Raw genomic sequence first — 130,638 nt, 5'->3', positions numbered from 1 at the left:
GGGAGAGAAGTCCAAAACCCCTTTTTCTTTTTTTTTTTTCCCCTGCAAGGCTGAGCAGCCGCTTATTAGCTCTTGGCAGCGGGGCCGAGGGCTGCTGAGAACATCAACTCACGGCCGCAGCGCCGGGGGCCGAGCATCACCGCGGGGCCCTGGGAACCGCGGCTGCGCAGGGCAGCGATGCGGGAACCAGGGGGGGCCCTCCTTCCCCTGGAGTCCCCCCCAGCACGTCCCCTGCCCTCGCTGCAGCCCCCAAGCTCGGAGGCAGCAAATCCCAGTGACCCCCAGACCTGCTTCTTTCACCACGTGCCCCTGCACCCCCGCACCCCCAGAGAAGAGCCCCCCGTTATTCCCCAGCTGGGCAGCTCCGTGCGCGGTACAGAGATGCTATGAAAAGTCCTGGCTCTCTGCTCATGTAATATCAGGGCTGACATTTTAAATAAGCAAAGGCGAAGTGATCCCGAGCTCCCCGGGGAGGCTCCCCAGGCTTGCGTTTCACCATGGGGCCGTTCTCTCGTAAGCAGACACTTACACCCTCCCCCAGGAACGCTGCTCCATCTCGGAGGTCACATCCCATCTGCTCATCCGAAAGCTGCCTCCAGCAGCCCACCACCCACTTTGCAGAAGGGGAAACTGAGGCACATGCCCAGGGATCCGATTTGGGGGCGAGAAGCGGACCTCCTGCAGCCACCCTCCACCAGGGTCTGCAAGAAACCACGCAAGCTCCAGCACATCCAGCTCTCCCAGCGCCAGCCGCTTTGCTCCAGCCCTTGGAAAGCGAGGACGTCCTCTCCCCGCTCCGTATTAGTTCCAGCGGTTTGACCTGTCACTGAACCAGCTCCTATCGGTGCTGGGTTTAGCAGAACATCATGCTGGGAACAAAACATTTTGGAGCTGAGTGAAGGAGCTTTCCTGGCTGGCGGTTTCCCTCACCCCAGCACGAAGCAGCAGCGGAGCCGCTGTCTTGTCCCCGGCACAGCTGGGAGCAGGGGGAGACCCTGCCAGCCCCCCCCGGGAGTTGGGGAGGGGACCCCGGCTGGGGTCAGCACATCCATCACCTCCCAGCCGGGGGCTGCAGCTAGAGCGGGGCTGGGATTGCCTTTGCCACCCCTGTTTGTTCCAGCCACAGACCCCTTAAGCCCCCAGGGGAGCAATTTACCCCTGGGGGTAAACGGTGCCAATCTGGGGAAGCCGCTTTGTGCCTGCTCTGCCCTTCTCACGGCACCAAGGGTGACCCCTCATCCCGCCCCACACGGGGACAGAGCTGACAACTTGAGCCAGCAGCTCCCCAGTGCCCCCCCAAACACGGGGAAGGGACCGCCTGCCCCCCGAGCCCCACGTGCAGCCCTGCCTGCCCCACAGGGCTGGCAGAGAGGGAGGGGAAGAGCCACACGCCATACCACGGCCCCGTACGCGCCCCCACTTCTTGCGTGGCTTTGCTCACTTCTCGCTCTCTTCCAGCGCTTCGCGGATGGCCCCGCGCTGGCACCCCGAGCTCTGGGGCTGGCTGCCCGCCAGCAGCCACACTCTGTTTAGCTTTTCGCAAAAGAGAGGACAGCTTTCCTCTCTCTTCCTCACTATTCACGCAGGGCAAGAGGTAGCCACATCCCCCCCACCGGCACGTCTCCCACGGGCTCAGCCAGGCACGGCGCACTCCAGCCCAGGCAGGAGGCAGGGATGGGGGGTACCACGCTGGCAGGGCTTCCTCCAGCCACGACAGCACTTTCGATGGTGGAAGGGTTCTTGGTGTCAGCTCAGCAGTGGGAAGAGCTGCCAGTGTGGCTTAAAACAAGAACAAGGGGGTGATTCAATGAAACTCCGAATGAAGCGTGCTGGAAACCATGAAAGCAAATATTTCGAGCCACACACACAATTAGCCAGTGGGACCCATCACCACAAGATGCCGCTCGGGCCAAGGGTTTAGTAGGGTTTTAAATAAATGCATAATAAAATTCACAAAGGACTGCCCACACATAGGGAGACTGGGGGACATCGGGGTGGCAGGAGTCAATGGAAACAAAGACTTGGGCAACCCAAAAGGCGTTGGGGACACAGAAGAAAAGGAGTCACCATGGTGCCGTGGACATCTGCCCTGCCTTCCTGGGTGACACACGTCTGTCACTGCTGGCGGGGGTTGTTGTGTCCCTGGGGAGCCCCTGCAGGGGTAGAATCAGGGGGTGCCCACCACGCAGGTGCCCCCTGAGCCCCCTGGCGATGCCCCAAGCCCAGGGCCTCCATCACCTCCCTTGCACTGTCTGGGCTTCGCCACCGAGCTGCTGTTTGCAATGGGAACACCTGAGTCGTGTCTAGTCCTCCCTTGGGTTTGGCCTTCATCCTGCCCTTCTCCTTCTGGTCCAGTATTTTTCCTCTCCAAAGGCAGGAGCCAGCCGGACGCTTTTCTCCCATGACATCAGCTGCTTCGGGAGCCCAACTGCTCCTCCTGCATGCCCCAGGCAGGGGACAAGGCACAGCCCCGGGGGCCCGGGTCCACTGGGCTGCTCTCCCTGGAGAAATGAATTGGGGTGCTGTGATTTAGGGCTCACAGACCTCCATGGTAAAGCCAGCCCTGTCCTGGCCAGCAGCCCCCACTGGAGAAGGTATGGTTGGGGAGATCCTTGTGATTACTCTTTTTTGTTAATAAATGTTCTCCTCCTGTGCAAGAGTGAAACAATCACAGAGAAAATTCTACAGCAAAGTAATACAACGGTGCATTATCCTGGTGGAAACACGACAGTGTCCCTTCAGCCACAGGAATTCTTACAGCGAGCCACTTGTCTGCTCAGCTGTCCCCAGGAAAACCTCAGTCCAGGGACAGTCACCTCCAAATGTATTCCAACCACAGCAGCCAAAAGCATTTGAGATGTCCTGAGCTGGAGACAGAGCCACGTGCCTTGGGTGGGGAGATCTCCTACGTGTAGACCACATTGAGCATGTGGGGCTCGAGCTGCCCCCGCAGCACAGAGAGGTGGTGGTCCCCACACCGGTGTCCTCCTCCATGTATGCATGATGGGGAGGCAAAATCAGAGCGTACGGATGGGCTGGAGGGACGTGGAACGATGGATGCACAGCCTGATCCAGGGGGTAATCTCCACGGCCCCGTTATATTATTGCATATTACACCCGGCGCAGATTTGCCTATATTGCTTGGCAGCATGCGAGTAGAGAACAGGCCTCTCGCAAAGCCCCAGAGACATTCAGAAACGGATCCAAATATTACAGCTATAAATTCAGCTCATTTTTCTAATGGCTAAGAGCTGCCAGGGGCTTTGACTTAATCCATCTCTCCCTAACCTTTGTGCCAGACCCCTGCAGGCACCCGTCCCTCCGCAGCTCCTCACCCGGGTCCTGCGTCACAGACCCCGGCTGCCCCCGTCCTGCCTGGCTGGCAGCTCTGCCTACCCCTGTCCCCACCTTGGGCAGCGTCCCACCCTATCGAGCCTCCATCCATGCTTTCCCACACTCAGCCCCCAGGATCTGCCCTTGCCCATCTCCCCTCCTGCTGAGTTACCCCCCTCCCTCCAGACCCAGCGGTGCCGGCGCTACTCGGACACACTCAGGCTGCAGCCACCAGTCCCTGACCCTTTCTGCCTCCCTTGCTCTTGCCATGAAACCAAAAACCACCAGCACCCTTTCTCCTGCTTTCCCCTTTGCAAACAAATGCTCCATTTTCTCCTCTCAGCCTCCTTAAAGGAATAAAGATCCCACGGGAAACAGGTCTATTCCCTCCCCAGGGAACACCTAGTGGGGTTTTCCCCCTTCCCTGAGCTGGGATGTTTCATTCTCACACTCGGCCATGCCCAAGCACTCGGAGCAGCAGCAAATCCAGCCCTCTCTCCCCTCCCCTGCAGCAGGACGCTCAGTGCCTGCAGGGAAGGGTTAACTCTTCCTCGCAGGAGCTGCAGATGGGTCAGCTGGCGAGCAGGGAAGCATCAGAGGCAGCATCAGATTTCCAAAACCATTCCAGGATCGGTCCTCCAAGGGCTGTGTCCTCACACCTCTCTCCCCATAAACACTTTCCTTCCACCCTGGGGAAGAGCAGAGCTGTAATTAACCCAGCATCATCCCCCAGCTTGGTAGAGCTGGGACTCCTCCAGAACATGGACTCATCACCCAGCCCGTCCCCTGCCTTCGCCTGGCCACTCATCACCCAAATATTTGAGGCTCAGTTGTGCAAAGAGCTGGTTGTGCAAAGGGATGGAGCAGAATTCTGTTCAGCCGCTCGCAAGGGGAGGTGGGCACCTAATCTCAGTCTGGATGGGGGATCAGCATCTCCCATGTAGAAGGAGCAGCACCAGGAGTGTCACCTTTGAGTCTGGGACGCTGGGGGTGACCACTCCTATTTCAGGGGCAGGAGCCGGCAGCAAAGGGGGAAAGCAGGACGACGCTCTCGGTAACACCGCTCGGTTCCCCTTCCCTCAGCCCCAGCCTTTGCCTCGAAACAGGGCAGCAGCTTCAGGGGGACAGTTTGGCCAAGCGCAGCCCCCGGCACGCTTCGCCCCAGGGAAGGGAAGCGGCCGCAGGAGCAGAGTGCTGCAAAAACTATCAAATGCAGGTGAAATCGCATCCCTAAAAACATCCTGTGGAGTCTCGGTTTTCCATTAAGGGCTTTACTGAAGGTAAAAATAGGAGTGAAATATTTTGATTGTATTGAAAAAAAATAAATAAAAATGTTTCCTTCAACTCCAAGGGAGACTTTTCCAACAGTTCTGTTTTACGGGAAATGTCTTCTTTTTGTTTTTGTATTATTTTGGAGTGGAAAAAAAAGCAGAATATGGGGCCTTTCCAGTGAAACTGAAACCCCCAATCCTGTCCAGCTCCAGTTGCCACTCTCTCTTCTTTTAAACTGAGATCAACCGAGGTCCAGAAATGGAAAAGGCGATGCACCGGGAGAGGCTGCTGTGACGAGGTTTCTGCCTCTCCTGGCAGCACAGGAAATCTCATGATGAAAGCTGTCTTGGGGAAAATTTCAGCTTGGTTTAAACAAACTCCAGAGACGCCGATAGTCAAGATTATCAATCACAGCCCAGGTCGGGCTCCAGGTTTGTTTTGCTGGCGATAGTTTTGCTCGGAGTCTGTTCCTGCGTGGAGCCGGTCCAGTCATTGCACAAGCTTCAAGATAAACTCTTCACAAACCATGATGAAAACTGGAAGGAAAGGAGATGAAGGGAAAGAGCAAATAAATCAAGCTCCTCCCGTATTTTCCACCTAGCTGAGCTCCATCCCTTATCTCCCTGTCTCTCCCCACTTGCTCCCAGCCTGTTTCCAGCCGCTCCCTGGCACAACTCCATGGGCACAGCCTTTACATTGCCTCCTGCAACTGTTTTCCCTCCTTTGCTGGAATATCTTTCTCCTCTTTCCTTTCCTGTTTTTCCAGGTGAGCAGGGGTGAGAGAGAGCAGAAAGTTTCCGATGCTGGTGTCCCTTGGGACCTGCCCTTCCTGCTCTCGGAATAGGGGTTACAGGCTCCGACGCCCATCAGCATCTCAGGCTCTTCCCCATCTTTTCAGGCCAGGTTCAGCGAGGGACGACGAAGCAGTTCAAACTCTCTCCAACCAAGTAGCTCCGCTCAGCAGCAACCTGGATCCAATTATTTCCTCCAGACGGGTGTAAGGGAACAACAAGCTTGAGCCTGGGAGAGTTTAACCCCTTTGAGGAGGGAGAGCAGGGGAGGATGGGGCTGTCTGGAGGCTGCATCCAAGCCCTCCATCCCCAGTGGGGCCAGGGATGTGGAGGGCAAAGCTGGGCTGCACTAAACCAGGGGGGTTCTGGAGCTTTGCATGGAGAATCTGTGAAGGCAGATCCCCCCGTGGCTGCTCAGTCACCCCCTGGACCCAGCCAGCTCTGGGGAGGGAGAAGAGGGGGCAAACAAGGTGCCTTTGCAGGATCTGGGAGCCATCACTGCAGGGAGCTGGAAGGGACGGACATCATCCCTCCACCTCCATCCTCATCCCTCCAACTCTTCGGTTCTGGGGTCTCCATGCAAACCCACCGTGCCTCCCAATGCCCGGGGGGGGGGGGTGGGGGGAAGGGGCACTTGGAGCCTTCCTCACCTCAAAGAGGATGGGGGACTCCCGGCAGCCCCCTGCCGCACTCCCGCACGGGCGAGGAGCCGGAGCAGGCTCTGCATCCCACCAGCGCTCTGCCAGAGCAGCCCGAGATCCAGGGGTTAAATCCCCAGGCTGGTGAGTCAGAAAATCTTTGATGCAGCCAGAAGGAGCTGAGTAATTTGTGTATCTACAGAGGTCACATTGCCTCCTCTCTTTTTATGTCTGTTACTCATGCTGCTCCTTCCCACTCTCCCTCCGCAGCCTGGACTCTCCTCTCCTCCCTCTTAAACACACCAGCTCTTTTTACTACCGTTGCTATTAATTATTGGTATTAGAGGAGCCGCTGGCAGCGGCTGCCCATCCCGCTCGGTGCTGGGTCCCACCGAGGGCAGAGCAGCGGTCGGTGCCAGAGCCTTCGCAGTCGGCGCTCGCCCCGCTCCTGCCGTCTCCCTCGCTCCTCCCGGGACGGGATACCCATCGCGCTCTGCTCTGCGGTCGCAGTTCAGGCCCTAATGGCAGCTTTTCTATAGGAGAAAGCCTGCTGTCAGCTCTGGATCTTATTTTCCACAAATTCACTTATCCGCTGAGCTACGAGCCTTGCCGGGCAGAGAGGCACAGCCTTTCGCATCTCTAATTTTGAGCCCATCACCTTGGCTGGGCATCGGGGCACACGCCTGGGGCTCTCCTGCGCTCCCACAAGCCAAGGGACAAACAACAACGGCGGCAATTAACCGCTGCAAAGTCAGAAACGAGCCGTAGTTAATAAGGCACATCTTAAAGCACGACATCTCCCAAGTGACTGTTTCAATAATCCCAGGTTGCTACAAAGCACCGGGGCAGCCGGAGAGGCTTCCCAGCATTTAATCAAATCACTTCATTAGGTTGTTTAATAAGCAAGGGAGCTCTGGGAACACTGGGGTTTCACTGCTCTCAAACAGCATTTGGAGAAGGAATTTACGGCAGAGCTATTAAGGCCCAATCAATCTGCCTTTAATCCTCCCGCAGCCTCCCCGCCACGTAAAGCTTCCACGCTCCCGCTGCCCCGGGTGACATCCGGGCTGCCCCACACGAGGGGATGCTTCCCCGGGAGCTGCCAGGGATGGAGATGGTCCAGGCACGTCGTTTAACCATCCCCACCGCCGGCATGAGCCGCTCTCGCAGACCAGCAGCGGGGTCAGGGGCTTCTGCACGGGAACCGGGGACTCGGCAGCAGGCGAGGGATGGGGGAGGAGGAGCGCTGAGCCCCGCGGGGTCTGTAGGGCAGTGGGAAGGGCGACACATCAAAAACCGCAGGAGCAGAGCTGTGTGGCGCCTCGTCCCACACACCCAAAGTTAATTGGGGTTTTGCCCAGGGGTGTCAGCGCCAGACCAGGTTCCCCCCCCCCGGCTAGTCCCCGCCGCCGAGAGCTGAAATTGTTTCCCTGTACCATTTCGCTGCAGGATTATTATTCCTTACTCCCTGCACATACTGCCTTTGCACTTCAGGACGGTTCCGGCAACTGAGCAGAGGGACAGTGACGGATGGGCAGCAATCGCTACACCCCTACGGCGCCAGCGAGGTGCCTCCGTGGCCCCGGGGCTGGGACGGGAGCCCGGGGACGGCACCCCGCAGCCGAAGGGAGCGTTTTCAGCCCCAGGATTGCAATCCCAGCTGGCGCCCGTGGGATAAAGTGGCTCTGAGATCTGGAGGCTGCGGCCAGAGAGCCGGGTCAGCTCGACGGGCTCCTGCCAGCCGCTGCTCGTGGGTCTTACGGAGAGCTCGGCTCTTGCTAAGCCAAAATCCTGGCTGCTCGCTCAGCCAGGAGCCGAACTGTTTGGACAATGTGGCTAGCAGGGATCAAAGCTGACAGAGCCCCTCTAACCTCTTCCCAAAAGAGAGAGACACTTGAGCAGGCACCTCCCGAATGCCTTTCCCACACCCGCTGCCCCGAGGAGCTCACAGCATCCGCGACGTGCTGCTGCCATTCCCCGGTCCCCTCCAGATGGATTTGCTTTGCATTTTCCGAACTGGGCCTTTGTGTTTCCTGCAGATTTTTCTAACCTCTCTGTCCTCTCTGGTATTTGCAAATCCTCCCAGTTCTGCATCCTCCGAGGATTTTGTGTATGTGTTATTTCCTCCCTCATCCAGAGCGCTCCCAAAGCCCAGTAAACACAGCCGGTCCCCGCAGACCACCACCGGACCTGCACTTTCAATCTTCCCTGACTCACAGAGTCCTGAAAGTCCTCAGACAAAGACACAAACATTTCCACAGCAAATTCAAGTCCATGAACCCCAAACATCTGCCGGCCATGGCTAAAAACCTCCAATCAAGACACCAAACCCCACCTGATGCAGTTCACCACGGGTCCGAGTGTCCACCAGCGTGGCGTGGAACGCGTGACCTTGGCTGGCGCATCTCCCCTCATGCCTCTGCAGTTCCCCCAGGCTTGCAAACTGGCTGAAATCACTGCCTGGAGGTGCAAACACTTCCATTCCTCCATCCAGAAGTAGCAGAGCTGCCGCCAGCAGCTCAGGGCATTTGATAACTCCTCAGCTAATGCAATCACTTGCACTCAGCGACTACAGCTGCTTCTCACCCCACACCTGGGAGGACTCGAGATGTGGCTCGGAGGTCGGGTGTTTGCAGGCAATACCAGCTCTGGGTATCGCTGCGCCTTTCCTTTGATGTGTCAGACCTCAGCCAGACGTTCTGGCAGCTCGCGTGGATTTTTCCAGCCCCTGCTACCCTCCCTGGCCCCCTTCCCCTCTCCCAGCATCGCGCCCGGTGACGGGAAGCCCCATCCCCAGGGAGAGTTTGTTCCCGTGGCCCTCAGGCTCCAAAGGAAACCTTGGGAAGTTGTCAAAACAACACACCCCAGTCTCATCTCGTTTAGTCCCTTTCTTTTTTTTCCTTCCTTCTTAAGGGACAGTCCCTGCCGTGGCCATCTCATCCTGCAGCCTCTCCCCGAGGAGCCGGGCACGGGCAGGATTTGGCCAGAGGCGCTCGCCCTGTCCCGGTGTGCACCGTGGCTGGCGAGCTGTGGCTGCAGAACCCTGCCAGCCCTTCCACCCCAGCAAGCACCAATGTTTCATAATAAATACATAGCTCAGGGCTGGAAAGTAAACATCTTTCTGTTTCTTTCTGCCCGGGGAGTTCGGCTTTGATACTTTAATATTGCACATCTATTTTGATTGAAGCAGAAGCGGACAGAAGGCCGAGCCAAGCTGCCAAAGCTGTAAAATCAGCTGTCAGGAGCCTTCTCAGAAGCGGCCATCCTCCGGCTGTGCCCACCGCAGCGTTTGCCACGGAGGGAGAGGCTGGAGCTGAGCCAGGGCGAAGCACAGGCAGCTCCGGAGGGCAGAGCAGCCGCCCCGGGGAGCATCACCATCAACAGCACCATCGGGAAAGTCTTCCTTCTGCTCGCGAGGGCGGATGCTAAATTGCAGCATGGCCAAAAAAAAAATAATAATAAAATAAATGGTTAACCCCAAAATGGTGAAAATCTGCAGCCCTAGGGGTCTCTGTCGGAGCTGAGCTGCTGCCGATGCGGGGACGGGCAGGGCAGGCAGGGCTGCCCCCGTGGAGGCACCCCCCTGGGGCGTTGAGGGCCAGGGAGGGAGGCTGGGCTGTGCTCCAGGACCCGGCAGCTCAGCTCTGCCCTCACAAGGGCCGGCTTATTGCAACAGGTCAACTGCACAAAGCGTTCACCCCTCGCCCAGACACCTCTCCCATGGGTGACGCAGCCCGTGGTACCCACCAGAGCCACGGGAAACAAGTGCTGAGGACCCACCAACTCAGTGCACCCATGGAGCCAGTCCCCCAGCAGGCCAGCAGTGTCCCGGGCTGCAAACAACCCACCCAGGTCTGGTCCGGCACCGCCGGCCGGGATAAACACCTGGTTCCCCGGACAACAGCCTGGGACGGTTCCTCTTCCAAGCTCCCTCCCGGAGCCAGCGCTGCCCCACGCCGCCACTTCAACGCCTTTCGGTATGATGAGCCGCGTGTGTAATGGCTCCAATTAAGAGAGCCGGAAAGCTCCAGGGAGCTGCGGCTCTGCTTTCCCAAATGTCAGGTGGAGGTGGAGCGGCAGAGGAAGTGTTTTCATCTCGAAGGCATCTGAGCCGCTGCTTCCAGCTGAGGCAGATGCTCTGGTAGCTGCTTCCGTAGCCACCGAGGATCTGTCTCTCCTGTGGGTGGTGGGTCGCAGATGCCGAGGTCCGAGAGGGCTTCAGGCCCTTTACAGTGGTCCCCAGCATCTTCCCAACATGGCAAGGGGACACAGCAGCCTGGAAAAGTGTCACTGGTTCCTCCTCCTTTAGCCACCACCAAACCCTGCCCGAAACAAGGAAGGTTCCTGGGAGGGAAGGGGAGGCACAGGGCAGCAAACGGCGCTGACCCGATGGCTGTCTGCAGCAGACACCATCCCTCTGCCCCCAGGGAGGGCATTCGGCACCTCTGCCCTGAGCTGACCCCAGCACCGGCAGCGGGGGCCGTGGGGCAGGGAGGGCCGTGGGGAGAAGGTGGCTGCATCCCGCGCAGCCTGTTTATTTTTCAGTGCAGACTGGGGCTTTGCTGGAGCTGGAGGAATTCATCTCGCTGAAAGAGCCTTGTTTTTCATGGAGGAAATGAGACAGCGCGCTTTTAATAGGAAATAAAAACACATAAAATAGAGAGAAACTGAGACACAGGCCTGGAAAAAAGTGGAGCCATCCAACTGCGTCTCGCCAGCAGCCCGGCCCCTGCCAGCAACCCCGGCGGCTGTACCGGCAAGCGCAGCACGGCCACGGCCACGGCCACAGCGCGCTCGCCCCCTGGCCCCTCGCTCCCCGCGCCCATCCCCAGCATCCGACAGGAACATCCCGCAGATGTCCATCATCAACGTGGACCAACCTCCCTCCCTGGCCACATACCCTCCTTCTGCACACACGGGGTAGCAAGGGTTGCTTGGGGGGTCGATGGATGGAGGGGTGGAGGGGTGGGTGGATGGATGGGTGGATGGATGGATGGATGGGTGGATGGATGGATGGATGGATGGATGGATGGGTGGAGGGTTGGATGAGTGGATGGATGGGTGAGTGGATGGATGGATGAGTGGATGGATGGATGAGTGGATGGATGGGTGAGTGGAGGGGTGGATGAATGGATGGGTGGATGGATGGACGGATGGATGGACGGATGGATGGGTGGATGGATCAATAGACAACCACATCAATAGATCCAGCTGCTGCCCTCCGAGGAAATCGTTGATGCTTCACAACCAACCTCCCTGACTTTCACGAGAAGGAACCGTTCAATAAACCCCCGAAGGGTTGACTCTTGCAAATGTGCCACCAGGGTTCAGTAGGTTTCATGCGGGACTGGAAATTATTATTGATATGGCTCAGCATGTCCAAGCGTGGCCAACCTGCCAAGCGTGAGCGGGGGCTGTGTGCAAGACAGAGGCATCTCACAGAAACAGGGTTATTAAAAATATGCCCAGCGAGAAGTGCAGGGAACGGACTGTGCAGCACCTGTGGCTCAGGGCAGGAGTAGAAGCTGAAGAAGTCGGTGGGGAGGCAGATGAGGGCAGAGCCATGCTGCTATGAGAATCACAGAATGTCCTTGATTGGAAAAGACCTGTAAGATCATCCAGTCCAACCATTAACCTAACACTGCCAAGCCCACCACTAAACCGTGTCCCTGAGCACTATATCTACACCACCCTTAAATACCTCCAGGGATGGGGACTCCACCACTGCTCTGGGTAACGCGTTCCAACGCCTGATGAAAACAGCACCAAAGGAAAAGCTCTGATGATTTTTCTAGCTGACAGGGGCAACTGGTGCCCTGAGCTGAGCCTTCCAACTCTCCCAGGGGAGATCTGCCAGCCCCCCTCCCCGGGGTCAGGGCACATCATGGGTGGGATTGCCGGCACCCTGCAGACAAACAGACGCCCCCTCGGCTGGTACAGACTGCCTCTGGGAGGGGAGCAGCACGGGCTTCAGCAAACACACAAGGAAAACCAGCCAAAGGCTGGGGAAGAGTTTTTCCAGCTACATGTTTTACAGGGATTTGCACTGGGATCAGAGACCATTCATGGCTCCTAACTCATTTGCATTGATTAAGCGAAGCAATTAAACAGCACGGGAAGGGCTTGGTGGTGGGAGATGGTGGCTGTGCTGGGGAAGAGGCAGGGGAATGACCCTGGAAATGCGCCTGAGAGCAGTTCACGGCATTATGGTCTCACAGTAAATATCTGATTAAATCGGAATGAAATGCACATCTGGAGCATCCATCCCCCCCTGTGCAGGAGCCTGCGGCCTCGTCCCGACGGCATCGCGCAGCCCCACATCCCTCAGACATCACCCCGGAGCTGTCCCACCACAGCCACGATGGGCAGCGGGACATCCCATCCTGATGCCTCCTTGGACCATCTGCCAAGCCATGGCTGGGGCTGGCACCGTCCTCTTCTCGGAGGCTGGAAATTGTCCCCAGGGCCCAGGAGGGACCATCCTGAGTGGCAGCTTTGCAGCCTGCATTTCTCTTAACTCCTCTCTGAGCAGGCAGCCGGTGGCCCGGCACAACACGAGCCTCACACACCAAGTCAGAGCTCCCGAATTCAAGGCTGAGTGTTCCCCATCCAACGCTCCAGTGTTGCTCGCACACCCGCCCAGCTTCCACCCAGTTTCCGCCCAGTTTCTTTCCATCAGACACCATCCTTACGTATGAAATCAAACTCCTCCTTACGTAGCTGTTGGCTATTGAAGAAAGCAGCCATCGCTACGGTTGCAAACAAGAGATATTTCCATACCAGGCTGGCTCCAGCCCTGTCCTGGTCATCTACAGAGAGATGCACCCAGGGCTTGACCCGCACACGAAGGGCTGGGAGGTTTGATGACCCTGACCAGCATTTTTTGAAAGCCCGGGGACAGCAGAGCCTCGGGCTGTGCCATCCCCGTGCCCGGGTCCCGCTGGCTGCGTGCAGCCGCCCCGGAGCTACCACAGCTCCCGGCAGCGGCACAGAGCTGGTATCAGAGACCGGTTAAAGCCTTTGAAACCACTCCTCAGAGGCAACCTGCCGGGGATTTCTGAAGCTGCAGACACTTCAAGACAACCTTGCTCGGAAACATTTAATTGGGAGGGCTGGGAGGGAGAGAGGAGGGAGCCCCGGGGCGTACAGCCCGCAGGGAGCGGGGAGCAAAGCTGGGAAGGAGCTTTCAGTGCAGGGACTTGTCATTGCCCCAGCGAAGGGGGATGCTCCCCGAGCCGTGCAGGCTCCGGCCATGGGGCAGAGCTGTAAATCCCCCAGGATCGCCTTTGTGGGCCGGGGAAAGGTTGGGAGAAGGAGGCAGGAAGTGAAACCTCGAATTTTTTCACATTGCTCTCACAGCCGTTTCCCCAACAAAAGCCCCTTCAGTCCCAGGGTGTCCGGCCCCTCGCAGGCAGCCAAGGGTAACATTTGTGCATGTGGAGCTATAAGGAAACGTGTTTATTTTTCAGCATATTCACTGAAACGCTGCACGCTCGGGTAGGGAGAGGTAGCGAACAGGGGTCAGCTCCTCTGCTGGTGAAAGCAGGCAGGGCTGTCCCCATGTTGGTGGGACCGGTGCCAGCTCACACCAGCTCCGAAACCCACCCCAGAGCCCCTGTGTGATCCCATTCCCTTCCCTGTGACACCCACAACCCTTTTCCCAGCAGCGACGGCCGCACGTGAAGCGCTCCGTCCTTCCACAGCCACACCAAAGTCAGCCGGGAGCAGGGACGGCAGGAGCATCCCCAGCGCCTGTGCTGATGTGCCAAAAAGCCCCCGGCACATCACCTCCCGGGAGTGGGGAGCTGAGTGGGGCCCCCACCCCCCCGTCCACCCACGGGCCGTGTCCGCTAGAGGGAGAGCGTGGCGGCTGGTTTCCATCTCCGGCACCGCGCAGCACCCCGGCACAGCCGGCAGAGCCACGGGGCGCAACCGGGGCCAGGTGCCCCCGCAGCCCCCCAAGAGCCCGGCTCCCCCCAGCTCCGACCACGCACGTATTGCCCACCCAAACCCTCCCACTCACACCCGTGTCCCCAGGCAGCCCCGGGACGGGGGCGCTGCCCTGCTTGGGCTGCAGGGTGCCGGGCAGGGTGCTGAGCTGGGGGTCTGCCGGAGGGCAGGAGGGGCTCAGCCCCCCCAACCCCCCCCCCCCCCCATGCATCGGCCACGTGAGTCTGCAGCTGCTTCCTGGCGAAGGGCGCGGGTAATCACTACCAGACCTCGTTGCGCTGCTCGCTAATTAATGCCGGGCTGCTGCGGTTTCCCCTGCAAGACCCCCGGCCCGTTGACTCGGGGAGCGGAGCCAGGGCAGCCGCGGCAGAAGCCCCCGCCGTGTCGCCGGCGCTTGCGAGGTTAAACAGGGGAGTGAGAGGAGCGGAGGGCAGCGGCAAAGCCTGGGAGCAAACGGCGCACCCCCCCCCCCCCAGCGTCAAACTAACTCTCTCCCCGGCACCCATCCGTGGGGTCAAAGCTTTTGTTGAGTTTAAAAACAAGCAAACGCGTTCCCACCCCCTCCCCTGTGGCAGCCGGAGGGAAGGACCCCGCTGGGATCAAGACCATCTTTGGGGCTGATTCCCATTTAAATACCTGGGGGTCTCCTGGAGATTGCACCAGCGGTGATGGCGTTTGCTCATGGTTTCCTTTTAAACACACCTGAATGGAGACATTTACTTAGGATTTCACATTATTAACAGCCACAGCAGGAAAAGGTCGGGGAAAGAAAAAGCCGATGTTATTTCCCAGAGGAAATGCTCAGTGCGAGGATGCTGCGGGGCTTTCCTCCAGCAGCTCCATAGCAAAGGGGAATTTTCCCCTTTAAAACACCCAGAGAGAGAAACATCCAAAGAAATTGTTGGAGGGAAAGCCCTCCTGGGGTGAGCGGGATGCGGCTGCCGGCACCGGGATGCTCCAGAGCCATTGCTGGGTACCGCCGGCAGCCCAAGCTGTGCGTAACCATTCATCACCGGCCCTCGGGGGCGTTACGTGAGATGATTAATTAAATTTTACACACAGAGCTTAGCGCAGGGCTGGGTGCGATCATGTATTATTCATACGTTCAATAACACAGCTGATTTATTAATGAAAAGGTCAGACTCCCTGGAAGTGAAGGCTTGTCGTAAAATTGCTTCGAGCCGGGATGTTTCGGAGGAGCTGCTGGAGCGGAGCCGGCTCGGGGCTCAGCCGTACCGGGGCTGCACCCGCTGCCGGCCGGGACAGGCACGGCAAGAGCTGCTCTGTTCCTTACAGCCCATTAATCCCCGTGCTGCTTCGGAGAGGCACGTTCCCGCTCCAGCACAGGCAGGCGGCAGTGGAAATGTATATGCAGGAGCCTGGAGGAGTATAGCGGCGTCTATAGGGGCGGCTTCCAGGCTGCCTCCTCCCCACAGCCGCTGCTTCAGCCATGGAGGACCTGGGGAGCCAAAGAGACCCAGAGCTTACACATCAGCATCTCGGGCTTGCAGGGAAAAGGGAGAAAGCCGCAGGCAGCCAACCCCTCCCTCCAGCGCGGTGCCGGCCGGGAGGGAGCTGGCTGTCGGCAGGGAGAGCGGGAGCGGGAGCAATCTCCAAAAAAGAAACAATAAAGGAAGGAAATCCTTATAGCAGGAGCTGTTTTCCCTGAGGTTACTCTTGGGGGCTAATAGCCCACCTACCTCTCAGCCCCGTATTTAGCTTGGCCCCGCTTCGGGCACCCCCTTTCCTCTCCCAGCTTCTCTCGAGGAGGGCAGCAAACGCTGCGCTTGGGGCTGAGCCGCAACCAGCCTGGCTCTTCCCAGGGAAATTCAGGAACATCTCCAGAGTTTTCGCACCCCCGGGGCTGTCCTGTGTCCCTGAGGCGGTGCGATGCTCGCACAGCGTGCTTGCATGGGGCAGCTGAGAGGACGGTTGCCTGCAGACAGCAAAGGGGGCACAGGGTGGGAGCGCAGAGAGCATCCCCAAAACGGGACCCGTGGCTCGGGTACAGCCCTTCTCCTCCACCGCCATCCCCTTTTCCCCACTCCCGCTGCACGGTCCTGCAGCAGCCGGGGGCGGCCGTCGGGCTCTGCTCAGCTGCCGTTTCCCTCTCTCCCTTTGAAGGCAGAGAAAAAACTGAGCCCGAGAGCCAGGGAGAGGTCCCGGGGCTCCCAGCCATGATGCGCTCCATTGCGCAACTGCAAAGGGAGATGAGAAGTGGGGAGAAGAACACCCGGGGGGCTCTGGGGGCCATGCAGGTGGGGATGCAGCCGAGGTGGAAGCCCTGAGCAAGCAGAGGGGACCAGGGGAGAGTGGAGAAACTGCTGGGACTGGTTTGGGGGAGAACAGGGCTTTTCTGGGTGCTTCTGCTCGGCGGGCTGAGGCTGCGAGGAGGCCACGAGCGCTGGGCAAGGGTTTGCCACGGATTCCTGCTTGTTTCTGCATAGCAGAGCGTTGGGGGCATCTCGCAGACCCACGGAGCTGCTGCAGGCAGTGGCAGCGGGGGAGAGGAGCCGGGTCCTGGAAACAGCTTCTCCCAGCGCCAACAGGCACCCCGAGGGCAGGAGGAGAAGCCACTGGTGCCTCCGCTGGGGATGATGGAGCGGAGGCAGCTGGCAGCCGTCCCCGCTCCGATCAGCCCGCACACACTGTCCTCGGAGAGGGCCAGCGGAAATCGAAAGAAAACAAAGCAAGAATTTATCAAACCACATGTAGCGTGGCCGGGACACGGCTCATCCAGCCCTCCGGCTGTGGGTGCCTCCGAGGAGGGAAATGTAGGCAGGGATGCAGGAGAAGAGCTCTGCCAGCCTCCGGCTCCAGTGCAGGGTTAGTGCCAGCTCCGGCAGGGACACACTCCACCAGGATAACCCGGGAGAGAGCCTGCGGCAGGGACATGGGTGCTGCAGCTGTGGGGACAGCCCCTCACAGCCAAATCGCAGGCTGGGGTGGCTCAGCAGCTGCACCATCGCATTTCTCAGCCTCCTGCGGTCCCCGAGGAGCTGCCAGACTCTCCTCCTTATTCGCCTTAACTCTCTCTCCTTGACTTGCAGAGATTCAGAGGTGCCAGGTCCGCCAGGCTGGGAGTGGATCGCCCCCATGCCCTGCACACCAGCGACCCACGCACAGCTCTGCCCGTGGGGACACCCACTCTCAGCCCCCTCCAAAATCACCCCACTGGTGCTGGGGGGGTCCTGGCAGCAGCTCAGCCCTGCAGGCGGGAGCGGGTGTTGTTTTCTCCCTGCCAGCAGCCCCAACGCTCGCTGAGATTTCCAGGCATCCGTATTCAGGGCTGTCGGGAAGAAGCCGCTTTGATCATCGCTAATTATTGCTCACGGGCTGACAGCACCCGCGTGAGCTCTGCAGCACCCAGCCCACCCCCAGATCTGCTGCATCTGCCCACGGACCCCCCGGCAGCCCCTCGCCGCCCCGGCCCCTGCCCGTCCCCGCTCCACAGAGCTGCAGCACCCTGCCCAGGGCATTATCCCCATCCCAGCGCCCACCCTCCTGGGGGGAAGAGGCAGACAGGGCACAAGGAATGTGCCCCAGAGCCTGGGGCATGGCAGAGAGGAGCATCACCACCGCAAACCCGAGGGGACGGTCTTGTCCCTCCAACACTGCCTCCTTCTAGATGCTCTTTTTATCTCCCCAAATTGCGAAGGCGCTGCCAGGACCCCAAGTTTCCCCCAAACAGCTCAATTCAGCTGAACAGCAGCGAAAGCAGTGAACGCCCACGCCCTGCTTCTTGCTCCTGTTTATCTCCAAAGCTCTCTTTTTCTTTTTTTTCCCCAAAAGAAAAAAAAAAAAAAGAAAACCATGCCTGCCTTTAATCTGGAGGAGTGTTTGCAGCTCGGAAGAAGGCCCGAGCGCAGCAACGGGAGCCAGGGCAGAGGAGGGCAGAGGTTCGCTGCAGTGGCCCCTGGCAGGGCTTAGCTCTGCTCTGGGAAAAACGATGCCAGGGCGAAGAGACTCCGGGCAGAGGGACGTTTTGATTTGTTTGCTCGCGCGGGAAGCCAGGTGGCAGGAGCAGGCAGGAACGCTAATGGGTTTCCCAGGCAGCTGATGTTTCACTTTTCTTTTTTATTTTTTTTTTCTCTCTTCTTTCATATTTCAGATGCTTTAGAGAGAAAAACAGCCCGCGCACCGTTTGGGAGGGGAGTTCAGTGCTGTGACCTTCCCAGAGCCAGAGGACATCTGGGAAGCCGGGGGGGGACCACGAGGCACGGGGGAAGGGCTGAGCACACCACGGGACAGCCGGGCTCGGGTGCCCATCGCGGGGCTGCGGGGATGCACCCGCCTGCAGAGGGCACAGCGGGAGAGGATCGGGCCCTGCCTTTTCCCCCTGCCCACCAGCTCTGCCACCCCCACCCCAGAGCTGGGCTGCAGGGGAGTAGATTTGGGAGGCTGTGCATTTTAACAGCGTCGGCATCATTTAACAGTGATGATAGATGTGTGGTTTTAAAGGCACCCCAGTATGGGGGATGTTCGCCCTGCTCCTCTCCGACTGTCCCTGCTGAGCCGGGAGGGACCCCCAGCAGCGCAGCTCTCTGCACCAGGACCCTCTCCCTCTTTGCTGCCTGATGCAGCTCAGACTGTTGGTTATAATTTATTAATCTCTACACGGGTTTATATTTGGCTCCCAGCGTGTCTGTTTGCAGAGGGGTTTGGGTACCAAGCTCGACGAGGAGGAGGTCTGCACTGAACCCTCAAAGCTGGAGAGGAGGGACCTGGGGCTGGGGGACAGGGTTGGGGACAGGCAGAGATGTGTCCCTTGGGCTCAGTACTTTGCAAGAGGGCTCCGAGGCTCCCTGCTTGTAGGAAACATGACGTGAGATTTTCCCCATCCAGGAGCCTCAGTCAATGGGCTGGAATGAACCTGTTCCCTCCTGCTGTTTGTTCAGGAGAGCTGGGAGGCTTCAGAGAGGAGCCAAGCGTTCAAAGGGCCTTTGAAAACATGAATTGAAGGCTCTGAGCAAGGAAACGCTGCGTTTTTTCCTTTTGCTCCTTGGACAGCTGCAGCCAGCGCCTGGCAGCCTTCGGAGCTACCTCGATGCTACGGTGGGGACAGAAGGGGAGAGACAGCTGGGTCCCGGCGGGACACCTTGCTCAGCCTCAAAGCACAGAGCAACCACCACCGGCAAATGTCCTGGGGCTTCCCGTGCCCCTGTCCCTTCCTGAGGTCCGGCAAGGGGCAGGGAGCTGCTGCCACGTCCCAGCAGAGCTGCTCTGCCCTGTGATGGCTGAGCGTGGGGGCTCTGGGTTTGGACACCCATCACCCTGGGGAGCAGGGGCAGGTCCTGTGCCAGGCTGCAGCGGACTGAGGTACGGCGGTCCCGCAAACAGCGCTGGGAGGATGTCAGCATCCTGCCAGGTCCCATCCTGACACCTTGTGATACACACAAGTGGAACCGAGCGATACCCACCCAGCTGCAGGCAAACATCTGCATCACAAACCTGGGCACAGGCAATAAATCACGGCGGCAGAAGAGCCTGTGACACCTGATGGGGCTTCGTGAGCTTTGCAACTGGCAGCTCCTTCGCCGTCCTCCCGAGTTTTGCACTTGGCTAATCTTGTGCAAACTGCTCCTCTGGCTCCTCTGCAAAACCCAGAGACTCTCAAAGGTATTTCACTGCGTGCTCGTAACCAGCCTCCCTTAGCCATGGAGATGTTAGCAGTGTAAAGCATACGTCCAGGGACAGGCGAGGGAGCGACTGGATGAGGAAACGCTTCATAGTTTCCAGCTCTGTTCCAAATTAAGCACTTAACCTTTTCAAACACATTTTACAGTGGTTGTAATAAGCTCTGACCCTCTTTGTGCTGAGACATCCTCTCCCAGCACAGCCCAGGGCACCAGCAACGCTGCAAGGGGAGAGGCAGCGGAGCCCGGAGACAGAGATTTAAGAACTCCGGTGTCTTGGCTTTGCAGGGAGGGGGATGAGAGCACACACGCTGAGACCATTGGGCATCTGGAGCCACGTCTGTGGGGCCGGGAGCTGTGGAACGGGCCGCGGAGACATTCCTGGGTCTGGGTGCTGGGAGGATTGAGTCCACCCCATAATAACCCGCAGACCCCGAGAGACCAGGGAGTTATTACATGAGGCTCCAGAGCCCCAGAGGCAGCCCATAATTACGGTGGGATGGGGCAAAGGCTTCCCCAGCCAAACCAGCATTTCCCAGCGCTGGCAGCCGTGCCAAGTCAGCGGCTGGGGAGGGTCAGGGGCAATTTGGGGTTTGCTCTCCCCCCCCTCCCCCCCCCCAAGAGATTTGGGGGCAAATAGGAGCCACCTGTGGCTACTGCACAGCCCAACCCCGCTCACTGCCGGGCCATGACAGGATGGATGAGCGAGGACGGGGGGACAGGGGCTGCAGGGCTGCTCTGCACAGGACAAAGGTGGGCGTCCCTCAGGGGTGGCACTGGGTCCACGTAGCATGTCCAGGGCCAGGGACAAAGCAGCAGCAAGGGGACACGGGTGGGGGCCGGGAGCTGGCACCCCCTTTATCGTTGGTGCCAAGGCACCTCACTGGAGCCGGCTCTTTTTCGGAGCCCCACAGCCCGGAGCAGTTGGGGTGTGGGATGCGAGGGAGCGAGCGGGGCTGCAACCGACCACCGATTTCACAACCCCGGGTGTCCCGCGGGAGGGAGAGGAGGGGAGCAGACAGCGGGTGAGGATCCCCTGCCCAGGGCTGCCTGTCATCCCGTTTCTAGCCAGGGAAAGCCTGGGCTGAGCCCTTGCAGCTCGCTGCGCACAAGAGAAGCTTTGAAGCACCTCCCATGGAAATGGGGTGACCCCGGGAGCTCCGGGAGCATCGGACGGTGCTGACACATGGGAGCCACGGAGAGAGCATCGCCCCGACGGCCCGCGCCCAAGTCAGAGTTTCCAGCAGAGCCCGGGGCTCGCTCAGCAGTCGCGCCGTCTCCGAGTGACCAACTCCCTCCAGATTGCCTCAAATCTCGGTTCAAGAATGTTGTTTGGGCTGAAGAATGTATCGCTAAAAAAGAAAAAAGGGAAAAGGGAGGCCGGGGTGAGAAGGGAGGTCGAGGGAGGGTTCGCCCTGCCCTTCCACGCTGACCTTTGCGTTTTAGGAGAGGAGGCTGCAGCCGCCCAGTGCAGACGTTTGCCAGATGTTGAGCGTGTTCCCTCCGCCCGACTTGGCCAAGGCTGAGCCCAAAGGGACGCGATGATCCCTGCTCCCCTCTGACTCGCACCCCCTAAGGACTCCCTTTCCCTGCCTGCCTTTCCACTGCCTGCTCGTACCGCGGCCGTCCTCAGAAATCAGTTGGGGGCTTCCAGGTGGGTTTGGTTTTGGCAGAGCCCTTTGGAAAGGAGCAGCATGGCCCGGGGGCGGCATCTGAGTTGATAACTGCTCTGAAAGCTGCAGGACTGCTCCCCCAGACACAGGGGAGCCCAAGCTGCCCTGCAGACACCAGCTCTGGCTCCAGGGCACGGTTAGAGGAAGGAGAGGGTTCCCTGCCCGGCACGGCGGGATGGAGCGATGCAGAGGTACCTGGAGAAGGGCACTCGCTGCCAGTGCCCGCGCAAGAATTCTCTCTGTGTTTTAGAAAGGTTGTAAAGAGCCAGGATGAGTGAGGAAGAGGAGGTTTAGGTTGCAAACATCCAGAAAGACCATGCAAACCTGGCACCCACGGACCTCCAGGCACTGGCTCCAGAGCTGTTCTGCTCAAGTGTTTGTAGTATGAGCCTTGTCAGGAGGTCTGATGCAAGGAAGGGGCTCCAGACCATGGCTTCATGGATCCTTCCACCACACAGGCTCTGCAGGCGATGGCCCACACTTTTCCACCCACCCCACCTGAGCAAGGCTGGAGATGCCAAGGGACAAGGTCTCCTTGGCTCCTGCGCGGACTCTTGTCACTGGAGTCCCTTAAAAGAGCAGCTGGGACCTTCACCCCTCAGGGCTCTGCCTTTAAAGACAAGGTCTAGGGAAGGACGTGCAGGACCTGCCAGGCAGCCAGGGCAGGGCATGGTGAGATCGCTACACGAGCAGCTCTGTCTTCAACCACCCTCAGCCCAGCGGGACCAATAAACCCCTCCCGGGCCGGGGAGGGCCACGGAAATTAAAGAAAATAGCACGAGTGGGAGGACAGAGCAGCCAACAGCTCCAGCAGAGCTGAAGCTTCTTGGAAATGTGGAAGAGGCAGAAATAACATTTCCATGAGTAAAAAGGGAAGCTGCTCAGAAGTCGCCGTGCTTCTGACAGTCGCTGGTTTGGGATGTCCGCGGTAGGTGTAATGGTTCTCCCTTTACCCAGGCAGAACGAGCTGCAGCCTTAGCAGCAGCATCAGAGAGTTTTGTTTCTTTGTTATGCTGTGAAGCATTCGGTCCCCGTGCCAAAAGCATCCTGACAAACTCGCGTCCGTCCGCGGAGAAGACAGCGCTCCCGGCTCCAAACGCAGGATTTGCAAATTAAAGGCAAACTCAGGGCCAGATTCGGTGGTTTCAAATACAAAGCTCGAGAGCATTTGATCAAAACAGCTGGAACAAAGCCAACCAAAACAGACACTGTTCACATCAGTTTGGTTTAGAAAACCAAAGCAAACCAATACAGGCATCTGTCTGACCCTGATGAGATGCAGACTGCGACCGTTGGAGTAACTGCTCCGGATGAGATTACGCAGCGATAGGGACCATTGGCTTCGATCAAGCAGGACAGCATGTTCCCAGCTCCTGTCACCAGTTCAGGGCTTTCTTTGAACTGTCAGCAGTAGGGAAGAGGGGTTTATAGGATGAGATGTTGAAAAAGTTTCATGGAAGTCACCTGGGAACCGAGAGGAGCTGTTTCGCACTGGCCTGAAATGAGCAGTAGCACTGAGGTCTTACCAACGCCCACCTCACGCCAGGCAAACAGACCAAGCAAGAGAGCCCCGCTAGCAGCCTGGGGGATGCTGGGCACCGGGAGCATGAGATTTCAAGGTTGGATAGAGAAAAAAAAGACATATATGGTTCTTTAGACGGTAAATTTTCACTTGCCTGAGGTAGTCCTAAATTAGTCAGGATGAGATTCAACAGAAAGTCCTGGTGACTATGGGGAACATACAAACGGAGCTTAAACATGTCGTTGTTTTCTGGTTTAGGCTGGGGAAAAAGGGATGTGGCCATAGGGAATGGCACCATTCGGAGCCAGCTCATGCGGGGAGGGCTCCTCAGCATCCCCTGGGGGACCACCAGCCCCCAGCACCCACAGCGAGTGTCTGACCCCAGCGGGTGCTGCAGGACAGCCTCCCCCAAAGGACGAATGTCCTGGGTCATGAATATTTTTAACTTCCAGAAGACGGAGAGACCACAGTCCTTATCTAACCTAGCTGGGGACAATTTGCTTTTTCAGAAAAACATCCAAGCCCTGCAAAAGCCTCCGAGCTGTTGGCCACCGGGACACCTCGAGCTGCCAGAGATGTGACGTTGGTTGACACCATCCGAGTGCCGAGCAGCAGATGTTACTGGCTGCCACTACCCTCCCCACCATTTTCCCTGGAACAGAGCTCCCTGGCAGCGGGAACAAATCCCTCCAAGCGGGGTCATTCTCCGCATCAGCCCAGAGCCTCAAACCACCTCTCCGCCCGTAGCAAGAGCCCTTCTCCAGCTGCCCCGTGCCGCCGCAAGCTGCCATGGCAATGCTCGACGGGGAAGAAGAGATGCCACCGGCTGAACGAAAGCCCCCACCCCACTTTACTTGGGTTTTACCTCCTTTTAGGCAGCACAACCCCCCCTGTCCTTTTTTTCCCCACTCAAAGGCAAGGCTTTCTCTGAATCCTCTCTCCTCGCAGCTCCCGGCCCCGTGCTGCGGTGCAGCGAGCTGTGCTTTCCAGGCACACTCTTCCTTCCCAAATAGACCGGCTTTCTGGCAAAGTCCCCACTGTACAGCGTGTCCCTCGCAACCTCGGCCGCCAACCACCCTGCGCATTCCTCCCCCTTACAGCAAGGACCTCGCAACGATAAAGATCTTTGCGAGGCTCCCCAGGGGAAGAGGATGTTTTGGCTGGGAAATTTCGATGGAAAGCGAGGAGAAAGCAAGCCCGGAGGGAGTCTGGCACCTGCTGAGCTTCACTAAGTAATTCCAGGCTCCTGGGAGGACCTGGGCATGCTGCTGGAGCCAGGCATGGGATGGAGATGGGCGGTCGGGGCTCCTCCTTTCCTTTCCTTGTGAAGGAAATGCTTCGACAGCCCTGCAAGAGCTGTCTCCAAAGCTGGAGCACACGGAGAGCCAGGAGGGGGACTGGGGGGGCTGTGACAGCACCCACCGCTCCCCGGCTTTGCAGGACCCCTCACAGGGCAAGGCTGGCACTGGGAGGCGATGAGCCCTGTGGCAGGGAGAGCTGTGAGCTCTCGTGTCTCTGCCCAACCGTGGGTCGCCCTCGGTACACGCTCCCCTGCCCTGTCCCCCCACACCCACAGCTGGGTCAGCCTCGGGGAGGGGACAGGGACCCCCATCCCGGGTGGATGGGCACAGGCTGCAGAAATGCCAGCTTGGCACTTCCCTCCTGCCAAGCTGAAGACAAATTCCCGCTGCCACAGTGGCCCTTTGGTAGGCAATTTATTTACCTTGGATGCTGCAGCCTTATCATTCATGGAAATGTTTATCCTAAATATTTAATAGCAGGACTGCATAAACTGAGGCTTCCTGGGGAAGAAGCCCAGGCTGCAGCCAGAGCAGGCACTAATGTCTCTTCCCCTGGTACTGTAAAAGTTAAAGATACTTTCTCGCTTCTCCCTAAGAATCACATCCTCAGCGCCTCAAAATCAGATATTTTTTAATCTGGCCAGAGGCCTCCCCATCGCTTCCTGATGAGAAACACAGGAGACCTAACAACAGCCCTTTTAAAAACAACATCCCCGATTCCACTAACTCGTTAAACAGAGAGAGCCTGAAAAGTGCCAACACTCCTATGAGAAAAGACGGGAGAGGGAGAGAGAGAGAGAGAGAGAGAGAGAGGGAGGAAAGAAAAAGCAGGTTATTTATAACGCCAGGCAGCATTAGGGTCTCTTCAGTCTCTCCTGCAAACTGGCTGCTGCTGGGAGGTCACTCCCCAAAAAAACCTGCCGAGCCCGTGACCTGCAAGCACAATATTTGATCTGGGATCTAGGGCGGGCACCAGCCTTTGCAAACCGGGAGACACACTCACATGCTGCTTGAGACACGGGAGATCCCGGAGAAGAGCAGCGAGGCTTTGGGAAGGAGGCTCTTAGCTTGGTAAGTCCTTCTCTATATTTATTATGATTTTTTTTTTTTTTTTGAAGCCTGATTTCCATACCCTTGCCTCAGCGGGCAGGCGGCTGCCACGCGAAGCACATGCCAGCGACACGGGTGGCACAGCTTGAACGCCAGCGCTCCTGAGCCGCCGCGGCGGGGAAGCCTTCTCCTGCTAGCCACGTCTCTTGCCCCTCTGGCAGCTCCTTGCCCACTTGTTTGGGAGCTGGAACACCTACAGCCATCACCACCCAGGTGCGGGCAGTGCCTGTTCGCTGCCTCCCTGCCCGTCCCAGCTCTGCCCGTCCCAGCTGCCGGGGTGCAGGGGAAGGGGGAGCCAGTTTCGTGCCTGGCACAGCAGCAATGGGCCAAGTCCATGGATGGCCACAGACCATGAAGTCCCTTGCTCCAAATCCTGCTGCCTCTCTGGGTGAGGAGATGACCCTATTAGCCCGGCAGCTTCCAGCGTGAGAGTCTGGGGAGCAGGAGATGACATGGATCTCATGGTTGGCACCCTCAGCTCAGATGTCACCCCAAAACCAGGGCTGAAGCCCACTGGGGAGGGGAGAAGCAACTTTCAAATGAGGTGGGGGAGCAGCAGTGGCTGCTGAGGACGGGCTCTGGGGTTACTGGTACATTGAAGGGGGACACTAGGAAAGGTGGAGGGACCCCATGGATCGGTCCTGCCCTGCAGAGGGGCCCCCTGGGAAGGGGGTGCCAAGCGGCTCTGCACGGGTGGAGAAGATCCCTGCGTGGAGCGGGGCGGCTGTGGTATTCCAGCAGGCAGAGTGCCCTGGAGCAGGAGGGAGGAGGAGGAGAAGAAACTCCTCTGCCACTGCCAAGCTCCCCCATTGCACACCGCATCCCGGAGGACCACGTCTCATCTGCCCCTCGGCTGCACGAGCAGGTGGAGAGGGAGGGAAGGCAAGAAGGAGAAAGCGAGGGAGCTGTGCCTTCCCGCCGCCATCTCAATCCCTCTTTTCTTCCAGCGCGAGCAGCCTGCCAGGGTGCCTCCGTGGCAGGGCAGCCGCTGCCTCGGAGCGAACTGTGCCCTCTTTGTGCGCCGGGCGAGACGTCCCCTCCTCGCTGCAGGGTGGGGACGCAGCGAGGTTTCACCGGGAGACCCTACGGCCACCCCCCGGCACAGCCAGGAGGGAAACTGGCCCGTGCTCGCACGCTGCCCACACGGCGGCTGCCGGAGCGGAGCTGGCAGCGATGCACCGACAGCCCCAGCGCTCCGCTCTCCCGGCCACGTAGATAGGAGCCAGCAGGCAGGAGAGGCTCCTCTCTCCCTCCGAGGAGCAGCACGGCCCCGCAAATTTCCTGGAGGCATTTCAAGCTGCCTCGCTCCAGGCTGCTCTGCCTGCTCCTTTAGCACAAGGATGAGACGAGGAGTCAGGAGGAACAGCCGTAGCTGGAGTTCTCCCGCCGTCAGCGCCACGGCGTGCCGGCACCGCCGCCCTGGGCATGGCACGGGGCGGCTGTGAAAGCCCACGCCAAGGCAAGGGGCTCGGGGATGGGTTTGCCTTGCTCCGAGCCCTCAGCCCCGCTCTCTTCTGGGTGCCAGCCCTCGGCAGGCTGAGCTTCACACGCAGGGTCCAAGTACCACGTCTGGTGATGGCTCCCTCTCTCCCTGGTCACACTGACCTCGAGGGACTGGCGGATACCGGCCCTTCTCGTGCCGGGGCTGAGCTACGGAAATCTAAGCTTGAAAGTGAGTTCGTTTCAAAAATAAGCCAGAACTTGTTTACCAGGATTTACATCAGTCCCGAGCAGCACGAGCATCCTGCGTTTTTGTGGGGGAAGGGAGAGCTGGATGAAACCCACAGCGAATCACATCGCCAGTGACTGTAGCATAAATATAGCTCCATCGAAACATGCCTTGAGCTCCATCAACCTGTTCTCGCGGCTACTGCTCTCCTCCGCTTGGCCGGAGAGTGGCCGAGTCCTTTCTCCTCCCTGCCGTGCAGAGCCGGCGCAGGCGAGTCCCGGGCTCCTCGGGGCAGAGCTGCATCACCTTACGCAAATTCGGACCACGTGCCCCTATCTCCATCCTCTACTCAGTTATAACAGAAATACCCGTAAGTGAAGATTTTGCAAGCAAATATCCGCTAGGGTGGAGGTTTCTAGCAAGCATAAGGTGAAAGCGGGGAGATCAGGTAACCTCAAACAGGGGACAGGTCTGCAGCCACAGTTTTGTTGGGTAGGATTCACTCAGGCCCCCTGGTTCTCCAGCTCTGCTGCCAAGTGCCACCGACCCCATGCAGGGCTGTGACCACATCCAGCCCCACTGGATCCCCAGGCCACGGGGTGCAGCTCGCCTGCCTCTAGCCCTCACATCAGACCTGACGTTGCTGATGGTTTCTCCCCCTCGTTTCTCCCCTCCCCAGGTCCCTCCAGCATCAGCACCATGCATTGGGCCACCGTCCTGATCATCGCTGGGCTCTGCAGAGCCTCCCTGGGCCAGTACAATGAAGAAGAAGACATGGCTTGGTTACAGTACTACATGCGACAGTCCCGTATGTCCTCCTATAACTACATGCCCTACTACGAGGATGAGAACACCCCTTACGTGTACTCTTACCTCCCAGCTCCAGACACAGAGGCAGAGCCCGGCCCTGAACCTCAGCAAGCCCCTTCCTGGCAATGTCCCCAGGAGTGTGATTGCCCCCCTAACTTCTCATCAGCCATGTACTGTGACACCCGCAACCTGAGGTACCTGCCCTTCGTGCCTTCCCGGATGAAATACGTCTACTTCCAGAACAACCAGATCACCGCCATCCAAGAAGGGGCTTTTGACAATGCCACAGAGCTGGAATGGCTCGCACTGCACAACAACCAGATCTCCAGTGAGAAGATGGGCAAGAGGGTCTTTGCCAAGCTTAAAAGCCTGGAGAGGTTGTACATGAACAACAACAATCTAACCAAGATGCCCAGCCCCTTGCCCCGGTCCCTGAGAGAGCTCCACTTGTCTTACAATCAGATCTCCAAGGTCCCCTCCAATGCTCTGGAGGGTCTGGAGAACCTCACAGCCCTGTACCTCAGCCACAACTACATTTTTGAGATGGGAGCATCCCTCAAAGGGCTCAAGTCCTTGATCCTTGCTGACCTGAGCTACAACCACCTCAGAAAAGTCCCTGATGGGCTCCCAATGGCTTTGGAACAGCTCTACCTAGAGTACAATTACATCAACACCATCCCTGATGACTATTTCAAGGTCTCTCCCAAGTTGCTCTATGTACGGATGTCCCACAACAGCCTGACAAACCAAGGTCTCTCAACCAACACTTTCAACAGCAGCAGCATCCTCGAGCTGGACCTCTCTTACAACAGGCTCCAGAAGATCCCCCGGGTCAGCACCAACCTCGAGAACCTCTACCTTCAAGGGAACCAAATCAACGGTGAGCAGAAACACGTCAACCAAAGTGTGGTGGTGCAGGGGGTGGTGGTGCAAGAGGGATGGGGACATGGGGATGCAGAACCTGCGCCTCCCTGTGGGAAACTACCTGGGGTAATGGTTTGAGCAGGAAGATGGAATTTGGGAGACTTCTAGGTGGCGTTCAGCAAGGCAGGAATGGGGCCTGTTGTGTTCCAACACACTTGGACTCAAGAGGCTCCCGGCTCTGAATGCTCCCGTATGATCCATGAAGCCACTGCACCGGTTTTACTGAGCGTTTAGCAGAAGCCTGAGCATCTTCTGGGTAGAGATGCCAGAAACCAGCTGCGGGTGGAAGCTGATGCACAACCTGGGGAGGGGAATATGGCTTTAGTCCGGCATTGCAGGCAGGCTGAGGGGTCATCAACACAGCGGACAGAGATGGGGGGGTTCCCCACTGCCACGGTCACTGCGCATGGGGCACACATCACCCTGGGCAACGCTAATGCAGGGGACCGAGACGTACCGGTGGTCTGCAGTGCTCAGGGTCAGTGCAGCCCCTTCTGCCCACCTCCTGCCCTGCCTTGCAGGGCACCAGAGCAGCCCGGGCACGGTCCATGGCCCCAATGCCCCCCCCCCCCCGCCCAGGGCTCTTGGTCTGCAGCTGAGGGATGCATCCTTGCTGGGGCTGGGACAGACAGGAGCTCTTAGTTATTAGAGCCATCAATGCAGCATCTTCTGCCAGGACTAAAATTCACTCCACTTAATACACAAATAAATAAAAGGAACAGATTGTTCTGGGGCTGCTATTTATAAAAATAAGCTAAGGGGACAAAAAACAACAAAAAACAACCAACGACCCAAGCAAGCCTGGAAAAATCCAGGCTTGCACCTCTCACCTGGCAGTCCCCGAGGGCAGGACCCTCCTGGAGCAGTGTTGGAGCCCCTCAGCGAGCCCGGGATAGGGACAGGGATGTGTCAGTGCATCCATCGGCTGTTGCAGAGGAAACACACAACCCCGCACCGGGGAACCGACAGAAACACAAAACCGAGAACAGATTCCCAAATGTTTGCTTTCAAAATTTGTTGCTGTTAACGTCTGCCCACAAATGCCATCAAACCACCGCGGAGCCGTTCGGGCTTTAGCGCAGTTTTCCCTCCAGCTGCAGGTTTTTGCCGCTGACCTTTAGAGCATCCCCAGGAGCGAGGGGCTGCGGGTCCGGGAGTGCAGCACCAACCTCTTTGAGGGGGGCACATCCCACCCCATGGGGCATCGTGGCCGGGGTCGTGCCCCTCCAGCCACCCCGGGAGGTCCCCGCTGGCTTCCCCGCGCACTGCGGGGCTCGCAGCCCCCCCCAAACCCCCGGCCTGCAGGCGCAGGGGTCCCCCAGCACCCCGCTGCCTTCCCCAGCAGCATCCCGGCCTGGAGCTCTGCTGCCATCTAGTCGGTCTCTTCCCTCCCAAATCCCGCATAAAATTTTTGGAGTTTGCTCCATCTTCTCCCTCCAAACCCGGCCCGGGCAGGGCCGCGGTGTCCCTCCCCGGTGAACGGAGAGGGGATGGCTGCGGGCATGGGATGAGGATGGGGAGAGGGATGTCCCCCCTCCTGGACACGCAGCCTGGGTGGTCCCACGGTGGCCAGGGGGGAGTCGGGGCCTGGAGGCTGCAGCCTATGAAGCCTCACAAAAGCATTTGCAAAGGCAATTCCTGATAAAAAGCAATGTTTTCCATCCGACTCCACCCGGCTTTTTCCCTCCCAGCGCTCCAGCCAGGCTGGGCAGGGGCAGCTGAGGGCGGGCACTGCCACCGCTTCCAAACCCGGGAACAGGCACAGACTCACAGGCTCCTTCTGACGGCAGCTTGGAGCATCTGTTACCCTTTTAGTTTAAGAGGGGAAAGCGTCGAGTCCAAATTTGCAGGAATTTTGGTGTGATTTGTGGATTTTGCAGGTGATTTGGGCGTGCTTTCATTTTTCTCCTGCCCACCTTAACACAAAGCGGCTCTCAGAGGTCGGCGCTCTCAGACCCATCCCCAGAGCAGCCCGCCTTGACATTTCTCACACGGCTCCCCAAAGATCAGTCATATCACAAAGGTTAGAAAGAGCCGGGGCCGAAGCCGATGCTCACCTCTGTCTCCTCTCCCCCCCCAGAGTTCTCCATCAGCAGCTTCTGCACCGTGGTGGACGTCATGAACTACTCCAGGCTCCAGGTCCTGCGGCTCGACGGGAACGAGATCAAGCGAAACGCGGTGCCCCCCGACGCCCCGCTGTGCCTGCGGCGTGCCACCATCATCGAGATCTAGCCTGGTGTGTCCCCCTCCATCCTCAGGACTTGGCTCCCCCCTTCCTGGGGAGACACCCACTCCCATTTTAACGCAGCTTGACACTTTGACTTGGCTTCCGCAATAGTGCAATAAGGGTACTCCAACACCCACCCACACGGGTGGGCAGGAGCCGTTCGATCCCAAACACTCCCCATTCCTGACTCTCCGGCCACACAGAGTGGGTCAGGTCCCGGCACCGTTCCTCTTCTGACCCCACCGCAGCCACCCCCCAAAGCGCTGCACCCTCATTCGCTTTCTCCCCTGGTTTGGGTGGGACACAGCAGGGATGGGAGAGAGCTCATCCCACCTCCAAAATGTGGCACTGAGCATCTGACCCCAGCGAAGAGGGCTTCAGGTGTGGGTCCTGCAGAACCAGCAGATTTAAAGTGTCTCACCCTGGGCCAGGTGCCAGCGGTTACTGGGAGGAGCATCCAGGAGGGTGGGAGCTACACGAGTAAAGGGTTAAAGATTTCCTGGCTGCCAGCATCCCTCAGGCTGGGATGGGGAAGAGCAAATCTGCTTTCCTCTCCATTTCCTCCCCCTTCCATCAGCCTCTTGCTCCGGAGATAAATGAGAAAAACCTTTCCTCCTGCTGCTGCCGAGCAGCTGCTGAGGTTGGAGAGAAACACCCTGAGAAAGAGCCTGTTTGTGTGCCATGGCTTAGGGGGGGTCTCACATCTTCCTCCCACACTGCTGGTTCAGGGCAGGACAGGGGGTGAGGGATGGGGCAATTCCTGGTGCTGTCACTCCCAGCTCCCTGAGGAGCCCCCACACCCCCAGCTCCGTCCCACCCACCAGTTTGGCTCCAAGCTCCCTCCTTGCCCAGGCAACCAGGGTCTTCCAATTAAAAAAAAAAATAATAAAAAAATAATCGCAGTGACACATGCATCCGCAGCACGTTTGAACTCGCCAAAAGCCCAAACCACCCAACTCGGTTCCTGGGATGGTTTAGTTGAGAACCAAAGGGGCAGCTGAGCTTTGGAGATGACCTGCAAAGCTGAAGAGGTCATCCAGACCCTCCGCATTTAAACTGCATGCTAACACTATAGAAACAAAAACCCAAAAAAAACTGTACTATCACTGACGCATGAACTGTAGATATCATACCGATGAATAAAGCCCTTTCTGTAACTGCATGAAATGTGTTTGAGGAATCCCAAATGCAGAGACTGAGGTCTGAGCCTCTGGGCTGCTCCGAGCGCTGTGACCTCCCCTCTTGCAGACCAGATCTTTCTGCAGACATAAATCCGGGCTGGATTTGCCGTCTAGTGGTTGTGCCAGACACGGCATGTGCATACACCGCCTTCCCCGCACCGAGGAGCTGCTGCTCCAGCACATCCCAGATGGGTCCATGCAAAGACATTTATAGAAGGAAAAAATACACACGGAAAAGTGTCGGTTGAGAGAGGGAAGGGATGGCGGTCCTGCTGCCACAGTACTTCTGGTCATTATTTTCCAGATGCTTTCATGTTCTCCAGTCTTCTTCAGCCCTGCTTATTTTTAACAGCAAAGCTGAAGGATGCTTGAAAAAAATATTTCACGCGGGCAGGATTTTTACAGATCTGGAGTGGCAGAGAAAGCGCCATTTCCCAGCCTGCGGGGCCTCTCCTCTGCTCACCGGGGGCTCATTGGGCTCTGGGTTGGTGCCAGCCGGGGAGGCAGATCCTGCGGGCGCTCCGTGTGGGGCAGGAGGTGGGTTTCCCCACTGGCCTTCCCCAGCCAGCCCTGGTCCCCAGTCCTGGCCAGGGGCAGCCCCCCAACCCCAGCCAAGGCTCTTGCAGAAGCCAGGCAGGAGGAGAAGCAAGGTGACCCCGCTCCGTCCCCTTCCCCATCCTCTCCTACATCCCAGGGCAGCAAAGGGACGTGCACATCCTCATCGTGACCTCCCACAGCCAAAACCTGCTCCCTGCAGAGATGCAAATCCTCCCGGAGCAAGGACCCCCGCCCCACGCCCAGCTGGCTGAGGACCCCAGGGCTGTCATGAGTTGTTGGCATTGTGTGGCACACGTGGCCCTGTCCAGGCTGGCAGGGTGGCCCTGGCTTTCCCTCCCCAAGTTTACATCCCCAGAGAGCAGCACGCAGGTTCGGGAGCTGCCCTGCACCCCGGGGTGCCCGCCACAGCCGGTGCTGGCTTGGGCAAGGCTGGGCTGAGACAGGGGTGAAATCCAGCTCCACCTGGGGAAAAAGGGGCTCAGAGGGAGGCAGAGCTGACCCTGCTTCGGAAATAGCAAGAGGCGAGCAATACCTGTACCGGGCTCCCTCCAAGGCTGGCAGCGGGGCAGCATGGGGGGAGTGGGCTCTGCAGAAAGGGGGGATGCTCCAGACCCCCCCAGACATGCAGCCGGTCGGCTCCAACGCAGCTGCCTGTTGGCATCCAGGACCAGCTCCAATCTTTTTGCCAGTAGCCCCCAGGACACGTGCCACAGCCCATCCTCCTCCTCCTCCTCCTTCCCTGTGGCAGCATCCAGCAGGGCAGGCGGGAGGGGGACGGGGACAGGACCCCGAGCACCCGAGCCCACACCGTGTCTCCATGCTCTTCAAACACAGCCAGGGAGGATGTTTGCAGGATCCATCCACAAACCAGCTGAGCACCACCCTCCTCCCTGTGCTCGGGAGCTGCCCCGGCATCAGCGCACACCGCTCCTTCTTCCCAGGTTGGGGTTTTTGTCTCAGAGCATCAGCACCCATTCCCAAATCAACACCAGCCTTGCAGGAGCCAAAGGGGCTGGGGGGGTGTAGGGAGACCCCAACCCATCACCTTGGGCAGGGGGGGACCTGCCAGCAGGGTCTGGTGGGTGGCAGCAGAGCAAAACCCAGAAGGGGTCACCCAATGCTGCTTTATCCACACAGGGAGGCTGGGATTGCTGATTTACACCAGCTGGGGCACTGGCTGCGTGTCCTGCATGGGTGGAGGTGAGGGGACAGAGGGTCAGTGCAACCCATTGCTGTGCTTCTCCCCCTCCCCAAAAAAGAAGGGGACACACCATTGGTCCTGGGTGAGCCCTTGGGTGCCCAATCACTGCCTTGTTGTTGTGGCTGGGATAGAAGGGATGGGGGCTTGGCCCCCCCTCCTCATCCCCTTCCTCCTCCTCCTTCTCCTCCTCCTCCTGTTGCTGGGAGGAGGTGCGGGGTCTGGGGGGCCCCAGCAGCCCGTATCCCACCGGGAAGGAGGAGGAGGGGTGAGCGCAGGGCTTTGTCCAGATCCACAGAAAAGCGTAAAGGAGGGGGAAACCCCAAACCAAGCGAAAGACAGCTTCCCCAGCCCCCCTGGAGGTGCGCCCGGAGCACAGAGGCTTTGTGGGGCTGCTGCAGGAGGTACCAGCAGCTGCAACCCCCCCACCACCCCAAAAAAGTGGCATTTGGACTGTGGGCTCCTCCGGAGGGCTCTCCTTGGGTGGGATGCCAAAGACACCCCGCTGCCCCCCTGCCACCACCCCATGTCTGCAGAGGGGCTCAGGCCACGGGCACTGGACCTGGACACCCGCCTGGGGGCTGTCCCTGCAGGGCACCCTAAAAACCAGCATCTCCCATGGGGTGTCCCATGGGGACAGGCAGGATTTCTCCAGAGCTTTCCTGAAAACCCTCAAATTTAATCTCTGCTTCTTTCCAGCCTCTTCCCCCAGATCCTCTTCCCCTCCGGGCTTTTTTTTTCCCTCTTTTGCAGCATCCATCAGCTCAAATGCTTCCCAGGCGGTTTGCAAACATCCCTTTAGGAGGATATTTTCTCAGGAAGCGCAGGATTTGTGTTTAAAAACAACCCCTCAAAATATTTTCCTTTGGAGAAGTACACAAGAAAGCAGCGAGGCCGCGGGCGATGGGTTTGACCCTAACGTGGCTGGAGGAGTCCGGGGTGGGCAGAGCCACCCCCCAGTCGAGGGACGTGAGCTCTGGGCACAGCACTGTCCCTGTGCTTCAAATTCGGCGTGTGAGCGTTTGCAGAGCCGGCGTGAGTCACGGCCCAGGGAAGTGTAACCCGGCGTCACGTCCTTCGGCGTTTCCCTTTGCTCAATTCTTCTCAGACTTAACCTAAAACCTTTATTGAGTGGAGGAGTTGCGAGGACAAAAGGTTCGGTGACCGAGTCACGGCTGCCACCGCCACGCCTGGCCATCTGCAGACGTGCTTGCGATGTGACGAGCAATAAAAGTTGATTATTAATAAGCTGCTTGGATCCGGCCTGCGGCAGCTGCGACGTTGCTGGGAAGAGATAAGAAAACTGCGGAGGCAGCAGGAAAAGACGCCGGGGAGGGGCCCGGCACGTCGCCCGTGGAGATCACCAGGACCCTTCACCTCCCCGGCATCGATCTGGGACGAACTGTGGTCCCATTTCACAGAGGAGTAGACTGAGGCTTGAAGGACCGGGTCCGGTCTTGCTCTCGGAGCTCCACATCAGGAGTAAAATGGAGCTGGGATTTTGGTACTTGGGATTTTGGGGCTCAGGATTTCAGGATGTGTAGCCCAGGAGCTAGAGCAGCTGGTGGGGCTCAGTTCCCCCCCAAGGAACCGACTACTTTTGGGGGACCGTTGGGGAAAGGCTCCCCAGCAGCGCTGGGGCATGGGGGAGAGGGACGGGCAGGAATTCCCAATCTGTTCAGCTCCCATTCTTACCTCCCCTTTTGTTTCACTCGCCATCTGTCCCGCAGCCCCGCACGCCCCGCGCTCCCGCTGCACGTGCCGTAAATATCAAGACGGGCTTTGTCTCTGCTTCAAAAGGCGGCGTGGCCCCCGCGCCCCGGCCCTGCCGCGGCCCCCAGCCCTGCTGGCTGCTGCCGGCCTTAAAGCTGCTGGGGGCTGCCACGGCCACGGGGGCTTTCTGGGCCGGCTGGCTCGTTCTCGGGGGGTCTGGGTTTGGGGGGGACAGGCTCAGCGTCTCTCTTCCCCCTCCCGCCCTGGCAGGTTTTCGGGTCAGGGTTAAGAGGGGGTGCATCGCTCTGACACCGCAACCATCCGTAGGATCCGGGAAAGCGTCCTTGGGGCTGGAGCTGAACCCCACGGCCAAAGTCACTGAAAATGGGAAAAGGAAGAAAAAGGGAAGCTCAGCCCCCCTGCGTGCTGGCGGAGCTCAGCGGAGCCCCCCGGGAAGGTTCTGCATCCCTGGGCTGAGCGGGGCTGTGCCCGAAATGCTGCCCCCCTCCCCGAGGGGAATTTGCTGGGGCAGATCCCAGGCGGTGCCTCTGCAGGGTCCCCCCGCGGGGGCCAGGAGGGGGGTGACGAGCCCTCGCGCTTTGGGGGAGCACCAGGGCCGATGTCTCAGCCCCGCTCCGGCCTTTTAACTCCCAACAAAGCAGCGAACCCGTCAGCGAGGGCAGCTGCTCCGCTCCGACCCCGTCCTTCCCCCTTTCTGTTTTATCCGGTGCGATAATAGAAATAAACTCCCCGGTAAAAGGGCATTGTCAGAGGGAAAACGGTCCTCGCCCTCCGTCTGGCAGCTGGGAACGGCAGCGACGTGCGGGGCTGAGGGGTATTGTTGCCTCCAGCCGGTTCCCAGTAACACATTTCCCGGCGATTCCCCAAAGGAGCGGGTGTTGCACTCACTCACACAGGTGTTGTTGCGCTCACACGGGTGTTGCTCTCACTCACACGGGTGTTGTTGCCCTCAGACGGGTGTTGCATCCCCGCCGCAGCGACACCCAGAGCTGCCCCTTCCCTGCGGAGCCGGGCACTGCCGTGCCAGGCGCAGGGATACCCACAGAGACCAGTGGCCCTTGCAGAGGGGATGGGGCGGGTACCACCCCCACCTCCCCCCCAAGGATGCCCTAACACATCCCGACACGAGCCGGCGGGTCCTGGGGCACAGACCCCAGCGTCACACTTAAATCCTTCTCCTTCTGCCTTGTTACTGCCGGCCGGGACAGGAGGCTGGCCGGGACCGCTCCATAGCTGTAGAAGTCATGGGCAAAGCTCAGACATGGCCTCAAGACACTCTTGGGTCAGTGCCACCAGTGCGGAGACGTGGCAGAGCGGGGAGCCCCACGAGCCCTCCTCCGGTGCTCCCCAGAGCTGGGAAACGCGCTCCCCCAGCCACAGAGGGCTCGTCCCAGCGACCGGCTCCAGGCTGGGCCCGGAGATGTGGCTCAGCGGGAAGCGGATGATGAGCAAAGCGGGTGGCTCAAAGCCCTGAACCAAACTCAGGCAGCTGGTGAGACTCACACGCCCGGCTGGAACCTGCCCGGGGCTCTGCGCTCCCATCCCAGACACAGACACCACTCCAGGAGGAAGCACAAACCGCCCCGGGGCAGCGAACACCCACCCCCCCACCCCCCGTCTGCTCCTGCCATCCCGGCTGCCTGTGCCCTGCCCCCTCCTCGCAGGAGATGTCAGGGTATGGCATCTTTCAGGGATGGGGGCACGGCATCCCTTGGGGATGGGGGCACGGCACCCCTTGGGGACCAGGGGCGTGGTGTCCCATGGGGACGGGGGCATGGCATCCCTTGGGGACAAGGGGCATGGCATCCCTTGGGGATGGGGGCATGGCACCCCTTGGGGACCAGGGGCATGGCGTCCCTTGGGGATGGGGGCATGGCATCCCTTGGGGACAGGCAGCCCAGCATCCCTTGGAGATGGGAACACAGCATCCCTTAGTGACAGAGACACGGTGTCCCTTGGGGACGAGGGCACAGCACCCCTCGGGGATGGCAGGGCACCACACAGCCTCAGGTCCCCGAGGGATGCACCCCCCCACCCCCCCCACCAGCAGCAGCCGTGGCTCCTGCCTGCCGCGGCACAGGACATGTCGGGGCACCTCGCTCTGCCCGGCGAGCTCGCAGGGTGCGGCGTGGGGGCGGCACAGTGGGGGGGAGGATGGCAGAGGTTCAGCACCGGGTTGCCCAACACTGACAGACTCCTCAAATAACAATAATTACTATTATAATATTTAATAAGAATCGTATGCAAACCCCCCGGCGAGCTGAGCGAGCTCTGCCCTGACCCGCGCGGCGCAAAGGCCTCTTTTTCTCCCCGGCTCTCAGCCCTTCTCTGGGAAACAAAAGGTGCAAAGTTTAGTGGTGCATGAAAGGAGAAACAAAACCCCGGCCCCGGCTCGGCCCCGACCCCGCCGCGGCCCCCCCACCGCCCCACCAGGCAGATGGCAACAGTTGTCCCCGCACACCAGTTGCTCGCTGCCACCAACAAGCCCCTTTTATCCCCCAACAGGTCGTAAATGAGAGCGTCGGAGCTGCCGAGGAGGGGGCCAGGATGGGGCCAGGAACAGGGATGGGGGTGGGGATGGGGCTGGGAACAGGGATAGGGATAGAGATGGGGATAGTGATAGGGATGGGGATGGGGATGGGGATGGGGATGGGGATGGGGATGGGGATGGGGATGGGGATAGGAATGGGGACGGGGATGGGGATAAGGGCTGAAAGCAGCTCCTCTGCCCCTGCCCATCTGTCCCAGCCCCGCAGCCCCTCACCGGGCACTTGCACCAGGGCGGTGGCTGGGGTGAGTCGGCCCCCTGGGACCCCCAAACCCTCAGTGACACCCCAGGAGCGGGGAAACATGGGGACATGCTGCAGGGCCAGGGTGGGCTGTCCCCCCTCCAGACCCCACTTTTGTCCCCACTTTTTGCTCACCTCGATGAGGGACGACCCGTCCCAGGGCCGTGGGACGTACCTGCTCGCAGGGCACTGGCAGCAGACCCCCACTCCCCTTTTGGGGACCCCCTTCCCCTCTCTCTCCCCACTGTAATTTTTAGTAAACCAGAGGTCTGCGCAGGACCCGCTCTGCCTGTGCTCCTGCCCGAAAGCTGGCAGGGGAGGACGCGAGCAGGCAGGGAGCGGAGACGGGGCTGGGGCTGAGCCCGCCGGCGGGTTTTGCGGTTGTTTTGGGAGGGGGGGAGTTTTTTTGTTTTGCGTTTCAAGTCAGCATTAAGCAGCGCCGCAGCCTGCCCCATCTGCTGCTGGAGCCCCTCCAAGCCCAGCAGGCTGTGAGCGCTGAGACGGTTACTGCACCACATGGATGGGGGGGGGGGGGGGGGGGGGAGGTGGCGAGTGGGCGTGCGGCGGCTGCGGCACACGCGCTCGCACCTGCCCATGACCTTTTTGGAGGAAGGAAGGTTGTTTTATTGTTTGTTTTTTTTTTCTTCCATCGAGTGGTTCAGTTTTTAGCAAGGATTGGAAAGGCAGAGTGGTGCCTTCCCCTCTGCGCTGGTTGGGGGGGCCCCGGCTGTGTGCGAGGCTGTTGGGGTGCTCGGGGATGTACAAGCTGAGCCAGAATGGGATGTGGCGGTGGAGAGCTCATGGTCTGGTCAGGGAGAGCTCAAGGTCCGGCTGTGGCCGCTGTGCGGATGCGAAGGGAGACCAGAGGGCTGGATGAGGGAAGAGGAGGGAGAGGAAGGTCTGTCAGGAGGGAGGGCAGGCAGGGAGCACGGTCCCCGGCCAGGAATCACTCTGCCATCCCAGCCGAGGGACAGAAACCAGCAGGAGCCCACGTGCCAACCTGGACCCTGGACCTGATGCCTGCCCATGCCACGGGGGGCTCGGGGAAGGGCTCAGCCCTGCGGGGTGCGGAGCTGGAGGTAGAGCTCGTGTGGGAGCTCCACCACTGCAGCAAACGCTGGCGACGCCGGAGTTTGCTGGTGCAAACAGGGGGGACGCCAGAGATTGTCGGGGCGAGCAGCAGCGACGCCGGAGTCCGCCGGAGGGCTGCAGCCCAAAGTGCCATTGGGCTTGGTGCAGCACCAACCCCTCCAAACCCCACAAACCATCTTCCCGTTGCCGGGCCATGTGATTGCAGAGCTTCTACAGCTCCGGCGGATCCTGGGAAGATCATCTGAGCTCCGGAGCACCGCAGGCAACGGAGCGCCCCGGGGGGCCCACGCCTCCCCCTTTTCCCAGGGCTGGGGCTGGGCGCTGCCGGCTGCGTCTCCCCAGATACAGGCGAGCGTGGCTGCACCCATGCGAGTGCCTGATTGGCCTCCACCGAGCCGAAATAGCCCGTCGCTTCCCATCGCCCCATGGGCAAATAAAGAGGGCAGGAAGCACCTGGCCGAGGCCAAGCCCTGCACAAACGTGTTGGTGCGGGGAGGAGGCTCAGCAGCACCCAGTTTCGCTTCTGTCCCTCCTCCAGCTGCAGAGGCAAACAAGGGAGAGCCCAGAGCCTCGGCAGCTGCACCGGTGTCATCCCCGTCCCCACTCACTTTTCTCCCTTCTGAGCGACCTGTCCCATTTGCCACGTTTCGAAGGGGTCCAGCTGTCTTCCCAGCTTCGGGGTGGGCAGGGGTAAAAGTACTTCAAGGCAGGGACGGTCATACCGGGATGAGGCAGGGGGACGAGGTCTGGCTTGTGTGGGAAGAGCAGAAATAACCCCAACCAACGTTTTCGCATCCTACATGCTGATGTTGCTTTTCTGGTAACTTGGTACTGAGAAACGCCCAATTTCTGCTAAAGGGACCCCAGAGAAGAAGAGCATACAAACACACAAAAAGTAATCAAACAAACATTTTGCCGTGAATCAAGCAAAACATCCTCACGGACCCAGGGGACCCTGTCCTGTGGTGGTTGTTGCCGCTGGGCGTTTAAGCCCATCCTCCACTAAATAGGCATTAAACACCCTTCCAGGCTGCTGGGACAGGAGAATAGCCTTTTCCCAAGAGCCAGCATCACCCATGCTGCCCTTCCTCCCCACAGCAGGGTTTTTGCAGGGGGTAACTAATTTCGAGGTGGGTATCACACGCATAGGGACACTCTCTGGGTTTAAGTCCCAGACACCGCTGTGCTGGCGGAGCTCCTCTCTCCTGCGGCGTGCCAGGAAGCAGCAGGTATGCAGCCCGGTCTGCCGGGCAAAGGGCTGAGGACACGTCAAAGGCAAATGCTTGTTTATGCAGCACACCAATCTCTGATTACAGGGGATGACGTTTGACCCAGGCTCCTTGAATCGGACACTTCCCTGGCCTCCCAGAAACACCCAAATAAAAAAGAAAAATCCCAACAGAAACACAGCAAAAGGCTCAGCAGAAAATGAGTCCCTATTTCAGCAGGCAGGAGGTAGATGAGGGCGGTTTTAGTTGCTTTCAGTCTTTTTCAGAGCCGCTCCAAGCGTGCGATGAGAAAACGAGCTGAGAGCTGAGGCTCAGCATTAAAAGGCCAAGGAAGGGCTTTGGGGGGAGCAGATAAAGACGCACCTCCAGCTAACCCAGCTTGTACAGCAGGTATCACGATCCTACCAGAAGAAAAATGACAAGCAAAATAAAAACAGTAGATGAGTCACCTACTAAAAGGCCGGCAGGGGATCTGGTTGCGGTGCGGGTAGCGTTGACTCCTCACTAAACACCCTGTGGCGCAAGAGCTGTATTTTTATCTTGGCTGAGAGCAACTCAAATTTTAGAATCATAGAATGGCTTGGGTTGGGAGGGACCTTGAAGATCATCTCGTTCCAACCCCTCTGCCATGGGACACCTCCCACCAGCCCAGGTTGCTCCAAGCCCCGTCTAGCCTGGCCTTGAACACCAGGGATGGGGCAGCCACAGCTTCTCAGGGCAAATTTTAGATGATCTTGGCTCTACCTGCTAGCCCAAACACCAGCCACAGCACGCAGGACCACGCCGGGCTGGCTATAGCATGGACTATGCCAGCCTGAAAACGGGCCACAGACCATGGCACACAGGTCCAGGCAGACCACACTGGTCTGGACAAGCCAGCGGGAGGAAGGCCACCATCATCTGAGCTCACCAAGCCTTTGAACCTGGATGACTCCCTAGCTAATCAGCAACTGCATGGGACACCCATTCCTCCCCGACAGCCCAGTTTCACAAGCAGCAGCAATTTGGGTGTGTTTATGGAAACTAATGAAGGGATGAGTTCAAAAGGGAGCGGCTTTGACAGAGCACCAAAATCGGTCCACAAATTGTTTTCCTCTCAAAGGTGGCGTGTTATGATAAAAGCAGGAAGGGAGGAAGCAAATTTGCCCCATGGGGGAGAGTGGTGGGACCAGGCCTGTGCCCCCCACCTTGGCATCACTGCTCGAGGAGGGCACCAGCACAGGAAGCCGATTGTGGTGGGTCACAAGGACCCTGCCAGACTGCAACACACCCCGGCCTGAACTCCATAAAAATTGAATTTTGGACTGAAACTAGCACAGGCCAATTATCTAAGGTGCTTAAAGCAGGTCAATGTGAAGAGGAGTGCAGATGGGGGTTACACACACGAGCTGGACATCCCCACCCCAGGGACCAGGGTTATGGCTCCCTGACGCAGTCACCAGCCTCTCCACAGCCAAAACAGGATCTCCAGTGAATCAACCCTGGCTGCCTTTATCATGACAGGCCCAGAGCATCCTCCACATGCCTGAATGTTTCAATCCCGTGATCTCTCACCCTTCCTCCTCCACTGGCTCAGTCACCCCTGGAAGGACAGTGGAGGCGGAGAGGCTTAACTGGGAACTGCCCCTGTGCCTGGCTCAGGTCAGTGCTCGCTTCTTTCCAAGACTTCAGTTACACTGCTCCTAGGGTTGGGTAAGATCTGGCAGTTAATCACATAACACCTTCATGTCCTGGCAGGATGCAGGATTTCTACAATCCTGCACTTGAATAAATCCCCCACTGCCCAAGCCACCACACAGGGAAGGAGAGGGCAGGAACACCCACAGCCCCATGTTAGTCATCAGACCAATTCCCAGCCTTAATTCCTCAGGTTTGGAGGGTCAGGTTTAGAGTCAGCATGTTGACTAAGCAGCTTTTTTCTAAACCTCCTCCTGGACACAGCTGGGTATAAACAGTCATCCCCACTTTAACCAAGCCCACAGCATTCACAGTGTGGGATTTTGGCTGCAATCCCAACCCTCATGCTCTTTGCGAGCACACAAAAGTTCCCAGCAAGAAAACAAGGCTCATTTATACTGCTACATTTTTATTAAAGTAACAAAAGCATACATCTGTCAAAGGATCTGTACATTCTGTATATAAAAACACTAGTATACAATTAGTAACCATCCACTCCCTCCTCCAAGTGTAGCTTACAAGCTTTCTACCATTTTCACCAAATACAAAAAGCAGGTCCCGTTCAACAGTCCAGCTTGTTTAAAAAAAAAAATTACAGGAAACCCCTCAAATACACTGTCTTAAAATACACACCATTCAGCTCTGCAGTCGAGCATCGGGCTTGTAGGCAGAAGGCAACAGAGCACACTACTTCACAGCTTTTACATGTAACCAGCTACAAGAGAGAAATGGATTATACCCAAGCTTGGTTGGTTTTGAAGCTAAAAACAGATACCTTTAACATCAGACTCCTCCACACCAGGGACAAAAAGAATGAGACTTGGCTATTTTGGTTCTGGAAGTGGGGGCATGTTAAGAGCAATTATAGCGTATTCCTTTGGTGTGGGCTGTTGTTCCTGAAAAACTTTTCTGGTAAGAGGGAGGGAACAGAGTAAAGGGGAGGGAGGTGGGGGTTTAAGTCTTAAGACTGCTTTGATCATGACAAATTACAACCCAAGGAAGTACCAGCCTTCAGGAAACGCCACATCCAGCCAAGGGTCCAGCAAAGCAACCGCTGCTCATCCTGGATGTCGTTCTCATCATGGGCTTTCCATGTAAGCGGGTTAAGCGAGGACTCCAAAATGCAGAGATCCCTTTTCCTTGAAAAGGGAATTTGCTTTTTGGAAGTTCCCAAGCACTCCGCTCTCAGTGAGGTCACCTATTGCACAATTTCACCAAGGGAAAAGCCCCAGCACTTCATTTCAGCTTCTGCTTTGCTGACATGAGAAATTCAAGTGATGCAGAGGGAAGTGATGCAACTTCAGAGCCACAGTCTGCTATTACTGTTCAAGGACATATAACTCACCACTTGACATTTTAAAAGGATCTAAGAATTGAGGCTGGTTTTCCAGTCCTGGAATTGATTTGAAGCTTACAAAAATCTGAACTTACTTTTCCACATTAGAAGTCAGAGCTGGGGAGCAGTGAATATTTTTTTTTAATATATTAAAAAAAAATAGCCAAGAACTGCGGCAGACAGGAGGCTTCCTTCCTCTCCCAGAGTGCCCTAGATTTGGAAATATATTGCACAAATGTCTGAGAACTTGATTCATCAAAGGCTGGGCAGCAACAACTCTGGTTACACCAGTAAGCTGCCAGGTCCAAAAAGAGGAAGGTTAAAAAAAAGTGTGCCGAGAGAGAAATCTGGGAAAGTTTCATTACAAGCAACTATGTCAATGCCCTGCTTTTTCAATCACTTCTCCCAGGATCACTGGAGGAGCACCAGAGGGTTAGTAAAAAGGCAATGGACATACAACATCCTGATAAAGGCTCATACCCAACACGTAAAGTTCTTGAGGCTGCACTTTCAGCTCCCCCCCCATTTGTAATTAGCCAGAGCAGTTTAAGGGCCAAATCCTAAACACCACCCAGGCAAAGTCTCCCCAAATACAAGTACCACTGGGACTCCAAGAGGAGTTTTGATTGAACAGACAAAGCACAGGACCAGGCATTAATTGTGCAAAACAGTTATGTACCAAGAGATCAGAACCAAACGATGCCCCTTACCAAGGTATCAGTGGAGACAGCTCCCAGGGTGCTGCTCACCCAGAGGGGGAAGAAAGGGAAGAAGTGCTGTGACTTTAAAAGCAATGTTAGGACACCGAAGCATTTGAACATCCCACACACAGGGGGGGAAATACCCCAATACTTCTGATTATGAGACAGGGTAAAGGGGGTTCTCGCACACTGACCTCTAGGGCATAAGGCGAATTCCTTCAGCTCTTCTGGAGAAGTGACACTGCAAGTCATCAGCGTTGGCTTAAGCAACTTTTACAAGCAAGAGGCCAGACTCCACTCTCGGGGCACAGAGAGGCCACACATGAGCAGGCTGTGGGCTGATGTCTAAGTCACACATAGCAGAAAGGCTTTGTAATTCACAGCTGTTCAGTGCTGGTTTCAGGGTCTGGAGTACCCTTCTCAGTGTGCAGGAAGCAGTGGGTAATAGCCGGGTACTGGGGAGCACCAGGAACACACAGTACTCCGGTGCCACCACAGTAGCTGCAATATTCATCTCAGAGGACCTTCTCTGCACAGCCCAGTGCAGCTCTGCCTTGCTCCACTTCACAGGACACCAATACCCATGTGGCCCCTTTTCAGTCCAGCAGCAGCAGACAGGAACGATGGAGGGGCTGGAGACAGGCCATGCTCCCCCTTGCTTTGTGCTGGGCGTGGGGCAGAGCAGAGCTGCAACCCTCACAGAGTCAGTGGGTCTAGAGGAGATGTGCAAGAGCAAAGGAGAAGGATCCCAGGGTCCCCAGCATCACCCAGCCCTGAGGCAAGGTTCCCCCAAACACTATATCCAGGCCCCTAGGAGATGAGACCAGCTGCAGAGTGAAGTGGGTAGTGGAGGAAAGGCAGCAACTCCTTCATCCCTTCTCCAACAGTATTGCAATACAGCAATAATGTTGGGTACCAGGATGGTGAGAAGGTGACACAGACATCTCCCACCACGAAGCCACGCTTCTCAGCCTGCCCTCCCCCCCCCCGCCCGACCTTCCTCCATTCCAAGCTGCCCAAGTGAGCAAGCCAGCCCAAAACTGCCATCCAACACTAATTAGGTAGATATCGGCTTCATAATAAAAACTCATAAGCTTGCAACAGCTTTAAAAAAAGGCACCTAGAACACTGCTTCTGTTCAAAGCAGTGTTCAATATTTTAATTTTGGATTTTCTTGGATTTTTTTAAAAAATATAAATAGCTCTTCATCTTAAAAATAGATCCTCAGGTGAGGTATACAGTAGCCTGTGTCTTGGCAGTATAAGGACAAGAGGAGTATTTAGCTGGAGACAGTCATGATGTAGTTTTTGGAAGGACTGGTGCGACCTAACATCATCTGGTTCTTACAAGTAAGCATCCCATAGGAGCTCACAGGTTTCGTTGCAGTCGCTTCGTATAAAACACAGATGGAACCATCCTCACCGATGCGGTATGAGACCTCGTAGGGGTCCACCCAGAGCGTGAGCTCACTGGGCAGAAGCTGGTAGAGCTGCGGTAGGCTGAGTCCGATCTGGCTAGCTGCCTTGCTGATAATGGGGTCCATTTTGTGATTGATCCGGATGCAGCGATACCCAGAGCCTTTGAACGGTTTCTCGGGAAACCAGTGATGTTTGTAGTGCTCTGCAAGGAAAGCGAGAAGGGAAGAGCGGTGAGCAGGTGTGCAGCAGCTGTGAAGAGGTCTGCGTCCTGCTGCAGTCCTGCGGGGGTCCCACACCTCACTGCAAGCGGAGGGAACCGAGTCTCCTTAGGCTGCCTTCATCAGACAGAGGCTCCGGAGCTGAGTGCTCAACTATTTAGCTGCCACTTGCTCCAAGGCACAGGAGCACAGCTCTTCGGGTCCTAGAAACCCCAGGCAGAACAGTGCCACAGGGGCTGCAGTGACAGGACCTCAACACCTTCTCACCCCAACCGCTGGGGTGGCCAGGGTAGATACTGTATCACCAACAACAAAACATCACAGTCAGAAATTAACATCCAGGTCATTCTCTAAGTTCAGGGGCATGTCGCTACCCCTTATCTCAACACAGTGGCAAACAAACCATCCCTTGTTAGGGCTGATAACACAAGGCTGTGTTAGGCTGGGAGAACACCCTTGAACCACCCAGTTAGTGCAGAGCCCCAGACACACTTGTGGGGAGGGGAGTGCCAAACCCCACTGACACAGGGCTGAGCCCTTCTTGCCAGGAGACAGGGCACACAGAGCAGCTTTGGATTCTTCATATTAAGCCCCAGCAACGAGGGCTTCAAGCAGACAGGCTGCTGCTGGGAGTTTTACCTCAGCAGACTGAGCAGGGGACCTGCTCACCTTCAGGACTGAGGCTGCCATTTGTCCAGGACCCCACAGGGACACAGGTGGGTGCCCAGGGAGGCACACAGATGCCCGCCAGTCCCCAGAGGGACACGGGTGGACATCCAGACAAGGGCACAAATAGGTACGTGGCATCAAGGAGGACACAGCTGGGTGTCACGGAAGGTCACAGATGGGTGTCCAACCCAAGAGGACACAGGTGGACACCTAAGGAGGGACACCAGGTCCCAGAAGCAACACGGGGGCACGGAGGAAGGACACCAGCAGGCGCCTGGCCCCGAGGGGGAGAGGAAGAGCACGGACGCGAGTGCGGACCTTCCTCCCCGCAAAGCCGATCTCTTCCCCGGCCGGCGGGGCCGCGCCTCACCTGCGAGCGCCTCCCGCAGCGCCGCGCTGAAGACCTGGAGCTGCTGCTCGCTGACACAGCCCCGCGTCCGCAACAAGCTGGAGACGAAGCCCACGGCGGCGGCGATCTCGGGCACCATGTCGGCCCGCGGGCCGCCGCGGCGCTGGTTCTGGCGCTGGCTCATGCTGGGCTTCCGGGCGGAGGGGCAGGATCCGCGCTGCGCTGCGGTACCGGACCGGGGTCTGGGCCGGTGCCTCCGCGCCGCCATTAAATAGGGCAGCGCGGGGAGGCGTCATCGGCGCGGCGGTCCCCATTGGCCGAGGGGGCGCGATATGCTAATAGCGCCTGACCTCAGCGCAGTGGAAGGAGTGACGTCCCCGCCGTGATGACAATAGCGGCGGAGGGGGGGGGAGAGTTACCGGAGGGCTATTTTTGGGGCTGACCTGGGAGGAAGAGAAGGAGGAGGAGGAGGAGGAGGAGGGGGCGGAGGGGGCCGTAATCGACCCACCCCACCTCACCTCAGCTCTCCGCACCCCCCTGCTCCAGGGCAGAGCCCCCCGGCGCTGCGGCACCCGTGGGCTCCGGGGGTCGGGGGGGATTGGGGGTCCCTGGCAGCTGCCAGTGCTCGAGGTGACCCACGGGAGGTGGCGGTCGTGGGGGCAGGAGGTCAGGGCAAAGGCTCCCAGGGCCGTCCTGAGCGGTGGAACACACACCCCCACACCACACACACACCCCACACACACACCCCCACACCGATCCCGGATCAGCCCAGGTCCCCCTTTGCCGCCCCGAGGAAGTCGGTGTCGGGGTCCCCCGGCTGTTCCCGAGTCCCTGGAGAGGGTTCCCGGGGTGCTGGCAGTGTGCGGAAACGTGGCCCGGTCCCACTGCCCCCACAGCCCAGCCTCCCCGGCCCACTGCAGGGAACCCCGGAGTACGGGTACCGCCAGGGTCAGGTTCCCAACCCTCCCTGCCAGCGGGTGAGTCCACGGGCCACTTCCACTACCAAACATGATGCCTCAGAAGGGTAGAGCAAAGGGCCATCCCCGCCAAGCCACTGGCAAGTCACTTACTGAAATGCAACGGGCTGAAGAAATGGTGCAGCCGACAGGGGCTGCTGCAAGGGGAAGGGTGCCCCTGACAGCTGTCGGCCCCAGGGTCCTGCGCACTTCTGCCGGGGCATTGGCCCCACACAGGCACCGGGTGCTGGATTGGCATCACTGGACCAGCGTTTCTGCTGACCTGGAATGACACAGACCAGTCACCCAGCGCTGACTGCAACAGTGCCCCATCCCCAGCATCTGACCCTTCCTACCCTCCTGGCTTCAGTACAAGATGGGGTCTGGCCCCCTACACAGGGTGCTCATCTCCCCAGGAGTGGACAGGCAGGTTTCCATTACCAAATTTCATTCCCTGAGACACATCACAGATCCATGTTCCCTGGACAAAGGCAAATCCTTTCCAGAGATCCCTGAAGCCTGCAGGGAGAACTTGTCATCACCTGAACTGTCACAGACAAGTGAGGAAGATGAGGGGGAACATGACAATAACCACTTTCATCTCACTGCCTGAGGAGGGTTTGAGGTGAGGAGCGAGGGCAGACAGCCCAGGACCCCTTGCCTCCCTCCAGCCAAAAGCCAGGCTGGAGGAAGAGCGGGATCCAGGAGGAGGTGGCTGCAGCACAGGGGACGTGTCCTATCACGGAGCAGGGAGAGCAAGCCACGGCAAGCATGGAGCAGAACCAAGCGTCCTCAGTTGCCTCTGTCCAGCCCAGCAGAAGTGGAGAGGAGAACCGGAGCAAGCAGTGCACGGCCCTGATGCTTAGTGAGTTGCAAGCAGCACCTTAAAGCCACTACAAAACGGGGAGCTGCACCAGCTGGCCCAGCTGCCAGCCACACTGCCCATCATAAAGGCACTCACCCATCTTCTGCTGAAACTGGCCCGAAGCTAAAGCAACAGTAGGAGGCCAAGCTCTTTTCTTGCCTTTGCTTTGATCAACCATGAGAGAGTTAGTATCAAAACAGGATGGGATTTCTGAATGAATATTCCCTGGTAGAGAACCAGGATTGTTTCGAGCCATTGTCTCACAGCCCCAGATGCCTCCCTTGGCGTGCACTGGGGGAGGATCTGAAGCCACAGCTCCGATGTGATCCCCAGCAAAAATGCATTCTCCTCCTATGGCCAGGGCCTCATTTGGCATCTCCACAAGCTGTGGGTGCAGCTGGAGAAAACCAAGGCAGGGAATTAGATCATCTGGGTTTGCCTCTGCCCAAGGAGCAGTCCCGCGGAGGCTGAGCCATCGCCGGTTCCCACAGTGCCGCTCCCGTTGCTGGCACAGCGCTTTCACCACGGCGCTCCCTGATAAGGAGGAGCGTGCGTCTGCCGGCGCGCAGCCTGCCAGTGTGGCTCCACCTTATCACAGCTCTTATCAAACCGCTCGGGGTCCTGTCCCACTTGGGCACTGCTCTTGGCAAGGGGTAGTGAGAGCACCGCCCTGCCTGTCTCCCTCAAAAGAGGATATTTCATGCAGCAGGTCAGGGGGAGGCTTCCCACCACCTCTTTATACAGCAGGTTTCAAAACTCAAGTTATTTCCCATAAGTTAAGGGTGTAATAGGATTTTTTGAGGCCTTTTGCTTCTAGAGTCTGCAGCTCATTTTATTCGCATCTCTGTCATTCCTATGTGCACACTGTGTGTGGGCTTTCACACCTTCCGAAGCACAAGACAATGGCTATGTAGCTACGTGTGGCCAACAAGCCAGAGAAAAGAGTAAGAAAACAGCTTTGGAAATCACAGAAGAGGTGGATATAACAGATACTGCCCAAGCAGAGGTCTGTACTGACCCCGTTTCATGTTTTGCACAGCTTAAAAGAAAGCGCTTTGGGCAGCAGGCACAGAAGTAGGGTCAAGCTAGCAAGAAGATAGAGCCAAGGGGTCCCGGAGTCCTCCCCGCCCCGCTCCATCTGCTACTCCATTCATCCGCAGAGCACAAGGAATCAAGCAAATCTCTTGCTATAAACCAGATTTGCCTTTGTAAGCCTTGAAATAAACCCAAGGATTAAAGTCTAAGGACTTTTTTTTTTCTTTTTTTTAAGTCAGCAACACACATGAAAGAGCACATGGGTGCATGTGAAACCCAGAGCACAGCACAATGCAGAGGGAGGTTATTTACACTGTAGCAGCAGCCAGAGGCCCCTGGAAGAGGCTGCATAAACACACGGCGCAAGCCTGTCCATGCACAGCTCCATTACTTTAAACACACCTGTACTGTCAGCCTGCAGACACACTCACCGTGCGTGGGTACAGTCATAATCAGCAGAAAATTAGGAAGCAAGAAACCATCCTAGTAGAAGATACCTTTGTACAAATAATATCAGTAAAAGACAAAGCAAAAATAAACGCTCACTTTTCTACTGTAGTAAAGCACAGGAGGCCTGAGCAGAGTTTGCAATCTAACCAGACGAGCTGAGCTCAGGAGAAAGGGCTTGTTTCCCCCATCCAACAGAAGGATCACATTAAAAAGTACTTGGATGGTATCATCCCATCCTGAGTCACTGGACAATAATTGTAGCAAGAGGTCTTCTGTCCTCCAGCCTGCCAAGAATAGCACTAATAGCAAGCTCAGGTTTATTTGCCATTAGGGCTAACAGTGTTCGTTAAGTGCTGATGATGATCTAACCTTGGCAAGCAGGTTCCCCTAGTCCCCCCTGCTCTGCAAGTGGATGAAGTAAGTGGTGGCACCATTCTCCAAATTCAGATCCTCCATTTATTCTTAATCATCGCGATTCTAAAGGCTCCCTTCATGCAGCTTAGGGCTGTTCATATGGTCTGACACAGGCCCCGGTCTCTGAAATCAGATTGTCTTCGTTAAGCTCTTCCAATAAGAGATTTCCTGTGGAGCTCAAGGACCTCTAAGAGGGTTATGTGCCCATAATTTCTGGCCTTGTTACAAGAAGACTGCAGTCTTAAAGACAGGGCATAAGACTTAATACATGCTTTCAAATTGCTTTGAGGAGTTACAGAGTAAACAAACAATTAGAAAATAAAATTTATTTTAAAAAGAGAAGTTAAAGCTGTTTTTAATGCTGTTCTGGCTAGATTAGTTTCCGCCCTGTGTTTAGCTGGAAATGGCTGACAGCATTTAGATTTCAATTAAAAAAAAAGAACAAAAAACAATAAACCTCTCCATAGCAATTGGCCAGACTAGATTTGTAACTGGTTTGACGGGAATTAGAAGTTCAGATAGGCTTTCAAACACTCTGGCCCTGTTTATCCAAATGAGGTTCAAAACCAGTTGAGCTGGAAATTTTACAATAAAAGGGGAACATTTGGCTTTCAATCAAGGGTTAAAACTCAGCGTGGACAGACCAAGCTGCTCACACAGAGTTACGCTTTTCAAGAGTCAGCAACTCAGGGTGTTTTATGTACACCTAAAAGGCAACCGTTCCCACGCTACGCTTTGACTTGTTACGTTTTTTGGGGGGTGACGACACCTTTTTTAGTCTGCTGGGCTGAAGTTCATAAGGCGTGAGACACCAATTACAATTTCAGGCTGTCCTCAAATACCATTAGAGTTAGCTGCCAGTCAAACAGCCACAGTGTGAATCCGCACCCCCTGTTACCAGCAGTAAAATAGTTACACAGAACGAACATTCAAATCCTCCCAATTAGACGTGTCCCACAGACTACTAAATTAGCTGTCACTTCTCCCAGGTGGGTCCCTCCCAATTACCCTAGCATTTCAGAAGGATTTTAAGGCTATCTATATAGTTTGGGAAGCCAAGGGCTGGCTTTCTTTACACTAAGAAAAACAAATTTAAAAAAAAAAATGATCTTGCAACAGTTCTGAACTGTAAAAATAATAGATGTATTGGCCCTGTTCAAATCTCATTGTCTGGTTCTGCCGGAGAAGGCACAGACAATTGTGACGGCAGTGCCAGCAGCCACCTGGTTGCTAACACCAGTTAAGCACAATCACTGGGAATTTAAGGGGAAAAAAGCCCAGGGGTAAGCTGGGCTAGTACGTTTAATCACAGCTGTAATTGGTAACCTGGGTCTGACCCCAGAAACAGGCCTAGCAGGCAGGGTAAACAATAAAGCAAGAGCCTTAAGCCCAGCCTACACTTAGAGCTAATAAGTCCTTTCAAAACACACAGTTGTGAAATAAGACTGTGACTGAACCGTGTGAAATGCAACTGGGGGGGGAGAGGGATGCCATGGTCAGAAAACAAAGCCTTTTTAACCTGTAAGCTGCTAAATCAGACCATGTTTTACAGCACGTATCGATTCCCGGCAGTCTAGACCGCAGTCAGGACAAGCATGTAGCATCTCCTTGGCAGACCAAGCTCCTAGAAGCTTATCATCCCGCATGACTCCATGGTGTTGGGCTTTGCTAAGCACCTCGCCACCTATTTTGGTGCCTGACTGTCTTTTGTCAGCTTGGTCCTTTGTTCGGTCTGTGTCACCAGTAACCCAACTCCCCACACCAGATCTGAGTCCCTTGGGATTTGTGGACAGGACATGTCAGGACACAGTTTGGGCATGTCTGGGCAGTTTCATTTGTAGATTATTAGGAACCTTTAAATATTCCCCTTGCTTCTGAATGGATTTGTATATGGACCGAGAGCTGGATGCTTTTACCCACAGTATTTGAACAACGGTAGCTTTAGTAGCCCAAGCCCAGGGCTTCAGCGAGGGACCGTGTAGTTCCCAAGAGTTGTCTTTCGCAGAACAACCTCCTCTGATCCACTTTTCTTACTGCATGCCATGTTTCCTCATGGAAAACAACCTATCTGACCCACTGCGAATGTCACATCTGTTCAGAAGTATTTTAGGAAGCAAACATAGCTGTACTCAAGGGAGCTGCAAGGAGAAAGAATTGCTTTTTCTTCAAACTCCTTAGGACTTTGGACCTAGATTTCCAATGGTGCTGAGCGCTTGCTGGCACCAGCTGCCTTCAGTGCACTCTGGGGTTTTCTCCTTGGCCTTATTAGATTCTTGCTGAACCCATGTTGACAGCATCTTGTGTAAGAAGACATTTGTTCAAAGCTCAATATTATCGGCTAGAGATGAAGCCTCAGACTGCAGTTCCTCATGAAGCTGCCTTGTTGGGGAAGGTGTGTAGATGACCTCACACTGATTTCAGAGATGGTTTCCTGTTCTTTGCATTTGGTTATTGTTTTTTTCCACATCCTCTCTGCAGGGTGACACTACCTTCGCCTACCTCTGTTCCTGTCAAACAAAGCTTGAGAGGGTAGAAAGGGGACAACAGAAAAGGCCTAGGGGAGCGCTCACTGTGACAGCAGACCCAGAGCAGTGTGGGGATGGAGGTGTTTGCACAGTCAGGTCCAGAGAAAGTTGTCAGCTGTAAAGCCTGGAACAGGCTCGTTAGTTTATGAGATAAAGAGTCCAGGGCCCTTTCTCTATCTCAGAAATGGAGCAAGGAGCAGTAAGACTCCAGGAGTAAAGCACTGCAGTAAGACATGCCCCTGGACAGCCCCTTGTCCTGCTCCACCCCTTCTGCCCTTCACCAGCCCTTGGAGATGACAACTTCCCCCAGTCCTTGCCTCCAGCACAAGGTCAACAGCATATGCGAGACACAGATGTGCGCAGAGGCAAATTGCCCCTTGGCAATTCTCCCTTATCGCAGCACCCTGGGGTATGTCTGCCTACCCAGGCTCTGCTCTTTTCCCCTCTAGAAAGTCCCCATATAAATACTGGCTCCCGTCAAAACATCATTTCCCTTCCTACAACCGGGAACAGGTAAACCCACCGCTAACCCTGGTGACGAACCCACCAATAACACAGGACACCAGAGCCAAATCCTCCTCAGCACCGCAAAGACACACATGAACAACCACATGGGCTGAGGAGTTACGGTCTAATGTGGGAGAGACAGACAGCCAGCACAGCAGGAAACTGAGCCAAAGAGGTGCTGTGTCTTGTTCCAAGCCACAAAGCAGAGGCGAGATACAGGGCCCCTCTCATGAGCTGCACTGGTGCTACAGCCTGGTGGGGTAAGGGGCCAGCATTCCTCCCCCCAGCCAGTGCGTTTCAGGCAAACCTCCCTCCTTGGGTCTATCTCACACCTTTCCTTCTAAGGGAGGCTGGAGGGTTATATATAGGGATTTCACACTTCACTGACATGCAGCCATGCTACGAAAAAGGGATTTTTCTTTTCTTAGAAATGAGAAGTTAAAAAAACCCCTCTGGCTGAAACCACAAGACAGGATTTTTTAGGTGGTGAGAATGTGACTCGTCTGCCAAACTCCAGCTCAGGCAGGGAGCAACGCTGTGACGAGCTGCCAAAGCAGCACATTGCCGAAATCTGAGTTTATTGCTTATAAAGCATTAATGCAGGGTAACGTGTTGCAGCGCCATAGCAACCCCAATCATCGGCAAAAAAATAAGGGCAAAAGCACCAAAGGCACTGTTGCTGTAGCAGCTGGTAAGTGAATTTTCTGACCCTGTTCAGAGCCACCTGACATCTCAGCACCGAGTGGAGATCTCTGCTGGGCTTGAATGTGTTTTTGAGACCCTGTGAAGAGCAGTTGATTTACCCACACTTTAGAGGAGAAGAGCAGGAGATGGTTACAGATAAAAGCAATTGCTATTACAGCATGAGAGACCTGAGCTACCACCACAGCATCCTTGAGGGTTTTATAGGACATACAATGTCAAACAGAAAATGGGATATTTCTGGGAAATTCTGTTTTCTCACAAGGATGAAGAGATCAAGCCAGTCTCATACAGACTTCAAAGCCTTAAAGTAGCAGGTGCTGCTTAACAAAACAGAAGCTAAGGAGCTCTAGGACTTCCAGGTTTTGGCCTACTCCAGCATGGTTACACCACAGTCAGTCTAGTTTATGGCAAACTGACCTGGTTAAGGCTAACTCCAGAATCTCATTACCATCATAGACTACGGATCTGGCCATATGGATCCGGCTTCCCCTTCTCTCCCTCCCCACCAGCCCTCTTCTTGGTCCCCAGCTCGACTCCACAGCACAGATTATGTCAGGCATAATCTATAGTAGCTCTGCTGACAAAGCTCTGCCCAATCCATCCTTCTCCCTGTGGCCTCTGTATGCCCAGACTGCAAATCCTCGGGGAGGCTTTTGTCTTACAGCCAGTGAGAGCTGCAGTGTGCAGATGGTCCAGGCTCCAGTGTGGGAGAGAAGGGACACTGGGAGAAGGTCCTTGGGGTTCTTCTCAGGCTACACCCACAAATATGAAAGAAGCCATTGCTTCCCATAGCCCAGCAAACCTCCCAACCCCTGCAAACATCAATTAGTGCACAAAGACGGCCCAGATAAAGCAGGGCAACACCCTACAAGAGCTTAGATCTGGGTGGTGCCCTTTCCCAAGAGGCAGGTTGATCCCTGCTTGGAGAGATACCTCCTGGGTAGCAGGTGGACTCTGCAGGACTGCTCTAGGCTGTTCCCAAGGATTCCTCACCGTCCCTGGCAAAGCTGGCTAATAGGTTTTTGGTGGGGTGCTGCACCTGGACAGGGGGAGGCAGGCGCAGGGTGTATCACACACATCCACCCTCTAGTGCTTTGCAAACCTCCTCACTATCTGCAATTTTACATGCAACCAGCACATTCTCCCTAACCAGAACACAGCTCCTTTCTGGCTAACACCAAAGGCCAGTTGAGCATCAGAGCAAAGACAGACTTGGTATCAGCATTCACGTGTTTGCTTGCTGTCTTGCAGACTCCCAGCGGAGGAAGCAGATGTGGTTTTCTTCACTCTGCCTGTTGCAGAAGTCCCACAGAAAGTTCTGTTATTCAAGAAAGTCAGGGAGGCCGGAGCCGAAGAGATATCTGGCTTCGCAGCTGGAACTCGCCCCTTACTGCCAGGGTGTGTGCAACCAGGGAGGGAGGGAGAGGGTTCGTTAGTTATCAAAGTAGGGGTCATTTACTCAAAACTCTGAGTTTGGGTATGGCTTTGGATTGCACACAGAGTTCATCTGGGTTTGGATCCCAAATTCCAGGTTAGAGCCACATCTATTACTCACAGCAGTAGCACATAAGCTGTCTCTTCATATTTCTGTATTTCAGCAACAATCAAGGCTTTAGCAGAGTCTCTGGAGGCATTTTTCCACTGAGATTTAGAGGAATTAAGAGAGTCGTGATTTTATCTGTGTACATTTGAGGGGAGGAGGTGGGGGCTGGATTCCTGAGCCGTTTTCAGGTCAGACCTTGGTGCCTGTCCAAGGCCTTGATCTATTGCTCAATTTCTGCTCAGGACTTTGGTCTTGCTTTACAAAAACCCAGGAGCTTCACGTAGAAGCTAGGTTTGGAATGAAACAGGCATATTTAAATCTACTTAAGCTAAACATAACTTCAATATCCTGGAAATGGTCTCCAGGAGGCTGCCCTGAGGTATGCCAGGGATGTGATGGTCAAAGACCTGGCCCCAAGGACTCTGCTAGAGCATAGATGATCCTGAGAAACCAGTCACCCTGGCCCAGGCTGCTTCAGTCCACCCCTGCTGACCAGTGTTCCCCAGAGCTCCTTGGAGTGATTGTCCTCCACATGCTCATCACCATCTCACACTATAATTAATGCTTTGGGAGCCAGTTATACCCCACCCACCAGTAATGGCAGGGATGGTCCCGCTCCCACCCCAGACAGCTATGTCCCCGTCTCCCACGGGGAGGTCAGTGAAGCTGTCTGGGATCTCTCAGCACCTCTCGAATTAGAGCAGGCACCAAAAAACAAATACGGTGGCTAAGACATGCCAAGAACGACTGGAAATGCAGTGCACGGACACTGTTCCCCACGAGGTGACAGAAGAAAAGGCTGTGCAAAGGAAACACTGAAGATAGTGATAGCCACAGTGTGTGGGAGGATGGAGAGTGGGGTGAGCTGTGTCACAAGGAGAATAGCTACTCAGTTGTAAAAGAAACAACATGCAGCTCACTTGCTAGCATAATTCCCCCGCTGGGCACAGTAGCCCCAAGGAAGACCGACTCTCAGAGCAGGACTTGCAAGAGAAGCTTTGGCAGCAGGGCTTTGCAGTCACATTCCTTAGAAAACAAAAGGAGGTTTGGAAAAAGAATAACAACAATAACCCACTTTCCCCTTCCTGTACTGACCCTTGGCTGAGGCCACGGTGAGTGAATTATACACGGGAATTCTGTCAGGAAACCTTCCTCACAGCTGGGAAAGCACAACCCTGAGACATAAGCACAGGCCAGGGAAGGGGACAGAGGTGCCCGGCAGGGATTGGAGCCCCTCTGTCAGAGCAGGATGCACCCTGCTGCTTCCCTTTACAACCAGCACCATTCTGCCCGGACACCGTGGGCCTCTCAACTCAGCAACTGACCCCCACCTGCACAGGATATCCCAAGGGCTGCAAGACTGAAGTGTCTTTAATATAGCTATCCCTAAAATTAGCCCACAAAGTAGGGTGCTATTTCTTCCCTTCTCTCCTATTTCCCAGAAGGTAAACTGAGTCACAGGAAAGCATGCCTGGGGCAGGCCAACGGTTTGTGATGGAGCCAGGAATTGAACTGAGATGTCCCCCCAAAACTCAGATTCCTAAGCACCAGGTCATACATCTTTTGTGCGCAGCATCCCCAGCAGCTCTGGTACCAGATGAGCTCAGTCTGCTGTGTTAGAGCTGCACAGAGGCTAAGAACTTCTGCCTTCATTCTAGCTGTCTGCTCACCCTGACCAGATTCAGGTCTGGATGTGAAATCTATTCACGGTGCCCAAAACAGTGTCTGAGATCACCAGCATTTGTGAAGTCTGGATCTCAGCATTGGAGATGTTATGACAGTGTAAAACAAGAGTTATAGCTCACATGCAACCTGCAGTATGGGACTGTGTGGACATCTACCAAGGTTTTCCACTCTGATGCAGCCTGTTGTGAGGCTCACAGAGTCCAAAAGCTAACTACGTTCCTGCTACCCATTTCAAAGTGTGAAGCCAGGTTGAAAGCCCTTACTGTCCAGCTCTGCTGTGTGTGCTTAGGATCGCGTTCCTCCCAGCTGGCCTGAAAAGCAGCTGAACAAGCACGATAGGGTTGATCCTGCTGCTGGCACCTGCCTGCTCTGTATTTGCAAAAGCAACTCACTTTTTCTCAGTATGTGCCTCAGCTTCCTGCTGCGCATGGAGGCTCACTTCCCATTATAAAAGCACCTGGAGACTTATGAACCTGAAAAGTTGCATTTCTAATGAGTGAAAGGAGCTGGGAATGTAGCTGTGAGGCAACCCCCTGCTAGAAAGAGGATGAATGCCGTGAAGGTCTACCCACAGAAAACACCGTGCAAGAGGGGAAGGAAGGGGAAAATCACCTTCCAGTTTCCCTGTAGCAACAAGCCACACGAAAACACAAGGCCCAGGACTGTTTTCACATGGTCCCTGCAGAGGGGCCATTTTCAACCTGGATCACAGACACTCGGTACAGAAATGGCCCAGCAGAGCAAGAAAACATTCCCATGTGACCCATTACTCCTGGCTGACAGAGCTCCAGGGATCTCCACTCCCTCCTATGCCTGCAGCTCTCGCCGTGATAACCATTTCAGATTTGCCTCATATACATGCCCTTGAAATCTGCGGAGGCTGGAAGAGTAAACAGACCTTAAAAGGGTCTCAAATTCCTGCCTTCCACTCCCTCATTCTCAAGAGTACTCCTGAGTGAAGCAGCTTTTGCACAGACCAGGCAACTGAAGGGCCTCTTTACCATACAAAGCAGCTAGTAACTCCCGCACCCTGCACCCTGCCTGCTCCACAGCCCAGGAGGGCCCTTGGGTGGCAATTGTACACATTTGACTGCCATAAATGGCTGTTTTCCCGCTTTCTAGCAAGACCACATTGTGCTCAAACTGTTCTGTTCCACCATGAGAAATTCCAGCTCAAAGTTGCCAATGCTTGAGATCTCATCACAAGTCTTCTCATGTTTGAAGCTTTTCTTTGCCTTCTGCAAGGAGTGAGCTTTTAATTAAAAAAAAAAGGTTATTGCTAAGAAGAAAACTGAAAACACGAACTGGCTCTGCAGATCCATGTTAAGGTCTGAAACACAGGAGTCAGCTAAAAGAAGCAAAGAAAAAGAATAAAGAATAAAATCAAACTTCAGTTTTGAACGTTGAGGTGTGTATTGGGGTGGGGAGAGGGTAGAAGACCACTGTTATTTTAAATATTTTAGAACCTACCAAAAACATTAAATTCACTGACTTTCCTGGAGCTCCCTTGGAAGGACACCAGCACAGCAGAACACTAGGCCTGGTGAGCCAGGGGGCAGGGGGTGTTGTAGCACCACAGGTTGATGGCTTTCCTCACACCCTGCTGTATCCCAGGGCTGGTTCACAGAGCACTCTCAGCTTTATTTTCAGAAAGGGAAGGCCTGAGCTCTGTGCAGACTGGAACATACGGATTAGAAAACATCCCAGATGTACATGTATGTGCTGCTGGCAAGCTAGAGGAGGATCTGGTCCACTCAACCAGCAAACAGGTGCCCTGTGGGCAGCTCTGCTGACTCCTAGACAAGATCCTTCGTGCTCATGACACCCTCTCCTCCAAGCACTGAAAGCACACAGCAAGAAAGGCTCCTCCTGGATAGTGGGAGTGGGCAATGACACAATTTTTTCCAACGTACCACTTGCTATAGTCTCTGGATCTTAACACTGTCCTTCCTTGTGCTCAGGTGACTCTCTGACTTCTGTACCAGGATTGGCGCTGACGTTCAGTTATCACAGCCAGATACTGGCTTATATTTCTCTGGATGAGGACAGAGTGACTCCAGATTTAGAGCTGAGATACAGATTAGGATATGGCCTGCCTCAGGCATTTTGCTGCTTGAGCAGAGGTCAATCTTTCAATCTTCAGGTAGGGAAGGGACAAGACGGCTTTCAGGAACCTGGTAAAAGGATAGAAGAAAGCAGAGAGCTGCCTTTTGGATCTAAAGGAGGAATTGCATGATATTTGCAGGAGAACTGACATATCCTTCCACTACAAACAAACACTTCAAAGAAGTTTTTTCACGTCAGCACCATTTTTTTGGGAAGATTTCTCAGAACCAGGCTGGAATTTCTCATCAAAAAGCAAGAGAGGAAGACAGCAAGCAAGTAAGCCTCTGCCTAGAGCAACCCACGCTCCCCCTGCAGAGTGACAGCTCTCGAATTCAAGCCCTTCTTCTTGAGGGTCACATCTGAATCTGGGTCACTCACATTGAGCGTCTCAGTTTCAGTCTGTTTCAGAACAGAAACAAGATCCGAAAAAAAATGAGTACTTCTTCTCCAGCCAGCTGTTTCTCAGCAGGAGCAGAACAATAATGTCCACTTCAAAGATGTCACCTAAGACACACCTAAGATGAGTACTTGAGAGACATGTGAGCAGGTAAATCATTTGAAGGGCCACCTTGGGCCCTATAAGTGCCCCTGGGTATGCTAAAAATTGGCCACAATTACTCTGTGGGGTGCTTACCTTACATAATGGTCGTAATTATATGGGGCTGCCTAATTACACTTTATGCAGCTTTAACTATGCAAAGAAAGGCATCACACATGGGATAGAAAAGATTCTGACCATGTCTTGACCAACATGAGAAAAACAGCAGTATTCCTGATGGACCAACTTTGCATCTTGCTCTATGACCCTGCTGAACAGGTTTCCACCACTGCTGTATAAGATTAGAGACCTGGGTGTGACCCTCGCTTATGACCAACACACTCCTTAAACCAGGCAGGAGTGCTGGGAGGCCCCGGGGTCATGCTGGGCTGGGGGGAGTACAGGGACTTTCCAGATGAGCAGCGTATCCCACAATGGCAGCACTGTAATTGTCCTTCATTTTGTGCTGTTTATGCAAGGGTAGAAAGCTGTTCTCAGATTAACAATCTCCTCCTCACAGCTCTGTAACCCTGGTAGCCTGATTTTTTTTTTTTTTTTTAAACTATGCCACGTAGGCACAGAACAGAGCTATCTTATCTCACAACCACCCACATGAAAGGAGGAACTTTGCAGTGTACAGCCCTGTCAGAGCTGCAGGGAAGGCAGAGAAAGCAAAGCCTTGCCAGGCAGGTAGGACGTGCATGCTGGGGAAAGGTGCCTTGCTATGGATTTTGCGTCTAGCTTGGGGTTTTCCCAGCAGCTGAGGAGCAGTCAGGTGGGGATTTGACTTAAGCCTATCTTAAAGACTTGTTGTAAACTGTCCAAATTTCCAAATATGTGTGCATATATATAACCTACTCTGAATAACATGCAACTTTAATTGTGCTCTGATCCAGGGCTGTTTTATCCCTCCTTTTCCAGGCACTTGAAAGCCCCCAGACTGAAGGTCGAGTTACAGAGTGGTTCTGCTTTGCTTCTCTAGTTTTATTTCTTCACAAACACAGCCTTTTTGAAACCCCAGAAGTGCTGCAGTTCACTGCCCCGAGGTGCTGCCTCGGGATATGAAACTGCTAAGTTTTGTAGAAGGCAAATGATCGTTTCCATTTCAAAAAGCAGAGTGATACAGCTGCATTAGAGAAGTTGGAATGGGGGAGTGCCATTTGAGAAGAAAATCTAAATATAACTCTGGAAAAGCATTCCACTCAAATTAATTATCAGCAGTAAAATTTCTAAAAGAGAAAGGAAAATATTGTGCTGAGCTGAGAAAAAGAGGGAGGTCTGCCAGTCCTGGAGTGTGTTTATCCTGGGTATTGTTTAAGCTTTTAGTGCTAAATTACTGACAGAGCCCAGCTGTTCCTGAATCTCAGCCCTCCTCTCTGCTGGGGCCAATAGATTCTGCTCTAGTCTGCACCCAAAAAAGGACTGTATTTCCCTTCCTGGCCGTGCCTGACGTGGCCTGCTCTGCAGACGTCAGCAGGATCAGCTCCTCAGCAGGAAGCTGGCAAGAGCTTCTTAAAAACATGTGACGTAGGAGACAGCCACACAGCACGGTTAAACCGTCCACACAGAGAGCAGAGCCGAGTGGGGATGTGGAGCAGAGCCACACTTCCAAAGAAGGAAAGCCCACATGCTGCTTCCCTTGCTAACAAAAGCACGGTAACAGCCTCCGGAGCCTGCTGTGTCGCTGTCAGGAGTGCCAGGGATTGTGGTATTGTGGTGGGCACTGGCAGATTTAAAAGTTTTTATAGAGATTGGCATGACAACAAAGGGCTCCCAGTGAGAAGTGCGTTCGGGGTGCCTGGATGCTTGAAAGGATGACTGCATCCAGCTCTGTAAGCGAGGAAGGAAAGGAAGAGAGGCACAGAGAGCATCTTGTGTCTGCGCAGAGAGATGGCTATGTCTCACCTATGGATGGGACAAGGGTGTGTGCATTTCCCTGTGAGTAAAATAAAGAGTCAACAAATTGGAGGGAAGCCCCTTCACACACCCCCTCACCGTGTCTGATCAATGAGGAGAAATGATTGCTGTTCCCAGAGACTATTATACGGCCGCTTCTACTTCCACTTGCTCCTCCACACCCCAAACAAACCTGGCAGCCTTTCAAGGCTCTCTCTGCCCTAGATCAGCCCCAGGAGAGTCCCCATAGTGAAAGATATGAATACAAGATTAAACTCAGGACAATGCCCTTACTCCAACTTCTCCACTCCCACGCCCCACTGAACAGGCTAGCCAGCATGCAAGTGCTGAGCAGAAATGCATTCACACGCTAGAAACCTAGTGCTTCCTTCCCTGCAGCATGTCCCTGAGTGGAGTAAGTAATTGGTAGCTGCTTTGATGAATTTCACTTTTACTGCTTTCAAGTTAGCCACAGTCCTTAGCCTACCTGGGTTTTCTCTCATGTCTGCAATATTCAGAATTATTTGCTGAATCTGCTCTGGGTGACACCAGCCAGCACAGACTGGGGCTTGTGAAATTCAGTCCGTCTTTAGATACGACCGGGTAGACAGCAGGCTGCACTAGGTCTTTCAGTTCCTGGACTGAAGTACAACTCCTACGTTGTAAGCAAAAGTCGAGATGATACCAAGCTGGAAGCAACCTACCCTGACGAAGCCCCCAGTCTCCTGCCCTCAGAACACACAGACTCTCCCATGACCTGCTGACAGCAACACGACACACCACACCAGATCTCTTCTGCTCCTCAGCACCACACACCAAACAGCAGAGCACCCACACAAAGCAGGCAGCTTTCGCACAGCAAGGCTGGCACATCAGCCACATTCCCTTGCAATTGAAGCTCACGCTCTGAGCAGTGAGATAATCAGGCTGACAGCCTACACCATCAGAGGGAAAAAGTTACTAATGCAAATGTATGATTGGAGAGATCTTGACTGGTCTGCACGGGGGACAGGAGCCTCCTATAGCCATTAGCTAACAGAATTAAGTGCTCTTTCAAGGGTGCTGGCATAGGCCTGTGTGTTTACTACACCAGCATCTCGGACCCCACATAGAGGTGGAGAGCCAACCATCTCTCCCTCCCAAACTAGCTCCAAACTAACTTCATACGAGCAGCAACTTGCCAGCAGCAACATGCTGCTGGTGCTGACCCAGGCTTAAGACCACAATGTGCATGTCCTCCCTGCGTGTACACCCTTGATGTGTGTGCACCCTTGATGTGTGTACGTCCTCGACGTGTGTACATCCTCGATGTGTGTGCAACCTCGATGTGTGCACCCTCGATGTGCCTGCCCTGGATGCGCACCCCCTTGACGTGCCTGCGCTCGATTTTGTGCCAGGCCAGCTGGCAGCAAGGATCAGTTCGCAGAGCGAGGATCCCATTGCAGGCCCGGCGGGGCCGCCCGGCGGGGGGTGCCCGGGGACGACGGGGCCGGTGGCACCCCCCCGTGGCTCCGCGGGGGAATTACCGGGAAGGGACCAGCACGTGTCCCTGTGCCACCGAGGTCTCTCTGGTCCCCCGAGCCTTGGAGGAGTTCACTCACAGCCCAGAAGCTTTCTGCCCCAGTCCCCTGTGCTTTGCCTCGGCACTGAGGGAGCAGCGGAGTCACCGTCTCCCTTTTTGTGGCCACTTTAAACTCTTTACACTCTTAAAAAGCGATCATCTGCCAACCTTCACCCCGGATCCTGAGATAGGCTTGAAAAGTTGTCAATGCCCTGGCTTCATTCCTGAGACTCCTTAGTTTTCATAAAGCTTTTTAGGCAAGACTTTACCCCTCTTTTGGCACTAATCGCTGTTGAGGAAAAGGGATATATTGGCAAAAGATCTTCTCTGTGCTGCCCCAGAGATGGAAACCTTGAACAGGAAAAAGAACAGAGTGGGTCTGCGAGATAAAAGCCCATCCTAGCAGGATTTTGCAAGAAAACTGTTCTTTCAAAACAAGGACAGTAACTGATGCAGTGTGGGGACAAAGATAATATCTCTGCCCAGAATTAAGGACGCGTTTCACCCTGTTCAGGAAAGCTGAACAGGGGGTCAGCCTGACTTCTGAGCTATTTTAAGCATTTGAGGTTAAAGGGCATCTAGAGCTGCTGCTTAAGCAGTGAATGTTTTATTTAAAGGCTATTTGGTTGCTAGAACGTCTTGGGCCCAAAATGCTACTTAATTATTTTAAAAGCCTTTATTGTGTTAACATAGCAACAACATTCATGGATGTACATGAGAGGAGCACGTACCTACCATTTTGGGGTACATTTTTAGACTCATATATTTTTCTCATTTGATTGCAGCGTGGCAGTTGGAGGTGCAGGGTCAGCTATGCCCCTGTGCGCAGACACCCGTCTGGATTGTCTCAGCAACAGTTGCTTCAATACTCTTGTGTTATGTCCTGTAAATGTTTAATGGGAAGCTTATCTCTCTTACCTATACAGATGGCTCAGGTTATTGAGCTTGTGAACAAGGATTAATTGGAAATGGGCAAATGTCGGCTAACCAGAAAAAGAGCTTAGTAAGTAATTAGATGAGCTGGGATGGTGTTGTGGGGGCAGAGCCTCCTCTGAAGGGTTCAGAGGAAAAAGAACAAGCCCGAAAGGAAGTTCCCGTGGCCCTGCTATAAGTTACTGGTAACGACAAAACCTCAGGAACAATGGATGCAAATGCAAGACGATGGCCATACGTCAGTGCCCTGCTTGGTGAAGGCTGCAGCGCTCAGTGATGGATTAACATCCAATACTCTCAGCTAGTCTCAGCTCACAATCCAGGGCATCTGGTTCTTTCCTTGCAGATAATGGGGATTGTCAGGGTGAGAGGGATGGGGAAAACAGGTCATGTTACGTGGAGCAGCCTGATTGAACCTGCCACTTTGAGTCCTGACTCTGAGAAGTTCAAGATCTGCATGCTTGGTGCTGATATTTTTCTGAATAATAGATTATAATAGTTTAGGCTGTAATATGCATTATCAGTCTTAAGTGGATTTTTGAAGATTATATGCTTTAATAAATCCAATTTTTAAAAGATCAGACTATAAAAAATTTGCATATGACATAAGGTACATAAAAATAACAAAAGGAAAGAAAAATCCAGAGCAGCTGAAATGAAGCACTCTTTATGTGGTATTTCCATCACTAAAATAACACCCATGTGCATGTTCATTCATGTATTTTGCAGTACGTTTTGCCCACCTGGACACACCCGCATTTGGGTACGGGTATTTATGGGCAAGGGAGCAATTTGTGAATCTGTGTCCTATGCACACATGCCCCTTTTCAAAGGCCTGTTCCCACTTGCTGAGAGACTAGCAAATAATTCTTGGGACTAACTCTTGGATACAATGATTGGTGGAAGGATCTGCAGCCTGTTTCTAGGCACAGTGAGCAGGCTGTTCACTGGGGTTCGCCACCACCACAGAGAGCTGGCGAACGCATTGCCTCAATCCTGATCACCAGGGAATGTTAGTAGGATGCCTGCAGTGCAGAGCCAAGGTTTATTTGAGGAACAGGATGGTCAGAAATCAAGTTTGAGTGTTTCACAACATCAGAGAAGCTTGAGATCTGTTTACAGTGCCTAATTATAGCAGTTTAGTGCCAACAGAGAACAAGGAAAGATGAAAGATGTGCTGTAAGGGAAGAATATACAAAGGGGAACTGCAGTACTGTATCAAATTCTTCATGAAAAGAAGTCTTCTAAGTCCTTATAAAATATACCTGGGGACAAAAGGTGAATAAACGATGACACTCTGTAGAAGTAGCTGGGGAAATGGCTGCAGCATTTCGTAATCAGAGTGAGTCAGAGATGATATTTCTGGGAAGATACATGCAAGAATTTCCCCCGGGAGGCAGGGAATGGTTGGTATCTGAAAATCAGCAGTTCTTTAGTTCCACTCAATGAACTGTGGAGAGAAGGGAAATCAAATGCCAGAGGACGGTGGTGTGAAGCAGAACAGATCCAGCCGTTGTAACAAGGAGTTAGTACTGGGGAAAGCAGGCATAAAGATAGAGACCTTCAAACAAATGAACTGGTGTCATAAGAATCAGAGACAGAAGTCTCTCCTGGCTGTCCTATACAGGCAAAGTGCCCTGAACGTCTGAGTGAAGCCCCCGCCCAAGACCTACATGGTGTGATTATCTTTGGGAGGAGGAAATATGAGGAGTTTTAAAGCTCCTAATTTCTTGCCGTGAATCTGAACAAGAACAGATGCCAGACATTTCCTGCACATCATGTGCTCCTGGATAGACCATGTTACACTGCAGGTAGCGGTGCTGGCTCTTCAGCCTGGGCTTCCCACAGGATAGTTTTCATGGCAGCAGCAACATGAGTCTTTCAGCTGTATCAAATGATCTGTTTAGAAGAACAGAAGGAGATTTGGACCAGGATGGCTCCCAAATCACTCTCAAAGCTCTCAGTCAGGCAGCTGAGCAGATGCCAGACCCACAGGCGTTCCAGCTATCTCCTCTTTGTGCAGATACTATTACACCAGCCACCACTGTCTCTGTGTGCTGCACAGTGAAGGACACGTCCATGGGTTACATGACTTGGAGGTAGGAGAGATCTTTTTTCAGGACTCCCATTTACAGCCATTGGATTATAGTGGCAGTAAGTTAAGCAAGCGTATACATACCCAACTGGATGTGAAGCCAGATTTTCGCATGTTTGGCCACTGACAGAGTGGTCATATTTTCTTAATTCTCTGTCAGACTCCTGAAGAGAGTGGAACAGTTTTCCAAGAAGGTCAGCAGCCCCCAAATAGAGCTCAGCTATTAAAAGCTGTTAAGCCATTGAGAGAACAACAATATCACCAAAGCTTTTGATAGGAGACCCAGACAGGTCTCCTTAAACATGCTCCATGCATCTCTAATCAAGTTTCAGCTTGCAGAGTCTATTCCTTCCCCTGCCTCCGGCTCCACTCCAACCTCAGGATATGTAGAACATTAAAGCTGAGGTAAAGATGTTCCCAGTCATTCCCTTAGGTCCAGCATGACCAGACTCCTGATACCTTTAACCCTGCTTTTGAAAGGAAGAAACTCCACCATTCTTTTATCTAAAGCAGAAATCAAAGGAAGAGAAGGAGAACAGGTTATCTCCTAACACCTCCCAGACTGGGCATTGGAAGCAACACAACTCAAAGTAAGAGCCAGGGATTCGTTTATATTCCTCCTTTAGATTTTAAGCCAAGCCAAGCAGGTAAACTTTTGCCAAGACAGCAAGGTAAAAGCTAAGACCCTGTAAGAAATAAACCCACCATTGATTCCAGGTGTCCTGATCATGGCACAAAAGCTCGCTCACTTTTAGCAAAGTGAAAATAAAGGGTTACTGCTTGCTGTAGGTATTTATGTACAAAGGGGTTGTTGATTTTGTTCTGCTTGCTTTTCACTGCTCCCAAAGGTTTGATATTTGACACAGCACAGTTTAGGCAGGGCCGTGGTATAGGCCATTGACATGTGCTGGCCACAGAAGTACATTCTCTTTTACAGGCCCTAGAGCATGAGCTGAACTCCAAAACAATCAAGCATTGGGTAGGAGTCTGAAGCTGCTTACTATGTCCAGGTTGGAGATGGCTGCATTTAGATGTAGTTTGCCAGGAAGGAGTAGATAAGATTGCTCTGATCTTCATGATAAAATGCTTATCAAGTATATAGAGCTTTGAGCAAAACCAGGCAGTTGTTAGGAGAACCTGTTGAACTGCTGTCAGGGTGTAACATTTATCATTGGAGTGAATAATCTAGTGTGACTGCTTTTATCTCATGTTCCACCAGCGTGACAACCAGGGTTTGCTCTACAGCAAAAGGTGCCCAACAGAAAGGAAAGGTTTGGAAACCATAAACACATCAGAGATGGTTCGAATTCTCCTTTTCCTAGCAGATTAATAAGGGACGTATGCCAAGGTCACACACAATTTAGGCCTGCTTCACTCAAAATCCCTTGAATAAAACTAGGCATATTGCAGAGGCTGCACACATATAACATGGACCCAGGGAAATCAAGTTTCTATCTTTAAACTGACTACTCAAGCTCATTTTCCCTTGCAATAAATACATACTATGCTGGTAAGGAAAGGCAGAAGAGACAGAAAGTGAGCCTAAATTCTTTGTTAGAGATACAAGCAGGTGACTTAAACATTTGAGATAGCCAAAAAGCATAGATTTATCAGTACCCTGCAAGGCACTGGGATGCTTTTCTATAGGGGATGCAATTCCTGGGCATATCAACAAAATGACTAATGTAACATGCATCGTGACATGTTGCAAGGTTAGGCTAGTTTTTGGATGGATGTCTTTAATAGCTCCTCTTTCACTCTATGAAAGTTATGCCTTATGTAGGTTATACAGCTCTGGAGAAATGAACTGAACAAAGTTTAGCCCTTATCCTCGTTATTTTTCTATAGCAAGAACAAAGCATTCAATTTCTATTTGGAAGTGCAAAAAATGCCGTTAGTCTCAGATGTCTATTTGTGATTAAACAAAGAGGAGCAGCAACTGAGCTTTCCGGCCTGCAAGCACATTTCTTCTTGAAATGTTATCAGAAGACTGCTAGGAAAGCACTCCGGCTACACGGTTGGGAAAAGCAAGCAACATTGACACCTACTGTTGGATATTTTCATTGCTGATAGGACCCAGTCACTGACTACAGGATTCTTGTAAACAGTAGGAAGATGCTTTCCTTAGCATTCTTACATGCTAATACTTTTACTTTTTTTTTGGGTTTTTTTTTTTTTGGTTTTTTATTTTGCCTCCTCCTGCAGCGCTTTCAAGGTGCACTTAATTGCAAATCGAGAAGCTGCATGTGCAGGGGAGCTTCTTCCTTTAACTCAATTTCTTCCTTTGTTTATTTCACGGAAGTAAATGATTCCTTGGGAGAGACTAGATATGACGTTAGCTTAGGAGAGACTATTTTATAAGGCTAGCTGATAAAAATCAAAAAAGCTGAAAACTAATGCTGCTATTATCAGACAAGGCTCTACTATATGCCAAATGAGCGAGAGCAGGCTGATTTCTCAGATTTAACCATTCTAGCTCATACAGAAATGAGGTTCCCATACAGACCTCTTGAAGCATATCAGAAAGCACTACCCAGCCAAGTGTAGAGCACAGGTTTGAAAGAAAGACTTTATCACATTTTACCATAGAGCCAGATCATATTTAACACCCTTAAAGTGCTTCACACCAAAAAGGTGATCATCATGATTTCCGGCATGCACAGCTGTTTTTTTCCAGCCCAATAAAGACAATTTAAGCATAGGATGACATGACTCTCCCAAGAGATAAAGGAAAAAATTAGCAAGCTGGCAGAAAGAGCTTACCTCTGTGTCTTCCCTCCAAACATTACCCTTTTCCTCCTCAGGAAATTTCAGCAAGCTTCAACGGATTTTCCACAATTCTGAATAGCTTCCTACTGTTCATGTTAACACTTGCTGAAAAGAGATGAGAGAAAAAGGCTCTAGTCCAAGAAAAGTAATGAGTATTAAAGAGAAAAATGTCTGACAACATAGAAGATAGCAAAGCCCATACTTGTTCCTTATGAAAATCTATATTACTCGAAGAAAAATTGCTTCTCCCTGCTACTCACCACATAGGTTATACATATATATACATATATGCAGACATACATGGGGTAAATTTCCATTGGAAAATTCCCAAGGAATTTCCAAGAACACCACTCCACACTAAGGAAAACCACCCTGGCAACAGACTGCCTCCATGGCAGTAGGAAGTTGTCTGCCTGCAGTGAGCGACATCGGATCAGCAGCCCAAAACACGCACAGCTCTCCCCAGGCCTTTTTTTTTGGCAAAATCACACGGCTTCGCACATCCAAACCCAGAATGCATTTCTGCTAGCTCAACAGCATCTTTGCACTGCCAATGCGACAGAAAGCAGCCTCGCTTCACTTGGAAATCCAAGGCCGGATCTTTCACACACACATACCTAGCCAAGGGCCCATCTACCTGCTACACGTCTCTGTGTTGCTCACGTGAACCTTGGCTGTCGTGACGCTGCCGTCAGCACAAATGCCTGTATCGGCTGTCAGCTCCAATCTCCCCGTACCAGGAGACCGATACCCGCATCTCTGCCTCCAGATAAAGGTTAGCATAGGGCTTTCCAAAACACATGGCGCCATGGCATTGACCTTCACATTTCTCCCCAGTTTAGCCTTCCCCAGTGACCAGCCTAATCTCCACAGCAAGGGCAGGGAGAACAAAACAACCTCTCTATAGCAATGGCTCATGTCCACCGAGGTTAGCAAGGCCAGGATGGCTAAGGTTCTTGGGGAAATCAGGAGTTTTTAGAGAGTTTGCTGAGAGCCAGGTGTCAGACACATCTCACAGGGGATGGGTGCAAGGCTGTGCAAGCACCATGCCTGTCTCTGACAAGCCTCTGGGCCTGAGAAGATGAGAAAGCTTAAGGAACCATCCTGGAGCTCCACACCAGGAAAGGAAAACCCGGGCACGGCTCAGCTGGAGACAACGTGAAAGTCAGGATGTCCTTTCCATGACTCACCATAAGAGAGCCCAGGCAGTTGAAAGGCAGACAGACATAGACCTAGCATCGTGACAGAGCAACATAATGGCAATTTTAGCCGGTACCTGGAGTGAAGCTAGAGCAGAAACAATGCAGACTGCTGGGTCTCTCTGAAACCCAACACTTAGCTACACAAACAATGTGCAAGGTCTCTGTCTACATACCCAAGTCTTTTCTACCTTGAATCCTTTCAGCGAGGAACAAGTCTTCTGCCCTTACCTACGGCCTACTACCACTCCCCCAGGAACCAATGGCAATCAACCCTTTCTATGACAGAAAGAAGACAGGAAAATGCTGAAAGAAAAACTCCAGAATCTGACCTGCTAACATTTGTTACCATCACATGCTGACACATTAGCGTCCTTGCTCCTTCCCCAAATGCTTTCCTTTGCACGCCCAAACATACTTCTACAGATAACAGACCTGCAAGGCTCCAGCGGTCACTGAGGATGGGGGTTTCCAAATCTATTCCAATTGACTTTGTACTGGGTTAAGTTAATGACCAAGAAACACCCTGGAAAAATACTCCTCGGAGATGGTGTCTCTTTTGTTATCTGCCATATCTCATCCAGTGCTTGCACGAAACCTGAAGGGTCAGTCTAATGCATTTTAATCTGCAGGTCAGTGCCTTCAGTGCCAGCACGTGATATGGGCAACTTTGAGGGCATTTTCCAGGCTCCCATTCAAGCAAGTCTGAGCGACCGACTGGAAATTCACCTTCACATCATCTTAACAGGAATTAAGCAACATCTCAGGTCAGAACAACTGGCTATGTGCCTGCTGTGTCTTACCCTTCCATTTGTACCAGACATGACACTGCCTAGTGTGCAAAAGGAAAGAAACCACGTGCAAACACAGCACTAGCTTTGAGCCTCCACCTGGACGGAAGATGAAGAGACAATATTTTAAGATAAAGACATCATTTTCAGCACCTGCTGGAGCATGACCTCCAGCAACTAATGCTTCTGCCTTAAGAATATTATCTAGGCAAGACACTGTCACGTTTCTTCATTAGGCTGCTAAGCATCTGCTCTCTGGGACAGCAGTACACTAACTGTTTAAGGCACTTCTTAAAACACTCTTCTCACCTTCTTTTCCTTTTCTCCTGACAAAAATAGTCACCAAGAACAAGTGGGAGAACAGCTCAGCAGAAGTTGACTCTGATTTGCTTTGGTTATGAGAAAGCAGGAAAGCCTCCCGCTTCCCTCAGGTGAAAACACCTCAGATGGTTTGGGCAAGAGACAGCTCAGATCACAAGGCACCCTGGATCACCACAGACAGTTTGCCTACAGCAAAATAACCCAGTTCCTGCGTCCCCCAAAAAGCCCGCTGCTGTGAGCCTAAGCCCTACTCAGCCCAGCCTCGCTGACTGCCCCAGCCAAGGAGACAAATCCCTTGAAAACCACCTTGGGCCTGGCAGTGCCTGCCACCTCCGGGCAGACACAATGACAGCGCAAGGGGAACGCTTCAGCCACCCCTCACTGCATAATCGCCAGTGTTGACACAAAGCCTGTGGCTCTAAAAAAAATATTCTAAAAAGCCATCTAATCTTGTTCTGCCACTATTCTTGCAGCACCACAACGTGGCACAGCCTGATAATGGCGGTGTCTCCAGATGGAGTGTTAAGGCTCATTGTACTGGTATCATTTCTGTGTGATACTGAACTTTACCAACTTTTGCAATGTTTGTCCATCTTTGTTGATACAAGAGTGGCAGGAAATGAGAGGAGCGTATAAAAGCGGGAGACGGTCTGCACCAGACCAGTTCTGGTCCAAGATGGCCAAGCTCACTTTGCTTACCGGTAAGTCCTGCTTCAAACCTTAGTTCTCTACCTTTAAGACAAGTATTTGTGGCTCTTTCGCTGTTATACTGGGTGGCTATACAGGAGATTTTGGGGGATTAGAACTGCAGCACACTCTCTTCCATCAAAGGAAAATATATAGCAGTTCCTTTTGGGATGATTATACACTGCACTACTTTTGAAGTGGATTTCTTTTTCTCTGGATATGCAAATTCCTGATGTATTTGCTCTATGAAATTGAAAAATTATCTTGGACCAAGAAAATGACACTCTGAGGAGGGAAACCGGTCATTCTGAGGGAAAGGCCACTACTGTCTCCATAGCAAGAGTACATTCCAAAAGGCTTCTGCTATTTCAGCCATGCTTACAGGCATCAAGATATACCTGTTGCCTATCCCTGGCCGAAAGAAGCAGCAGAACATTGAGCCGTTATGACCATGGGCTGCTCTGTGCGTCCCCTTCCCTCAGAATGAATTGTGACCTGGGAGACAGGTTATGTTGCGGTCCAACAGATCCTCATGAAGAGGAGCAAAAATAGGCCCATTGACAGAAGCCATTTTATTGTCTGCGTTACCGGATATATACCGCAGAGCTTCTGCTAGTTCAGGCATTACCTTGTTTCTCAGTTCTAACACTAATCCCACACTTTTTCCTTTAAAGGTCTGGTCCTCCTGCTGAACGCCCAGATAGGTACGTGCCTTCTACCCCAAAAACAACTCTACCAAACCTTTCTCAGTTGTGACACGTGCAGGCAACTGCAGCAGACTTCCTAGCTAATTCTTTTACCAGCCACAGAGGAGGAAGGAGAGGCAGGCAGGCACACAGCACTGGCATCTCTGAAGACAAAAGCTTGACCAACCATGGCATGCTCAATCCAAAGAGCAAATACGGTGTTTTCATTCACGCAAGCTTCCCCTTAGCAGCCCCTTCCTGCTTGGCTTGAATGAAGCATGAAAGCGGCCACTAGCTTAGTCTTTGCAGAAGCTTTCAAACAGGCGGCACAGCAAACACACCAAGAGCCTTCCACCTTCCCAACACCTCACCGGAGATCCCTTCTGCTTCTGCTTTTCTTATGTGGCAGCAAAGGAGAAAGATTCCGTTTGGGGAAGAGACCCAGCACTCAGAACCACCCTGATTCATGACTTTAAGGGTGCAAGGGGCTCCTAGACCGACTCATCTACTGAAACAAAATAGGAAGGAAAGAAATCCATTATGATCCTCGGAGAGCCAGTTCCCAGAAGGATAACCAACCCTGCTTCGCTTTCTCTGCACTCCTTACCCTGCAGGGAAACACTGCCCAATCATCCCTGAGCAGATCTAGTTAGGATACTCTACGTGAAGTTCCTAATATCTCTTAAGTGCAGTCTAAATCTACCCCACTTCCTCTCATTCTCTACAGGCACTGCCTATGTGCTGTCATGTTACTTCACCAACTGGGCCCAGTATAGGCCTGGCCCGGGAAAATTCATGCCTGACAACATCGACCCGTGCCTGTGCGACCATCTGATCTACGCCTTTGCTGGCATGTCCAACAATGAGATCACAACTTACGAATGGAACGACGAGACCCTTTACAAATCCTTCAACGGCTTGAAGAACCAGTACGTATCGAGTGCAAAGGGCATCAAGAAACGCAAGAGCCCTGTGCTTTCCGTTGGTCTCTTGGGTAATGTTAGAAATTGGAAAGACTAAACCATTCCTTGTAGTGAAACATGTTCCTGTCCCTCCCTTTCCAGGAATGGAAAACTGAAGACCCTCCTGGCCATTGGAGGATGGAACTTCGGGACAGCCAAGTAAGTTCATAGCCCAATAACAGCACACTGGAAGGGAGAGAAAGAGGGGAAGAGGCACCAACCAAAGCCCTACTCTGTCCTGCTCTGCTTCCCCAGGTTCTCCACAATGGTTTCCACACCCCAGAACCGCCAGACCTTCATCAAGTCCGTCATCAAGTTCCTGCGCCAGTACCAATTTGATGGGCTGGACCTTGACTGGGAATACCCTGGCTCCAGGGGCAGCCCACCCCAGGACAAGGCTCTCTTCACTGTCCTCGTTAAGGTAGGTTGAAACAAAAGGTTGTGGTCGAGCCCTCTGCTCTGCACAGCTCTGGCTGCAAAGCCTCACGCCAGAGAGTCCACAGTGAGACCTGTTTCTTGGCATCCCTCAGGAAATGCTGGCAGCCTTTGAGCAGGAAGCCAAACAGGTCAACAAGCCCCGTCTCATGGTCACTGCTGCTGTGGCTGGAGGTCTTTCCACCATTCAGGCTGGCTACGAGATTCCTGAGCTTGGCAAGTGAGTAGCAAACTCTCAGGTATTGTTTCTGTGCCTCAAAGTGGTCTTCCTTCAAATAGTGATGGGAAATTCTGCCACTATCTGGCAGAAACCAACCTCATTGCATGTGGGGTCCCTACTCTTTTGCGTAAGGCAAGAATGTTACGAGAGTGGTGCTTGTTTGGTGGGAAAGGGGACGCCTCAGAAAGGCAAGCGTAACAACAGGCTGACTCCAGCCACTCAGTGCCATCGGGGAACATCTCTCCGTTCCCACGATACCAGCGCAATTCACACTCTGCCTTCACCTCTGCCTCCGTCCACTGGCAGAGAGAATTGGCTCCAGCACTTACGAGGCCAGCTTGAAACAAGTCTGGAAGAACCCAGATTTGCAGAAAGTGGGGACATGGCCAGGGATGCGGTGGGGTAAACAGTCAGCGCTACAGGAACAATCAGGTCTGGGTGACTCAGCAGGCCAGGAGATAGACTCAAGCAATGTTCTCCACAGGTACTTGGACTATATCCACGTGATGACTTATGACTTCCACGGCTCCTGGGATGGATTCACTGGGGAGAACAGCCCTCTGTACGAAGGCCCAACTGACACCGGGGACCTCATCTACTTCAATGTCGTACGTATATTTTCTGAGACTGTGTCACAGATCATTATCCTGACACCAGTGATCAGAAATTTAAGGAGGCATCCTCCTGCCCACAGAGCCTGGCACCAACTTTACCTGTGGTGTTTTTTTAATAGGATTATGCTATGAACTATTGGAAGAGCAATGGTGCCCCAGCAGAGAAGCTCCTTGTTGGATTCGCAACCTATGGACATAACTACATCCTCCAAAACCCATCTAACACTGCTGTTGGGGCACCAGCCTCAGGGCCTGGGCCAGCTGGACCTTACACAAGGCAGGCTGGATTCTTGGCTTACTACGAGGTATGTGCGCTCCTACACGCCCAGACCACCAAGAACACAAACACCCTTCAAACTACCCAGCAAGGAAATATTAACCAATGGACCCGTGGAACATGCCAACTGCCTGCTTTTGTAGGACACTTGCTAACTTCTCCCTCTCTCCCTTTCTGTCCTAGATCTGCACATTCCTGGACTCTGGAGCCACCCAGGCTTGGGATGCCCCCCAGGACGTGCCCTACGCTTACAAAGGCAGTGAATGGGTTGGCTATGACAACATCAAGAGCTACAAGATCAAGGTATGGTGGGATGTGTGACTGTGCTAATAATAAGGCAGGAGGCCCTCTGCAGTAGCAGGTCCCGGGACTAATCGGGATCTCTCCCCTGGCGCTGAACAGGTTGACTGGCTGAAGAAGAACAATTTTGGAGGTGCTATGGTCTGGGCCATTGATATGGATGACTTCACTGGCACTTTCTGCAAGGAAGGCAAATATCCCCTGATCACCACCCTGAAGAACGGACTTGGTCTGCAAAACGGCGGTGAGTAGCTTCCGTAGCGCCTGCTTCTCCAAGGTGACTCCTGAGTTCACTGCTGATGCAGGGCTTCAGAGACCCACGAACCTTTCTCTCTGGAGCCTTGGTGGATAAAGACTTTCTGTTGAAGCCACAACTAGAGATTGCCCTGGAAAGATCCCTTCACTCTTCATCCCCCAGGATAAAAGAGGGAAATTGTACACTGGACCTGGGTCCAGATATTGCAAAGACGTTGGGGCAACAGCCTTTAATAGCTGACGCCACCACTAAAGGGCCTAGGGAGGGAGGGGAGGGCTGAGAGACTGTCAACACAGAAATGAGCCCTTTCCTGCTTTTATTTCAGACTGCGTGCCTCCGCCTCAGCCCAATCCTCCCATCACTGAAGCTCCGAACCAAGGAAGCGGCAGTGGGAGCGGGGGCTCAGGTGGTGGCTCTGGTGGGAGCGGCTTCTGTGCTGGCAAGGCCAATGGCATCTACGCAGATCCAACCAACAAGAGCAACTTCTACAACTGCATTAATGGTGAAACCTTCATGCAGACCTGCCAGAACGGTCTCGTCTTTGATCCCAGCTGCTCCTGCTGCAACTGGCCATGAAGATACCAACCCCATCACCCCAAACAGACCCCTCTGATCTAATTGCACAGAATAAGAATGATTAAATAAAGTGTTCTGCAAAAGCAACAATCCTCACTGTGTCAACTTGTCGCAATCTTAGTATTTTGATGCTCCCTGATTCTCTCGTGATACTTCCATTTGTGCTCGGGGAAGGGCCTGAATGCACAGGCTGGACTTGATTTTGGTGGAGTATTTTCCAGAGATTTCTTGCTGCCCTACCTTGACAGCCAGGCGCAGGGAAAAAGACAGAGGGCAGACAACGGGGCAGATTAGGCTGTGCCACAAGAGAGATCTCAGAGAAGCACGCTAACAGTCCAACCTATAGAGTGCTTCTCCAGACCTCTCCCGTACTGACTTACAGTGCGAGAACAGCAGCTCCTGGGAGCGGGAGCCAAAAAGCTGCAATCCACAGGGAAGTTATCAAACCTCTTCATTTTAAACAGACATAAACTCGTATTTCCAAGACTTTCTTGCTGTGCCAGCGGGGCAGTCAGTGAGAGGGAAAAAAAGCAGAAGGAAGGGACAGAGCAGATCAGGCTGTGCCATGAAAGAGCACGCAGAGAAGGGTCACAGTGGCACAGCTAGGACGCTGGCTCCCCACGGAGCAAGGCCTGTGCGTTTGTCCAGGAAAAAGCATTCCCCTCCTGGAAGTTACCTTCCAAAGGGATCAGCCTTCAAGGCTCCCACAGCCCTGGTGCTCTGGTTATGAGGCGTCAATTCATAGAATCGGAGAATCAGAGAATTGTCTAGGTTGGAAGAGACCTTTAACATCATCACGTCCAAACATCAACCAAACACTGCCAAAATCATCACTAAGCCATGTCCCTAAGCACCACAACTACCCATCTTTAAAATACCTCCAGGGATGTGTGAGAGGTCAACCACCACCTCACAGACACACAGCCCAGCAGCAGCAGCAAAATCCTTGTGCTAAACCTAGGGCCTCGTGACTGATCATATATGAGCTCTGGCAACACAGGCTCTACATATAGACGTATAGGCAGAAATAGCTGGGGTAAATTCCCACAGGAAAATTCCCAAGGAATTTCCAAGAACACCACTCCACACTAAGGAAAACCACCCTGGCAACAGACTGCCTCCATGGCAGTAGGAAGTTGTCTGCCTGCAGTGAGCGACATCGGATCAGCAGCCCAAAACACGCATAGCTCTCCCCAGGCCTTTTTTTTTGGCAAAATCACATGGCTTCGCACATCCAAACCCAGAATGCATTTCTGCTAGCTCAACAGCATCTTTGCACTGCCAATGAGACAGAAAGCAGCCTCGCTTCACTTGGAAATCCAAGGCCGGATCTTTCACACACACATACCTAGCCAAGGGCCCATCTACCTGCTACACGTCTCTGTGTTGCTCACGTGAACCTTGGCTGTCGTGACGCTGCCGTCAGCACAAATGCCTGTATCGTCAGCTCCAATCTCCCCGTACCAGGAGACCGATACCTGCATCTCTGCCTCCAGATAAAGGTTAGCATAGGGCTTTCCAAAACACATGGCGCCATTGCATTGACCTTCACATTTCTCCCCAGTTTAGCCTTCCCCAGTGACCAGCCTAATCTCCACAGCAAGGGCAGGGAGAACAAAACAACCTCTCTATAGCAATGGCTCATGTCCACCGAGGTTAGCAAGGCCAGGATGGCTAAGGTTCTTGGGGAAATCAGGAGTTTTTAGAGAGTTTGCTGAGAGCCAGGTGTCAGACACATCTCACAGGGGATGGGTGCAAGGCTGTGCAAGCACCATGCCTGACTGACAAACTTGTTTCATCATTCACTATATTTCATGCACTCCAAACACAAAATCTAGAAGTATAATGAGCTTTAGCGGTAGGTCACTGACTTCAGTGCCAGCATGTGATATGGGCAACTTTGAGGCTGTTTTCCAGGCTCCCATGCAGCCAAGTCTGAGTGACCGAGTGGAAATTCACCTTCACATCATTTTAAAAGGAATTAGAGAACAACTCGGTGCGGAGCAACTGGTCATGTGCATGCTGTGTCTTACTATACCATTTGCACCGGCCCTGACAGAGCCTTGTGTGCAGACAGAATCTTCTGAGTTAAAAATATCATTTTCAGCACCTGTAACTGCCTTTAAAAAATCCCATTCAGATATGCTTAGAAGAAAGACATTGCATCCTGATAACAACAAAATGAGACGAGCTCATATAGAATAAAAGACATTCAGGTAATTTCTACCTGTGGAGCTTCACAGGAACCAAAGGTAAGGCAGGAGTGTTTGGCAACACAGACTTCTCTCAGTTTGGGAAAAAACTGAGCAAAAAGAGTAGGGAATACATGTGAGAGGAAATGGCTCCTGCACGATTCTCTGTCCCTGGGCTCTCTCCCGTCGAGTGTGACTTCCAACAAATAATGCTTCTGCCTGAAGAAAATTACGTTTGAAAATGGGAAAATGACAAAGCAGAAGCTGACTTGGTTTTCCTTTACTGATGGGACACCAGGAAAGCCTCTCCGCTTCCCTCAGGTGACAATACCTCAGATGGTTTGGGCAAGAGACAGCTCGGATCACAAAGCCCCCTGGATCACCACAGACAGTTTGCCTACAGCAAACTAACCCAGTTCCTGCGTCCCCCAAAAAGCCCGCTGCTGTGAGCCTAAGCCCTGCTCAGCCCGGCCTCGCTGACTGCCCCAGCCAAGGAGACAAATCCCTTGAAAACCACCTTGGGCCTGGCAGTGCCTGCCACCTCCGGGCAGACACAATGACAGCGCAAGGGGAACGCTTCAGCCACCCCTCACTGCATAATCGCCAGTGTTGACACAAAGCCTGTGGCTCTAAAAAAAATATTCTAAGAGAAAAAGCCATCTAATCTTGTTCTGCCACTATTCTTGCAGCACCACGACGTGGCACAGCCTGATAATAGCGGTGTCTCCAAATGGAGTGTTAAGGCTCATTGTACTGGTATCATTTTTGTGTGTGTGATACTGAACTTTACCAACTTTTGCAATGTTTGTCCATCTTTGTTGATACAAGAGTGGCAGGAAATGAGAGGAGCATATAAAAGCGGGAGACGGTCTGCACCAGACCAGTTCTGGTCCAAGATGGCCAAGCTCACTTTGCTTACCGGTAAGTCCTGCTTCAAACCTTAGTTCTCTACCTTTAAGACAAGTATTTGTGGCTCTTTCACTGTTATACTGGGTGGCTATACAGGAGATTTTGGGGGATTAGAACTGCAGCACACTCTCTTCCGTCAAAGGAAAATATATAGCAGTTACTTTCAGGAGGGATAGTTATATTTTTTATTACTGATGGAGGCAATATGTTATGCTTTAAAATTAATTGAATTTATACCTGTTTCAAATTCAAATGTGCTTTTTGAACAAAAATCTAAAAATCAAAATACTGCATTGTCACGTGTTTGGTTTCTTTTCTATGATTTTACCTGAAATCATTTGACTAATTTTACCCACGTCCGTATAAACACACAGCAGACCCATGCTTGATAGTACAGAGATTCTTGTATGTTTTTCATAGCAAACAATGATCACAAGATAAGATTATATTTGGCTCAGTCCAGTTATGCACAAGAACTCTGTATTTCTAAGTATAAACACTTAAACCTTTGTTCTTTAACTTTTTTCTCTAAAGGTCTGGCCCTCCTGCTGAACGCCCAGATAGGTATGTGCTTTCTTCTGAAAAACAAGTGTACCAAACCCTCTTCAGAATCAGCATATACAGGCAGGTCAAACAGTCGGCACAGCAAACACACCAAGAGCCTTCCACCTTCCCGACACCTCATCGGAGATCCCTTCTGCTTCTGCTTTTCTTATGTGGCAGCAAAGGAGAAAGATTCCGTTTGGGGAAGAGACCCAGCACTCAGAACCACCCTGATTCATGACTTTAAGGGTGCAAGGGGCTCCTAGACCGACTCATCTACTGAAACAAAGTAGGAAGGAAAGAAATCCATTATGATCCTCGGAGAGCCAGTTCCCAGAAGGATAACCAACCCTGCTTCGCTGTCTCTGCACTCCTTACCCTGCAGGGAAACACTGCCCAATCATCCCTGAGCAGATCTAGTTAGGATACTCTACGTGAAGTTCCTAATATCTCTTAAGTGCAGTCCAAATCTACCCCACTTCCTCTCATTCTCTACAGGCACTGCCTATGTGCTGTCATGTTACTTCACCAACTGGGCCCAGTATAGGCCTGGCCCGGGAAAATTCATGCCTGACAACATCGACCCGTGCCTGTGCGACCATCTGATCTACGCCTTTGCTGGCATGTCCAACAATGAGATCACAACTTACGAATGGAACGACGAGACCCTTTACAAATCCTTCAACGGCTTGAAGAACCAGTACGTATCGAGTGCAAAGGGCATCACTTGTTCTTCCTCTCAGGTCCTGCCCCATTATTCAGCATCCATTCTGTGCACAATGGCAGCACAACTCACGTTTGTGGGATGCTGAGGAGAAGAGGCAGATAGTGATGGGCAGAGGAGGGCAGATTGCCAGCACCAGTCCTTTGAGAATGGTGACCATGATTCTCTGCGCTAAGGACTTGCTCTTGGCATTTCACACCAAGAGATCACGTCCTACAAAGGCAGCTACACCAGCCATTTACTTGCAGTAAAACATGTCCCTCTCCCTTCCTTTGCAGAAACAGAAACCTGAAGACCCTCCTGGCCATTGGAGGATGGAACTTCGGGACAGCCAAGTAAGTTCAAAACATCTTCTTCCCATAACAGCAACCTGGAAAGGGAGGAAGAGGGGGGAAGAGGCACTAACCAAAGCCCTACTCTGTCCTGCTCTGCTTCCCCAGGTTCTCCACAATGGTTTCCACACCCCAGAACCGCCAGACCTTCATCAAGTCCGTCATCAAGTTCCTGCGCCAGTACCAATTTGATGGGCTGGACCTTGACTGGGAATACCCTGGCTCCAGGGGCAGCCCACCCCAGGACAAGGCTCTCTTCACTGTCCTCGTTAAGGTAGGTTGAAACAAAAGGTTGTGGTCGAGCCCTCTGCTCTGCACAGCTCTGGCTGCAAAGCCTCACGCCAGAGAGTCCACAGTGAGACCTGTTTCTTGGCATCCCTCAGGAAATGCTGGCAGCCTTTGAGCAGGAAGCCAAACAGGTCAACAAGCCCCGTCTCATGGTCACTGCTGCTGTTGCTGCTGGACTTTCCACCATTCAGGCTGGCTACGAAATTCCTGAGCTTGGCAAGTGAGTAGCAAACTCTCAGGTATTGTTTCTGTGCCTCAAGAGGTTTTCCTTCAAATAGTGAAGGGAAACTCTGCCACTATCTGGCAGAAACCAACCTCATTGCATGTGGGGTCCCTACTCTTTTGCGTAAGGCAAGAATGTTACGAGAGTGGTGCTTGTTTGGTGGGAAAGGGGACGCCTCAGAAAGGCAAGCGTAACAACAGGCTGACTCCAGCCACTCAGTGCCATCGGGGAACATCTCTCCGTTCCCACGATACCAGCGCAATTCACACTCTGCCTTCACCTCTGCCTCCGTCCACTGGCAGAGAGAATTGGCTCCAGCACTTACGAGGCCAGCTTGAAACAAGTCTGGAAGAACCCAGATTTGCAGAAAGTGGGGACATGGCCAGGGATGCGGTGGGGTAAACAGTCAGCGCTACAGGAACAATCAGGTCTGGGTGACTCAGCAGGCCAGGAGATAGACGCAAGCAATGTTCTCCACAGGTACTTGGACTATATCCACGTGATGACTTATGACTTCTACAGCGCTTGGGATGGACGCACAGGGGAGAACAGCCCTCTGTACAGTGGCGTTAACAGCCACCTCAGTGTTGTAAGTATATTTTGGGAGCCTCTGCCACAGAAGTCACATTTCTGCCTACAAGTCCTGGCATAGACATCTGCTGTGATTTTTTTTTTAATAGGATTATGCTATGAACTATTGGAAGAGCAATGGTGCCCCAGCAGAGAAGCTTCTTGTTGGATTCCCAACCTATGGACGTAACTTCAACCTCCAAAACCCATCTAACACTGCTGTTGGGGCACCAACATCAGGGCCTGGGCCAGCTGGACCTTACACAAAGGAGGCTGGATTGTTGGCTTACTACGAGGTATGTGCGCTCCTACACGCCCAGACCACCAAGAACACAAACACCCTTCAAACTACCCAGCAAGGAAATATTAACCAATGGACCTGTGGAACATGCCAACTGCCTGCTTTTGTAGGACACTTGCTAACTTCTCCCTCTCTCCCTTTCTGTCCTAGATCTGCACATTCCTGGACTCTGGAGCCACCCAGGCTTGGGATGCCCCCCAGGACGTGCCCTACGCTTACAAAGGCAGCGAATGGGTTGGCTATGACAACATCAAGAGCTTCAACATCAAGGTATGGTGGGATGTGTGACTGTGCTAATAATAAGGCAGGAGGCCCTCTGCAGTAGCAGGTCCCAGGATTAATTGGGTTCTCTCCCCTGGCACTGAACAGGTTGACTGGCTGAAGAAGAACAATTTTGGAGGTGCTATGGTTTGGACCATTGATCTGGATGATTTCACTGGCACTTTCTGCAAGCAGGGCAAATATCCCCTGATCACCACCCTGAAGAACGGACTTGGTCTGCAAAGCAGGAGTAAGTAACTTGAGTAACATGGGCTTTGCGCATTTTACATTCAACTATAAAAAGCTGGTGTGCTTGTGATGCCGTGGAACCATGGAAGGAGGGTAGGGAGGAGAGTCCATTATAAATATAATACCTTCCCAAAGTAAAACGACTTCCTGCTTTCATTTCAGGTTGCAAGACCTATTAATCTTCCAGTCCTCAAGTCCCTGCAGCTCCTAAACATAGAATTTGGAGTGCAAACACGAGCTGGACTAACAGTTCAAGTCACTGTGGTCAGAGTGGTTTCTTTGCTGGCAAAGCCATCCAGACAGAACCAACCAGAGCAGCTTATACCAATGTTTGGACATCAAAACTTCTTTCAGAATTGCCATGACAATCTAGTGTATAATACCAGCTCCTCCTGCTACAACTGGCCATGAATATACCAATCCTATTGCAGCAAACAGATCCCTCTGATCTTATTGCATGGAATAGCAATGATTAAATAAAGCATTCTGCAAAAGCAACAATCCTCGTTGTGTCAACTCATCTCACTCTTAATGTTTTGATGCTCATGATTCTCGTGTGATATTTACACTTATGCTCAGGGGAGAGCCTGAATACACAAGCTGCATTTTAAACAGTGATAAACTGGCATTTCCAAGACTTTCTTGCTGTGCCAGTGGGACAGTCGGTAAGAGGGAAAAAAAGCAGAAGGAAGGGACAGACCAGATCAGGCTGTGCCATGAAAGAGCACACAGAGAAGGGTCACAGTGGGACAACCAGGACGCTGGCTCCCCACAGAGCCCTTATGCGAGGCCTGTGCATTTGTCCAGGAAAAAGCATTCCCCTCCTGGAAAAGTTAACTTCCAAAGGTACCAGTCTTCAAAGCGGCCACAGCCCTGGTGCTCTGGCCATGAGGCATCATCTAGTCCCTGCTGCAGGAATGGTTCAGCTAGACACATACCAATTCACAGGCAGATTGCTGATGTGTCCTAGAGCCCCAAATGTCTTCTCCATGGTCTGAGCAGCAAGGAACTCTCATGTCCCATGGCAGGAACCTCAGGGAAGAATCACAAAACTGTTCTTCCTTCTCTCCCAACAATGGTCCATTTAAAAAGCATCTGCTTAGAGAAGAGAAATGAGTGGGAGTGATTTCTTCTGCTGCTTGGGCACTTCTGCCCTTCCCCTGAGGCAAATGGAGCCAGCAATGTGCCCTTGTCACCAGGAAGGCCAATGGAATCCTGGGCTGCATAGGGAAGAGTGTGGCCAGTAGGTCGAGGGAAGTCATTCTCCCCTCTACTCCGCACTGCTGAGGCCACAACGGGAATACTGTGTCCAGTTCTGGGCTCCCCAGTTCACGAGAGACAGGGAGTTACTGGAGAGAGTCCAGCATAGGGCAACTAAGATGATTGAGGGATTGGAGAGTGTCCCTTATGAGGAAAGGCGGAGAGCGCTGGGACTCTTTAGCCTGGAGAAGAGAAGGCTGAGTGGAGACCTTATTATTGTGGACAAGTATCTAAAGGGTGGGTTGAAGGAGGATGGAGCCAGACTCTTTTCAGTGGTTCCCAGTGACAGGACGAGGTGCAACGGGCACAAATTGAAACATAGGAAGTTCCGTTCAAATACAAGAAAAATCTTCTTTACGGTTAGGGTGACAGAGCACTGGAACAGGCTGCCCAGGGAGGTTCTGGAGGCCCTTTCTCTGGAGGTTTTCAAGACCCACCTGGATGCAGTCCTGAGTAATGTGCTCAGGCAATCCTGCTTTAGCAGGGGAGTTGGACCAGATGATCTCTAGAGGTCCCTTCCAACTCTGAAAATTCTGTGATTCCGTGATTATAAAGTCAGTAAGAGGCTTCTCCTTTTAAACAACTAAATCAGTCTCAGATATTCTCTGGAAAAGAAATCACAGAGGAAGAAAGGCTTTTTGATAACAGCAAGAGCAGGGCAGTGTTTCTCACCAGACCCACAGGTAAGAAAAGCCAGTTTCAAGTAGCACACCCACTGCTTTGACAGAATTTTTAGGCTGTTCCCACCACAGACTATCAGTTTCGATCACACGTGCTGGGGGTGCACTTCACCTATGCCCAGGACTCCAGCTCCGTACATCACTTTCCCCCTCACTGAGAAGCAGAACTGCTGCAGCAGCCCTGTGAGGACCTGTCCAACGGCATCAGCCTCCACTGCACTTCGGTATGCTTGGCTTTCGGTACACCTCCTGCCAACAGTCAGAAGTGCAGAAAATCAGTCCAGAGTCTTACATCACCTCCACACATCAGCTGCTCCAGCTTTTTATCCTCACGTTCATTGATCACAAATCATTTTTTCAGAAGCAGACTCTGTTTGAGAAGCAGAGAGAGAGCTGGAAAAAACAGTAGGCATTTAGGTGCTCGTGGCTGCAGTACACAGGCAAACAGAGACCTGTCTCAGAGTGGAGGGTAGTCCTAGATCTCCATACACACAGCCCAGCAGCAGCAGCAAAATCCTTGTGCTAAACCTAGGGCCTCGTGACTGATCATATATGAGCTCTGGCAACACAGGCTCTACATATAGACGTATAGGCAGAAATAGCTGGGGTAAATTCCCACAGGAAAATTCCCAAGGAATTTCCAAGAACACCACTCCACACTAAGGAAAACCACCCTGGCAACAGACTGCCTCCATGGCAGTAGGAAGTTGTCTGCCTGCAGTGAGCGACATCGGATCAGCAGCCCAAAACACGCATAGCTCTCCCCAGGCCTTTTTTTTTGGCAAAATCACACGGCTTCGCACGTCCAAACCCAGAATGCATTTCTGCTAGCTCAACAGCATCTTTGCACTGCTAATGCGACAGAAAGCAGCCTCGCTTCACTTGGAAATCCAAGGCCGGATCTTTCACACACACATACCTAGCCAAGGACCCATCTACCTGCTACACGTCTCTGTGTTGCTCACGTGAACCTTGGCTGTCGTGACGCTGCCGTCAGCACAAATGCCTGTATCGTCAGCTCCAATCTCCCCGTACCAGGAGACCGATACCTGCATCTCTGCCTCCAGATAAAGGTTAGCATAGGGCTTTCCAAAACACATGGCGCCATTGCATTGACCTTCACATTTCTCCCCAGTTTAGCCTTCCCCAGTGACCAGCCTAATCTCCACAGCAAGGGCAGGGAGAACAAAACAACCTCTCTATAGCAATGGCTCATGTCCACCGAGGTTAGCAAGGCCAGGATGGCTAAGGTTCTTGGGGAAATCAGGAGTTTTTAGAGAGTTTGCTGAGAGCCAGGTGTCAGACACATCTCACAGGGGATGGGTGCAAGGCTGTGCAAGCACCATGCCTGACTGACAAACTTGTTTCATCATTCACTATATTTCATGCACTCCAAACACAAAATCTAGAAGTATAATGAGCTTTAGCGGTAGGTCACTGACTTCAGTGCCAGCATGTGATATGGGCAACTTTGAGGCTGTTTTCCAGGCTCCCATGCAGCCAAGTCTGAGTGACCGAGTGGAAATTCACCTTCACATCATTTTAAAAGGAATTAGAGAACAACTCGGTGCGGAGCAACTGGTCATGTGCATGCTGTGTCTTACTATACCATTTGCACCGGCCCTGACAGAGCCTTGTGTGCAGACAGAATCTTCTGAGTTAAAAATATCATTTTCAGCACCTGTAACTGCCTTTAAAAAATCCCATTCAGATATGCTTAGAAGAAAGACATTGCATCCTGATAACAACAAAATGAGACGAGCTCATATAGAATAAAAGACATTCAGGTAATTTCTACCTGTGAGCTTCACAGGAACCAAAGGTAAGGCAGGAGTGTTTGGCAACACAGACTTCTCTCAGTTTGGGAAAAAACTGAGCAAAAAGAGTAGGGAATACATGTGAGAGGAAATGGCTCCTGCACGATTCTCTGTCCCTGGGCTCTCTCCCGTCGAGTGTGACTTCCAACAAATAATGCTTTCGCCTGAAGAAAATTACGTTTGAAAATGGGAAAATGACAAAGCAGAAGCTGACTTGGTTTTCCTTTACTGATGGGACACCAGGAAAGCCTCTCCGCTTCCCTCAAGTGATAACACCTCGGATCACAAAGCCCCCTGGATCACCACAGACAGTTTGCCTACAGCAAACTAACCCAGTTCCTGCGTCCCCCAAAAAGCCCGCTGCTGTGAGCCTAAGCCCTGCTCAGCCCGGCCTCGCTGACTGCCCCGGCCAAGGAGACAAATCCCTTGAAAACCACCTTGGGCCTGGCAGTGCCTGCCACCTCCGGGCAGACACAATGACAGCGCAAGGGGAACGCTTCAGCCACCCCTCACTGCATAATCGCCAGTGTTGACACAAAGCCTGTGGCTCTAAAAAAAATATTCTAAGAGAAAAAGCCATCTAATCTTGTTCTGCCACTATACTTGCAGCACCACAACGTGGCACAGCCTGATAATAGCGGTGTCTCCAAATGGAGTGTTAAGGCTCATTGTACTGGTATCATTTCTGTGTGATACTGAACTTTACCAACTTTTGCAATGTTTGTCCATCTTTGTTGATACAAGAGTGGCAGGAAATGAGAGGAGCGTATAAAAGCGGGAGACGGTCTGCACCAGACCAGTTCTGGTCCAAGATGGCCAAGCTCACTTTGCTTACCGGTAAGTCCTGCTTCAAACCTTAGTTCTCTACCTTTAAGACAAGTATTTGTGGCTCTTTCACTGTTATACTGGGTGGCTATAGAGGAGATTTTGGGGGATTAGAACTGCAGCACACTCTCTTCCGTCAAAGGAAAATATATAGCAGTTCCTTTTGGGATGATTATACACTGCACTACTTTTGAAGTGGATTTCTTTTTCTCTGGATATGCAAATTCCTGATGTATTTGCTCTATGAAATTGAAAAATTATCTTGGACCAAGAAAATGACACTCTGAGGAGGGAAACCGGTCATTCTGAGGGAAAGGCCACTACTGTCTCCATAGCAAGAGTACATTCCAAAAGGCTTCTGCTATTTCAGCCATGCTTACAGGCATCAAGATATACCTGTTGCCTATCCCTGGCCGAAAGAAGCAGCAGAACATTGAGCCGTTATGACCATGGGCTGCTCTGTGCGTCCCCTTCCCTCAGAATGAATTGTGACCTGGGAGACAGGTTATGTTGCGGTCCAACAGATCCTCATGAAGAGGAGCAAAAATAGGCCCATTGACAGAAGCCATTTTATTGTCTGCGTTACCGGATATATACCGCAGAGCTTCTGCTAGTTCAGGCATTACCTTGTTTCTCAGTTCTAACACTAATCCCACACTTTTTCCTTTAAAGGTCTGGTCCTCCTGCTGAACGCCCAGATAGGTATGTGCCTTCTACCCCAAAAACAACTCTACCAAACCTTTCTCAGTTGTGACACGTGCAGGCAACTGCAGCAGACTTCCTAGCTAATTCTTTTACCAGCCACAGAGGAGGAAGGAGAGGCAGGCAGGCACACAGCACTGGCATCTCTGAAGACAAAAGCTTGACCAACCATGGCATGCTCAATCCAAAGAGCAAATACGGTGTTTTCATTCACGCAAGCTTCCCCTTAGCAGCCCCTTCCTGCTTGGCTTGAATGAAGCATGAAAGCGGCCACTAGCTTAGTCTTTGCAGAAGCTTTCAAACAGGCGGCACAGCAAACACACCAAGAGCCTTCCACCTTCCCGACACCTCACCAGAGATCCCTTCTGCTTCTGCTTTTCTTATGTGGCAGCAAAGGAGAAAGATTCCGTTTGGGGAAGAGACCCAGCACTCAGAACCACCCTGATTCATGACTTTAAGGGTGCAAGGGGCTCCTAGACCGACTCATCTACTGAAACAAAGTAGGAAGGAAAGAAATCCATTATGATCCTCGGAGAGCCAGTTCCCAGAAGGATAACCAACCCTGCTTCGCTTTCTCTGCACTCCTTACCCTGCAGGGAAACACTGCCCAATCATCCCTGAGCAGATCTAGTTAGGATACTCTACGTGAAGTTCCTAATATCTCTTAAGTGCAGTCCAAATCTACCCCACTTCCTCTCATTCTCTACAGGCACTGCCTATGTGCTGTCATGTTACTTCACCAACTGGGCCCAGTATAGGCCTGGCCTGGGAAAATTCATGCCTGACAACATCGACCCGTGCCTGTGCGACCATCTGATCTACGCCTTTGCTGGCATGTCCAACAATGAGATCACAACTTACGAATGGAACGACGAGACCCTTTACAAATCCTTCAACGGCTTGAAGAACCAGTACGTATCGAGTGCAAAGGGCATCAAGAAACGCAAGAGCCCTGTGCTTTCCGTTGGTCTCTTGGGTAATGTTAGAAATTGGAAAGACTAAACCATTCCTTGTAGTGAAACATGTTCCTGTCCCTCCCTTTCCAGGAATGGAAAACTGAAGACCCTCCTGGCCATTGGAGGATGGAACTTCGGGACAGCCAAGTAAGTTCATAGCCCAATAACAGCACACTGGAAGGGAGAGAAAGAGGGGAAGAGGCACCAACCAAAGCCCTACTCTGTCCTGCTCTGCTTCCCCAGGTTCTCCACAATGGTTTCCACACCCCAGAACCGCCAGACCTTCATCAAGTCCGTCATCAAGTTCCTGCGCCAGTACCAATTTGATGGGCTGGACCTTGACTGGGAATACCCTGGCTCCAGGGGCAGCCCACCCCAGGACAAGGCTCTCTTCACTGTCCTCGTTAAGGTAGGTTGAAACAAAAGGTTGTGGTCGAGCCCTCTGCTCTGCACAGCTCTGGCTGCAAAGCCTCATGCCAGAGAGTCCACAGTGAGACCTGTTTCTTGGCATCCCTCAGGAAATGCTGGCAGCCTTTGAGCAGGAAGCCAAACAGGTCAACAAGCCCCGTCTCATGGTCACTGCTGCTGTTGCTGGAGGTCTTTCCACCATTCAGGCTGGCTACGAGATTCCTGAGCTTGGCAAGTGAGTAGCAAACTCTCAGGTATTGTTTCTGTGCCTCAGAGTGGTCTTCCTTCAAATAGTGATGGGAAATTCTGCCACTATCTGGCAGAAACCAACCTCATTGCATGTGGGGTCCCTACTCTTTTGCGTAAGGCAAGAATGTTACGAGAGTGGTGCTTGTTTGGTGGGAAAGGGGACGCCTCAGAAAGGCAAGCATAACAACAGGCTGACTCCAGCCACTCAGTGCCATCGGGGAACATCTCTCCGTTCCCACGATACCAGCCCAATTCACACTCTGTCTTCACCTCTGCCTCCGTCCACTGGCAGAGAGAATTGGCTCCAGCACTTACGAGGCCAGCTTGAAACAAGTCTGGAAGAACCCAGATTTGCAGAAAGTGGGGACATGGCCAGGGATGCGGTGGGGTAAACAGTCAGCGCTACAGGAACAATCAGGTCTGGGTGACTCAGCAGGCCAGGAGATAGACTCAAGCAATGTTCTCCACAGGTACTTGGACTATATCCACGTGATGACTTATGACTTCCACGGCTCCTGGGATGGATTCACTGGGGAGAACAGCCCTCTGTACGAAGGCCCAACTGACACCGGGGACCTCATCTACTTCAATGTCGTACGTATATTTTCTGAGACTGTGTCACAGATCATTATCCTGACACCAGTGATCAGAAATTTAAGGAGGCATCCTCCTGCCCACAGAGCCTGGCACCAACTTTACCTGTGGTGTTTTTTTAATAGGATTATGCTATGAACTATTGGAAGAGCAATGGTGCCCCAGCAGAGAAGCTCCTTGTTGGATTCGCAACCTATGGACATAACTACATCCTCCAAAACCCATCTAACACTGCTGTTGGGGCACCAGCCTCAGGGCCTGGGCCAGCTGGACCTTACACAAGGCAGGCTGGATTCTTGGCTTACTACGAGGTATGTGCGCTCCTACACGCCCAGACCACCAAGAACACAAACACCCTTCAAACTACCCAGCAAGGAAATATTAACCAATGGACCCGTGGAACATGCCAACTGCCTGCTTTTGTAGGACACTTGCTAACTTCTCCCTCTCTCCCTTTCTGTCCTAGATCTGCACATTCCTGGACTCTGGAGCCACCCAGGCTTGGGATGCCCCCCAGGACGTGCCCTACGCTTACAAAGGCAGCGAATGGGTTGGCTATGACAACATCAAGAGCTACAAGATCAAGGTATGGTGGGATGTGTGACTGTGCTAATAATAAGGCAGGAGGCCCTCTGCAGTAGCAGGTCCCGGGACTAATCGGGATCTCTCCCCTGGCGCTGAACAGGTTGACTGGCTGAAGAAGAACAATTTTGGAGGTGCTATGGTCTGGGCCATTGATATGGATGACTTCACTGGCACTTTCTGCAAGGAAGGCAAATATCCCCTGATCACCACCCTGAAGAACGGACTTGGTCTGCAAAACAGCGGTGAGTAGCTTCCGTAGCGCCTGCTTCTCCAAGGTGACTCCTGAGTTCACTGCTGATGCAGGGCTTCAGAGACCCACGAACCTTTCTCTCTGGAGCCTTGGTGGATAAAGACTTTCTGTTGAAGCCACAACTAGAGATTGCCCTGGAAAGATCCCTTCACTCTTCATCCCCCAGGATAAAAGAGGGAAATTGTACACTGGACCTGGGTCCAGATATTGCAAAGACGTTGGGGCAACAGCCTTTAATAGCTGACGCCACCACTAAAGGGCCTAGGGAGGGAGGGGAGGGCTGAGAGACTGTCAACACAGAAATGAGCCCTTTCCTGCTTTTATTTCAGACTGCGTGCCTCCGCCTCAGCCCAATCCTCCCATCACTGAAGCTCCTAACCAAGGAAGCGGCAGTGGGAGCGGAGGCTCAGGTAGTGGCTCTGGTGGGAGCGGCTTCTGTGCTGGCAAGGCCAATGGCATCTACGCAGATCCAACCAACAAGAGCAACTTCTACAACTGCGTTAATGGTGAAACCTTCATGCAGACCTGCCAGAATGGTCTTGTCTTTGATCCCAGCTGCTCCTGCTGCAACTGGCCATGAAGATACCAACCCCATCACCCCAAACAGACCCCTCTGATCTAATTGCACAGAATAAGAATGATTAAATAAAGTGTTCTGCAAAAGCAACAATCCTCACTGTGTCAACTTGTCGCAATCTTAGTATTTTGCTGCTCCCTGATTCTCTCATGATACTTCCATTTGTGCTCGGGGAAGGGCCTGAATGCACAGGCTGGACTTGATTTTGGTGGGGTATTTTCCAGAGATTTCTTGCTGCCCTACCTTGACAGCCAGGCACAGGGAAAAAGACAGAGGGCAGACAACGGGGCAGATTAGGCTGTGCCACAAGAGAGATCTCAGAGAAGCACGCTAACAGTCCAACCTATAGAGTGCTTCCCCAGACCTCTCCCGTACTGACTTACAGTGCGAGAACAGCAGCTCCTGGGAGCGGGAGCCAAAAAGCTGCAATCCACAGGGAAGTTATCAAACCTCTTCATTTTAAACAGACATAAACTCGTATTTCCAAGACTTTCTTGCTGTGCCAGCGGGGCAGTCAGTGAGAGGGAAAAAAAGCAGAAGGAAGGGACAGAGCAGATCAGGCTGTGCCATGAAAGAGCACGCAGAGAAGGGTCACAGTGGCACAGCTAGGACGCTGGCTCCCCACGGAGCAAGGCCTGTGCGTTTGTCCAGGAAAAAGCATTCCCCTCCTGGAAGTTACCTTCCAAAGGGATCAGCCTTCAAGGCTCCCACAGCCCTGGTGCTCTGGTTATGAGGCGTCAATTCATAGAATCGGAGAATCAGAGAATTGTCTAGGTTGGAAGAGACCTTTAACATCATCACGTCCAAACATCAACCAAACACTGCCAAAATCATCACTAAGCCATGTCCCTAAGCACCACAACTACCCATCTTTAAAATACCTCCAGGGATGTGTGAGAGGTCAACCACCACCTCACAGACACACAGCCCAGCAGCAGCAGCAAAATCCTTGTGCTAAACCTAGGGCCTCGTGACTGATCATATATGAGCTCTGGCAACACAGGCTCTACATATAGACGTATAGGCAGAAATAGCTGGGGTAAATTCCCACAGGAAAATTCCCAAGGAATTTCCAAGAACACCACTCCACACTAAGGAAAACCACCCTGGCAACAGACTGCCTCCATGGCAGTAGGAAGTTGTCTGCCTGCAGTGAGCGACATCGGATCAGCAGCCCAAAACACGCATAGCTCTCCCCAGGCCTTTTTTTTTGGCAAAATCACACGGCTTCGCACGTCCAAACCCAGAATGCATTTCTGCTAGCTCAACAGCATCTTTGCACTGCCAATGAGACAGAAAGCAGCCTCGCTTCACTTGGAAATCCAAGGCCGGATCTTTCACACACACATACCTAGCCAAGGGCCCATCTACCTGCTACACGTCTCTGTGTTGCTCACGTGAACCTTGGCTGTCGTGACGCTGCCGTCAGCACAAATGCCTGTATCGTCAGCTCCAATCTCCCCGTACCAGGAGACCGATACCTGCATCTCTGCCTCCAGATAAAGGTTAGCATAGGGCTTTCCAAAACACATGGCGCCATTGCATTGACCTTCACATTTCTCCCCAGTTTAGCCTTCCCCAGTGACCAGCCTAATCTCCACAGCAAGGGCAGGGAGAACAAAACAACCTCTCTATAGCAATGGCTCATGTCCACCGAGGTTAGCAAGGCCAGGATGGCTAAGGTTCTTGGGGAAATCAGGAGTTTTTAGAGAGTTTGCTGAGAGCCAGGTGTCAGACACATCTCACAGGGGATGGGTGCAAGGCTGTGCAAGCACCATGCCTGACTGACAAACTTGTTTCATCATTCACTATATTTCATGCACTCCAAACACAAAATCTAGAAGTATAATGAGCTTTAGCGGTAGGTCACTGACTTCAGTGCCAGCATGTGATATGGGCAACTTTGAGGCTGTTTTCCAGGCTCCCATGCAGCCAAGTCTGAGTGACCGAGTGGAAATTCACCTTCACATCATTTTAAAAGGAATTAGAGAACAACTCGGTGCGGAGCAACTGGTCATGTGCATGCTGTGTCTTACTATACCATTTGCACCGGCCCTGACAGAGCCTTGTGTGCAGACAGAATCTTCTGAGTTAAAAATATCATTTTCAGCACCTGTAACTGCCTTTAAAAAATCCCATTCAGATATGCTTAGAAGAAAGACATTGCATCCTGATAACAACAAAATGAGACGAGCTCATATAGAATAAAAGACATTCAGGTAATTTCTACCTGTGAGCTTCACAGGAACCAAAGGTAAGGCAGGAGTGTTTGGCAACACAGACTTCTCTCAGTTTGGGAAAAAACTGAGCAAAAAGAGTAGGGAATACATGTGAGAGGAAATGGCTCCTGCACGATTCTCTGTCCCTGGGCTCTCTCCCGTCGAGTGTGACTTCCAACAAATAATGCTTTCGCCTGAAGAAAATTACGTTTGAAAATGGGAAAATGACAAAGCAGAAGCTGACTTGGTTTTCCTTTACTGATGGGACACCAGGAAAGCCTCTCCGCTTCCCTCAAGTGATAACACCTCGGATCACAAAGCCCCCTGGATCACCACAGACAGTTTGCCTACAGCAAACTAACCCAGTTCCTGCGTCCCCCAAAAAGCCCGCTGCTGTGAGCCTAAGCCCTGCTCAGCCCGGCCTCGCTGACTGCCCCGGCCAAGGAGACAAATCCCTTGAAAACCACCTTGGGCCTGGCAGTGCCTGCCACCTCCGGGCAGACACAATGACAGCGCAAGGGGAACGCTTCAGCCACCCCTCACTGCATAATCGCCAGTGTTGACACAAAGCCTGTGGCTCTAAAAAAAATATTCTAAGAGAAAAAGCCATCTAATCTTGTTCTGCCACTATACTTGCAGCACCACAACGTGGCACAGCCTGATAATAGCGGTGTCTCCAAATGGAGTGTTAAGGCTCATTGTACTGGTATCATTTCTGTGTGATACTGAACTTTACCAACTTTTGCAATGTTTGTCCATCTTTGTTGATACAAGAGTGGCAGGAAATGAGAGGAGCGTATAAAAGCGGGAGACGGTCTGCACCAGACCAGTTCTGGTCCAAGATGGCCAAGCTCACTTTGCTTACCGGTAAGTCCTGCTTCAAACCTTAGTTCTCTACCTTTAAGACAAGTATTTGTGGCTCTTTCACTGTTATACTGGGTGGCTATAGAGGAGATTTTGGGGGATTAGAACTGCAGCACACTCTCTTCCGTCAAAGGAAAATATATAGCAGTTCCTTTTGGGATGATTATACACTGCACTACTTTTGAAGTGGATTTCTTTTTCTCTGGATATGCAAATTCCTGATGTATTTGCTCTATGAAATTGAAAAATTATCTTGGACCAAGAAAATGACACTCTGAGGAGGGAAACCGGTCATTCTGAGGGAAAGGCCACTACTGTCTCCATAGCAAGAGTACATTCCAAAAGGCTTCTGCTATTTCAGCCATGCTTACAGGCATCAAGATATACCTGTTGCCTATCCCTGGCCGAAAGAAGCAGCAGAACATTGAGCCGTTATGACCATGGGCTGCTCTGTGCGTCCCCTTCCCTCAGAATGAATTGTGACCTGGGAGACAGGTTATGTTGCGGTCCAACAGATCCTCATGAAGAGGAGCAAAAATAGGCCCATTGACAGAAGCCATTTTATTGTCTGCGTTACAGGATATATACCGCAGAGCTTCTGCTAGTTCAGGCATTACCTTGTTTCTCAGTTCTAACACTAATCCCACACTTTTTCCTTTAAAGGTCTGGTCCTCCTGCTGAACGCCCAGATAGGTATGTGCCTTCTACCCCAAAAACAACTCTACCAAACCTTTCTCAGTTGTGACACGTGCAGGCAACTGCAGCAGACTTCCTAGCTAATTCTTTTACCAGCCACAGAGGAGGAAGGAGAGGCAGGCAGGCACACAGCACTGGCATCTCTGAAGACAAAAGCTTGACCAACCATGGCATGCTCAATCCAAAGAGCAAATACGGTGTTTTCATTCACGCAAGCTTCCCCTTAGCAGCCCCTTCCTGCTTGGCTTGAATGAAGCATGAAAGCGGCCACTAGCTTAGTCTTTGCAGAAGCTTTCAAAGGCAGGTCAAACAGGCGGCACAGCAAACACACCAAGAGCCTTCCACCTTCCCAACACCTCACCGGAGATCCCTTCTGCTTCTGCTCTTCCTTACGTGACAGCAAAGGAGAAAGATTCCGTTTGGGGAAGAGACCCAGCACTCAGAACCACCCTGATTCATGACTTTAAGGGTGCAAGGGGCTCCTAGACCGACTCATCTACTGAAACAAAGTAGGAAGGAAAGAAATCGATTATGATCCTTGGAGAGCCAGCTCCCAGAGGGATAACCGACCCTGCTTCGCTGTCTCTGCACTCCTTACCCTGCAGGGAAACACCGCCCAATCAACCCTGAGCAGATCTGCCTCATGCTGTTACTGACGCCAAGGTGCAACCCAGCGCTCAGTTCCCTTTCCTGTGTAACTTGAAGGATGGTTACAGGAAGTCACACAGCCCCCCGCTGTTCGGGATCTGGTTCCTTCGTCATTTCAGAGACATGTTGTCTCTGCTCTTTTCCCTCCCAACCGCATCTCCTCTCTTTCTCTACAGGCACTGCCTATGTGCTGTCATGTTACTTCACCAACTGGGCCCAGTATAGGCCTGGCCCGGGAAAATTCATGCCTGACAACATCGACCCGTGCCTATGCACTCACCTGCTATATGCCTTTGCTGGCATGTCCAACAATGAGATCACAACTTACGAATGGAACGACGAGACCCTTTACAAATCCTTCAACGGCTTGAAGAACCAGTATGTACCCAGATCAAAGGGCATCAATTATTCTGGCTCATGTACTCCCAGCATCTGTTCTCCGCACAATGGCAGCACAACTCACGTTTGCGGGATGCCAAGGAGAAGAGGCAGATAATGATGGAGGGGAAAGGGAGGGCAGGTAGGGCAGACTGCCAGCACCGGTCCTTTGAGGATGGTGACAGTGACTCAGTGTGCTGAGGACTTGCTCTTCAAATTTCACATCAAGAGATCATGGCCTACAAAGACAGCTACACCAGACGCTTTCAAGAAATGCAAGAGCCCTGTGCTTTCCGTTGGTCTCTTGAGTAATGTTAGAAATTGGAAAGACTAAACCATTCCTTGTAGTGAAACATGTTCCTGTCCCTCCCTTTACAGAAACAGAAACCTGAAGACTTTGCTGTCTATTGGAGGATGGAATTTTGGGTCAGACAAGTAAGTTCAAAACATCTCATTCCAATAACAGCACACTGGAAGGGAGAGAAAGAGGGGAAGAGGCACCAACCAAAGCCCTATTCTGTCCTGCTCTGCTTCCCCAGGTTCTCCACAATGGTTTCCACACCACAGAACCGCCAGACCTTCATCAAGTCCGTCATCAAGTTCCTGCGCCAGTACCAATTTGATGGGCTGGACCTTGACTGGGAATACCCTGGCTCCAGGGGCAGCCCACCCCAGGACAAGGCTCTCTTCACTGTCCTCATTAAGGTAGGTTGAAACAAAAGGTTGTGGTCGAGCCCTCTGCTCTGCACAGCTTTGGCTGCAAAGCCTCATGCCGGAGAGTCCACAGTGAGACCTGTTTCTTGGCATCCCTCAGGAAATGCTGGCAGCCTTTGAGCAGGAAGCCAAACAGGTCAACAAGCCCCGTCTCATGGTCACCGCGGCTGTTGCTGCTGGATTTTCCACCATTCAGGCCGGCTACGAGATTCCTGAGCTTGGCAAGTGAGTAGCAAACTCTCAGGTATGGAGTTGGTTGGATCTGAATAGATGCCATTGGTCTTGCCAGCCGTGCCTCCACTAATCTTGCCTCAAGTGGTCTTCCTTCAAGCAGTTAAGGGAAACTCTGCCACTATCTGGCGGAAACCAACCTCATGTGTGGTCCCTACTCTTCTGCATAAGGCAGGAACGCTTGTTTCTGTGGGAAAGGGGACACCTCAGAAAGACAAGCGTAACAGGCTGGCTCTAGCCACTCAGTGCCATCGGGGAACATCTCTCCATTCCCACAATACCAGCCCAATTCACTCTGCCTTCACCTCTGCCTCCGTCCACTGGCAGAGAGAATTGGCTCCAGCACTTACGAGGCCAGCTTGAAACAAGTCTGGAAGAACCCAGATTTGCAGAAAGTGGGGACATGGCCAGGGATGCGGTGGGGTAAACAGTCAGCGCTACAGGAACAATCAGGTCTGGGTGACTCAGCAGGGCATGAGACAGACACAAGCAACGTTCTCCACAGGTACTTGGACTACATCCATGTGATGACTTATGACTTCCATGGCTCCTGGGATAGAAACACTGGGGAGAACAGCCCTCTGTACAAAGGCCCAGCTGACACTGGGGACTACATCTACTTCAATGTTGTGAGTATATTTTGCAAGACTGTGTCACAAATCTCAGTTCTGTGACCACACCAGTAATGAGAAACTTAGAAATTCATCATCCTGCCTACAAATCCTGGTGAAGATTGGAACAATAAAGTTTTCTTATAGGATTATGCAATGAATTATTGGAAGAGCAATGGTGCACCAGCTGAGAAACTAGTTGTTGGATTTCCAGCATACGGAAATACCTTCACACTGCAAAATCCATCCGACAATGGTCTTGGTGCACCAGCATCAGGACCTGGGCCAGCTGGACCTTACACACAGGAGGCTGGGACACTTGCTTATTATGAGGTACGTGTATTCTAATTACCTCAGTTTTTCAAATCATTTTAGGGAAGACAACCATGGAGCTTTCTGAATGGCTGCCTCAGACACAAAACTGTGCACAGAATTGCAGAAGAATAGCAAATTAAAATAGTAGAGAGAATGTGCACCTGAAAATAGACGTGTTATTCATAAACTGAGTATCACTGTGCAGTTTAGCAGCAATGGTTTGATATAGATGAATAGGCCTCTCAGAAATATAAAGATGATTCCTCCAGTACAATAACAGAAATTACTAATATTATTTTTAGTGTCCAAAACGCAAGGCGTAGGAAGGGGATGTTATACTTGATCTTTTCCCAGTATAATCTTATATATACAAGTAAGCCTTAGAACTTCTTGAGCTCGTTTCACAAAATCTAAGAAAAAATTACTTATTCTCAGGGACCAGAAAAATGACACAAAACTAGAGAATAAAGTCAAGGCAATGACAAAGCATGGACTTTTCCATTTTTGTATGATATTCAATAAAATTCCACCTCTTGGTCCTTCTCCATAGATCTGCACTCTCTTGAACTCTGGAGCCACCCAGGTTTGGGATGCCCCCCAGGACGTGCCCTACGCTTACAAAGGCAGTGAATGGGTTGGCTATGACAACATCAAGAGCTACAAGATCAAGGTATGGTGGGATGTGTGACTGTGCTAATAATAAGGCAGGAGGCCCTCTGCAGTAGCAGGTCCCGGGACTAATCGGGATCTCTCCCCTGGCGCTGAACAGGTTGACTGGCTGAAGAAGAACAATTTTGGAGGTGCTATGGTTTGGGCCCTTGATCTGGATGACTTCACTGGCACTTTCTGCAAGGAAGGCAAATATCCCCTGATCACCACCCTGAAGAACGGACTTGGTCTGCAAAACGGCGGTGAGTAGCTTCCGTAGTGCCTGCTTCTCCAAGGTGACTCCTGAGTTCACTGCTGATGCAGGGCTTCAGAGACCCACGAACCTTTCTCTCTGGAGCCTTGGTGGATAAAGACTTTCTGTGGAAAGAAAGTCTTTCTTACCCTGGAAAGATCCCTTCACTCTTCATCCCCCAGGATAAAAGAGGGAAATTGTACACTGGACCTGGGTCCAGATATTGCAAAGACGTTGGGGCAACAGCCTTTAATAGCTGACGCCACCACTAAAGGGCCTAGGGAGGGAGGGGAGGGCTGAGAGACTGTCAACACAGAAATGAGCCCTTTCCTGCTTTTATTTCAGACTGCGTGCCTCCGCCTCAGCCCAATCCTCCCATCACTGAAGCTCCTAACCAAGGAAGCGGCAGTGGGAGCGGGGGCTCAGGCGTTAGTGACTTCTGTGCTGGCAAGACCAACGGCATCTATGCAGATCCAACCAACAAGCGCATCTTCTACAACTGCATTAATGGTGAAACCTTCATGCAGAGCTGTGATGATGGTCTCATCTTTGATCCCAGCTGCTCCTGCTGCAACTGGCCATGAAGATACCAACCCTATTACACCAGACCCCTCTGATCTAATTGCACAGAATAAGAATGATTAAATAAAGTGTTCTGCAAAAGCAACAATCCTCACTGTGTCAACTTGTCGCAATCTTAGTATTTTGCTGCTCCCTGATTCTCTCGTGATACTTCCATTTGTGCTCGGGGAAGGGCCTGAATGCACAGGCTGGACTTGATTTTGGTGGGGTATTTTCCAGAGATTTCTTGCTGCCCTACCTTGACAGCCAGGCGCAGGGAAAAAGACAGAGGGCAGACAACGGGGCAGATTAGGCTGTGCCACAAGAGAGATCTCAGAGAAGCACGCTAACAGCCCAACCTATAGAGTGCTTCCCCAGACCTCTCCCGTACTGACTTACAGTGCGAGAACAGCAGCTCCTGGGAGCGGGAGCCAAAAAGCTGCAATCCACAGGGAAGTTATTAATCCTCCTCTTTTAACTGTACCCTTCAGGCACTACCATTGCCAGCATTCCCTCCGGCAACCCCAGGTTTGTGTCTATAGCAACTGGAGTACACACACATCCTGACTCTTGCAGGGCAGCATGGCAGCAGTGTGGGAGCTGAGAGGTGAGCTGTGCGAGGTTCGTGAACCAGGGGAGGCTGTGGGCACCAGGGCTTTCCTTGCCTCCGAGGAGCTGTGCGACATCAGACTTCCCCAGCAACCTTCTCCACAACCAGGGTGCTAGGCTAATCTGTACTGAGGCTGGGGAAAAAGAAGCCTTTGTGGCAGGAGTGAACAGGCATCCAAAAGGCAGACCCCTCACAAATATCCAGGGTCATGGGAAACTCCCGTCTGGAGGGTAAGGGGGCGGTTGGCCTCAGACAGAGAGCAGCAGTCACTTAAGAAGGTAACAAAGCAGCAAATGGTCACCTCTGCATGGGTTTATCACACTGGTGGCATTTCCCTCTCCTGGTCTCACAGATGTGCAGAAGCGGATCTCATTTGGGTCATGTCAAGAGCGGAAAATGTTCCCTCTCCACCATGCCCCAGACAGGCTGGGAATCCAGCTGATAGCCATCAGGGGAGACCCTTCACTTGGGCCAGGCTGTTACCTGAGTCAAGAGGCAAGTTGTTCAGTTTTTGTGCTCAGAGCTTTTCCTTCAAAGAAGACACACTGTACAGCAACAATAGGACCATGGCCAGACAGACACAGAGCCCTCACACCTGCCCCGCAAACCAATTATACAAGGTCTCCACATATGCCTAGAAAAAGAAATTCCCCTCCCCTTCCAAATGTACCAGTCCTCAAAGCTCCAGCTGCCCTAGTGCTCTACATTAGTGAGAAATTAGAGGAATTAGTAGGAATAATGTTTGCTGCTCATGTACTTCCGCCCTTCCCTTGATGCAAATGGTGTCTTAAAAATGTCAATAAGACACTTCTGCTTTTGAATCGCAGAGAAGCAGCCTCAGATACTCTTTGGAAAACAAACCACTGAGCAAGAAAGGCTATGTGATAGGAGCGAGAACAGCCCAGCGTTTCATACCAGAGCCACAGGTAAGAAAAGCACACTTCAAAGAGGCAGAGCTGCAGCTTCGCAACAATTTGTAGGCTGTTCCCAACATAGACTATCAGTTTTGATCACATTTTCTGGGGCTGCCTCCAGCTTACATATAGTCTAGTGATCTCCTTACACATAGTCTAGTAGGAGGTGTTGAGCCTAGAGACCAATGACTGATCATATGAGCTCTGGCAACATTGACACATGCATTTGTACATACACATTCATTTGTGTCACATACACACACGTAAATGTACATATTGAGGCAAAATCAGGGAGGAAGCTCAGCTATACTACTTTATCAAACATGCTATGTTTTCTTGCCCAGCTTCTCTAGAATAACAATATATTAGGAGAGACATCCCTAATTTATGGAGACACACAGGAGAGACACTGGGTAAGGAGTAGCGAGTGCACAATTGACTTATTCTGATTTTTTTACCCTATCAGAGTAGTCAAAGCATACATTGAACAGCAGGCCTGTAATGCCCAGCTGGCTGCTGATCAGAGCATGTAGGAAAGGTTTGCAGAACAAAGCCTTCCATGCAGAAATTTTCTCTCTTGCAGGCTGTGACTCCCAGCCCAGCAACGTACCAGTCATTCTGGAAGAAAGAAAGAAAATGCCAGCCTGCCTATGCTCCTTTTTCCATTAAGACACCACGATTTCCAGATAAGCCTTCAGATAAAGATTTTTTCCCTGGGTAATGTAATTAATTTTCTTACACTTTTAATAATAAGCAGGAGTACTAGCAGAGAGAAATATTAAGGCACAAATGGGAGATAGGTAACTGAGTTCCCACTAATACTTTTTTCTCTTCAAAAAGCTCCCCTGCTTTAGTCTTTAACTTAGCATGATGACTAGAATACCACAACATGCATTCCTCCCACAGATCAAGGTAGGGCTGGTAAATTCTGGTATTACAAACATCATAACCAGCTCCACAAATGAGTTATGTTGTGCCTGTTTTCTTTAGACCCGGAACTTACGAAGCAGACAAGCGATTACACAAAAAAATCACTTGGCCAATGAAGTTTGGGTCACCAGACTGGTCTTTAGTGCCGATGCCAGCAAAGAGGATGATAAAAATGGAGGTACAGAAGGTAAGGACAGAGATAAGGGGATGTCATTCGTGGCTTAATGTTTCTGACAAAGGAAATCGTACAATTACTTCAACGCATTTACACTATGTTTTGTCATCCTTTCCTCACTGGCCCGCTGTGTATGTGACTGTATTAGCCTGGGGCACAAGATACAAAGTGATTTTCTATCAGAAAATGCTGGTTTGCATAAACGGTTACAGTCCTTCAAAACAAAACTATGAAGAAATTTGCTCTGGAAGTTTTCATCCACAAAGTAAGAGAACCAGAGCACAGACTTCCCCGTGTAACTCTGCTGGAAAGAAAACCTTTCTGATTTAAAACATAGGTTAAGGTTCTCAACACCATCTCACATCTTCCTGCGCTTTTCTGAAGCAATTGTCATTGGTAATGTCTAACGGATAGCAGTTGCCTTTTAGCTGACCATAGACAGAGAATTCAGGAAACACCGGGACCGAGTGGCCTACCTGAGTTTATATTACAGCTGAGGAGCCAGAGCTGCTGCCGCACGTCCTCCCCTCCAGCAGGGCTGCCCAGGCCTCACTCCACTTCCCACCCACTCAAGAAGACATTCATCTGCACTACCCAGCCTCTCCAAATAAACACCTTTTTAAAGGAGGTATTTCTTGCCACTAGTTGTGCTTACCTGCTATCACACCAGGTGTCTGCTGCCTCTGTGGGTGTTTGGGAGCCACCTGAGCCCACGCACAGCACTCCTCAGTCCCTCATCTCAGGTGATCCCGGCGGCCATTTTCTCTGGGTCACCATGGAAACACCTCACCTCACTGCCCTCCATGACATGGCTTCCCTCGCCACAAGGGGCTTTTGCCCCCCAAATCCAGTCCTCCCTGGCACCGGAGAGGAGCCAAATTAATGCACCTAGAGGGTGGCTCTGCTGCTGTCCTGTCTCCTCAGCACTGGGAGCGAATGCCACCATCTTCTCCTCAGCCGTCACCTGCCTTCCCTGGCTTCGTCACCGCCATCTCCTCATCTCCAACTGATGCTCCAGGCCGGGCCCAGGGGTTCACCCACAGCCTGAGGAGAGCTGAGAAACATGGGGGTGTACATGGCAGAGCCACCCCCGTACTGTGCTGACCTCAGGTATGTTCAGAGAGAGTATAATGGCTTTGTGCGCAGCCAGCAACTATATTAAAGTATCACACAGCAAACATCCCAGGGAAAGAGGCTGTGCTGGGCCAGGTTAGAGCAGATGGCCTGCAAGGTGTACGTTTGTGTTACTAGCTTTTTCCCTGCTGATATGAGGAAGATATTCTCAAGCAAGGCACAAGCAACATGCTGCTAATTAAGAATCTGGCCACAAAAATAAATTTAGCCTGAATCAGAAAGGTGCTGGTATTTATCATCAGTTGTTTCTGTAATGTACAGCTCAGACCCTAGGGATTTCTATAAACGTTTACAAAACTTCACACAGACTTAATCTGTCTGATCACAAGCTTGGTTCAATCTCAGGGGAAAACTAAGAGCAGGCAACATTCATTCTCAGTATAAATACCAGTCACAATGCAGGCTTTCGAAATTTCTCGGTCTGTTCAGCTGTTCCTGTAGCAAATTTCACCTGTAGCCCGTTTCAGCTATAAAACCAAAATGCATTCTTCTAGTTTCCCACTTTCAGTCTTCAAGTGCTCTCACATACGCATGACAGCAGCTGCTCACAACCTGTCTTTTCTAGGCACGTTGGCTCCTTCCCAACCACAAGAGACTGCTTTGTAGCTGCAGCTGTCAAAAAGGGATGTACTTGGTGATTCGCATTTGCCCCTTTAGGTGCAATCTTTGAAGGAGAGGGTATGACTCACTAGAAATTGTACTGTCCCAAGGCCTGGGTTTTATGGCCGCTTAATACACCTTTGTATTCATGACTGATAGTGCATACTTCATCTGTCTTGGTTTTCTAATCAACAGAAAAATACACATGTAAGAGAAGATGTAAAAGCAAGTAAGCAGTATCTATGATTCAACGGTCCTTCTCAACCACATATTCCACCTGTGGTTGGAGAAACCTACTAAAGCTTTTGCAAAACTGATGGCATTTCAAAAGCCACTTTGTCCTCACTGAACATATTTCTAATGAACCAAAGTTTTTGTTGGAAAATTCTCAACCTTCCCAGCTATCAAGTGTTGCTGTGGAGAAAGGAAGAGATGCAGAGAGAAGGACAAGACTTCCTACCACTTGTAGACCCCACTGAAAACACACTCAGGCTCCATTCAGGTGCTTTTTGACTCCTGAAACTTTAAGGACTCAGCCAGTTTTACTCGTAGAAGATAAAATTTCTTTTATTATGAACATAAAAATTACTATTTCCGTTCTACATTTTTCCCCTACCCAGTGAGGGATTTTCTCATTATGAAAAATGCTTAATCCAAGTAAAAAAAAAAAAAGATAAAAATTCTTATATATACATACATACACAATGTCTCTGTACATTTGATATTCTTTACAACCAAGGCACCAGCAGAAGTGACAATGGCACATGCAGGACTTTTTTGCTAGAGATCTAATCTGAGATTGTTTGGCAGAAACACCTCCATTCTCACTGAAACAATTACTCCTTTTTATCTTCCTCCTCCCTGGGTGACAGGGGAAGAGGGAAGCCTGGGAGAATGACTTAACTAAACAGAGGTGAACATGTACACATGTAACTCTGATCCACCTGGTGACTGTAACAGACTTCTTGCATTCAGCTACTACTATAGGAAACCATGAGCTGCCTGGCGGTCTGTAGCAGGCAGTCTTTGCTGCCTCTTCCAGCACATTTTCATCCAGAAGAGATGGCTGGGAGATTGGGCCAAACTACAGGAGTCTTTTGTCAAAGAAATTTAACCCATATTTTGCCTAAAGAAAGGTTGAATGAAAATTAAAGCAAAGCCCTTGAGAACCAGCTAACAAATTACAATACACCCATCACCAGTCATTTTCACTGCTGAAATAGTCTTCTGCTCTGGGGAAATAAAGGGGAGAAAAAAGAGCAACTTCTTTGATAAAAGCCCATCTTTGAGAAGGGACAAAATAAAAAAGTGCAATCAATAGCAGGGCCTTTCGGACTGCAATCAATACAGCTTTATTCCATATTCCAAGTTTTTCAGCACAGCATCTTTCAAAACAGCTGGTGAAGGCATGAACTCTCAAAGGAGTTGTGCTGTGTTGAAACTAACAATAGAACTGAAAAATAGCCTGAAGCAGCTGTTAAATCTTGCCATTCATACTGCTAGAAAATAATCTCAAAGCAGAACAGGGTAAACACCACACTTAACGCTTTTAAGTTAGAAGTGCAGCTGCAGTCAGAAAAGTGAGAATAAAATGCCATCTTAGCTCTGTATTTACACTTCACTCTCTCACCAACACATCAGATGCCTTTAGTTTATAAAAGAAGAGTCTGTTTGCTTTCACCTGCCAAGAATCCAAAGAAAGAAACCTCTCTCAGATTTTTCTGTCTCTGTTAATACATGCTCCTTATAATCTAAGGCCAGGCAGGGTTGATTGCAGAAGTTTCTTTTCTAGCCTGCCAGACAGCCACAAACGAATTATGCCTTTGTATTCTGTAGAGCCTGCTGGGAAGCACTGAGCAGCAAGAACCTTTGTGTTCCCCTTCTCTTCAGAGAGTAAATCCTGCCGACATTGAGAACAAACCAAAGTAAACGAGACAATTCCCATCTGTAACCTGGTGGCCTTCAAGGCTTTTAAGGCAATTGACCATTGACCTTTCCAAGTCAGCAGGAGAGAAGAGGGAAAAGAGGGAGCATTGCAAACCAGGATGAGAGTGTAGTTCACTAGGCAGAGAGAGATCATTCTTCTGCTCTGCCACTCAGCCAGAGTGCCTCTCCTGTCTTGCTCCATGCCTCTCACACAGCAGTGGAGGTGAACCCCTGGGGTTTCTCTTCCTCTGAGCAGCCAGCTGGCTACACCTCACTTCTTTCTGCGGATCTTGGGCTTTTTCACTGGTCGGAGGTAGGGATTGTCTATCACATTTTCTTCCCCGTTCCGACTCCCTGACAGGGAGGTGTTCTGCTGTAACACTGAAGCATTCTCCTTTTCAGGTCCTGAATCATCCTGCCACATTAAAAAAAAAAAACAAACAACCACATAACATTAAAAAAAAGTAAGCATAAACAACCGAAGTTAAGCTAAACAAGGCTTAGAAGTTCAAACCACGTAACCTGGTGGTCAACAGCCAAGGTATACAGCAGTACACAAGCAGCTGCATTAAAGGTGAGGATTCCCGATTTCTAACACAAGAAGATCCCCTTTGGGAACAGTGGGATTCTAAGACAATCCTCTCACCCCTAACACTGAAATGAAGGTTGTACTGAAAGCTTGTGATCCAACTTCATTTTGCATTTCACCCTGCAGAAAGTTAAAGAACCATGACAGTGTTTAGTCATTTACACCTGGTAAAACACAACCCACGCTGCCATTTTCCACCCACTCTGCCCAGCTGCAAGGAAGACAGGCAAAGAACCAGGTTTCATATGTTTAAGAAAGTCGGGCCCAAACGACCTTGCTCTCTCAGGCTGGGCGTACCGTGCTCATGTGCAGGGGGAGATTCTCGGTGTCTGTCTGGTCATCTTGCTCAGATGAATCCGTTTCTTCCATTTGCTGCATTTCCAGCTCAGAGGGGAGAAGAGCCGTCAGGTAGGGTACAGTGAAAGGCCTGGCAGCAATCACTAGGGTTAGGGAAAAGGACACACTCAGCAAGCTAGGAGAAGACTCCTCAAGTCAGAGATTATGAAGCACAAAGCCAACCAGTTACTTAGAGAAACACTTTCACTGGTTCTGGTTTTAACACACTTTTCCTGCTGCACCCAGGGATCAGGAATGAAATATGCTGTCCCTAAAAGATGTCAGTCTCAAATTTCGTATTTTCTGAGGCCCCTTTATGTTTCCAGCCAAGGACACAGCACTATACTACAATAAAAAAATCCTTCCTGCCATCCATAAAATTTCATTTATCTCACAGGCTGAAGCATCACTTAGCCTCCCTTAAGATAACACTGACAGCTGTCAGCGAGCCTCGGGAAGGTGGGAATTCTCATCACTGCTTTGCAGACAGAAAAACAGGAAAACCTCCACTGCCTACCGCAACAACGTAAGAGAGAAGAAATGACTTGTTTAAAAGTTACAGAGGGTTGGAAACAAGATTGGGTTGAGCTTTGAGTTTAGCACCTGTCAGCCAAAGCCTTCTCCCACAGCAGAAGAAAGCGAGCCTTTGGTGAGGGTGGAAGCCTACCATTTGGCTTTGATTCTGTTTTTCATCCCTGTTTGAAATAAAAAATTCCTCATTTCCAAGCCTTGCAGTGCCTCAGAAGGGTAAACACAATGTGATCATTCAGTGCTCACCCCCTGCAGTAGCAAGAGCTCTAATGGAGTGTACACTCAGTCAGACAGCTGTCATTTACAGCACAAAGCGTCCTAGATAACTCACATGGGAATGTGCTAACATCATCTTTGAAGAGACTCTGTGTTTCTCCCGTCTTAGCCATGAAACGTGTGAGAGCTCTTTCTACATCGCGCCGTTGAGATGCTGCCTTTTCCCGTAGGACTTGATAATCAGATACTGGCTCCCGGTACGTCTGTGGAGCAGGGAGGGAAAAAAATGAACACTGTTAGTGGATGCAATGCAGACAGCTGAAGTTCAAAATGCTACTAGGATGCAGACGCTGCAGGCAAGCATTGACCTTCAACACACACAGATTTTCAGGGAGCTACAGATGCCAATCAGCCAAAAATCTACAGCAAGGGCAACCCACAAATGACAAGCGATATATTAAGCCAGGAGAAGCAATGTTTTGGATAAACAGGACCAGCACTGCAGTAAAAATGCTCATACACCACTCCTGGTGTCACTGACTTCAGGCAGACCCAAATGACATAGAAGTCTTTTTTTCACTCACTGGTGTCTTGATGTAAGTGTGAGGATCTGGAAACTCAGGGAAGTGGCCAGGAATGTGGGATGGATGTGGCTTGTTCTGTCCAGCTGTCAGGGCTTTTGGAGTCACAGGCTGGTTTGTCACAGGAGCTACAGTTAAAACACGCACACACACAAATCAGCCAGCTTCATTTTGCCAAGAGTTACACATAAAGTACTAGCTTATACTGAGCTGTGACCTGTGTCTCCAGGTCCTATAAAAGGGACAGGGCACATCCCACAAGCAATATTTTCAGGTTGTTTTTGGCATCCCAAAAGGGGATTGCTTGATTCCTCTCTCCTACACAGAAAGAACAAAATCATCTTGAGGATTCTCATGCGCAATGAGGATGCTGAAGCAAAGGCAACTGATTCAGCAGAGGGTACCTTCCTTCAGCTCTTACACAGTCATTACAAGAGTCCTTAACACAAACTGCACGTCCAGGAGCACTGGGCTGCATCATCCATCAGAAAAGCAGGAGCTCTGGATGCCAGCAGAGAGGAATGTCAAATTATTTCCAATTCCCTGCATAAGAAGAGAAAGGATTTCCCACATACGGGCAGTGATGACCATCCTCTGGGAGCGCTTGGCATATGCGGGAAGCGTTTCAACATTGAACCCTGAAATACAAAAGAGGAAACAGAAGTCACACCAAGAGTTTACACTGTCAAAAATCCCTTCCCTTAGACTTCTCCAGAATTTTTCCAACGGCTCCAAATTACATGAGAAATAAAATCACATACGCCGTATATATTCATACTGCATCTGCAGCAGTCATATCTGAGTGCCTGTGTGAGACCCAGAACAGTGGTAATCACACAAACACCAGAAACACGGGGACAGATTTTCCTACCAACGCAGCGCACCCAAAAGTTCTGCAACGCAGGCAGCTGGGATTAGTGGGACCAGCCAGCCACTCACCCATTTCCACAAGAGTAACCACTATATCAGAGAGCGTAGGCTGTGTTCTGGCTGTATGTTCACAGTAGGACTTTGCGCTCCTTCCAATTTCAGAAATATCTGGGGGGGGGGGGAGAGAAAAAAAACGACCACCACATATTTGATTCAGACAGTGACCACACATTTGTATCAGCCCAGCCCTATCTTCAGAGATGTGAATTTTTAGCAAATTTAGCAAGGAATGAAAAATAGGTCCTGGAATCCAGTGTCTTACAGCCTGTGTATTTAAAATCAAAGCACGTGGAGACACTAAAGATCAGAGAGTCAGATGTTTTCCACAAATGCAAAAGGCAAATCTGTATCACAAGCATGAGAAAATGCAAAACCTCATCATCTCTTTATTTCAGAAAAATACATAACCTGAGATCCCAGGCACATCACCCAGAAAAGTAGGAGCAGAGCTGCCAAACACAGGAACTTCTACAGCCTTAACTACCAACCCAGGGAAGGGATGCCATCCAGAGGGACCTGGGCAGGCCAGAGAGGTGGGCCCATGCGACCCTCATGAAGTTCAACAAGGCCAAGGGCAAGGTCCTGCATGTGGGTCGGGGCAATCCCAAGCACAAACCCAGGCTGAATGGAGAATGGATGGAGAGCAGCCCTGAGGAGGACTTGGGGGTGTTGGTGGATAAGAAGCTCACCATGAGCCAGCGATGTGCCCTGGCATCCCAGAAAGCCACCGGCATCCTGGGCTGCACCCCCAGCAGCGTGGCCAGCAGGGCGAGGGAGGGGATTCTGCCCCTCTGCTCTGCTCCGGGGAGACCCCCCCTGCAGTGCTGCCTCCAGCTCGGGGGCTCCCAACAGCAGAAGGACACGGAGCTGTTGGAGCGGGGCCAGAGGAGGCCCCGGAGATGCTGCGAGGGCTGGAGCCCCTCTGCTGGGAGGACGGGCTGGGAGAGTTGGGGGGGTTCAGCCTGGAGAAGAGAAGGCTCCGGGGAGACCTTAGAGCCCTTTCCAGTACCTAAAGGGGCTCCAGGAGAGCTGGGGAGGGACTCTTCATCAGGGAGGGGAGCGATGGGACGAGGGGGAACAGCTTTACACTGAAAGAGGGGAGATTTAGATGAGATATTAGGAAGAAATTCTTTCCTGTGAGGGTGGTGGGACACTGGCCCAAGTTGCCCAGAGAAGCTGTGGCTGCCCCATCCCTGGAGGTGTTCAAGGCCAGGTTGAACGGGGCTTGGAGCAACCTGGGCTGGGGGGAGGTATCCCTGCCCAGGACAGGGGGTGGCACTGGATGGTCTTTAAGCTCCCTCCCAACCCAAACTATTCTGCGATTTTATGAACTTCAGCATGACCTTGCTGGGCACTCACAGCTCTGTAACATCTCCGTCAGCGTCTCCACTGCCGCCTTCTCAGCACTCTCGAAGCCGGCCTCGGTGAGCAGGGAGCTGACCACCACTTGAAGAGTCCTCCTCCGAGCCAGGTAGTAGTTATCCGCAGGCGTGCTTGCATGCTTGCTGCCCGACCTCTGCGGACACAGACCACCACCCCCCCCCAGCGCCCCGAGACGTGAGCTCAGAGGAATGAAGCCACCCCCGGCGGAGCAGCCAGGCGCGGAGCCGGCATCCTCCGCCCTCTGGGCCGCGGCGCCTTTAAAAAATCCGCCCTCCGCCTCTCTGCCCCCTTCTCCGGCCAATCCGAGCGGAAGAACGTGCGCCAATCACGCCCTGCTGCCGAGCCCCGCCTACTCCCGGCCTTTCAGCCAATCAGGGCCTCCCTCTCTTCAGCCTCCTCCTCGAAGCCCCACGGGCAGGCCGCAGCCGCTTCAGCGCCATGGGAGGAACAGACCGCTGCCGTTCCACCCGACCCATCCCTACACCGCAGGAGACGCCCTCCACAACGGCCCCGCATCCCGGTGAGGAGCCGCCGTTACCGTGCCGGAGCCACCGGACGCTGTGTCGGCCATCTTGGAGCCATATGGAGCTATGCGCATGCGCCAGATGCGGCGAACGGGTGGGCGGGGCGTGTGCGTTGGGGCGCGGGGCATTGTGGGATTTGTAGTGTGGGTGGGTGGGTGGGAGGATACCCGCACCGCTGCGCCCACCGCGGGGTGGGGGTCCTATGGGCGCTCCCCCGCACACCGGCGCGCCCGCAACCGCCGCCGGGTGGGCCCGAGGGAGGCGGGTGATGGGCTGGTAGGTGGGCTCCGGGCGCCGGCTGTAGCCCGTGGGCCCGGCGGGTGCCGTGGGGCAGCGGGGCGAGGGTGTGAAGTTCAGCCCGCCGTGTTCCGAGGTTCGGAGCGCCTCTTTCACCCCTGTGTTGAAGCTTGTGGTTTTCCACTTCTTGTCTGGGCACCCTGGGGGCACAGCCCTCACCCTGCCTCCACAGGGTAACCAGGAAAGCAAAACCTCGTGTAATGGCATTGTACTCACCTTAGAATAACCCGCGTTCCCATTAGGAAATTATTTACTTAAAAAAAAAAAAAAAAAGCTTGAAAAGTACCAGCGGTGTGCCAGGAACCCTGTAACCATGGGAGCACTTGGGGTTTTCCTGTTGTAAGTGATATGTACTCTTAGCTGAACCTCGGTGTACCAGCTTGTGTGCTTAGATCTTTTGATCAAAGCTTTGGTGTCAGTTAAGTGTTTCAGAAAAGACAGAACAGGAAACCCCCACGCTACAACTCCCACCCCTTGCTTCCTGTTTAAGTACATGTGTGGGAGAGCAAGAACATTGTAAGAACAAATTACTGCATGGGGGGGGCGGGAGGGGGGGAAAGTGATGTAAACAACAGCTGCCACGCTGGAAATTAAAGGTCCCGATCGCATTTGGTTTGGATGGCAACACAGCTTCCACACGCTGCTGGCTTTTCAACAACAATAGCAGCAAAATCCGTTAACTGGTAGGGAAAGCGAGGAGACAGAGGAAAGTGGAGGCTGGATTGTTGAAATCAAACATGCCTGCAGAAGCAAATTTCTTGATCATCAAAGGTAGGAGGCAACATAGACTCAGAGATTGAAAACGTGTCACAGAGGGCAATCCTTTACGCCTTATGTGCTCAGGGACAAGCAAAACTGTTGGCAAAGGGCTGGTGGAGTATAATTGTGCTGAAGATATTAAACGTACCTTGAAATGGCTGTGTGTGAGGGGGTCGGTACTGCCTGGGGATCTTGCTGCAGTTTGCTTTTGTGAATTCCCAGGGTGTCAGCGTTCTGCCAAACCATGAGTGAGGTAACCACTTTGCCATCCCTCGGCAGGGATGCCTGTTTCTACCAGGGCTTTGTAGTGGAGGTGGGGCAGGCTCTCAGCCCCCTAGCACATTAAGAAAAGAGGGAGCTGCTGATCCCTTGTGGCTTCCAGTTGAGGAACTTCTGGAGGTCTGCACGCTAGTGAGTAAGCTGACATTGTAGATGAAGCTGAAAGAGGGGAAATGTGCTTAATTTTGGTAGGTTGCAATTTGCTGGATAACTCTTGAGAAGTGTCTGACCCCAGTTGTGTGGATGGGAAAGGAAGCAAACGCTGGCATGTCTGGACTGAAACCACGCATGCAGTGCTGCTGCAAAGACAGGCTTGGGCTGAACCAGAAATGTCTGTAGGAGCACTGGGGGAGTTTCACACTGGTTGGTACTACGCATGGTACCATGAGAAGCAGTGTGCCCCTTAGTCTCATCTTACCATCAGGTTAATTAAACCAATTTACAAGTGGCTCTGGTAGCAAATTCAGGGGATGAGTAAATGGGGAAGTAAGTGTGCACAGGTGCTTTTGCTGATGAATGTTGTGTGCATCAGAGTACTGAGTAAAGCAGCACTTTCTCCTCGTAATATAACACGCCAGCCATTGCACTCAGCAGGGGGAAGAAAAATAAATTGTGATTAGTGGAGCTAGATCCTGAAATGTTTCAGGCAGAAGAGAGGTCGGGTAGGGGCCCAGTGCAGAGTGAGGGAATACCATGCATGTGTTTGAGATTCGTGCAGGTCAGGACTTCAGTCTGCTCTTATCTCTGCTACTGACTTGCCTACGTCTCTCCTTCACTCCCCCATCCATGCAGTGAGGAGCATGAGGATGTTGTTTAGCTGAGTTATCTCACTGAGATGGTGAGGGGTGCAATATAAATACAGCACATGATAATTGATCTGTAACTCCTGTTTGTTTTATTGCATAAGGACAGTCTCTTCTTGATCTCTTGTCTCCAGTCTTTGTAGTGTCACTTTTCAGCCTGTTATTTACAGCACTTGCCTAGAGTGAAACAAACCTGGCTTTCAGTTCCTGCCTTCAGGAGTGTTTATGCATTTAACTGCTTCATGTAAAACACAGACACAATCCTGAAGAATCCAGACTGAGACCGAGCACCCTTCTACTCTGGAGAATTAACTGCTGATCTGTAGAGCCACTCAGCTTCCCTCTGTCCCAGTTGACTCTCAGATTTTTTTTTTCTGTGCAATGATTGTTTCCGTCCGTATGGATGGAGGGCATCCAGTGTCTTCCTGAGCTGCCCTGGGGCAGTAGAGAGGCCGGGCAGTTACTGAGAACATGGGCACAGTCTTTCTTTCTTCAGCTTTTGTAGGAAGGAAGCCTTGCAGAGGCAAGATTTCAGACCCCCCACATTTGGCAGCAATTCCCAGCTAGTTATTTCAAGTCTCTGGAATGCCCAGCTCCTACCCAAGCAATGCTGAGGGAGCCTTGCCTAGCCTAGCCTGTATTCCCAGCGGGGACCAGATGCCCCACAGGACAATTCAGGCTGGAAGGGACCCCAGGAGATCTCCAGTCCAGTCTCCTGCGAGAAGCAGGCTCAGCTGTGAGATCAGATGAGTACCAAATGTAAAACTTCTTGTGCCCACTTGCGTCATGCAAGCTCCGTCTGCAGCTGAGGAATCTGCCTGCCAGGACAGAGGCAAAGCCAGTACAGTGTCACACAAGCATGTGCACCCAGGCAGGCTCCACTGCTCTTGAGTGTGTGTACTGCATCCTTCCCTGGGGTGTACACTTGTCCAGACGAACAGCCACAACTTTTCAGTGCTCCCCTGGCTCCCGCTGTCTCCTGCTGTGAACTCCCTCTACAGAGGCAGGTTGCTGCAAATGAGGCTGCTGAAATTCCAGCATAAGCATCTTTTCGCTGCTCTGACTGAGCTGTTTGGTCTGGCTCGTGCATGCCCCTCTGCATTTGATGCCTTTTGCTGATTCTCTCCTTGTATGTACTGCATTACCTGATTTACTCATGTGTGGGAGCTATTGTGTAAGTAAGAGTACTTCAGTCCTGCACTGCCTGCTTTTTTCCTTTTTAGTCTCTTGAGGATATTCTTTTTTCCTCCTTCCCAAAACTTCACAAATTTCAGAAAAAAAAACAACTGTTGAAGTCTCTAGTTCTTTGTACTGCAGGGGCTTTGGTTGGGGAAGGAGGTGGTGGGGGAAGTCCTGCAGTGAGGGATGGTAGAGGAGGCTGGGTGCCATGGTTAGTGGGGCAATGCATTGTATTATTCTGGGCTCTAGTCCTGGCTCTGCAGCCAGGATGCCGAGTAACCATAGGCAAGTCTCTTTGCTACTCTGCATTTCATTTTCCCATCTGTAAGTACTGGCATTCCACGTGAAATGCTTTCAGAGCTGATAAAAAGCAGCATCTGACATTAAAATATTCTTGTTGGTAGCACAGTACCCTTGGAAAGCTCTTCCCAGAGCAGTGCAGTCCATGTTAGATTCATCTCAAGCAGACTATCCAGAGCCTGGCGGAAATCCACTAGTCCATAGATTTGCGGACAGTCCTAAAATTATGGGTACAACATCCCTCTTTATGGTGTGGGTGCATAATTCTTCCCTTATGGATAGCTCTCCTCTGACTGATAGGGTGGGAACAGAAAACTTCCATAAAGGTCCCGTTACTCGGTGATTTAAGAGCTTCTTGTGTGTCTCAAGTACCGGCTGCTCTGAAGTAGCGGCTAGCAGCCGCTAGAGGAGACTAGCCAGCTGAGACAAGCAGGGAGTAGCAAAAATGAAGCACTTCAGTGCCATACTGAAAGATGTTGCCAGGGATCCAATTTGAAAGGGATGGAATTTGGAAGCGGAACCCTGCTGTCAGTTTGTGTCCATAGGTGGAGGGCGGCATCTTTATTTCAGAGCTCGTGTGAAGTGGAAAAAGACACTGCCCGCGGCAAGAATTTGCCAATTTCACATGCCAGTTTCCTCTGGAGTGCTGTGAAATTGGTCATCTGGCAGCAAAACGAAAAAAATGCAGGATGGCAGTAGTCTGTGTGCCTTCCTGGGCATGTTGTGTTTTTCCAAAGATTGGAACGTTTCCTCTTATTTCCTATTTTTAGCAACAACAAAAAAGCACTTTCACGCTGGTGTCAAGCTGAGAAAGGAAAAAGGTTCGTGTGTTTTTACTCTGAATCGCATGTAGATTATTTAAAAGAAGAGGTAGGAGTTCGGATTCCCAGGTGCATTACCACTAAACAGTTGTGTGAGCCCAGACAAGAAGAATATTAACCTTGTTGAGATACAGCAGAATAGTTATTATGATATGTACAATCCCAGAGGGGAAGCTGTAAAGCTCGTTGAAATTCATATTTGAAAAGAATAATGAGAACTGACGAGTCTGGACTCTTTGGGTAGGGAAAGCCCAAGGCTTTGTAATTTTTTGAGCCTGGGAGGTGCTCAGTGTAGCAGAAGAGCCTGCAGGAGGCTGACTGTATGACCTTCATGTTTTAAAATTACAGCTTTGAGAGAGGTGGTTAGTCAGATGGAAATTACTGAAGCTCAATGTAGGGGTGAAATTTTGCAGCGTGTGTTAGACAGGAAGCCAGGCCAAGTGATCTAACGTCCCTTTGCACTCTTAAATATCGTTCTGCCTCCGGCTTGCCTGAGATATGTGCCCTGGACAGCCCCAGAGCAAAGGATGGAGCTGCTGCAGGTTGGTTTCCTTGAGGCCCCGAAAAGAGGCACCTGCGGGGTCTGGGTCTGCCCCAAGCCACCCCAGCACCGTTGCCACCAGAGGGCACATTGTGACCAATATGTTCTTATTTCTGAGCAGCTTAATTCGGGTACCAAAATTGCCAATAGTGAATTAATTTAGATTCTTACACCTCTTAGCTGTGAGGATGCCACCAAAATCCTCCCTGCACCCGTTTATTGATGCAAAGCTTCTATGAACCCCCCGAATTCCTTGACTGACCAGATCTGAGGGGTTTTGTCATGCAGTTTGACAGTGTCAAACACGTGATATACAGAGGAAGCCACTGCTGGGCAAGGAGGGAATAAACTGCACATCTGAGAATGTTTTGTGTTAGTTGTTTGGGTTTTTTTTCCCCTAATGACATTGGCTTATGCCTTGCAGAAATGAAAACTCAAATGCAGAGAGCTTATAGCCATGTTGCTGCTATTGTGTTTTATTATTTTATTTACTATTTTGAGAAATATTATTTGTTTGTTAGTGTTGTTATCCTCCTCTAAAACACCAATGGTGTTATTGTTGGCAATATACATGTGTGTTAATTAAAGACTCTTGAAGTAAAACCCTCGCAGATTTCTTGCTGGTTTTGTTACTTGGCTGATCCTTGGCAGAAAGGACTGCCCTGCCTGGGCTTGTAGCGAGGCATGGGGATGCGGATGAGCTCTCTGGATAGTGCTGAGGGGTCACATCTGGAATTTACATTCACCTTTCAAAAAGATGTAACATACACAGGAGGTGGAGAAGAGTTTCCAGAATGCAAAACGCATCTCAGTGTGGAGGTTCTCAGAGTAAAGCTTGAAGCCGTTTAGTCAAACCTATAAATAACCACAAAGGGAGAAGGTGTCTGGTGGTAGAGGGCTCTTTGATCTAACAGAGTCATAACAAGATCCAGGTGCTGGAAGTGCAGGTCAGCACAGTTAAAACAGGAAATAAAATGCATCTCTTCATAGGGGAATGTAATTGGGCTCCTCAAGGGTGCAGTACACTCCCAAACATGTCGGTCTTGATTTTTGGAGCTTTGACTGTCTTTCCAGAAGATAATGCTGTAGCTGTAGGCTGCTGAGCTAGACACAGAAGCTCCTAAGCAGGCAGGCAGAGCTAGCTGCTAGTAGCCCAGCCAAGGTTAGACTATATGGCAGTGTACGTGCTGGAGTTAGACCCCGAAGGGTTCCTGGCTCTCTCCCCTGCTGCTCAGGCAGTCTCCCTCACCCTTATTGATGGGACTGCAGAGATGTGTCCAGTGTCGCCTTCTGCAAATTGCGCACTGTAAGGACGAGCCTACAACAGCAAGGACATCCCAGGAGCTCTGTTTGGCCAAACTGAAATGCCAGAGCATCTTTACTGCTTAAAGCCTGTCTGGGGTGATAGATATTTGCTGGATCTCTTATTTCAACACTGATGCGAAAACTTTTTCTTCCCTTTCCACCAGCTCATAGCTATGTTTCTGAGTCAGTGCCATGTCTAATCCACCAAGCATGTAAACCCACACCTCCAGGCTGTCCAGAGTCTCTGCTTCCAAGAACTATTGCAGATCTCTGGTCAGCTCGTCCTGCCTCATTGGTGACTCAGTGAATGTTCTTCTCCATTCTGTCCCTCTGTTTGCCTGAAGCTTTGGGGTCCAAAGGTAATGAGGAGATGGGTTAAGTCTGCTTTTGTGCAACCAGTTAGATGTGAACTTTATTTCCTGAGGAACGGCAGGAGTTAGTTTGCTGAGAGGACAGGCAGAGGAACACTGCCAGATTTAGGGGATGTTCTCCAGTGCAGATTCTCATAGACAACGCAAATGGTCCTTGCCTTTCCTCCTGCACTGCAGAGGATGACAAGTTCTCTGCCCAATCTTATCTGCAAGCTGTCATTCTGACTTCCCATCCTCCCCTCCTTGCTTGGGGCAAACCATTTGCAGCTGCTTTGGACATGCCAAATGCTGGATGTAACAGCCACTGATGCAGTCCCTTGGTATCAGGGTTGCTGTACATCAAAATATCCCCAGCGGTGTCAGGGAGAGCCAATGGCATGTTCAGCAGAGAGCCAGTACTTGTCTGGCCCAGCCTCTCTTCTGCCTTGCCAAGGGATGAAGATGCTCTGGTTACTGGGGACAATTAAAACCAGCTAGAGGGACTCTGGGAGAAGAGACCCATTGCCTGGGCCTTGTCCCTCGCATGGATTGATCAGTCAGAGCCATATGTCTGACCCTAAACTTTCTCAAATCTTTTCACTCATCCCTGACCAAGGAGTGGCATATCCAACGTGTAAATGCAGCAAAACTGGAATTATCCGTTTGCTGACCCCTGTATACACATTTGGCATATTTCGCCTTGGGCTGTGAGCCCATTTCCCACCTCGGGTATCTGCCTGACTTTTGTGTCATCTTCAGAGGCTCAGGCCTTCGGGCTGTCAGAAGAAGCACTGCACAGCAAGGTGGGCACTCTCTCTCTTGTAAAGCAGATGTCTGCACTAAAGCCAGGCCAGGACAATGTCTGTCGCCTGCACGTTTTTTGCACGCTTCCCTCTGTGGCTAACAGCTTGCCAGCTGAAGCCACCTCTGCTCCAAACCAGAGCCGCATCGCATGTGCCTTTGATATTTTGCAAAGAGTAAGGTGTTGCTGCTGGCCCCAAAGGGTGACAGCCTTACCCTGGAGCATGAGCACCAGCAGCTTTCAACTCAGAAGAGGCCACTTACCACATATGGGTTTCTTACTGCTGTCTTTGACAAATATTGCTGTCGTTTCAGGAAACCACACGGTGGGTGTTGCCTTTTCAGGGTAGGGGTGGGGAAGGAATCCTGCTCCTCCATGCACAGGCCCAGGGATAGGGCTGGGGCGGTGGGATACCTCTGCTCTCCAGGATGGGCTTTGGGTGGCTCCTCTATCAGAGCAGGATGAAGCTGCCCACACTTTCCCTGGCAGGGAGCATCCAGGGCCAGCATGAGTAATTCCTGCAGATCGTGGGCTGCGCTGTGAGTGGGCCGACCTGGCTCTGCTTCAGAGTAGAAGAACGCGAAAGTTTGGAAAATTCTTCTGAGCTGTGGTTGTGCGATGTTGCCTATCCCAGCTGGGCTTGAGGTCCTTCTTTGAGCTCTTCCTATTTCTAAAGGATGGAGAAACTGTTTGGGTGGATTCTGAAGAGCCCACGTGCCTGATCTAGGTCTCATGCGTGGGCACGGCTTGCTAAAATTCTCCCAGGTTGGACTGAAGGGTTTTACTAGCTTTTGGAGATTCTTTCCAGTGATGGGTGACACGGTACGGACTCTTTTTGTCTGCTACTGCAACGACTAGAACGTCAGACTTAGAGGGCCTGGTTCTGGCTCTGCTGTTGCTTTTTGTATATGGCAAGATTCTTCCCTTTCTCTGCTTATTTTTTTTTTTTCCATCTTTAAAATGGGGGGGAAATAGCTTAAGAACCATCAGTGATTTGACTGGAAGAGTTGCCAAGTTAGGCAGCTGCTTACTCTTACAAGAATGGGTGACAATAGTGCGGTTGAGAGGCACTGCTGCCACCTTTACTTGCCCATTAAATCTCTCATTTTAAGAATACTGGTGTTTCTTAGCAAAGCACTTTGAGGAAATGGCCATATCTGTAAATTTGAGCTCAGAGTCTGATGAAAGTCACTTTTTTCTTCCCAGTGGGATCCTGGAAATACAGAAGCGGTAGCAATGGATGAAATGTAGCAACTCCTGTGAACTTATTGGACCTTCTCAACAGGTTCAAGCTGAGTGTAGAGCTTGGGTTTGGACTGATTCTTGTATGATCAAATCCAGCTCCCCGTCCCCATTTTCGGATGAAATGAAAATTGTCGCTATCAGAGCAAGAAGCTGATAAAAGATTCTTCCTAAGAACAAAGTCTGAAGTTTATTCATCTATGTTCGAAAAAGGATCTTAAGGGAAAAGGAAGGCTTCTTGGGAAGAAAATCCTGAAATAGGCAGTGGGGAGGGCAAGGAGAGGGAGGTTTGTTAAATCACTTGAATAACATTACTTTTCTTTCAAGGACACACACACACCCAAAAAAGAAAGAAAAAAAGGGGGGGGGGGGGGGGAGCTGTTTTTTTTTATAGCCTTTCTTGATTTTAGAAGGAGCTGCATTGCTTCGTGTCTCTAAAAGTCATACACCCTTTGAAGAGCGCTTCCTTTGCTAGCACAGAGGTATATTCAAACTGGAATTAGATGCTTAAATATCTTTGGGCAAATGGGTGGAGAGCCCCAGCCAGAAGTGTCTGTACACACTGTCCTTTGGCTGTGGAAGAATCCCATTGCCCAGGTGAGAGTTACGGCCAGGTCATCTTCACACTAGTTGCTCCGTGAGAAGCCTTGGGTGTTGAAAAAACTCTCTACCCTCTCCCGCCTGTTCTCTCCTCCTTGAGAGGAAAGAGAGGCTCCAGATTGTGTCTGGAATAAGCCTGAGGTGGGAAAACTTCTGTTTTCTCCAAACAGCTCTTTCCACACGTGCCTGACCCAAAAGCTGGTAGTCCATGGAAGTCTTAAATTGGTCAGACCTAATGGGAACCTGAAACTGAATCCCACCAGACATCCGCAGTCCTCCAGACTCCTGGTGTAATGTCACTCCTCAGGCCCTTCGTATTAGCCAGGGAGAGCAGTTTGTTTCTCTGGGGGCTTCAGAAGCAGCAGGGAGACACAAGGGGTGAGGCAGAGATAGAGGGTGGCAGCAGCTGTTCAGGATGTGTTGCTGATTCTGTGACATCTCCCACCCTTTTTGGAAATTGAGAGTTTGGAGCAAGACAGAAAGAAAGAAGAAACAGCCGCTGATAAAGCTTCACACAGATGACAGCCCTATCCTCAACGGGCTGTGACCCGCAGCCTGTCTCTGGGGATCCGCACCAGCTGGGAGGCAATGATAGGCTTTGCTGCTTATTCTGCCTGTTCACCTCCCTGTTCTGGGCATGGGGACAGATATCATCTCCCTTCCTTCCTCCTCCCTCGTGTCTCCGTCTCTTCCTCTCGAAGTCTGAAGTTTTCTCCATAACCTCTGTTAACTTGCCCTGGCAGAGTTTCTGCTTTGGCTCTGCTCGCCGACCCTATCTGTTGTGTAACTCCCTTGGGACTTGTAGCCTTCATCCCCTTGAGGGTCCCACCTAGCGATGGTGGGCTGGGAAATCCCAGAGTATTCTCTGTCCTGGAAATGGAATTTTGAAGAGGCAAAAAAATAGAGTGAAGGAAATGTTTGCGGCTAGAAACTGTTGGCCTTGGACTGTGCTCCCTGGACAAAGCTCTCCTTGGAGCATGACTGTGTCACTTGGGTTTGTCTGTGAGGACCTTCATCAAGTCAAGAGGATGCTGGTGTCACCCCGAGAACTGATCTTCCCAGGGATGGCGGCAATACACATCTACTGAAGCGTAGCGGAGAGGGTATTTGCTGGAGCTCAGGGTGACACACTTGGGTGGCAGAGAAGTCTTTTGGGCTGGGAGCAAGTGAAGCTGCTCCAAGGGCAGATGTACAAGTTTTCTGTGGGTGTGAAACTCTCTAGTTTGGCTGGAGGGAAGGGGATCTCTGATCCCGAGGGCAGAAGGGCTTATATTAATCCATAGAGATGGGGAAGAGCAGGTCTGTGCCGGAGAAGGCTCCTTGGGCAAGGAGGATTCAGATCTGCACTGGCCTCAGAGGGAGGGTTGTATGGGAGGGCATGTGGAGTCTGGTAGAGCATGTATTTCCTCAGCCCTCACTGACAGCAGGGTCTATTTTTGGGTAAATATTCAAGACTGGGTCTCTGAGGGTCTGATAAACTGAGTTCCCACGGCCCAAGCAAAGATCCTGTGGCTTCAAGGTATACGGAGGGCTACGGGCCACGTTTCACGTGCAGACAACTGTCATCACGTGTACTTTTGTTTCTTTTCTTTTCTTTTTTTTTTTTTTTTTTCTATAACAAATGAAGGGGGTCCCTGCATCTGGCTGTGGCGGTTAAACAGGCTTGATTTAATCACAGACTGATATAGGACTCCGAGAGAAAGGAAGGGAAAAGGGTGAGAAACAGAGCACCTGCTTACCCCCAGGCAGCGCGCCCCGCTGTGGGTCGGGCTGCGCATGCGGGAGGGTCAGGAAATCCACAGCCGGTGGCGAGGGCATGGGGGGAAGCGGATTGCCCAGATCCTGCCTGGGTGGAAAGTCAGATGGTCGGGACCTTTTGCAAAGGTTTTCTGCAATCTGCATCTTGGTGGAGCGGAAGCACAACAGGGGACGTTGCAAAGCGGCCAGGGCTGGCAGGGAGGGCTCGTGCAGATTCATTGCGCGGCAGGAGGATTCCAAAGGGGTATTTGCAGCAGTGCCATGCATGCGTTGGGAGGGGAGACAAATCCGATGCCTCATCTGCCTCCCAGAAAATGGGAAATCTCTTCCCCCTGAGAACAGGTCGCTCTTTAACTGTCTGTTAAAGATTGCCTGCTTAAGCAGCAGGAGCGGCTCGTGTGCGCAGAAGAGCCGCTGAGCCGGTGGCCCTCGTGTTCTGGGTGTTCTCTTTGCTCTACCCCCAGTGTCAGGGCGAGCACCATTTTTCTAGGCCAGGGCAACAAAGGAAATGGGAGGAGAAAAAAAAAAAAAAAAAAAAAAAAGCAGCTGAAAACTGCCTGTCTTCTGGTGGCATTTTCCATACCTAGTAGGAAGGATGCTAAAATTGTCACTTCCCAAACTGAAGTCCCCTAGGCCACATCTTTTTTGTACAAGGAGCCATGGCAGTGTTGATCCCCTGAGCCAACATAAGGTGTCAGTTCTCTGGGATGTCCCATGTGTTTAGTGGTTCCTTGAGCATGGATCCGTGGGTTCCCCTGCTGAACCGCCCCTCTGTGGGACGGTACAGACGTATAGGTCACTGTATCTGTTCCCAGCTGCAGAGGTGATTCTCAGTTACGCTGGCAAGCAGAAACGTCCCAGCTGGGTGGAAACTACACAAGGCCCAAAAGAGGGGTGAAACTTGGCTCTTGTGTGAGGAGTTCCTCAGAATCGGGACTTTGGGGCTGGAACCCAGAACTGGAAAAGGCCAGGCTATCACCGAGGCGCTGGTCTTCCCACCAGGAGCCGAGTGCTTTGCTGAGAGGGTGATGGGTTTTGCCATCCAACCTCGCACCGGGTTTCTTTTTCCCCCTCTGCTCATCTTTTGCAGCACATTAACTGAGATAGCAGTTTTTCCTAAACCTTCTTTCCTCCCTCCCCTCCACCCCCAACCTAGTTATCGATGAAAGCAGATTTGACATGTGATAGGTCCCAAGATAAAAGCAACGTTACAAGAGAATGTAAGCAACAGCTCGGGGTGGGGGGAAGAGCCCCCAGAGAGTTGAACAAGGCACGACCAGCGTATCTGGTGGCTGCCCCAGCCGCTTCTCGGCCCCGGCTGCAGCTGGGAAGAGACCTGCCTTCGGGAAAGGGTTAACGCCAGGACTGCTGCTAGACTTTGGAGCCCTTTTGACAGCGGTTTTGAAATCTGATTTTCTTTTTGCAACCAAGTGAGGTTTTTATCAACTTCCTATCTGAGAGCAGAAGTCGGAGCCGCTGCAGGAAGGCTGGTGCAGGAGTGCTGGCTTGCGTCCTTCTGCCCCGCGCCCTTGCATTTAGTCGAGGTAACCGGTGTGCAGGCAATGCAAGAACCACAGCTTGGGCAAACGGGAGGCTAAGGGTCGGGAACAGCCCCAGAGTCCAGTGAGGTAAAGGGTCCTGTTTTATTCTTTGCGTGAGACCACAGGCCAACCGTACTGCATGTGCAACCTGCTCCTGGTCGCTCGCTGTAGCATCGCCGGTCTCCTCTCGCCCGTGTGCGGGGTTCAGCTGTCCGCGGCTAGTGGCCTGTGTCAAACTCCTTGTGCAGAGCAGCAAAATAACCGTTTGTGCCTCTGCCTGTAATGCCCAGGTGCTGAGACCTGCACTGGTGCCTGAACTCCAAAATCAGACGAGACCCAAATCAGCCCTGTTGTGGGCTTGTAGCCTCACACCACCTATACCACCATCATGAGAGGTGAGGAGCAACATATCCCTGTGCGGATGGCTCCATCCCGCGCTTCTGTTTGCAGCCACAACAGCGCTGTCTCCGGGAGGCGTTTTGTCGGCACAAGGCAGGCAGAGCCGAGCAGGTCCCCCGCTTCATGCAGATGGACGCGCACCCGCTGGTTCTAACCCAGGATTTGCACAATTTGCGTTATTCCTTTCCATATGTGGCCGGGGCTTTCTCTTGTGAGGGCTTTTCACTTGAAATCAGTCTGTCCTAAATTCAAGTATTCGGGGAGTTGCACTTTTCAGGACAGCTCGGGTTTCTCTGTGCACATGTTTTACGGGGGAGCTGGGCCCAGGCAAGCACAGATGGACTCGAGGCTTATGGAAAGTACCTTTCAAACCAGCCCTGTTTAGATTTCTAGCCTGAGCCAGAAAATAAATAAATAAAGATGGGAGGGCTGGCCTTTTTTTTTCTTTTTTTTTTTTTTTGGTCTGATGTATTTAATTTCATTGACAATCAGAGCCCGGGTCAGCCTCTCTATTGGAAATACCCCAGAAAGTCTCAGATTTTGCAGAGATTTCCCCAAATTCTTCATCTGGGGAGATGGCGCTTCTCATCTTTACACAGAAACTCTCAGCATTTTTCTGTTATCTTGCCCAGGAGAGAGCCTGCCGTGGCTCTCGAGCCCTAGCCTGGTAGGGCACAGATATATAGGCCACTTGCCCTGTGCTGTGCGGCTTGATGAAGGCAGGGAAGGATGCAATCCCAATATTGCTTGCGATGCCCCAAATCACGGACGCCATCAGAGCGAGCGTGGAGCTCAGCAGAGGGGAGTCTCGGCTCTGCCCAGCGTCGCGCTGCTGCCGACGTTCAGACAGTAATGGAGTATGAGAGCAGTAGCGACGGCACCAGATCTGGAAAAATCTTCCGTGCTTATAGCTGTGACGCTGCGTGCGGGGAAACGACTGCTGAGATACGTTGTGTAACGTTCATGCTACTGTCTCTCTTCGGAGGTCTTGTGCCACACTTGTTTTCTGCCTCACTTGCAGTTGTTTTTCGACTCTGATGCAACTGTTAAAGCTCTTTGAAAGTGTCAGCTTGCAGAGCTGAAGGGTTAAACACGGGACGCGGAGTGGGCCTAAATACAGCAGACCTCTTTGGTGGCTGAGGACCGCCAGCATAATCTCTGCTCTCAAAACGCTATCTCTGCTCCAAAGCAGTGGTTTGCAGGTTTAGCTCGAAGCATCATCCCCATGTGCAACCAGACACATCTTCCTTAGGCACTTAGCTGTGCCTGCACGGGTTTAGCTGAGCCAGATCTGCAGATGCAAGAAGTGACAAGAGATGGGGAGTGGAAACTGGTCTGTCTTTAGGGCACCATTGTAGTTTTCAGCTGTGCATCCAACCATCAATCTCTGCAGGTGAGCAGAGATCGTTGCTGAGCATCTATTTTCTTCTTAACTTTTACTGTGCAGGAAGTAAATAAACACTTATGCATACTTTTAACGTATTTGTCAGGTAATGGTGGCAAAAACAAGTTTGCATATTGCGGGGCTGAATGGGCTGAGATCTGCTTCATGTCGCACATGGGAACCCATTGAAATCAATGGGGTCTCAAGGGTATAACTGGTGGCAAACATCAGCCCTGTCTTTAAGCCTTTTGTCTCTCGCTGTCTCAGCTGCTGGCACATGGGAATGGTGCCCTGCAGCCCTGACATCATTAGTCATAGGCTAATCTTCCTGGTCTTGGGGGGGGGGGGGGGGGGGGGCTGAGCGCTCTCTTGCTCGCGTCAGGGAAGGAATCATCCAGGATTCAGGATTTTGATGGTTAGAACGGCAAAAGATGGGAGTCTGGTCTTTGTCTTGCAGCATCTTCTAACTCCATCTAGTAGGAGAGCCCTGTCAGGTTCAGAAGTACAAATGCGCAGTCCCTGGTTTACAGTTTAGTACTAATTAAGATCAACTGTAATCTCAAGCAGTGTATGCCTGAAAAAGAAAGATCTACTGTTTCCATGGACATCAAACTGGTATACAGAGCTGAGTAAATCTACTGACCCAAGTAGGAATTTCCAGGGCACGTTGTTAGTTTCTGATGTCTCTGGTTGATGTGTTCACAGTAATAGCTGACACTTAGATGAATGTGTCTCCCCACTCTTTCAGATAGATCATAATCTCTGTCCTGAAACAATTCATGCAGACACTTGGCATCACTTCATAACAACCCAGTAGCAGGGGGCAGTGATACAGAGGAGAGCCCGGCTGTAGAAGGGAGCTGCCCTGGCAGGGGACTGAGTCGTCTCTACAAAAAAAGACTTTTCCCTGTGGAGACAAAAAAAAAAAAAAAGTGCAAATATTAGTACTGGATGGTATTGAAAATCAGTTGCTGTAATAGCCTCAGGCCCCAGCAGTGTGGGTCTCCAAAGCACCGTGCATACCGACGATAAGGCAGGATGGATTTACTGGGGGAGTGTAGAGGCCCAAAGCAACAGGTATTGTGGCCATTTTAAAGCCAAAAGATTGGAGACAGAGGCTTGTCACATGCTTTGGGGCTTGAACAAGCTCTCGTGAGTCATATCCCAGCCTTTGGCTTTAGCCCCAGCCTTTCCCGTGGGAGCAGAAGGGGACTGGATATTGCAGCTGTATCCAGTGGTGGGGTGCTCTGTGCAGGTAGGATGTTTTCCATCAGGATTTACACCTGCTGATTTCCTCCTCTGCATCGTGCATTAGGTTGGATAACCAAGATTTTTAACCTGGTCACCACCTTACTCAGCAAACCCATACTGCTTATATTTCCTATTAACCTGGTACCTGTTTCTTCAACAAATTCAGCACAGCGGAAGGGAGAAGCGGCGTGTCCGGCTCACTTTTCTGAGAAAATAGTAGCAAGGACAGAAAGAGGTGGTTGTCTAACAGCTCCCAGCCATACCATAGAAGAGATTTTGGATAGGAAGTGAAGAGCAACTTTTCCCATGGGAACTACAGAGGGAGGCAAACTGAACTGAATGGAGGCCTCATAAATCAAAGACATACGCCTTTGACTTTCTGCACTATGGCTTTGGGCAGCTGGTATTTATATGCCCAGTCAGGAATTTATTTTTTTTTTTTTTTAAAGAGCCACAAAATGCATGAATTATAAGAAATGCTGAGTTCTGTGAATGTTTCCTTCTGTAAGCCTCAAAGTACTACAGAAGGGGAGACTGAGGCACAGTGCGTGGAGTCCATTTGCTGAGAGTCATGCAGAACCTCAGCCCTACAGGGATGGACACAAACTGATACAGCTGTTCTTAGACATTCATGCTCCTCACCTCCACTCTTGGTGAGAGGGGAAGGGATCAGGGCAGCACAACCGGCAGGGACATCTACGTTTTGTTCCAGTTAAGCTAAATGTGTATCCCACGTGTTTTCTTCATCCAGAAGCAGCAGCAGCATTTGCACTGCCTGCTTGAGAAATCTACATCATCAAAGCACTTTGCAGGTATTAACTAATTCATCCCTGTTAAACTGTAGTGATGGGATTTTCCAAAGCTGTCGTTATTGGCCTAAGCTGGGAGCAAAACTCGCAGCAGCTGTGATGGAAATAAAGTTAAGCGGGCTTTAAAATACACAGGCCTAGGGAGATGTGATTCAGTACGTATGATCTTACTTCTCCATCCACCTTCATCAAAATACCTTCTAATTTATCACTGACTAAAAGCAGGAGGTTATTTTCGCCCAGTTCAGCAATCAGTTCACAGACCCCTCCAGTACCGTCTCCCGGATAACTGTCCCTCCCCGGCTCGGAGCTGATAATCAGCAATGGATATTGCCCTGTGCCTTAGCCTAGACACTAGCTCAGCGTCCCGTCCCTTTTACCCATCACCAACCTCAGCTTGGGGTGTGGAGGTCGGTCCCAGGCTTTGTGCTCGCCCTCAGCACCAGCACGAATCTCGCCCTCTTTAAACGCTCCGTTTGTTCACAGGCTGCCCTGCCAGCCTGCAGTTTGCAGCAGCTGAAGTGCGCCAGTGCGATGCGCCTCTACCTCTTACGGGCCACGGGCGCATTCTCTTGTGCCCCTGCATATCTTCCCGTGCAAGCCGATGGCCTGCTTGGCCTGCGATTTTGATTGTACGGCTACTTCTGAACGTGCAATCAGCTCTCTCCCCCACCTTGCTGCCCTTAGCCCTCTCTGCCTGCAGGGATATGAGCCTGCCAATGCCCACGGGCGACCTCTCCCTCCCGCCTAGGCATGAAAAGACGGTGCCAGGGGCTTACTGAAGCACTATCAGTCACTGTCCTCGTGCAGTTGTTTGTCATCTTTCTCTTTTTGAGGGCAGCTAGATTCTCAGAAACCCAGGCAGGGAGCTGCAGGCAGGGAGACTGCAGCACAAAAGGACCTTTTACTTATCTCTGACCTTTCTGGCACGGACACATGTTGCGGGGCGGCCTCCAGGGCCCCGATAATGCAAAAGCTGGGATGCAGGATTAGGCGTTGAGGCATAGAGACGCCATCTGCAAAGACCTGGTAAAGACCTGCAAGGTGGCAGCGAAGAGAGAAAAAAAACAATAAATAAGGGAAGTCTCCTCCGCAAAGCATGGTGAAAAGCTGGGGTGGAGGGCCGGGTGGGACGCGCTGGGGCTGCACCTCGGTCCGGGGAGCAGGAGGGGCTTTGCCAAAGGGTCAAGGGAATGTTTGTGGCCTTGGCAAGTTCCTTGCTGGTGAAGGGTGTGAGGAGGTGGATGCTGGGGAAGAGCGGCCCCCAACCACTGCCCCGCTCGGCAAAAGCCAGCCTCGCTCCGCCAGCTGCGGGCAGCGGTGCGCAGCCCACCCCTCTGCTCCCTGTTCCTGCGCTGCAGCTGGTCAACATTTGGAAGAAAATGCCCATTTTTCTTTATGTGCATATTAAGACAAGAGAAAGGGTGACCCTGTATCCCAGGCTGTAGAATGGGCACAGACTGAGAATCGTGGCCAGCAGGAAGCGAGGCTCGGACTTGAGCTTTGTCCTCCCGCGTCGTGCCACGGTCTGTAAGAGTTTTCCAGGCACTGTTACTGTAAGCAGCACGGCCAGGCACGGCTGGTTTCCAGCAAAACTGAAGCTCTTCTGTGTGTTATCTGGTGTCTGTGAAGGACTGAATCTATTTCTCAGTGGAAGCGTGATTTGGGTTTCTCTTCTCCTGAGCTGCCTGCTTCTATGAGACTTGCGGGAATGTGACACCGTTGGTACCTCTACCTGATCAAGCCAGTCAGACTTGGTTGAAATTGGCCAAAGGATTAAGAATTTATGGGAAAGGGAGGACAGACACACGCAGCAGGATTGCACATGGCATGTTTCTTTAGAAAACAAGGCTGGAAGCGCTGAAAGGTCTTGGGTTCATCCTGATGTAGAACAGGAAGATTTTTGTGGGCTGGGAAGAATGTTTCCTGCCCAGCTCCAGTCCATGTCGCAGCGTAGGGAGACCCATTGCGGTAAGCCTGGGCTGCAGCGATGGGCCTGGACAGACAGAGAGGACCACAGGGTGTGTTTATGTCCAGCAGCCTCAGTAAAAATTCCCCTTTATGGTATCACAGCCAAATCCCGCTTCTTCCACTCCACAAAGGACGGGCGGTACAGCGTGACCCCGAGGTAAACAAGAAGAGAGAGATTAACTGGGCAGAATATAACATACGTATGTATTTATTTTCAGGTAGAAAAATCAAACGCTTTCCCAGCCTCCCTGGAGAAAAACATCCTCTAACGTTTCTTGTTTTGCTGAGGCTTCTCTTTCTCTCTCGAGCCGTTTCCAGCGGG

At 52.1% G+C, this 130,638-nt stretch overlaps 7 protein-coding genes across 7 annotated transcripts; 5 read left to right on the top strand and 2 right to left on the bottom strand.

Moving 5' to 3' along the window:
* Positions 1–25,025: 25,025 nt before the first annotated feature.
* Positions 25,026–32,012, top strand: FMOD (fibromodulin). Its single transcript, XM_082494503.1, has 3 exons — positions 25,026–25,187; positions 27,575–28,585; positions 30,710–32,012. The coding sequence occupies exons 2-3, from the start codon at positions 27,595–27,597 to the stop codon at positions 30,859–30,861; spliced, it is 1,143 nt and encodes a 380-aa protein (XP_082350629.1). The 5' UTR covers positions 25,026–25,187; positions 27,575–27,594; the 3' UTR covers positions 30,862–32,012.
* A 10,691-nt stretch (positions 32,013–42,703) lies between these two features.
* Positions 42,704–47,319, bottom strand: BTG2 (BTG anti-proliferation factor 2; the record flags this gene model as incomplete). Its single annotated transcript, XM_082494644.1, is given in 3 exon segments — positions 42,704–45,971; positions 47,027–47,241; positions 47,243–47,319. Coding segments are annotated over 3 exon segments (633 nt in total). The 3' UTR covers positions 42,704–45,630.
* A 25,200-nt stretch (positions 47,320–72,519) lies between these two features.
* Positions 72,520–76,915, top strand: LOC309680777 (acidic mammalian chitinase-like; the record flags this gene model as incomplete). The annotated part of the gene is made up of 11 exons (XM_082494501.1): positions 72,520–72,601; positions 73,262–73,291; positions 74,001–74,202; positions 74,338–74,394; positions 74,491–74,656; positions 74,766–74,890; positions 75,375–75,498; positions 75,624–75,809; positions 75,965–76,084; positions 76,184–76,325; positions 76,663–76,915. 11 exons carry the CDS (start codon positions 72,520–72,522, stop codon positions 76,911–76,913), a joined length of 1,485 nt encoding a protein of 494 aa, XP_082350627.1. The 3' UTR covers positions 76,914–76,915.
* A 4,655-nt stretch (positions 76,916–81,570) lies between these two features.
* On the top strand, positions 81,571–92,411 carry LOC309680849 (acidic mammalian chitinase-like; the record flags this gene model as incomplete). The annotated part of the gene is made up of 17 exons (XM_082494599.1): positions 81,571–81,616; positions 81,722–81,887; positions 81,997–82,121; positions 82,605–82,713; positions 82,805–82,990; positions 83,146–83,265; positions 83,365–83,506; positions 88,760–88,789; positions 89,499–89,700; positions 89,836–89,892; positions 89,989–90,154; positions 90,264–90,388; positions 90,873–90,996; positions 91,122–91,307; positions 91,463–91,582; positions 91,682–91,823; positions 92,161–92,411. The coding sequence occupies exons 2-17, from the start codon at positions 81,732–81,734 to the stop codon at positions 92,409–92,411; spliced, it is 2,241 nt and encodes a 746-aa protein (XP_082350725.1). The 5' UTR covers positions 81,571–81,616; positions 81,722–81,731.
* A 3,001-nt stretch (positions 92,412–95,412) lies between these two features.
* Positions 95,413–100,569, top strand: LOC309680753 (acidic mammalian chitinase-like; the record flags this gene model as incomplete). Its single annotated transcript, XM_082494464.1, has 11 exons — positions 95,413–95,494; positions 96,155–96,184; positions 97,012–97,213; positions 97,592–97,648; positions 97,753–97,918; positions 98,028–98,152; positions 98,664–98,787; positions 98,917–99,102; positions 99,635–99,754; positions 99,854–99,995; positions 100,331–100,569. The coding sequence occupies 11 exons, from the start codon at positions 95,413–95,415 to the stop codon at positions 100,567–100,569; spliced, it is 1,473 nt and encodes a 490-aa protein (XP_082350590.1).
* Positions 100,570–101,128: 559 nt separating this feature from the next.
* On the top strand, positions 101,129–103,672 carry CIMAP3 (ciliary microtubule associated protein 3; the record flags this gene model as incomplete). Its single annotated transcript, XM_082494598.1, has 6 exons — positions 101,129–101,265; positions 101,447–101,651; positions 101,984–102,082; positions 102,654–102,787; positions 103,061–103,187; positions 103,604–103,672. 6 exons carry the CDS (start codon positions 101,129–101,131, stop codon positions 103,670–103,672), a joined length of 771 nt encoding a protein of 256 aa, XP_082350724.1.
* Positions 103,673–105,460: 1,788 nt separating this feature from the next.
* Positions 105,461–111,999, bottom strand: TAF8 (TATA-box binding protein associated factor 8; the record flags this gene model as incomplete). Its single annotated transcript, XM_082494563.1, has 8 exons — positions 105,461–107,250; positions 107,722–107,864; positions 108,623–108,770; positions 109,092–109,216; positions 109,664–109,726; positions 110,028–110,126; positions 111,378–111,534; positions 111,940–111,999. The coding sequence occupies 8 exons, from the start codon at positions 111,997–111,999 to the stop codon at positions 107,107–107,109; spliced, it is 939 nt and encodes a 312-aa protein (XP_082350689.1). The 3' UTR covers positions 105,461–107,106.
* Positions 112,000–130,638: the final 18,639 nt, after the last annotated feature.

Source organism: Vanellus vanellus (genome assembly GCF_965231255.1).
Source record: "Vanellus vanellus genome assembly, chromosome: 23".
In the NCBI taxonomy this organism is placed as follows: domain Eukaryota; kingdom Metazoa; phylum Chordata; class Aves; order Charadriiformes; family Charadriidae; genus Vanellus; species Vanellus vanellus.
This window is presented reverse-complemented; position numbering and strand designations above follow the sequence as displayed.

Coding starts and splice junctions, on each gene's coding strand:
- FMOD (XM_082494503.1), top strand. CDS start 27,595: ATGCATTGGGCCACCGTCCTGATCATCGCTGGGCTCTGCAGAGCCTCC. Junction 28,586..30,709: donor TCAAGGGAACCAAATCAACG/GTGAGCAGAAAC, acceptor CTCCCCCCCCAG/AGTTCTCCATCAGCAGCTTC.